Below are 134,099 nucleotides of genomic sequence, written 5' to 3'. Positions count from 1 at the left end.
TTCAGCGGATCGTACCATCAAGGTAATAGAGATGTGATTGTTTCTTTAGTATGAATTTTATTTGTCCGTATTTGTTTCTTGTTATACTCATAAATAATGGTACAAGACTTCCATTAGTTACTGGAACATAAGTTGCACCAAATTTAGCGCTTGTAGAAGCATTCCTGATTGATTGCTTTTATTATGTTTACTAGATATGGGATGTAGCAACTGGAGTTCTGAAGCTAACACTTACTGGTCATATCGAGCAAGTACGAGGTTAGCCTCTTAAAACTCTTCCAATTTATATGTTAGATGTCTCCGTGATCACAGTTCTGATCTTCTGCTTCTTCTTTTTTTGGAATTTGTTGCAGGCCTTGCTGTAAGCAATCGACATACATACATGTTCTCTGCTGGTGATGATAAGCAAGTCAAATGCTGGGACCTTGAGCAGAATAAGGTTATCCGGTCTTATCATGGTCACTTGAGTGGAGTCTATTGCTTAGCTCTTCACCCAACTTTGGATGTTTTACTAACCGGAGGGCGAGACTCTGTCTGCAGGGTAAGAAAGTCACTGTAAACATTAATATCCTTTGTTAATTTGCATATATATATATATATATATATATATATATATATTTATTTATGCTTTTTTGAGTTTTGATGCTTGAGGTTTGGTGAACTCGTAGATAAAAAGTCCATGTTTGCTTATATGCAGGTGTGGGATATTCGCACCAAGATGCAAATTTTTGCACTCACAGGACATGAGAGCACCGTTTGTTCTGTCTTCACTCGTCCAATGGTACGTTTCTTGCCATGTGGGAGTTGCTGTTTTGAGTTTCCAACTTTCTTTCAGAACCTCTCTTAATAAAGAACTAGGACTTACTTTGATCTGTGATGTTGCAGGACCCACAAGTTGTAACTGGATCTCATGACACTACTATTAAATTCTGGGACCTTCGATATGGTAATATTTTACCCCCTCCAACCATTGTTGGGACTTTAATTCCATTATTTGGGGATCCTTGCTTATTGGAATTGTGGGATGATTTTTGTGCAGGCAAAACAATGACGACTCTAACACATCATAAGAAATCTGTCAGAGCAATGACCCTTCATCCTAAAGAGTATGTGTAGTTCCACTTAATCTTTCCAACAGAAAAATCATCTAGGCGATTCACGTGAACATTCCTAAATAATATCTCTTATGTTTTCTTTTTTTTTTAGGAATGCATTCGCTTCTGCATCAGCTGACAACACCAAAAAGTTTAGCCTTCCAAAGGGAGAGTTTTGCCACAACATGCTGTAAGTCAGTCTTTACTAGATATCATAGCCCATACTTTGCATTTCTAGTGCTTTTGAAGCAAAGAGTTTTCATTAGAAAGAGTTTTCTTATGTGTTGTCTTTCTTGATGGAACAGCTCGCAGCAGAAAACCATAATTAACGCAATGGCTGTGAACGAGGATGGTGTAATGGTCACTGGAGGTAATAGATTCGTTTCGCAATCCTTTTTTTTTGTGATCGTTTTATACAGCACCTTGCCTTCATTACCATTTTTAACTAAAACTGGTCCTATCTCTATTGTACGAATTAAGGTGATAATGGAAGTTTATGGTTCTGGGACTGGAAGAGTGGCCACAGTTTCCAACAGACAGAAACTATTGTACAACCTGGTACGTAGATCTCTAGCTTGTTTCATGTTCCTTTGAAAGTGTATGATTAAAGCTTCAAAGAATGATATTTAAGGTCTCGAAAGCAATAAAACTATGGATGGGGGTCTTAACTAATGTTATATTTTTGAATATGGCAGGTTCACTGGAGAGTGAAGCGGGTATATACGCAGCGTGTTATGATCAGACAGGTTCGAGATTGGTAACATGTGAGGCGGATAAGACGATAAAGATGTGGAAAGAAGATGAGAATGCAACTCCAGAAACTCACCCTGTCAATTTCAAACCACCCAAGGAGATTAGGCGCTTCTGATAAGCTCACCTCTTTACTATCTGTATCTCAAAAGCTATTGTTGGAGTCTCTCACTATGTCTTCATGATTCTGTTTTCTTGTGGAAGATTATAAGGATGTCCTGTTTTTTTTGGTGAGAACAAAGGGTCATGTACTCGAATTCTCAAGGCATATGTTGCTTTATTCTATTAACACTTTAACAGTAATAGTTCATGTACCATCATTTTTATGTCTATGAATCAGGGACGAAATTTTAAGGCTGTAGGCCATTTATTGAAAGGTTATAACAAAATTAGAGATTATGCACATACAATTTTCTCTACGGCTTTGCTCAGAATCGGACCTGGAAGGAATACTATCATTATAGAGAGAATACATCATACTTCTCTATTCATCTCTTTCTTTATATTGTTTTGAAAAGGAAAAAGAAGAGGGCAATACAATGCCATTATACTATGATGGGCTTAACATAAGCTTCAGCTAAATGTCACTAAGCTACACTATTTGATCTGGCCGACAATCCTCCGATCGATACTATATTAACGTGTATCATTACAAGTACAAGACAAAAAAAGGACACACCAGTTTGATCTAATTTGCTTCAAAAAACAAGACACAAAAAATCGTACACCACAATAATGGCAAAGAAATGATAAAAAGATTTTATTTATAAAAGAAAATCAACACAAACACTCCCCAAAAAACTAAAAGAAAGTATCTTATAATTTTTTATAAAATAGGTTTAAGAAAGGAGAGGGGCACGTGCTGTGAGGCCTTCCTCTTCATCTGCAGCAATCTTACTTGAGCTTAAACCGGCCGGTTTGGCGTTTCTGTAAATTCCATAAAGTATGAGTTGTATTGTCCCAAACACAAACCCCACTCCATTTGGCACCTACTCATTTTCAACCACAGAATTGATTGATTAATTAGTATCATTCTCAACAGCATAATTAAAATAAAATAAAAAAAATCAATCCCTATCCGATAAAATCTCTAGAAGCATTTCTCTGACCACACACTTTTATTGGTGAAAATCTCGCCAACAAAAAAAATCATTTGTATGATGTTGGAGTCTTGGAGTCTAAAATTTGTAAAAATCATTATGCATATTTTCTTCCAGAAGATTTTTTTTGTTCGTTATAAAATGGCATGACAATGACATGAACGGAGATTAAAAAATGACATGAACGGAGTTTAAGTAGGGGTGTCCAAGAAAACGACAAAAATATTTTGGGGTTATTGTTGGAATAGCGAAGAGACAAGGGGTCGTTGAAACAGCTCTATCATGTTTTCATAGATCCGTAAATAGTCAAGTAGAATTACTTACAAGTAGAAAAACGTCGTGTTGGAGTGAAGCATACACTGCCCAGATCGCGCCGTTTAAGAAGAGGAAAAACGACAACCAAAACGGCATGTATTTCACGCTCTTTGTCGTCACTACTGTTTTCTGCAACATTATTAGTTTAAGAAACATTAATAATAAGCCTATCTCTTATATTATATCATATATTTTATTTAAAATTCAAAATGACATCTTATAGCAGATATATTACACCATTATTTATACTTACGTCTTTGTCTGAGATTTGCATAAACAATGGACCCATCAAGTAATTGTTTGCTTTTACTAGCTGGAAAATTTATTAATAGACCTATGTGTGGGGTACATATTGTGACAACTCTGACGTTATATTTTAATTGAAACGTGAAAAATCTAACGACGTGCAAGTTTTAAATAGTTGTTATCTGACTGCGATTTTTCGAAGACGTGTGCTAAAAAATACCACAGGTTGGTATGGTTTTTGAAAATCATGATGATTGCTGCATACGAACGATAAATGACATTTTAGTTCCCCATAAACATCACTAAAATGGCGCAGAAACCTTATTTCTTGAATTCTGCAACATAATGATTCTATCCGCACCAATATTGATTAATACCACCAATTAGAAGTCATAGTCAATGAATAAACTACAAAATCAAAAGAAATCACTATGTTCTTTTTTTTTTTGGAAAAGCTAGAAATCATTATGTTGTTATAGAAAAAATTAGTCTTTTAGACCAAGGTGGATCATTTTTAACTGTGATTAGTGGACGACTAAGCTTGTTTTTGTAATATACTCAATTAAATAAACTTTAAGACCATTTCTAATATATATTCTGTTTTTATATAAAAAATTATACATAGAAACTTTAAAATACAAATAAATTCTGGTCCAATAGATGTTTTTAAAAATAGGCAAGTGTTTTTTCTCTTCTAAGTATAAGTGATGTCTTCTTTGTAATAGTATTTAAATTCAAATATAAAGGTGAACAAGTGGATATGAATGTCAAGAAACCAACATGATTGAATGATGTCTATCTGATATTGACAGAATAAATTTCGAAAATTAGTTTATATAAAGGCCACATTCTTTATTTCAAAACGTGGGTAATATAAAACAGCTATGCTCAATATAATATATAGTGTTTTGGACAGATATGTTAAAGTTACGAATGAACTTACCATAGCAGAAAGAGGAGAACCATACATTACAATGTTGAGGCCAGCACAGATGAACCCCATCGATTGAGAACGCATTTTCTCATCTTGAAACGCACTTCTCGTGGCAGCAATCGCTACTACTGGGAAAAAGACGTTCAACAACGCAACCACTACGATTGTATTTAACTGCGAACCAAAAGAACTTAAATTATATCAACCAAACGATACATATTAGGAAATCAACTTTACAAGTCATTATAGTATTATCTTATAACAAGTGGATCACATATTTTAATCAACTTGACTTTTAAAGAAAATGTGATATAGAAAAAATACGGATAGTCAGATCTGAATCTGAATAATTGCATCAAACAAAAACTTGCAGATTTCAACCAGCTATCATATAAGAAACTCAGGAGATCAAGAAGCACATATATATCAGTCATATCATTTATAAAAGAAATAAAATAAACAAAAACCTTGAGATGTCGAGGGACATAAATGAGAAAAAGCAAGACATAGATGATTTCAACAAGAGAACCAAAGCCATTAACGGTTGAGACAAGATATTCTCCGGGAGTGACGATGCCGTAGTATGTCCATAACGTCGATCCTAACAACGTGCAAATGTACGGCAAGCTTTTGTACTCTTCGGTCGATTTTCGCTTCACTATTTTCCAAAACGTCTCCCTGAACGTTTTGTATATATAATTAGACCGATCCATGAATAATCGAAAAAGAAAACTATATACTATATCTCAGTTTTGCTACTTCTTCCGAAATCTCGAGATGAGAGAAAGAGAGCTTACACTGGTGAGAGGAAGACGAGAAGGGAGATTACATTTCCTGCGTCAAACAAAAGTTACAGGAGCTATGTATGGTTAAGTACTATATATGGTATATAGTTTACCGGCACATGTACGCGTGCACACTCGTGTATATACATGAACAGATATAAGCACGCGTATGAAGAAGGGTTATTTTACCTATGACTCCGATATAGAAACTTGGCTCTGCCATTTCTGGAAGAAAGAGTCTCTGAAGGAAAAAATGAGAATGAGAAAGAGAGATGGGGATGATGAAGCAACTTAATTAGGGGGTAAGCGACCTTTATTTTCATTATTTTTTCTTTTGGGCGGCTTTTATATAGGTTTTAAATTATTATGTACTGGTTCACACTATAATGTAGAGTACTCCATTGTTTAACAAAAGAATATAAATAGTGACGTATATAGATATTATTAAACTGGTGGAAGAATAGAAAAAACTGACGCGTTCTCAAGGTTTATACTCAACGGTTATTGGATTATCCTTAGGAATCTATATGAAAAAAACCCAATGAGTTTTACGCTTTTAATTAGATATGTACATCATACTTACTAGCAAGTAGCAACCGTTGTATTTAATTTTAAGATTAATCTACATACAAGTTGAAAAACCAATTTTGTATCTCTTGTTGAGATTCTTGACTAGGTCAATTTAGTCGCTAATAAACTTCAACCACAACCATCTATACGATTTTGAGGTCATTTTCAAGACTTAAAACAACATAAATAATTTTATCTTCTTTTTAATCCACGCCTATTCAATTTCCATTAAACAGGGATGCGTATCGTATGTGTACACAGAAATAGGGATCAACGAGAGATCAGTGAAAATAGAATCGACATGTGTGACAACATCACGGTCAAGGACCCTTAAGTTGGTGACTGAGACATTTCGTTCACCACCATTTGCATTCATGGAAGATACAATTCACGAACGTCTTAGAGCATTCCCAACACCAATTTATTTTTCCAACAATATTAAATTTTAAATAAAAAATAGAATCATATTCTATTTTTAATTTCATAATAAAGTAACAAAATATGTTTACTAAATGGAATAATGCATTTATTTTTATTCATTGTCCTATTTCACTCAAAAATGAAATAGGATTTGAATAAAACTCGACTTCATTATATAATTATTTTATTTAAAAAAACTAAAGTAATATATTGAAAATAATCTTATTATATAATAGATGTGAAATAAAATCGGCTCAAAATGATAATGTTACTAATCATAAATCATATAGAACTAAAACTTATTCTTTTCCATCAAAATAACTTTTATAATATGCCAGGAAGGTTACTAATCATAAATCATATAAAAATAAATTTTATTCTATTCCACCAAAATATTTTTTATAATATGCCAGTATAAAAGTTACTGGTTTACAATGGTTTAATTTTTTTTCCTGTCAGAAATGCATTTGAAGATAAAACACAATGCTATAATAATGGGCTTGAGACCATCTATCGATTACAAAAACAGCCTCATGAAAGGGGATGGGTTTTCATCCTTTGTTTAAATTTCAATCCAAAGATGATAAAAATGGGCTTTCAGATATGAATACTGAATGAATGCCACTAACAGATTGCAGTGTACCCTGACAAAACGATGCCATAACAAAGTTTAATAGTCTCTGTCTATTTTCTAAAACAGATTATGTTAGAGGAAAAAGAATTGTTTCATAAAAACATTATCTAGTTTTATATAAATTTTATTAGTTAGTTAGAATAATTTATAAATTTAAAAAGCAGTTGGATTTATTAAATTGTATTGGAACTTTTGCGTAACTGGAAATTATTAATTTCTTATACCAAAATATTACTAAGAGCATGATTATTGCTTTTTTTTTGATCAAAAACATGATTATTGTTTGGTCCTTGTGGTTAGTCTCTTAGTATACATATATGCAGTGGCGAAGCTAAGTGGAAGGCAAATGCACCCACAATTTTTTTTAAATTTCAATATTTGTATGTAAAAACATCAAAAATTTGTAAGTTCATATGGTAAAATGTAGTTTGTGCACCCATATTTTCCCACTGTCGATCCCTTTTATATGCATTTTTTATTTTTATTAACAAAGGTGCACCCATGAATTAAATGGGCCGGCTTCGCCCCTGCATATATGTGTGTGTAAAAGTAATTAAGTAGAAATATTTTTTACTGAAGTAGTGACTGAGTGCTGACTAGAGAGACTTTCCACTACACACTCCTCGGCGTCCGTGCTTTTAGCATTTTCTATTTTGAGCTGCAAATCTGATTTCGTGAAAAAAAAAAGAAAAAAGAATCACCGCGGAAGGAAGAGTATGAGTGAGGGGAGTAGGAGGAAGAAGAGTGTGAAGGGAGGAGGCGCACCGGCGCAAACAAATCCGGATGATCGGAGATCTACTACTAATCCGGAAGATGAAGCGGCGGGGAAACGAGGAGCTGTAATAAAGAGTGCGGACATGAAAGAGGATATGCAGAAGGAAGCTATCCACATCGCTATCACCGTACATACATACATTACTTACCCTCTCTCTATCTCTATGTATATGTATACATGTGTCTTAGACATGTCTCTATTTGTGGTGGTGGCAGGCATTTGAGAAGTACAGTGTGGAGAAGGAGGTAGCTGAGAATATTAAGAAGGAGTTTGACAAGATTCATGGTCCTACTTGGCACTGCATCGTTGGCCGCAACTTTGGTTAGTCTTTTTGAATCTTCTTTGGCTCCTTTTTTTTGATTGTGCCTTCTTTCATGATTCTCGACTGGGTTAATAATAGTTTTGGTTGCTTTCTCTTATTCTAACTATAGACTTATGTTGGAAATGTTCTTCTTCTTGCCTTTGAATCGTTTTTTTTTGTGCGCTTAATTGATGAAACTAGTAAATAGTGATTTGTAAGATTGGTGCTGGTACCAACTAGCTAGGTTTTATCCCTTTGAGTCTGCCATATGAAATTTTTGATCTACATCTTACTTAGCTTCATCAAAATTGTTTGAATCTTTATATGATGATGAGTCAGTCCTTTGTGCTTAGTCGAACAATTACATTCCTCTTGTGAATCTTTACTTGTTCCTTAGCCTGTGATGCCTTTTTTGTCCTGCAGGTTCATATGTAACACACGAGACCAACCATTTCGTTTACTTCTACCTCGACCAAAAAGCTGTTCTTCTCTTCAAGTCTGGTTAAACAATTGAAATGACCCAAGATAGCTCATCGTTGCAAAAGATATTTTGTTATGTTCAATCCGCATGTGTTAAACAGGTTTGGATAATAAACCTTGGCTTAAAGTGTCTTCCAGGTACATGTCATGCATCTACAAAAACATTACATAACAGAGGTAACAACGTTTATGCAAATTTCATTTATGTAATTCGAAGAGCATTTTCTTTATCTTTGTGTAATACCTAAATTACAATTTGGGTCTAAAAAGTGCGGAAATAGTCGTGGATGTGTTTACTTATCTCCTCAGGCCTTTCCTCATGGAGAAAATGACCAACGCCTTTAATTACGACAACTTCGTCTAACAACGGTACGTGGCTCTTAAACCGGCCATCGTGGATGTACTTCTTGGTCCCTGGAATGTGATACGTCAAATCTTGGTCTCCGATTATAAACTTAACCGGAACTTTCACCTGAGCGTTTGAGAATGTCCCCATCATCTCCCACGTGCTGCAAAAAGAGCAAAGCAGAAACTGATTCTCATACTTAAAAAAGAAAAACAAAAACAATTCTTGCAAGAGAGTAACGCAATCAGAATTATGTAAGTGAGGAAACATACCGGTCCATGTTTCGGTAGTAGTTAACAGGTCCAGTGAAGCCACTCTTCTCGTACTTGGAAACGTAATACTTAACATCATACTCTGTTAGCCAAGAGGGGAGTGAAACAGGATCATCATAATCATCACAGCTTTTCCCTTTAGGTAAGAGTATAGGACCAGTATCACTATACGTTAAAAACTCCATAAGCGCCCGTTCCGTGCCAACTTTAGCGAACTCCGCCTCTATTTCCCCATACTCCTGCAAAATCCCATTCTTCTGATTACAAACAAACAAAAACAAAAGAAAAACATCTCTTGTCTCGGTCTGAATCTCAAACAAAACCGTCTCGCACCGCGGTAACTAAAATCTCTACATATAAAACTATATATCTATACATTTTTGTTACTATTTTATCCCTCATGTTACCATTGGGACCCTCCGTAGTATCTACTGTTTTATTCAATTAACAGTCTAATTCAAAAGAAACAAACACGGGACCTGAAACCTGCAGATATAGTAGTCATCTCCGTAGAACGATTTAAACATTGGGATCGGTTTCCTCTTGAGGCTCCAAGGCTCGAACACCACGCTCATGTTCACCAGAGCCTTTACCCTGTCCGGTCTGAGTAGACAGAGATGCCACGCGATGATCGCTCCCCAATCGTGCCCCACCACGAACACTCTCTCCCGATCACCTCCCACCACCGCGTCGATCAGTCCGATCAGATCTCCGACCACGTGGAGGCTCGTGTACGCGTCCGCTCTCTCCGGCGCCTCCGTGTCTCCGTATCCGCGCAGGTCGGGAGCGATCGTGCGGTAGCCTAGGGAAGAGAGAGCCGTCATCTGGTGCCGCCACGTGTACCAGAGCTCCGGGAATCCGTGGAGGAAGAGTATCGTCGGAGGAGGTGGAGCTGCTCCGTCGGAGGCGACGGAGGGAGTTTTCTCGGCGAAGTGCATGTTGATTCCGTTGACGTTCACGAATCTGTGGGTGAAAGTGAGATCCATGAAAGGCTGATCAGAACTTCAAAATTGGAGTTATCTTTTAGTAATAAGTAGGAACAGTGTTAGCGATCGAGACCGGTGGGCTATTTCCGGTTCAATCAAGATAATGTCCGAACCGAATTAATTCCGTTATTATTATTTTGTTCAAAGCCAGGTTACAGATTAATCTGTTTGATACATGAAATGCACCATATATAGGGTACAGGTTGAATTCTTTGTGTGTGAAAACAGTTTAATCCGGTTAAAGTAATTCGAGATGGGTTAGTGGGTAGAGCCTCGAATTGTATCGAGGCTTCCAAAAATTGACGGGCAGGCCCAACCGAAGTAAGGCAAGGCCCACTCGCCTTATAGAATAATGTCCGTCAAGTTTTGGAGGCACGATCCGCCGTCTCTAAACGATCATAAGCGAATCATCCTCTTCCTCTGACAGAAACGGGTTAGCTCTTCCAGCCCACACGAATCATCCTTTTATAGCGCAGCGAGAAAGCAACCCTTGCCCATAACTACCGATGTGGGACAGATTAAGTTTACAATCCAAAAACAATAGTGTAGTTTTCACGTTTATTTATTATATCAAACCTTAAACATAAATACCTATCGGTTTATATTTTTATTTTTTGAGTTTGATAGAAGAAGAATAGGTGAAGAAGTCAACTGTTTGATCAACCGCCATATCTGGACTTGAGTGTCTCAGGTGGTTCTTCTTCCATAATCCCAGAACCTTTGCTGCTTAAATACTCTCTTATGGTTGTTCTTCGGTCTCCCAAGAAGGTATGATCCAGAAAGTTATTGTAAGCTTCATCTCCCAAATTCTTAGCTGCCAACACACTGCAACCACAAAAAGCAAAGTTTTGATTTTGGTTTCAGCACCACAGTATATGAAATCATGCATGTTAGTTTTATTTACCCATCAAACTACCAAAATATTTATTCCCAGTTAATTCAAGAAACCAACTTTTAGTGCTCTGTTATCTCTTATTAACAAGTCTGAAATGATATGGGGAGTGAGAAAGTAGAGAGTACCAGTGTCTTAGATAGAGACGACAAGGTAAGATGTCGTCCCGCCATATCTTGTCAATGTTGAATCTTCCATAATGTTGAAAGTATATCTCTTTGTTTCCTGCACAGAACAAGAACAAGGCATATATAGTCCTGCTTTCGCTTTTTGAGATGTGTTTAGATAATAAGACTGAGAACCTTTGCATCTAATCTGGAAAAACTCCTCATCACTGTATCTACCACAAAGTACCTGTTTCATGCCTCAAAAACTCAGACTTTACAAAGAGCATCAAACGAAATAAAACAAAAAGATTTGTTTAGAAATATAGACGAACCGCAGAATGGGTGAAAGGTTTGCCTTGCAATGTTTCAGGAACAACCTATGTTTGAAGAAGAAGAAACATAAGCAAGTGTGACAACAAAAATAAAAGCATATCTTTAAATCAAGTGTGACACTCACAGCAAGAAAACGGAACTCAAGCTCCCTTTGTATAAAAGCAGGAATCTGTTGTGTGTGTTGGAATCGTCAATAAGAGTCATATATATTATATCATCAGAGAATTGAAATCAAATGGTGCTATATTTCTTCAAGTCATACCTCAGATTGATTAATCTCAAAGACACTAACCACAAGGCTCTCTCCTTCACATGGCTCAACACTCAAGCTTGAGAACTCCTGTTTTCATGTATCATCACACAGTTCACAAAACTCAAAAGACTTGTTTTTCACATATGCCTAAGGAAGAATCTCTATTATGCAAAACCCAATACGACTAATTACTCTGTAAATGTCTTTTTTTAACTTTATTCATTACAGAAGAGTGTTTCATTACAGAACATAGATATGCTGTAATAAAAATAAAAAAACCTTAGTTTCGAGATTGGCGATGCCGCGCTCGAAGAAGATGGGAGCGGCGTGGGCGAATACTCGCCGGAAGCCTTGCAGTTTCGCGACTCTGAAATTCTCCAAATCCGGGAAAGTGCTCCTCGCGCTTCTCTCTAACGAGAAACAAAAAGAAGGCAAATCAATCATCAATGTCGATGTTCACGACCGATCATCATACAGCTCTTAAATGTACTCACCTGAGAGAAGAGAGCCGAAGCCAGTGATGGAGATACGATTCTCCGACGACGAGAGAAGCTTCTCGAAATCAGATTCGTCTGCCAGTTCCATCACCTCCGGCGGATCGGGACTGCGGATGTCACGGGACATGGCTTTGATTGATCGCCGGCGATCCTGGTTAAGCTCCGGTCTTCGGGAAAGAGAGAAAGAGGCGGTAGTGATTAGTGGAGGTGAGGCGCGTGTTTTGGACGCGGTAGAGGGAAGCGCGTAGAAGAAAGGTGATGCTGCGAGTGTGAGTGAGAGAACAGTCATTGGAGGAAGAAGACGTGTCAAGTGTGAAGTGGTGAAGGAAAAAACATAAATTATATAACATTTAAGTCCATTAACTATTTATGAAATTAACTATGATTATATACTGCTCTATCGAATCCAAATCAACGGAGAATTTTTAACTGTTGTCTACAATTCCTATGCGAAAATGTCGTGATATGAATTTTGATTAAATACAATTAAGTTGACAACAACAAAAAATCAACTATAATCTATACTATAATGAGAGAGTTGGGGCTCTCCCTTGCCGCCACATCAGCATATTTGTGGGTTCCACCCGCTTTTTTTAAAAAAAATTTAACGAATGGGCTAAACAAATGGGCTAAGACTAAAGGCGTGGGCTTATTGATTTATGGTGTCCTGTGTTTCGTTGAGACGAGATGTAGCTCTTCCATTTCCAAGCGTTTTTGCACTTCTTCTTCTTCACTCCCTGAACCCTCTTCATCATCTCCACGTCCTACCAGGCGATCTAAGGTCAAGATCGATGCAGTTATTGAATCTGTACGTTAGTTCTTATCCGAATCTGAATTTTTTTTTGGTTTCGAATCTGATTTTTGATTTTTTTTTTAAAACCTAGGCGGCGACGGCGGAACCGGTGGGGTCTTCGTCGGTGAGCGAGATCCCGGTTTAGAATCAAGGACCGGTTTCGGATCCTGGATCGGAATCTGGAGAGCCGGAGCTTGGATTCTCTGTCCGCAAGCTATGGATGCGGAGAAGCCTGTTTCAACTGATGTGCCTGTGATGGAGATCTCTCCTGAAGCCGACACAAACCCTGAAGGCGAAATCTTGGTGACACCTACAATAGCAGGTTTGGTGGCATTAAATTTTATTGTGAGTGTTGATAATATTAGTAGCAGAGACTTTTTACAGTTTGACTTCAATGTTTTGTTACTTCTGTGTAACGATTACCTTTTGGACAATATATTTTATATTGTGCTGAGATGATAAGCAACGAATTCACATTGCTTATTAGTGAAGATTAAATGTTCATTAGTCTTTTCGCTTTCCCCTATGAAGCCTTTGTTGTTCAGTAACTTACTCTCTAATTCTGCATATTTGATGAAAGCATCATCACTAAAAAAAACAGACGCCAAATAACTAACATGGCTCTGTTTTTAAATTTGACAGGTTAATTTTCATGTTTTGAGTTAACTTTTGATGTTGAGGATATGCAAGAGTTGAACGTGAAGCATGCAAGACAACAGATGAGTTATTGCAATAAGCTGGCAAAACTTGATGGAGTACTATACCGTGCTTTGACTGGATATAGGTCAGGTTTTTTTCGGAAAGTAAAAAAAAAATTAGTTTGCATCTTGCTAAGGAGTTAACATGATAATCTTTAGCATCTTGGTTAGCTATTATATGTCTTGCGCTGTGTACTGTTAGTAGGAGAGAAACTGACTATTCTCTACGGGTTTGAATGTAAGGATAATGTTTGAGACCAACACACATTTATCTTGGATCACATCTGATTTCTAGGAGGATGCTCATTCTGGTGCTACGTCTCAGTCTATCCTTTCTCACGGATCTCCTGGGTCAGATTTCATATGGAAACCAGTTTCTTATCAACTCATGGCCCTAGAAAATACAAATAAAAAGGGATCTGTCAGGTATATCTCTTCACTCCAGCATTTCCTAAATTAATTAATTCCTCTCCAAAAGGTTCTTAAGTTATCAGTGTCATACATATTAGGGTAAATGACTCTCATCAAGACAACTTGCAGTGATCGTGCCCATACACTTAGCACACAATGGTTAACATCCAAAATTTGACAGGTACCTAACATATTTATCAGCCACTTAGGTTTTTAATAGCCTTGTGTGTAGGTTAATATCTTCCTAAGGTCCTTATCTGAATCCACACTTAAACGCAGGTCTACAACTGTCTGCGTCAATGTTTTTTACGGCCAAGCTAGCCTACTTCACCAAAAATAAGAGTGGACAGGTGTCGAGCCTAAGATTATTCTTGCAATAATCATTAGTTCCAAATTCGTTGGAGGTCAACCCTTCTATTGCCCCTTCTCTTTTTATACGCCTGGAACTACAAACCTTATGATCCTAACTATTACGTACTTGCAGGTCATCTGAATGCAACCTCTTGAACTCATATTTACATTGACAAAGAAAGGCAGTCGAGCCAAAGCTTATATGTTGGCGAATTACGTTTTCAGGGTTTAACAATGGGCAGTTCGTGTAATACTTTTAGTAAAGGTTTGGTATGCTCCAAAAGATAGCATCACCATTAGAATTACCAGAACCTCGACAACACTTAGCAATAATATTTTTAAATTATCACAACATATCTAATTGTCAACAACCCCGTGCTTGCGCGGGGTTTCGTCTCCTAGTTATCATAATATTGAAGTTGTAAAATCATTTTAGCAGAGCAACGGTAATGTTGCTACCACCTTGTTTCTTGTCAGCTACTCCATTAGAAGCAACATTTGGATCTAATCTAAACGAGTTGTGTTTATCTCCAGAAGGCATTGTAATCCACTTCAAAGCTACTTATTTCACCGTTGTTATCCTTTATACCTGAGCAATTGTAATGTTATTGTCTTCTTTTTTTTTTTTTTATCTTGCGTATGACAACAATCCCATTGCACTTTTGGTCAGCTTTCTTAATTCAATCTCCCAACTTTTTATGGACTTGGTTCAATGGCAGTACGCTAGGATATACATCATTATCGAAAGTTATATTGAAGTTTTCCGTTAGGATATACATCCTTATCGGAAATATTTTCTCGTAACTTTTTGTTATTATAAACATGTTTTCTTGTAGTGTAAAAATATTCAATATGGAGATTAATATATATATATATATATATATATATATATATTAATAACTTTTTAGTTTTACATTTTAGTTTTAGAAAATAAATATGATTGATGTAAAGAAATAGAAGTAATGTATAAAATAAAAATAATCAATTTCATGAGTTAACTCATGTTCATTAAAAATTGCTCATATAACTCGTAGTTTAATTAAAGCGCAATCATTAAACTCATTTATTAAATAAACCTAAAGAATAGAGATCATGGTCATGAAAAATCAGTTGAACTAAGACAGCTGATTAGTTATAACTCATTTTGATAGCCTTATATTTTAAAATGTTTTTTAGTACTAACAAACCGATAGTCAAGTTTCTGAAAAAACAAACTGATAGTCTAAACTATTATATAAACAAACCAAATTCTCAGCTGGCGGGACGAAGGGTTTCATGTATTTACGGTTTCTAGTTCGGTGGTCAAACGTTTTGGGGGGAGGAAACTAAGGCAGATAAATATTCATGTATTTTTCTCAAATCTTTATTTCATTACCACAAAACATATAGAGATAAACAGCAAGTCTCATGGACTTGTAGCATAAGATGATTACATTCAGATGACAGAGACAACTCTTTGATTAACGACAGTCTTATGACCATTGGGTTTAATACTTTCTTTAGAAATGGCATGACGACCGTAGAAACTTTTTAACCTATCGTATGTCTCCTCTAACTCTGATTCTTCAGTGCCGATCGAGATCCTCACCCAATTGTTCGATCCGAAAGCCACTCCTGCAAAAAGTCCAACAAAAACTATGAATAAATAAACAAAAACATTGATCATATTGTAGATCAATAAGCTTAATTAACTGAAACCTAATGCAAATGGATATAGATAACTATATCATGTGATTTTCATATATATATATATATATATATGTACTAAAAGAGATCAATACCTGGTACAAGGATTAGACTCTCTTCACTGGCTAGCTTCGTGCAAAACTCGAGATCATTTTCTATATTATCTAACACTGATGTGTCAAGCCTTAACTGCAAAATAAATCATTTACAAAATTATGATCCATATACATGTAGATTGTGAGTTTATGTTCCGTAATAATGAGTTGAAAATCAAAGAAAATACCCATAAGTAAGAACAAGATTCAGGTTTCTTGGGGCAAAAAAGACAAGGAATGTCCCGTAGCCTCTCAAATGAAAGCTCTACGTTGCGTTTCATAGCTTTATTCTTCTTGACGAAGTACTCCTTTGGTGTTTTCTCCAATATTTCAGGAAGTGCTTCCTAAGAAAATCAATAAAGAAGGATAGAAAGTCACATCATTTAGAAACGTTTGTTTATTAGGAAACCGAAACTCTATGATAAGAGCTGATACGTGTAATTGTTAGCCAGGGACTACCAACCTGAAGAATAAATGATGGTTGTGGAGTTAACTCAAGACAATCCTCTATTGATTGGAGTACCTGGTGTCAAGAAAAGCCAAAAACTTCAATTAGCTAGACTTTCTAATGAGTCTCCACAAATCATATAATTAAATTGCTGGTTATAGTTGTTATATTTTACTTTTTATACGTCTACAAAACACCTTTTAATTAAGAAATCAGTTAAAAGGAAATTGACTAACCCCTGCTTGTTTAAGAATGCTATTAGAATCGTTGATGGCCATCCAGCCGATTCTCCAGCCAGGTACAACCCATCCTTTGGATATGGATCCGAGCGTGATCACCGGAGCTATTGATGCAAATATCCCCATTGGAACAAAGGGTCTGTCTCCATATACAACCTGATCATATACTTCGTCGGATATAACCAGTATACCGAGTTTCCTAGCCATCTCCGCAACCTAAAGATAGATCAATATAACAAACATGTTAGTTCGTATACCAATAAAAATTCTAACACTACACAATATCACACATATATAAAGGCTATATATGAAAAAAAACTACACCTTTTTAAGATGATCGTAAGTGTAGACATTTCCACATGGATTGTTGGGGTTGACAAGAACAAGTGCGACTGTATTCTTATCGGCAGCAGCCTCGAGGGCGTCCAGATCAATCTCAAAATCTCTTTCCGGGAGAAGATCGTATTTGCGAACTTCGACACCGCTGTACATAGCGCGAGCATCATAGTGAGGATATACTGGATTAGGAAGCAGAATGTTGGCTGCTGGATTGCCTGCGAGAGAATCTATTAAGATCTCAATCGCTTGGTTGCATCCGCCCGTGATATATACATCCTCCGGCCTTAGCTTAGTAGGAAGCTCGCCATTTAGATAATCTACCACCGCCCTGAGAAAAAAAAAATACAATTCAGTCATTCGCAATCTCATCTTACGAGCAACTCTATTCAAAGTTTTTAGAAGATATCTCAGCAATAAAGAATCTTCTGTATTATTAATTTTTTTTAACCACATATCATTAATTTTTTTGTGACTGATTTAACTATTATTAAAAACTAAAATTTAACTCAAAAAGAAATATAATATATGAAAATACTAATTAAGTTATTGATTATAAACTTTATTTTTCTGTTTTTGATAAAATAATGAATTTTCAGATCCAACCTTCTAGCATTAGAAGTTCCGGGGCTAGGTGCATATGAGTTGGCCATGCCGGAGCGGACGGCTGCAGCCACCGCTTCTTCCGCTTCAGGGCAAGTCTTGAAGCTATTAGTCAAGCAGGGTAAAATGGTCTTTCCATTGTTGAAGTTGCAGTGTTTAAACATTCCAAAGACGAGTTTTTTCAACGTCACCGCAGCTGCATCACTCGTCGCACCGTTTCCTTTGAACTGCCAAACAACGTCGTTTGTAGTGCAGTTAATATTACCGTTGCTCGCCATCGATTATCTTCGTTTTGCGTTAAGGTTCTTCTTTTAGTTATGAATACAAGTTTGCTTGTTGTGGGTACATCTCATCCCTGTCGAGCCCTTTATAAAAGGCCACATGGCGAATAAAATAACAAGACTTTTTTTTCAGCAGAATAAAAAAGTCAAATTCATCACAGAAAACATGCAGCAATATTTAGTATTCTTTAGAGTACAATAGTACATATTAAAAAGGTATTAAGAAAAAAGACGGAGTACATATTAAAAATATAGTTAGTTCGGTATGTATTATCCATACGTTATTTATTAGAACTATAACGTGCTCATTCCATTATTATAAACAGAGGGCCACCTATTATTGACTCAATGCCACATGTTATAATAATTTTATTTACGAATTTGAGTTTTGATTTAAATTTTGTTTTTTATTTTATTTTAAAGTTGTATAATTATGTTAATTAAATTATAAAAATATTACTGAACGATTAGTCAAACAACTGAACCAAGGAAATTTCCAAAGTTTTGGATTTTGTTATTTCGGTTTTGTTTTTGGTTTGATTCAAATAAAAAAGTTAGGAGTCCCATAAAATCTCAATCTCGAGAGGACAACATTAGGGGATGGATGAAGAGGTATTATATATCAGCCTATGTTCGTGTTTCAAGCCCGAGAGATCTTGTTTCTGATTTCAAAATGGAGGAGAGGTATTATAAGAAGATTTTTTTCAGCAGAATAAAAAAGTCAAATTCAACACAGAAAACATGCAGCAATATTTAGTATTCTTTAAAGTACATATTAAAAAGGTATTAAAAAAAAGACAGAGTACATATTAAAAGATAGTTAAGTACATGTGCATTCATAAATCTATTCGGATTCAGTTAATATATTCGGCTTTTGATTTTTAGAGTTAAAACTTTAAATTGTATCCACATATTCATAATTAATTATGTATTTTTTTAACCAAAATTCAAATATGCTTTAAATCCTCAAAATGCAAAAATTAAATAATTTAAATATTAAAATTGAATAATGTAAGACTAAATATTTAAATTTACATAAAAATTAGTTGAATTTAAATATTTGGATGGAGAACAAATAAATATTTTCAGATAATGAACATTTTTCTGTTATGTTTATATATATATATATATATATATATATATATAATATATATATATATATATATATATATATATATATATTTGTGACTATATTGATAATTTTTAGATATTTTCATATTTTTTGAACATCTAATAGATATAAATTTAAAAATATTAGCATATTTGAATGTATAATTTCTATTTAAGATATTTTTGGTATCTAAAATATTTTAGTTTAGATTATATCCGCGTCTGTTTATCTGGATATTAAATTTTTAGATCTATGTTAGTACTTAATTATTTTTAGTTTGTATTTAATATTACTTTGAAATCTAGTTCGGTTCGGTTCTACAGATCTAGATATTTCACCCAAACTTATTTTCTTCTACTAATATAAAACAAAATAAATAAAATTTAAACCAAATATTTTGGCTTATTTTACATACATAATTATTAGAATATTTTTTAATAATATCAATAAAAATGGTTGACCGTTATGTCAATATTCTTGAACATGTTGCAAAACTGACGTATTCCATAACCAATAATGTGTATTTTCTTATAAAAAATATTGGTAAATATAATAAAACACGATACAATCGAGTGAAAAGTGTTACATGTGCGTGGAAAATAATGTGATTTCTACACTCGACACCTGAATTATGTTTTTCAATCGATTTCACGAATCTTTTTTAAGCTTTTCTTATTTCTTATTTCTTTCTAGTAATATGATTATGTTTCTAATTTTTGGTTAAATGTGAAAATTCCGTAAACAACAACAATTATTTATTACATTCATGTACAGAAGCCTCAACAATGGCTAAGTTCGACAATATATGAAACTTTCAATTTTTTAAAACATTCTTATTCAAATATTTTAGTTGATGTTAATTTTAATGATTTTATAATTTTTTTCTTTCAAAATGTAATTATTCAGTAGTTGTACGAAGATAATTTCGGTTCAATGATACAAAGGTTAATAATTCATGAACTAAAAATAAACTGATTAAAAAAATTAGTGTAAACACATTAAATCTCTGCGAAGGGGTTAAAAAACTAGAATGTGAACGTATTAATTGTCAAATGATTATGAGGTCAACACTTCAGTGTATTCAAATTAAAATCGATTTAAGGTTTCCACATGTCAATTGCAGTGTGAAAGCATTAAATGACAATGTTTCGGGATTGATATTAGATTGAATCCGTAAGGTCGCACAAAATCATATATATTTCTTTTTCTATTTATAACTGATATTTTGAATTATAGTTTTATACTTTTTAAATTATATCTTAAATTATTTTTTTAGTATTAATGAACTAATGGTAAAGTTTTTTTTAAAAAAAACTGATAGTCTAACCTATTATATAAACAAACCAAAGTCTCAGCTAGCCGGACGAAAGGTTTCATGTATTTACGGTTTCTAGTTCGGTGGTCGGACATTTTGGGTGGAACTAAGGCGGATAAATATTCATGTATTTTTCTCAAATCTTTATTTAATTTCATTACCACAAGACATATAGATAAACAGCAAGTCTAGTAGACTTGTAGCATAAGATCATTACAATCAGATAACAGCAACAATTCTCTGATTAACAGTCTTATGACCATTGGGTTTAATACTTTCTTTGGAAATGGCATGACGGCCGTAGAAACTTTTTAACCTGTCATATGTCTCCTCTAACTCTGATTCTTCAGTGCCGATCGAGATCCTCACCCAATTCTTCGATCCGAAAGCCACTCCTACAAAAGTCCAACAAAAAATATAAATAAATAAACAAAAACATTGATCATATTCCAGATCAATAAGCTTAATTAACTGAAACCTAATGCATATGGATAAAGATATATACATATATATAGTTAAAAGAGATCAATACCTGGTACAAGGACTAGACTCTCTTCACTGGCTAGCTTAGTGCAAAACTCGAGATCGTTTTTTTTTTTTTTTGCTAAACTGAAAGAGAGATCGTTTTTTATATTATCCAACACTGATGTGTCAAGCCTTAACTGCAAAATAAATCATTTACAAAGTTATGATCCATATACATGTAGATTATGAGTTTATGTTCTGTAATAATGAGTTAAAATCAAAGAAAATACCCATAAATAAGAACAAGATTCAGGTTTCTTGGGGCAAAAAAGACAAGGAATGTCCCGTAGCCTCTCAAATGAAAGCTCTACGTTGCGTTTCATAGCTTTATTCTTCTTGGCGAAGTACTCCTTTGGTGTTTTCTCCAATATTTCAGGAAGTGCTTCCTATGAAAATCAATAAAGAAGGATAGAAAGTCACATCATTTAGAAACGTTTGTTTTTAGAAAACCGAAACTCTATGATAAGAGCTGGTATGTGTAATTGTTAGTCAGGGACTACCAACCTGAAGAATAAATGACGGTTGTGGAGTTAACTCAAGACAATCCTCTATTGATTGGACTACTTGGTGTCAAGAAAAGCCAAAAAGTTCAATTAGACTTTCTAATCAATGTCCACAAATCGTATAATTAAATTGCTGGTTATAGTTGTTATATTTTACTCTTTAAACGTCTACAAAAACTCCTTTTAATTAAGAAATCAGTTAAAGGAAATTTACTAACCCCTGCTTGTTTAAGAATGCTATTAGAATCGTTGATGGTCATCCAGCCGATTCTCCAGCCAGGTACAACCCATCCTTTGGATATGGATCCGAGCGTGATCACCGGAGCTATCGATGCAAATATCCCCATTGGAACAAAGGGCCTGTCTCCATATACAACCTGATCATATACTTCGTCGGATATAACCAGTACACCGAGTTTCCTAGCCATCTCCGCAACCTAAAGATAGACCAATAACAAAAAAAACATGTTAGTTCGTATACTAATAAAAATTCTAACACTATACAATATCACACTTATATAAAGACTATATATGAATAAAAAAACTGTAGAAGCTGGAAAACGGAATCGATACAAACGATATATATTTACAAAACGACGTTAAGGAAAGTAACGAAATGAACATGGAGGCGAGATATGATCTCTTTCCTTAACTCTAAATATTCGCTCCGTAGTGAGACGGGCACTGGCGAAATATTGAGTCCCAGGATACAACCATGGCAGACGATTCACGCTTCACTCGTGAACGCCCTATCGAACTATAATCTACGAAACACTCTCGGAAATAGACTTACGCTAAGGGAGTTTCTTTGTTGGTTTTGCGAAAAGTAAAGTCGTGAATAATGAATGAAGAGGAGGCGAGTATTTAAAGAAGAGAGCGAGATTTGATTTTCGAAACTGTTGCACACGTTTTGCAAAAAATATCTCTGAAATCTCGGAAGTGGGAAGTTGAGCAACTTTCTCCGCAAGACTTCTCTTCTGTTGACTCGTTCTAATCCATTTCGAACAGACAGACTTCGTGTCGTTTTCAAACGAACTACGCGTTGTTTATTCACGAACGTCATGCTGTTTTTCATGAAATAGAATGGCAAAACATTGAGCTTAACTTGGTCCAAAAAGAATAGTCTTAATGGGCCGGAGGCCCTCCACCAAGACCCAAGACCCAAGACCCAAGACCCAAGACCCAAGACCCAAGACCCAAGACCCAAGCCCAAGCCCAAGCCCAAGCCCAAGCCCAAGCCCAAGCCCACGCCCACGCCCACGCCCACGCCGAGCCGAGCCGAGCCGGACGGACGGCGGCGGCGGCGCGCGCGTGGAGAGCCATCCCTTCTACTGAGTTGTTTACACACTCATAGCAAGGGACCATATATAAACAACTCTATTCCTCTCTTCATTTCCGATGTGGGACTCTTCCACATTGGCAATTCTCATTTAAATGACATTTTACTAGGCCTACAGCATCTGAAGCCCAATGCCATTTTTATTCACATTATTAATAAAAGCCCATGGCTATTATTGATCCAACAATCCCCCACATGAATAGAAATGACTCTAAACATATGCAGACTAAATGCAGACTCGATAGACTCTAAAACTTAAAACTTTACTGACTAGACTTAAACTAAAGACTAGACAGACTGACTTATCGAGAGTGTTTGCGAAAAATTCACTGTGTTTGAGTAGGTGGCATTTTTAAGCCTTGAACCACTCATAGTTAATATCTGTCGGGTTTACTTTACCAGAAGGTGAACTTGATGTCTTGAACCAACCGGTGTTTTATGTAAACCGAGACAACAGGCACAACGCAGCTTCATTTTCTCGTAGAACTTAGTTCTCTATTGTGTTCATTGTGGCCCTGAACTATTCCTGGTTTTCATGAGTGAACTTAGAGAATATAGCCTTGCATTCATTCTCCTAGAAACGGCCCCATTTCACACTCATTAGGTGATTGACCATGAAAAGTATTGAGTAATACTTCGCTTAGAAGCTATGGAATCATTAAAAGCATATGCTTATCCTTCTCTCATTCGTTAGCACTTATCATCTTTAGGAGCTGGGATGAGACTACTTTGTCTCAAAGTGCTTTGGTTAGATTCTACTTGATTTTGTTTTCCCTTTGAACCTACGTCTTGGGATCTCCAGTCATGATAGGTAAGGTTGCAGTCAAGCATCCTCATTAGTTATAGGCTTTAAACCCATTCCTTTTGATGATTTAGCAACAACATCTCTTGGCAAACCTTTAGTGAATGGATCCGCTAGGTTGTCAGCCGATTTGATGTAGTCAATTGTGATTACACCAGTTGAGATAAGTTGTCTAATGGTTTTATGTCGTCTTCTAATGTGACGAGATTTACCATTGTAGAGATTATTCTGAGCCCGAGCTATAGCTGATTGACTATCGCAATGTATTCTTATAGCTGGTATAGGTTTCTCCCACATAGGAACATCTTCCAAAAAATTTCTAAGCCATTCAGCTTCTTCTGCTGCTTTGTCTAATGCTATGAACTCAGATTCCATAGTTGACCTAGCTAGCACTGTTTGTTTGGTAGATTTCCAAGATATTGCCGCTCCTCCTAGTGTAAAAACATATCCACTTGTGGATTTTGAGTTTTTAGAATCTGATATCCAGTTAGCGTCACTGTATCCTTCTAAAACTGCTGGTTCTTTACCATAGTGAAGCCCAAAATCTTTGGTGTAGCGCAAGTAATTGAGTACTCTCGTTATAGCTTTCCAGTGTGTATGACCTGGATTACTTGTATATCGACTAAGTACGTTTACTGCATGCGCTAGATCTGGTCTTGTACAATTGGTCAAGTACATGAGACTTCCGATCACACGTGCATACTCGTTTTGAGAAACCGCTTCACCTGAATTTTTTGTCAAGTGCATTTGGGGATCTAACGGAGTTTTTGCAGTACTATTAGAGTAGTTTTTAAATCTCTCTAATATTGTTTCAGCATAATGAGATTGAGTTAAAGTAATTCCATTTGAATTTCTTATGATTTTAACCCCGAGAATAACATCTGCTAATCCCAAATCTTTCATCTCAAATTTTCCTTTGAGCATGTTTTTTGTTTGATTGATAATGTCTTTATTGCTTCCAATAATGAGCATATCATCTACATATAAACATAACAAAACATACGCATTTTTGGTAATTTTGTAGTATATGCATTTATCACATTCATTTATTTTGAAACCATTTGACATCATTGTGTTGTCAAATTTTTCGTGCCATTGTTTAGGAGCTTGTTTAAGCCCATATAGTGACTTTACAAGTCGGCATACTTTGTCTTCCTGTCCAGGAATGACATGACCCTCAGGTTGTTTCATGTAAATTTCTTCTTCTAAATCACCATTTAGAAAAGCTGTTTTTACATCCATTTGATGGATTTCTAAGTCTCTTAAGGCTGCGATAGCTATCATCGACCTTATAGATGTTATTCTGGTTACTGGAGAATATGTATCAAAATAGTCAAAGCCTTCCCTTTGTCGGAACCCTTGAACTACAAGCCTAGCTTTATATTTTCCACCAGGTTTTCGTGTCATTATCCATCTATTACCTAATGCTTTGCAGCCAGGTGGTAAATCCGTTACGTACCATGTGTAATTTTGCATGATAGAATCGAATTCACTTTTGACAGCTTCATTCCAAAACGGAGCTTCGGGTGAAGCCATAGCTTCTGCCAAAGTTTTTGGAACATTTTCTACTAGAAATGCCATTAGGAAATCATCACCAAAAGATTTCTCCTTTCGAGCTCTTTTGCTTCTCCGAGGTTCATCTTTTTCTTCATTTTCTGAGATATCATTTATAGAAACTTCAACGTTTGTCTCAATTTCTGAGTCCTTGTCGTTGTCTCTTTCTTCTCGAGTTCGTTTTGAACCATGTTTTTCCTTGTATGGAAAAATATTTTCGAAGAAAGATGCATTTCTAGACTCCATGACTGAATTTTTATGGATGTCTGATATTTCAGATTCATGTACCAGAAACCGATACGCAGTACTATTATGTGCATATCCAATGAAAATGCAATCCACTGTTTTAGGTCCAATAGTGACCTTCTTTGGTGGCGGTACTGCAACTTTTGCCAAGCACCCCCACACTTTGAGGTATTTATACGAAGGTAAATTACCTTTCCATAATTCATATGGAGTTTTGCCAGTTATTTTGTGTGGAATCTTGTTGAGGATATAATTAGTGGTAAGCAACGCTTCCCCCCACATGTTCTGGGGTGACCCAGATTCCTGCAACATTGCATTCATCATCTCTTTAAGAGTTCGATTTTTTCGTTCAGCAACTCCATTAGATTCTGGTGAATAAGGGGCTGTAGTTTGATGTATTATTCCATGTTCCTTACAAAATGAATTGAATGGACCATCATACTCGCCTCCTCTGTCGCTTCTAACTACCTTAATAGTTGTTTTAAGCTGATTTTCGACCTCGATTTTAAATTCTTTGAATTTATCTAAGGTTTCATCTTTGCTATGTAAAAGATAAACATAACAATATTTTGTGCAGTCATCTATGAAGGTCACAAAGTACTTTTTTCCACCTCTAGTTGGCATATATTTTAAATCACATAAATCAGTGTGAATTAAATCTAGAGGTTTATTAGTTCTTTCAACACGAGGTGAGGGCGTTTTTGTGAGCTTAGCCTGTACGCAAACTTCACATTTTTGTTTACTTGTTTTAAACTTGGGAATTAAATTTAAATTCATCAATCTTTGTATAGATTTATTATTTACATGGCCTAATCTTTCATGCCATATATTAAACGATTCTTATTTAGAGTTAAGATTGTAGAAGCTGGAAAACGGAATCGATACAAACGATATATATTTACAAAACGACGTTAAGGAAAGTAACGAAATGAACATGGAGGCGAGATATGATCTCTTTCCTTAACTCTAAATATTCGCTCCGTAGTGAGACGGGCACTGGCGAAATATTGAGTCCCAGGATACAACCATGGCAGACGATTCACGCTTCACTCGTGAACGCCCTATCGAACTATAATCTACGAAACACTCTCGGAAATAGACTTACGCTAAGGGAGTTTCTTTGTTGGTTTTGCGAAAAGTAAAGTCGTGAATAATGAATGAAGAGGAGGCGAGTATTTAAAGAAGAGAGCGAGATTTGATTTTCGAAACTGTTGCACACGTTTTGCAAAAAATATCTCTGAAATCTCGGAAGTGGGAAGTTGAGCAACTTTCTCCGCAAGACTTCTCTTCTGTTGACTCGTTCTAATCCATTTCGAACAGACAGACTTCGTGTCGTTTTCAAACGAACTACGCGTTGTTTATTCACGAACGTCATGCTGTTTTTCATGAAATAGAATGGCAAAACATTGAGCTTAACTTGGTCCAAAAAGAATAGTCTTAATGGGCCGGAGGCCCTCCACCAAGACCCAAGACCCAAGACCCAAGACCCAAGACCCAAGCCCAAGCCCAAGCCCAAGCCCAAGCCCACGCCCACGCCCACGCCGAGCCGAGCCGAGCCGGACGGACGGCGGCGGCGGCGCGCGCGTGGAGAGCCATCCCTTCTACTGAGTTGTTTACACACTCATAGCAAGGGACCATATATAAACAACTCTATTCCTCTCTTCATTTCCGATGTGGGACTCTTCCACATTGGCAATTCTCATTTAAATGACATTTTACTAGGCCTACAGCATCTGAAGCCCAATGCCATTTTTATTCACATTATTAATAAAAGCCCATGGCTATTATTGATCCAACAATCCCCCACATGAATAGAAATGACTCTAAACATATGCAGACTAAATGCAGACTCGATAGACTCTAAAACTTAAAACTTTACTGACTAGACTTAAACTAAAGACTAGACAGACTGACTTATCGAGAGTGTTTGCGAAAAATTCACTGTGTTTGAGTAGGTGGCATTTTTAAGCCTTGAACCACTCATAGTTAATATCTGTCGGGTTTACTTTACCAGAAGGTGAACTTGATGTCTTGAACCAACCGGTGTTTTATGTAAACCGAGACAACAGGCACAACGCAGCTTCATTTTCTCGTAGAACTTAGTTCTCTATTGTGTTCATTGTGGCCCTGAACTATTCCTGGTTTTCATGAGTGAACTTAGAGAATATAGCCTTGCATTCATTCTCCTAGAAACGGCCCCATTTCACACTCATTAGGTGATTGACCATGAAAAGTATTGAGTAATACTTCGCTTAGAAGCTATGGAATCATTAAAAGCATATGCTTATCCTTCTCTCATTCGTTAGCACTTATCATCTTTAGGAGCTGGGATGAGACTACTTTGTCTCAAAGTGCTTTGGTTAGATTCTACTTGATTTTGTTTTCCCTTTGAACCTACGTCTTGGGATCTCCAGTCATGATAGGTAAGGTTGCAGTCAAGCATCCTCATTAGTTATAGGCTTTAAACCCATTCCTTTTGATGATTTAGCAACAACATCTCTTGGCAAACCTTTAGTGAATGGATCCGCTAGGTTGTCAGCCGATTTGATGTAGTCAATTGTGATTACACCAGTTGAGATAAGTTGTCTAATGGTTTTATGTCGTCTTCTAATGTGACGAGATTTACCATTGTAGAGATTATTCTGAGCCCGAGCTATAGCTGATTGACTATCGCAATGTATTCTTATAGCTGGTATAGGTTTCTCCCACATAGGAACATCTTCCAAAAAATTTCTAAGCCATTCAGCTTCTTCTGCTGCTTTGTCTAATGCTATGAACTCAGATTCCATAGTTGACCTAGCTAGCACTGTTTGTTTGGTAGATTTCCAAGATATTGCCGCTCCTCCTAGTGTAAAAACATATCCACTTGTGGATTTTGAGTTTTTAGAATCTGATATCCAGTTAGCGTCACTGTATCCTTCTAAAACTGCTGGTTCTTTACCATAGTGAAGCCCAAAATCTTTGGTGTAGCGCAAGTAATTGAGTACTCTCGTTATAGCTTTCCAGTGTGTATGACCTGGATTACTTGTATATCGACTAAGTACGTTTACTGCATGCGCTAGATCTGGTCTTGTACAATTGGTCAAGTACATGAGACTTCCGATCACACGTGCATACTCGTTTTGAGAAACCGCTTCACCTGAATTTTTTGTCAAGTGCATTTGGGGATCTAACGGAGTTTTTGCAGTACTATTAGAGTAGTTTTTAAATCTCTCTAATATTGTTTCAGCATAATGAGATTGAGTTAAAGTAATTCCATTTGAATTTCTTATGATTTTAACCCCGAGAATAACATCTGCTAATCCCAAATCTTTCATCTCAAATTTTCCTTTGAGCATGTTTTTTGTTTGATTGATAATGTCTTTATTGCTTCCAATAATGAGCATATCATCTACATATAAACATAACAAAACATACGCATTTTTGGTAATTTTGTAGTATATGCATTTATCACATTCATTTATTTTGAAACCATTTGACATCATTGTGTTGTCAAATTTTTCGTGCCATTGTTTAGGAGCTTGTTTAAGCCCATATAGTGACTTTACAAGTCGGCATACTTTGTCTTCCTGTCCAGGAATGACATGACCCTCAGGTTGTTTCATGTAAATTTCTTCTTCTAAATCACCATTTAGAAAAGCTGTTTTTACATCCATTTGATGGATTTCTAAGTCTCTTAAGGCTGCGATAGCTATCATCGACCTTATAGATGTTATTCTGGTTACTGGAGAATATGTATCAAAATAGTCAAAGCCTTCCCTTTGTCGGAACCCTTGAACTACAAGCCTAGCTTTATATTTTCCACCAGGTTTTCGTGTCATTATCCATCTATTACCTAATGCTTTGCAGCCAGGTGGTAAATCCGTTACGTACCATGTGTAATTTTGCATGATAGAATCGAATTCACTTTTGACAGCTTCATTCCAAAACGGAGCTTCGGGTGAAGCCATAGCTTCTGCCAAAGTTTTTGGAACATTTTCTACTAGAAATGCCATTAGGAAATCATCACCAAAAGATTTCTCCTTTCGAGCTCTTTTGCTTCTCCGAGGTTCATCTTTTTCTTCATTTTCTGAGATATCATTTATAGAAACTTCAACGTTTGTCTCAATTTCTGAGTCCTTGTCGTTGTCTCTTTTTTCTCGAGTTCGTTTTGAACCATGTTTTTCCTTGTATGGAAAAATATTTTCGAAGAAAGATGCATTTCTAGACTCCATGACTGAATTTTTATGGATGTCTGATATTTCAGATTCATGTACCAGAAACCGATACGCAGTACTATTATGTGCATATCCAATGAAAATGCAATCCACTGTTTTAGGTCCAATAGTGACCTTCTTTGGTGGCGGTACTGCAACTTTTGCCAAGCACCCCCACACTTTGAGGTATTTATACGAAGGTAAATTACCTTTCCATAATTCATATGGAGTTTTGCCAGTTATTTTGTGTGGAATCTTGTTGAGGATATAATTAGTGGTAAGCAACGCTTCCCCCCACATGTTCTGGGGTGACCCAGATTCCTGCAACATTGCATTCATCATCTCTTTAAGAGTTCGATTTTTTCGTTCAGCAACTCCATTAGATTCTGGTGAATAAGGGGCTGTAGTTTGATGTATTATTCCATGTTCCTTACAAAATGAATTGAATGGACCATCATACTCGCCTCCTCTGTCGCTTCTAACTACCTTAATAGTTGTTTTAAGCTGATTTTCGACCTCGATTTTAAATTCTTTGAATTTATCTAAGGTTTCATCTTTGCTATGTAAAAGATAAACATAACAATATTTTGTGCAGTCATCTATGAAGGTCACAAAGTACTTTTTTCCACCTCTAGTTGGCATATATTTTAAATCACATAAATCAGTGTGAATTAAATCTAGAGGTTTATTAGTTCTTTCAACACGAGGTGAGGGCGTTTTTGTGAGCTTAGCCTGTACGCAAACTTCACATTTTTGTTTACTTGTTTTAAACTTGGGAATTAAATTTAAATTCATCAATCTTTGTATAGATTTATTATTTACATGGCCTAATCTTTCATGCCATATATTAAAAGACTCAACCAAATAAGCAACTGGCTCTTTCTTATTCATTGAAACTTTTGGAGCTACAATTTTCGGAGGGACGGTCATTACATTCAACTTGACCAGTCCATCCTTAACATACCCCTTTCCCAAATACATCCCATTCTTCCTAATCACGAGCTTATCCGCCTCAAAGCTTGTGGCGAATCCATTCTTGCTGAGCAAGGTTCCCGAGACCAGGTTTTTCCTCATGTCAGGCACATGCTTCACATTTGTCAGAGTGACCTCACGTCCAGATGTCATCTTCAAAATCACATTGCCGCGTCCTTCAATCTTGGAGACTGCAGTGTTTCCCATCCTGAGCTTCTCCTGAGTCTTGCTTTTCTGATAGGTGCTGAACATCGTCCTATCAGTGCAAATGTGGGTGGTTGCACCAGTGTCATACCACCATTCCCTGGGGTTGTTGCTTTCAACCATGTTGGCTTCAGTCACCACAGCAACAAGATCCTCCTCAGTGAGATTTGCCTGAGCCTTCTCATCTTTGATCTTCTTGCGACACTCAGCAGTCTTGTGTCCCACTTTGTTGCAGTAGTGACACTTCCCCTTGAATCTTTCCACATTCGCATTGATTTCAATGCCTTTGTTCTTGAAGTTTTTTCCAGTAGCCTTCAGTGCTGCAGCAGTTTTCGAAGGCTTTGCTGGAGAATGGGCGTGTGCCTTTCCTTTGCCTTTGTGCTCAGCCATGTTGACACTATGCTCCTTAGCATTGATTTTGTCAGCAATTCGGTTTCTGGATTCCATCTGAAGCCTCATGATAAACTCCTCAAGGCCCATCTTCTTCTTCTTGTGCTTCAGGTAGTTCTTGAAATCCGCATAGCTTGGAGGAAGCTTTTCAATGAAGCTGAGAGTTGTGAATGTCTCGCAGATGGACATCCCTTCAGCTTTGATTTCATGGCAAATGAGCTGGAACGCTTCCACCTGATCCATGATGGGTTTTGAATCCACCATTTTGAAGTCATGAAATTTTGCAACCACATACTTCTGGCAGCCAGCGTCCTCACCTCTGTACTTCTTGTCAAGTGATCTCCATAGCTCCTTCGCCGTTGGAATGTCACAGTAGACACGGTACAATGGGTCAATGAGGCGACCCAAAATGTAGCCTTTGCAGACGAAGTCAGAATGCACCCAAATGTCAACACTTGCGAGAGTGTGCACATCATCAATCCCGTAAGGGACAAGGGGCTTGTCCTCCTGGATGAACTTGTCCAGCTTCAACGTTGTTAGGAAGAACATCATCTTCTTCTGCCACGTTTTGAAGTTTTTGCCATCAAACTGGTCTGGCATCAGTCCTTGAGTGAACAGGCTGGGCACTGACGGAGGAGTTGGTACTGCAACCGGACCACTTGAGGTTCCTAGACCTGAACCCGTTTGATAAAGACCAGCACCGAACAAGCTACGGCGCGTGGTTTCATCAGCACTGTTTCCCGCAGGAAGGGTAGTGGTTGTTGTTGCTGCAGCGGTTGAGGAAGCAGGGATGTTTCCAGCGGTTGTCACACCAGATACATCAGTTGCAGCAACGTTGATTGGAGTTTGCGCGATGGTAGTGTCAACGGGGGTGTTGTTTCCATCCGTCATTTTTCTGTTGAGAAAACATGAAAACGGATTAGTACTCCATCCAACAATAACAAATTATTATTAATATTAGAATAAAATAATAATCTAAATCGATTTTCATTTTTGGTGTTTGAACCAAATCATATCGATTTAAGTCTGAATAAATGTTTTGCAAATTCGCTTAAAGCGTTCGCAGAAACCGTTTATGTAGACTTTTAGATCGTTTCACAAACTCACTTAAGAAAGTGTTCGTGGAAACGATTCTTATATAACACGTAGAATCTAACCAAAGATTGATGAATTTAAATTTAATTCCCAAGTTTAAAACAAGTAAACAAAAATGTGAAGTTTGCGTACAGGCTAAGCTCACAAACGTGTTTTAATGGGAGAATCATTAAATGAGACCCAAGACATAACAATAGAGAACTAAGTTCTACGAGAAAACAGCTTTAGAAAACTATTTAGAGTTAAGATTGTAGAAGCTGGAAAACGGAATCGATACAAACGATATATATTTACAAAACGACGTTAAGGAAAGTAACGAAATGAACATGGAGGCGAGATATGATCTCTTTCCTTAACTCTAAATATTCGCTCCGTAGTGAGACGGGCACTGGCGAAATATTGAGTCCCAGGATACAACCATGGCAGACGATTCACGCTTCACTCGTGAACGCCCTATCGAACTATAATCTACGAAACACTCTCGGAAATAGACTTACGCTAAGGGAGTTTCTTTGTTGGTTTTGCGAAAAGTAAAGTCGTGAATAATGAATGAAGAGGAGGCGAGTATTTAAAGAAGAGAGCGAGATTTGATTTTCGAAACTGTTGCACACGTTTTGCAAAAAATATCTCTGAAATCTCGGAAGTGGGAAGTTGAGCAACTTTCTCCGCAAGACTTCTCTTCTGTTGACTCGTTCTAATCCATTTCGAACAGACAGACTTCGTGTCGTTTTCAAACGAACTACGCGTTGTTTATTCACGAACGTCATGCTGTTTTTCATGAAATAGAATGGCAAAACATTGAGCTTAACTTGGTCCAAAAAGAATAGTCTTAATGGGCCGGAGGCCCTCCACCAAGACCCAAGACCCAAGACCCAAGACCCAAGACCCAAGACCCAAGACCACGCCGAGCCGAGCCGAGCCGAGCCGGACGGACGGCGGCGGCGGCGCGCGCGTGGAGAGCCATCCCTTCTACTGAGTTGTTTACACACTCATAGCAAGGGACCATATATAAACAACTCTATTCCTCTCTTCATTTCCGATGTGGGACTCTTCCACATTGGCAATTCTCATTTAAATGACATTTTACTAGGCCTACAGCATCTGAAGCCCAATGCCATTTTTATTCACATTATTAATAAAAGCCCATGGCTATTATTGATCCAACAAAAACTACACCTTTCTAAGATGATCGTAAGTGTAGACGTTTCCACATGGATTGTTGGGGTTGACAAGAACAAGTGCGACTGTATTCTTATCGGCAGCAGCCTCGAGGGCGTCCAGATCAATCTCAAAATCTCTTTCTGGGAGAAGATCGTATTTGCGAACTTTGACGCCGCTGTACATAGCGCGAGCATCATAGTGAGGATATACCGGATTAGGAAGCAGAATGTTGGCTGCTGGATTGCCTGCGAGAGAATCTATTAAGATCTCAATCGCTTGGTTGCATCCGCCTGTGATATATACATCCTCCGGCCTTAGCTTAGTAGGAAGCTCGCCATTTAGATAATCTGCCACCGTTCTGAGAAAAAATATACAATTTAGTCACTCGCAATCTCATCTTACGAGCAACTCTATTCAAAGTTTTTAGAAGTTATCTCAGCAATAAAAAAATCTTTGTATCATTAATTTTTTTAACCACGTATCATTAATTTTTTTGTGACTGATTTAACTATTATTGAAAACTAAAATTTAATTCAAAAAGAAATATAATGTATGAAAATACTAATTAAGTTATTGATTATAAACTTTATTTTTCTGTTTTTGATAAGATAATGAATTTTCAGATCAAACCTTCTAGCATTAGAAGTTCCAGGGCTAGGTGCATATGAGTTGGCCATGCCGGAGCGGACGGCTGCAGCCACAGCTTCTTCCGCTTCAGGCAGGGGCGGACCTAAGTTGTGGGAGGGTGGGGCATGTGCCCCATACTGATTATATTATTTTCCTGAGCAAATATAACTTGTTGATCAATTAGATCAGTTGGTTACCCGTAATGACAATAGTGGGAAGGGATTAGTGTTCGATTCCCCACACCAATGAGTCTTGTGTCACATTTTTCTTTTTATTATCATTTTCTTCTTAGCTATATCTCATATTTTCCTTTTTTCCTCCATATTTTTATTATCATTTCTACTTGTTACATTTTATATTTTCAATACACATTTATTTGTTTATCAGTTTTTTTGTCAATATGTTATTTGAGAATATAATAAATCATTTTTTAGTAAATCAAAATAATTTGGATCTCATTTACAAAATGTTATTTTTCATCATATTTTATATGAAGCTATTTTATATGAAGCTACTTTTCATCATATTTAATATGAAGCTATTTTTCATCATATTTTATATGAAGCTATTTTACTATAATATGTTGGTCAAAATCATTTTATATCAAAAAAATTTATAAATTAACGAAAAATAGTTTTTATTAATTATTTTAAAGATTCAGATTTTAAAAATAATTGTAAGTTTAATTTTTCTAAATAAAAATTGCATAAACGTAATTTTACTTATCATTATTTTTACTTTTTGTTATGTCATTTATTTGTGCCCCATGCAAATATTTAGTCTGGATCCGCCCCTGGCTTCAGGGCAAGTCTTGAAGCTATTAGTCAAACAGGGTAAATGGTCTTTCCATTGTTGAAGTTGCAGTGTTTAAACATTTCCAAAGACGAGTTTTTTCAACGTCACCGCAGCTGCATCACTCGTCGCACTGTTTCCTTTGAACTGCCAAACAACGTCGTTTGTAGTGCAGTTAATATTACCGTTGCTCGCCATCGATTATCTACGTTTTGCGTTAAGGTTCTTCTTTTAGTTATGAATACAAGTTTGCTTGTTGTGGGTACGTCTCATCCCTGTCGAGCCCTTTATAAAAGGTCACATGGCGAATAAAATAACAAGACTTTTTTTTTCAGCAGAATAAAAAAGTCAAACTCATCACAGAAAACATGCAGCAATATTTAGTATTCTTCAGAGTACATATTAAAAAGGTATTAAGAAAAAGACGGAGTACATATTAAAAGATAGTTAGTTCAGTACATGTATTATCCATACGTTATTTACTATAACTATAACGTGATCGTTCCCTTATTATAAACAGAGGGCCGCCTATTATTGACTCAATGCCACATAAGTTTGACCAATAATACCTATCAATTTAGATTACTATATAACTAGGTAGTACGCATTTGCACGGTGAATAGTTTAGATTATTTATTGTTTGTTGTATTAAAAATATTATTTTTTTCGGTATGTACATTCGTAAATTTATTCGGATTCAGTTGATCTATTCTGATTTTGGATTTTTTGAGTTAGAAACTAAAATTGTATTCACATATTTACAATTAATTATGTATTTTTAACAAAAATTCAAATGTTCTTAAAATCCTCAAAATACGAAAATAAAATAATTTAAACATTAAAATTGAATAATGCAAGATTAAATATTTAAATTTACATAAAACAGTTGAATTTAAATATTTGGATGGAGAACAAATAAATATTTTGGGTATATTGAACATTTTTCTGTTATGTTTAGATATATATTTGTGACTATATTAATAACTTTTAGATATTTTCATATTTTTGAACATCTAATAGATATAAATTTAAAAATATTAGCATATTTGAATATATAATTGCAATTTAAGATATTTTGGTATCTAAAAATATTTTTGTTTAGATTAGATTCGGGTCTGTTTATCTGAATATTAAATTTTAGATCCATGTTTGTACTTAATAAATTTTAGTTTTTATTTAATATTTCTTTGAAATCTAGTTCGGTTTGGTTCTATGGATCTAGATATTTCACCCAAACTTATTTCTTTCTACTAATATAAAGCAAAATAAATAAAATTTAAAAAAAATATTTGGCTTATTTAACATACATAATTATTAGAGCATTTTTAATAATACCAATAAAAATGGTTGACTGTCATGTCAATATTCTTGAACATGTTGCAAAAATTGACGTAGTCTATACTACTAATGTGTATTTTCTTATAAAAAATCTTGGTAAATATAATAAAATACGATACAATCGAGTGAAAAGTGTTACATGTGTGTGAAAAATAATGTGATTTTTACACTCGGCACCCGAATTCTGTTTTTCAATCGACTTCACAAATCGTTTTTAAGTTTTTCTTATTTCTTATTTTTTTCTAGTAATATGATTATGTTTCTAATTTTTGGTTAAATGTGAAAATTCCGTAAAGAAGAACCATATTTGGCTGAACTAAAGATTCAATTTTATTTGTGTAGTGTTTTTCACCTCAGATTTCTTAATTCATAAACAACAATTATTTATTGCATTCATGTACAGAAGCCTCAACCATGGTTAAGTTCGACAATATATGAAACTTTCAATTTCTAAAAACATTCTCATTCATGTATTTTAGTTGATGTGAATCTTAATAATTTTGTAATTTTCTTTTTCAAAATGATATTATTAAGTAGTTGTACGAAGATAATTTCTGTTCAATAATACAAAGGTTAATAATGCATGAACTAAAAATAAGCTGATTAAAAAAATTTAATGTAAACACATTAAATTTTCTGCGGTGGAGTTAAAATATTAGAATGTGAACGCATTAATTCTCAAATGATTGTTAGGTCGACATTTCAGCATACTCAAATTAAAATCGATGTGAGACTGCCATGTGTCCATAGTAGTGTGAAACATTAAATGATAATGTTTCTCTTAATATATAGGAGATGGATATTAGATTGAATTCGTAAGGTCGCGCGGAATCATTTATATTTATATTTCTATTTATAACTGATATTTTAAATTAGAGTTTTATGTTTGATGATTTTTTAAAAACAATTTAAACCTGTATAATTATGCTGTTATAAATTATGAAAAATATTACATACAGTTCTACAACCGATAATTATATTTACCATATAAGTATTCACATGTGACTGCATTCTCAAAGCTACCCTATGAGATATATGCTTGACAATATTCATTGTGACACACTTTCTACGGAGTTCGAAATCCAAACCTCTTGATGTAAAAATATTAATGAATTAGTAGTCAAATCATTGAATCAAGCAAGATTTTGGATTTTGTTATGGTTTTTGGATTTTGTTTTGATTTAAATAACAGTGTCAGGAACCCGATAAAAGCTCCATGGGTGATTAGAGAGGACGACATTAGGGATTGAAGAAGAGGTATATATTACATATCGTCCTATGTCCATGTTTTTCGTCCGCTATTACTACCGTTATCTCCTGTAGTTTAAGTTTCGTAGGTATGTGTAGATCTCAAGCGCTTTTGGTTTTATATACTTGTGATCTTATTTATTTGCAATGTTTATGTATGCGTTTTGCATCTTATCATTACCGAGCATGAGAGGGTCGTTCTTTGAGCACACAATCTTCCTCTTGAATGGCGACATATCCCTTACTAAGTCAGCAAGGAGGCGCTGGAGTAGCCTCTTGGGTATGTCTCCATCCTTGATATGACATCTTTTATCAAGAAATGGTCTTTAACACTTTGCTCGAATCTGTGCAAGAAATATGTCAGGAAGCATGTGAGTTAATGCCTTCGCAACTTACAAGAAAGCCACAGAGGTGATGTTGGCGAAGAAAGGATCGCAAGCAGGGGCGGAGGCAGCTTAAGAGGAGGGGGGTCAGCTGACCCCACTACTTTTGAAAAAAAAATTGTTTTGTTTTAGGTAAAATTTGTATTGACCCCATTACAAAAATAAATTTGACCCCACAAAAATAATTACTAAACATTAAAGATAAAATTTTACTATACAATTAAATTATTTATATTTTTTATCTTTAAAACTTTTGATTTATATTAGTTTTAACCTCTTTTTCTATAGTTACAAAATTATATAAAATCAGTAAACATGTTTTGTTATTTTAAACTTTTAGTAATATGCTAGTTTAAGCCCGAATTGTATTAGGCTCAACTAATAATATAGAAACATTAAAAAATAAATAAACTTAAAAATGAAAAAAAAGAAATTATGTTCCTCTTTCTTGCGAACGGAAGACTACGGCGAACTCCCAACTCGTGCTCCACAATTATTCTTTAGTAAAATTTCAGGTTCGTTTTTATATATTTTCTGCTATATTCTGCTCCATTGTTTATATTATTACTTTATATTCATGATCTGAAAATATTATTTTCTTTGCAAAAATTAAATGATATACATAGCTAGAGTGTCGAACTCATCACTCTATACAACATTTTGGGAACATTTATCATTGTATCTTAAAAGGATTTGACAATTAGTTTTATATATAGTTTCTTTCACCAAAAAAAAAAAAATATTTCAAGATTTAGTCAATAAAACTACTATAAAAAAGTTTCACACTATGAGTAAGATTAGAGTATATTTGTAATTTTTCTGGTTTAAAAATTATGTTTTTGATTTTTTTTTTCTGACACCGGTATAAAAAGTTTCTGGCTCCGCCACTGATCGCAAGTAAGACTGGTTTTGAGGATGAAGTAATTATCACTGGGAGATCCGCTGGGGTGAAGCGCATGACCATCGTGGAGAGGTATCCGACTACTGCCACTAAAGGGAAGAATTCAAAGGTTACTAGGATGACCACCAGATATGCGCAGTAATCTCCTTACCGTTCTCATTCTCCTACCGACTTGTCGAAGGTCTTAGGATGACCACCAGATCATGTTCCTTTGTCGGAAGGTGGTCCTTCCAATGTGGTTCAAAATGTCCAGGGTAACTGGGTAAGTGTTATTTTTCATTTGAGTGGTTCAAACGCCTTGTTTAAGTGTTTTCTTCGTTGTTGTAGATCATTCTGGAGAGCGGATACATGTCGAGGTTCAAGCTGCCGGTCAGGGAGAAGTGGAAGATATAAACTGTCACCTGCTGGAGGAAAGAGACAAGTGTGCTGCCAAAGAGAAGGAGATTTGTGATCTCAAGCAGAAGATTAAGACTCAAGATTTGGAAGAAGAGATTGTCCGTCTGAAGGTGGAAAATGATACATTTTCTGATGAGATGGTTATGCGGTCAAAGGCGCCAAAAATTTTCATATCTGTGTCCATGTCAGAATCATCTTTGTTTTTTTGAGTAACAAAAATCTATTTTTATATTAAAACTGTAATAACATTTATAAAAAATAGGTTGATTTTATTTTGAGCAACACAAATCTATTTTTATATTAAAACTTTAGTAACATTTGAAAAAAAAATATGTACGCGATGTTGTGAAAAAAATGTGTTTAATTATGTGAATGGATGGTGTAGAGATTTTTTTTTTAAATTTAGCATGTTGATTCCATTGAAGGACGTAATAGGAATTATAAGCAAATTCTTTAGCTGATGAAGTATTATTGTGAAAGTTTTAAGATTGTATCATTATTTAAAACATTAATAGAACTCTAACATTTACATAGTTTTATCTAAATTTTTGGATTAAAAATATTCAATCTTTAGCTATTTTTAGAAAATTAGAATTATATTTGTATGCATAATTAAATATAATTTTATTTGTATAATGTTACATTTTGCTTGACTTAGAGGAGATTTGAAATATACTAATTAAAACATATATGTTTTCGATAGGTAATATATTGGTTTTTCTAGGATTGGTTAAAATATCCAGATTTGAAAAACCAAAATGTACCTGATCCAAAAAATAGTATTGAATCCAACCGAAACTGGTAGTATACCCAAATATATCTAAAATTTTAATATCCAGAAACCTAAATCGAAATATTTGGGTATCCTAAACTGGTAAAATATATATCCGAATGAATTTAAAATTTAAATATTCCAAAACCAAAATATTTTGGGTATCCAAAAATATCCAAATCATAATTATATAATAGATCACTAATTCAGATTTATTATCTCAAATATCTAAAAACTTGAAAATATTAAAAAAAAACATAAATGCCACAAATAACTATCCAAAATTAGCCAAAACAACAGAAATATCTAAAATACATACTTGTTCTCCATGAAAATGTCTTAACCGAACTAATTTCATGTTAACTTTATCTATTTGATCATAATTTTTTAATATGTATGTTGTATATTATTTTGTTTTTAGATTTTGAGGATTTAAAGATATATTTTCATTTTTGAAAACTTTACCGAAGCCGAAACCTAAACCAAAATTCCCCAGAAAACCTAATCAAAAATTATAAATAATCAAATGAGGTTTAAATATCTAACCTCAAAAATCCAAAAAATCTCGAACCAAACCTATTTTTGTTTTCAATCTTAGATATAATGATTTTTTTTATCAGAATATGACTTTTAAATATATATCATCTAAATCAAATATAATTTTATTTATAACTTTCATTCAGTATGAGTTAAAATACTTAAAGGTTTTCGAATTTCTAAAGACATATTCATTTAAAATGAGACATTAAATGATTTATTTAAACTATATAATAGGAAAGTTTCTCTTAAGTATCTTTGCCAAAAATCTAACCTGAGATCTTTGCTGATTAATGAATTCTTCTTAATATATTTTAAAAATAAATTTGATGTACAAATCCAACTAAATCTCCGAAAATCAAATATATTTTCAAATTCCATAAATAAAAGTATGCATCTATGTGTTGTGAGTATTATGACTGAGTCAATATATTTGAATGAAAATATAGTATCACCCCCAATGATATATTTTCGTATTTGACAATTGTTGATAAGTATCTTATGCAAATCTAGAAAATTATTTAGTATATTATTTAAATATTTTGAACTAATTACTTGAATTTGATATTTTTAATGAATAAAATGGCATAAAATTTATTTGGATATTTTAAGGTTGTTATGTTGAAAAATAGAAAATTTTAAAAAAATTTAAATCATTTTGAATTATAATACATATTCAAAATTCACAAAATATAGATATGTGTAAGTTTGACATTATATATAACCACTTCTTCTACCTAAACCGATAAACCATAAAGAATATATAGTTTTGTGCAGTTTAAGGAATCAAAATATGTTGATGACATTTCCGAACTACTAAGTAAATCATGCATTATCAGAATCATGTGCCTTAATCACTTGAAGTTGTATAGATACAACAAAGCATAAATATTTATTTGGTGAGTATGTAATTTATGTAGATAATGTTTGTTGAATGAGATAGTTTTGGTGTATTGGGTGAAATCGGTCACATTATTGTTTCTTATGAGATTAATGAGACAGGTTTAGAAAATGATAGTGGCTCAAACGAATGAAATCGGTCACTTTTTGTATAAGAAATAAGATTTTTCACTAGTATATTGTTGGGAAAATAAGGTAAACTAGATTTTGACCCGCCCTTAAAAGGGCGGGTATATTTTTTATTTTAAATTTAACTTTTGATATTTTTGTTTTTTCTTTCTGATTATATTTGTATTTTTGTAATTTTATTTGTGTATAAATTTTAATCAAAATGTATTTTATTAAATAATAGCAATTTAAAAATTAATCTGGTATACACACGGTTAAGGCTGGATTACGGGTCAAACTCGCCCGCTGACCCGCCAATCCACGGGGTTTAAATTTTGTTTTTGGATAAAAAATATGACCCGTACAACCCGAAAACAAATAATTTTGTATCTGCATCCGTTCCGCTTAATTTTGTGGTTATCCTCGGGTTATATACATATTTTAAAAATCATTATTTTATTTAATTACTATAAAGTATATATAATAAAAACAATTATACATGATTTAAATTTTAAATTATTATTTTTCAATTTCTGTATTTTAAAATACTTGGACCAAAAATAATTAGTTAGTGAAAGGGTCCAACAATTTTTTAAGCAGATTTTTTTTAATGATTCTCTTTTAGTAGTATAGATATAATTTGTTTAGATACATATTTGAAAGAAAATGAATCAATTTTCAAAAATTTGTTAGATTGTTTGTGTAGATATTTGAAGAATTAACTTTTAAAAATTAATATTCATAAATTAATATTCAAAAATTAATATTTTTTGTAATGATTCCCTGATCTAAGGTTTTCTCTCTATAACTCCTATAATCCCGACAAAACAGTGAAACACCCACATTGGAAATCCACAATTACTTACTGCTTATGCTCTATGCGAAATTTCTTTGATAGAAATTTAGGATCAAACATATTTCGACAACAAACCACAAACTCATTGTTGCAACCGATTATTAAAGAGAGATGTGGCGGTTTCATCCGTAAATCAAATTTGGAAACAGTTTAATTTAAAAGGTATATTTAGTTGTAATAATAGTTGGACCCAACTTCATATCAATAGGTCATGCTGCAGATTTAATAGTATTGATATAACCAATAGATAACCACAAAATTAAGCGGAGTGGGTGCAGGTACCAAATTATTTGTTTGCGAGTTGTGCCGGTCATATTTTTTTAACCAAAACAAAATTGAAAATCCGCGGGTTGGCGGGTCAGCGGGCGAGTTCGACCTGCAACCCATCCTTAACCGTACGTATACCGGATCAATTTTTAAATTGCTATTACTTAATAAAATATATTTTGATTAAAATTTATACACGAATATGATTAAAAAAATACAAATATAATCAGAAAAAAATATATATTTGATATTTTGTATGATCTATATACTCGAACAGTTCTTAAATTATTATATTCGAAAATTAATATCAAACTTAACCCGCAACTAAAACCGAATAATTTTTTTGAAAAATGTTTAAAGAAATATTGTTTAACATATTCTGTTATATATATATATATAGTTGGGTTAAAATGGTCTTACTAACTTTAAGTAGAATCACATTTAATAAATATTTTTTGTTCAAATAACCTATTTAAAACCCGTTAAACTAAATGAGTTTATATGAATATTTATTTCTATTAAAAATTCACTTAAACCGGTTAAACTCCGTCTATAGTTTAAATAAAATCCCAGATTTAAAGTATAAAGTTATGTGCTTTGGATGTAATTAGTTAAAATCTGAACATATGAATTTACGGTTACAAAAAAAAATAAAGAATCGTGTGTTTTGCATTTAGGAAGTAAGAGATTGGGTCTAAGTTTATATATGTAATGATACAGGGTATATAGATCGGAAGAAAAGAAACCTACAAATATATTTGTTTTTAAAAGAATGTTCAAAAAGAAAAGTTGTTTTTGTGATAATCGTATAACGTGTATACAGAGAAAAATGGATCCCACATAGTTTGCAAGTAAACTGGCAGTTAATTTGTAAGTAAACTGGCAGTTACAATCGAATAATCTATGTTAATGGCAGTTAATTATTAAAAAATGTGGTTATAATTAATTGGACATAACTTATTATCAATTGGACATGTTGAAGAATTAATAGAATAGATTATATGGTATAGTGATTTTGTCTACCAAATTATGTTATATAATAAAAAAAAGACTAACATTTCCGTATAGTAAGAGAAATATAAGTTAAGACCAAATAAATAATTAGCTAATGAACAGGTGTAGCAAATTTGTCTAAGTAGATTTCTTGGGAAATTTTTTATTTTAATAGTATAGATACATACAAATTTTTCTTGTAATAAAAATTTATAGAGGTTTTTATCCAAAAAAAAAAATTATAGAGGTCAAATGACCCCCCGCTCTAAACGCTGCCTCCGCACCACTGCATGGAACAATGGAAGTATGCATGGGATGGGTTATATGCTTTGGGAAGGTTGGATTGCACTCGAAGAAAGAAAAGTTAAGGATTGTTAGGGTCTAGTCTTCCCTTTTATATTCTCTATCATTCTTCTCACGTTTGGAATCCGATTCAACTCTACTTATTATACCTAAATTTCTGCCTTCGAGGAAACACTTTGCACTACACGAATTTCCTATTCATTATTCTATTCATTTCATTTCTACATAAGTATCATATTGATATTTTTCACATATATTAAGAAAATGACAGAAATATATATAAGATATATAAGATGTTGTTATTATTTATACATTTTTAACTAATAATATTTGAGATAAATAAAATTATTTATTTATAATTAATATTCAGCTAAACCTAAATATAATTTGCATTGGAATTATAAAATAATATTTTTGTATAAGAAAAATTTTTAGAATGACATTTATTATGAAACAGATTGACTATAATTTATAGCAAACCATTCAACTCCAATATTATTCCGCCACATTACTTTTTCTCGATAATATTTAAGGACATTTTCTTTTAATGATTATCGTTGAAAAGAAAATATGTATATACATTTACAAGTGTTGTTTAATCAAAACTAGCATTCGTGTTCTACCATCTTTACGAAACAGTACTGGTCCTGTTAGATACACATTCGTAGGAAATTCGTGTTTCAACTTGGCATAATATCATATCGGACAAGATATCGATCTTCCATTTATAATCCTAACCTTTTTTTTAATGCTGGACTGTATTATTGAATTTTTTAGGCAAAAAAATCTAAACAACGAAAACTATCAAAAAAAAGTAAAAAAAAAAAGATACACTAGTAGATATCTATTTATAATCCTAAACTATTATCTAGTTCATAAATATTTTTATTAATGATTCGCAGATTCGTAGATATTTGTATCCTTGTAAACTTTTTTTCTTTAACGAACAAAGCGGAAAGATCACAAAAAAATTCTTAAAATCTTGGCAAAAAATGTATTTAATTCCAAAGTAGTAATAGTGTGGAATAATTGCATTATATACTGGATAATTTAATTAAATCACATGATGTCTATACTATACTAATTCTATATTGTTTTCAATTAGATGACAAAAATTGTTATTATAATTAAGATCATTTTATATTCTTTAACATCTACGCTTTTACGTAGTAGTGAAAATTTCCATGTTGTTTTGTAACTTTTTTTTCTATAACTACGATAATCACGTTTTAAAAGTTTTCTTTTTAAAATGTCACAAAAGTGAGCTACCAAAGCCTACGATTCCATTTCATTTTTTAAATCGTAGATTCGAAGAAACTTCTATGTGACCTAACTTGCGTACTATGATCATCAATTAGTAAGTCACAAATTCTTAAGTCACTTAAATGCAAAAAATACATCGAAACAGCAAATTTAATCTGTTTATATCATAGTATCTTCTAACAGTTTATGATCAGCAGTTAGTAACCGATATTTACAAATATACAATTTTTTAATTTTAATACTTGAATTTTCGTACCTTTTACAATATATTTTCTTTATGTTTCTAAATAAATGTCACTTTGATATTTTTCACACATATTAAGAAAATGATAAAAATATATGTAAATGGTTATTAATTATATTTTTATATGATCAATAGTATTTGAGATAAATAAACTATTTATAAAATTAATGCAATTTACAATTAATTTTCAACTGAAAATAAGTATAATTTGCATTGGAATTGTAAAGTGACTAGGAGTTTCCTGTGCCATGCGCATATATAAAGATTTTAAAAATATTTTTGTATAAACAAATTTTCAATTTTCAGTATTTAAATTTTTTAGTTAAAAAGTAAAACCATTATGTATTTTTTCTAATTTGATTTATTCAAGTTTATTTTAACTTTTTATTTTATTTTATTTAAATTACAATAATGATAATTAAAAATTTAGAGAGTTATTTTATTCAGTTAACTTTTATTTTAAATTAGTTATAATAAATATATACATTAATATAAATAACATATACAAGTTGATAAATATATAATTATAACTACACTTATTTTGATGATAAAAATATGATTCATAAATTGATGAAAAAAATAAACTCGTAATTGTTATTTATATATATAATTATATTATTTTAATAGATATAGAAAATTATTAGTATTACCATATTTCTAAAATCTTATCAAAATGGATATTTGTAGAAAATTAATATATTTAATACAAAATTTATTAGGTTATTACTATATTACAAAACTTTGCCAAAAAATGAATTCATATATAGAAAATAGTCATTACCATTTTTGAAATTTTTTACCAAAAACATAAATCTTAATATAGAAAATTTTACATGTTACAATTAAATCGATGTCATGTCGTATTTTTTTAAGCCATGTCATTATTTTTGTTGAAAGTAATTGTAGTAGTGATACATATACAAATATAGTCTAGGGAATACTTTTTATGTAATAAAAAATATTATAATGACATTTATTACTCCCTCCGTTTCACTTTACTTGTCGTTTTAGGTTCGTGCACAAGGATTAAAAAACATTTAATTTTGTCTATTTTCAAAATAAAAACATCATTACCCATATACCTAACCATATTTTCAGCCAATAGAAAAATAAATAGAAGAATTTTATTAATAAATTTTTCATTGAAATCATTAATGACTCTTGTTATGAAACGAATTTTTTTTCCTACAATGATAACTAATCTGAAACGGAAGGAGTACGAAACAGAGTACTACATGACTTTAATTATTCTGTCAAGTGGAAAATATATATGATGGACGAAGGCTGTCTGTGAAAGATATTATGTGGTCGTGAAGGAAATACATGATGCATTGCTAACTATACGTGATTTTAAATGTTTTGTTTTCAAAACTTTATAGAATTCATCGAATCTAGTTTTTACTTTTATATTTTCTAACTTTTTATTTTCTTCTGGTAATTCGATTTTTATGCGTGAGTTATATCCCTAGACACCCACTGCGACCAATATTTCAAAATTATTAAAAAAAAATTATCAGTGAAGTAGAGCGATTGCTTTTGATTATAAGTTACAAGATGCATGTGTATGCATATTGGATTTGAATAATGAGTATATGTATGTTTTTGATATTTAAAATTAGCAATATTGAGGGAACATTGTTTAAATAAATTATTATATTCGATTCCGTGTTCCGATGTTTACATGTATCGATAATTTTATTATTCGGAATCTTATCATAACTTCCAACTTTATATTTTAAATATTGAATAAATTCAAAGAATACGAATGTTCGTAGGCAAATGCATTATTAGTAACAACATTTCATTAGAAAACGCACCAAATTTTAGCAAAAAAAAAAAAACATTTCATTAGAAAAATAAAGAAACTCTAGTTAAAAGTGTATGTTGGTTCCATTAGTTACGAATAAGCTTCGTCTATATAAAGGCCATTGGCTTCCATCTCCATATCAAACTGAAACCGAAGATAACACAGCAAGAAAATACCTTTCTTCTATTTATTGTGATTCATTGGCAATGGCCCAAAATGATAGAAATACGAGGATTGCTCAAAAGGCGTTTGAAATGGTCGATAAGGTGTACGGTAAGTCCCAGAAAATAACCCCTCCACCACATGTTCCTAGAGAAGAGTTCCCTTCTCGTTATAGCCAAAATTCTTACGCATATGGTGGTCCAAAAATGTATACAATAAAAGAGGCGATTAGTACTACTAGTTGCCGCCGAGTCATTTATCAGTATTCAGATGGGTCAACTATAAAAGAACCGGTTGTTCCTCGCCCCACGGAACGTATTCAATACTTTGGTGGTTCCCGTCCTTTTATCGACCATGCCAACCGGTTTGAGAGGCCAAAAGGGCGGGCTATTAGCTGCGATGAGGCGGTCCAACTCTATGGAGGGGTGCTTATAAAGGAGTTTCGTAAGTAAGCGATAGAGGATGAGTTTGTAAGATGGTGATATATATATATATATATATATATATATAAATTCTAGTTTCGGAAAATAATGCAGACCAACACATATGCTAAAGCTTGTCGTCAAGGCTTTCACTTAGAATAAGCTTTAATTCACTACCAAGTGTTGTGTCTGTTATGTATCTACTAGTATTATGTTGATGAAGCTTATGTAATGTAAAATAGTTACAGTTTTACTACCAATAATGGATTTCTATATGTTAATGTAAATATGTGTTCTTAAGCATGCATAAAAGAGCATAAATAATCATGGCATGCCTCTCGATTCGGTCCCTCATTTTTAAAGATTTCAAATGGCCCTTTTAAGGGAAAACGGGCATTTAGTTTCTCAAAATTTCGACTCGGCAATTTTATTCTTCAACTATCGCTTGCGCACAATAATACGTACCTCAGATTATAGTTGCTATGCAAAATTGTGATTAGAAAAGGTCAACCTTAAATATTTTAACAGAAACGTTAGTCTATTTCAAACATGATTGCGTTTTCAAAGTTAAGTATTTAATGCCTTAACTATTTGCAATCGACATATTTGTTCCCCAACTATTACTATGCACATCAACCCAGTGGTAGTTAAGAAAATGCGATTCTCTTCAGATAGACCGGTCTCTTTCGCTATGAGTTGCTGTAGCAACCGTTATCTCTCGGCGCTTGCAGAGCGTATATCAGTCAGTCAGGTCATCATGTGTTACGTACGTTAAATCATATATTATCGTCGGTCCATTCATCTTTTTCTATAAATTAGTATCATTCCCGATAGATTTAGAAAACGCAAACGAGCGTCCAAGACATAGTCAGATCTATACTACTCCCTCCGTTTCATATTATATGTCGTTCTAACCTTATGCACACAGATTAAGAAAACATTTAATTTTACATATTTCCAAAATAAAAACACTATTACCAATACACCTAACCATGTATCAACCAATAGAAAAATAGAAAAGAGAATATTGTCAATAAATTTTGCATTGAAAACCGAAAACGACACTTATTTTGAAACAAAAAATTTCCTCTAGAACGACATATATTTTGAAACGGAGGGAGTATTATTTTTTTTTTTTTTGAACAAAAGATCTATACTATTATTTGAAAAATAAATTTGCTTATGTATCATTTTCTCCATAATTGGGTTTTAGGTATTTTACTTATTATATAAGTAAAACAAATGTTATATTATTATTTGAGAAGTGAAATTGCTTATGTATCATGTTTTCTATAATTTTTGGTATTTGACTTATTATATAACTTAAAATAAAATTTATATTAATATTACATTATGTTTTAAAAACAAAATAATATTAGATTATATTTTATATTACCTATTTGAATATAAATTAATACAATAAATTATCAAAAAAGAAGATAATTCTTCTAAATATATTTTTGTTGTTAACTGGAAACAATAGTTTCTATTATAAAAGATTAAAACATAAAAAAATTTATAATTAAATATTAATCAATCAAAAAGTAGTTTTGTTTATATGTCATGTTTTCCATGATTTTAGTTATTTTTGCTTATTATATAATTAAAAATTATATATTAATAAGATTATTAGTTAATTGATTATAAACTAATATGATAAAATCATCAAAATAAAAAAAATAAAAAAAATAATTCTTATATATATATATATTATTGTTATCTGGAAATACTATTTTTATTAAAAACATTAAGATATTGAATAATTTATACTTAAATATTAATCAATCAAAATTACTTGTATAGAATATTTTCTAAAATATTTCTAATATATAAGTGATTTCAAAAGTTTATCACAACAATAAAACATACATATATATATATTATTATTTTTTTGATGAAATTTTGTTTATCATATATCTATATATATTGATGTTTGATTTAAACTTTTTGTTAAAACATAAATAATGATTTATTGTATTTATTTTTGAACTAATAAAATATAAAATAATTATTATTCATAAGATGATTGTGCCCGCATGTGTGCGGATAAAACACGTAGTTAATTATAGTTGCTGTATCCCGTATATATGTTAATGAATTCATATTCTTGAGTTGATAAAAAAAAGAATTCATATTCTTGAAAACGTACATTAAATCAACCCAATCTACCTTGTTACGATCCAGCTTTTTGTATCGATCTAAAATTGTAGCCTTTTGATTCATGCAAAAAAAAATTATAGGCTTTATATGTCACCGTCTTTTGTTTGTCAACACATGTAAACGATAAATTCATAAAATCAAAAAATAATTGCTGCTATTAAACCCAATAAAATCTGTCTTTAATTGCAAAATGATCATACTGTTATCCTATATTTAGGTAAATCATTGGTTGTCATTCTGTAAATAAATGTGAATCTATATTCTGCTCAATTTGACGAAATTTTCTTTCTTTGTTGTGCCAATTTTATCTTTATATCATAAATTTAATCTATCGGATGATTGCTAGCTTGTCATGGTGTAAAATATATAGCACGTGGACACCAATAAATGTATAATCATAAATGTATACGTATAGTGTGCTGCCGTGGTCAGTGGCAAGAGGGTCACAGTTGACATAGGTGGATTTTCTATTTAAAAAATTACTTGTATATTTCTTAGAAAATATTGCAAATTTTAGTTAATGTCCATGTAATATATGTAATTTACGAAGTTGACTCTCCTAAAAGATTTTCTTGGCTCCGCCATTGGCCGTGGTGGCATGACCACCTAAAATCTATCTTATTAAATCAGAAACATTACATGTCTCATTCTTTATATATAATACGTACTATAGTCTAATTTTGCATTGATGTATTTCCTTAAATACAATTCTTTCTTTTGTCCATATTCCATATATGATTTTCACATTTATTACATATCGATTTAAATAAGATAGATACTAAAAATACTAAAAATATTAATCGTTTTAGAATTACCTTATACAATTCATTTTAAATTGATCATTATACTTTCATTGGCCATATTGATTTTATTAGTACGAATAACATTAAGTAGATAAGTCACAGACACATACATAAAGATATGACTATTCTTTAACTACGTTGGGCCTAATCTACTTTCTAAAACAAATAACACATAGCTTTATATATTGTATAGAATATAGTAATATTGTATAGTATTATACTTATACAATAATACTAAAAACAAACCAAACTGAAATATAATATATATCGAAAATGCTTTGAACCATTACACACAAAATATATTAGACCTCAGAGATAAAATTCACTTTGAAATTATGTAATAGTTATTTTAAAAAATTAAATTTCGTAATGTACAAAAAAACATAAGTTTTATATAAAATTTTGTGTTACAATAAAAAAACACAACTCGCGCTTGCAAAGTGTTATTTTTACATAAAGACAGATTTGATATTGTTCTTTAAACACAAAATTGAATTATACAAACTCGATACTACATAAAACTAAACAATATAGAATACATTTTAAAAATAAAACCCGTGCGGGTGCGCATGGCCTTTGCGAAAATCGTAGATATGTTTATATAATATATTTATATATTATGTTACACATATTTTCATATAAATAATACCCCAGTGTTAGTTTTATATGATAAATGTTGAAAATACAAAATATATAGCACTATATATTTTAAATAATATATATAAAAATCTACTTCACGTTATCATAAAATTTAAAAATCAAATTTAGTAATTAAACACATTACTTATTTAAACACATTAGTACACATTGTTATTTATCAAAATTTTATATTAATACACATTGCAATCATGTATAACATTTAGTAAATTTAGTAGAAACAAAGATAAAAAAAAAATTGACTCCCGCTCGGTAGAACGGGTCATGATCTAGTAATGTGTTATATGATAAAACTAATATCATAGAAGGAAAAAAACCAATATCATGATATTGTATTAAATATATATAGTGTGTTACTTATCGGATCTCATAACATGATATTTTGGTAGCCTGGACAATATCATATTAGCAAAGAGAAGAGCCAGTTCGTGGAACATCGATCCGGGCAAGGGATAAGAATAAATTTTATCAAACAACGTTTACTGGCCGGCAGAAGGTGACCGAATCACCATCAATCTATTGAATTAATTAAAGAACGTGCATGCATGACTTTCTGCGAGAATCATAGGTAATCTCTTTTGGATGCATCGTATCAGGTTTATCATTCTCAAATGGGAGCAATTGATTTAATCCTACATAATTACACAATTCATAAAACAGACATATCATCCATATATATATATATATATATATATATATATCTAAATAAGGATTGCAGTTTACGATTTACCCATCACCCAGGAGATGTAAACATTGTAAGTTTTGAGACAAAAGATCATATGAATTGTTAGTTTAATATTGAAAGAGTATCATGTTTATGTTTCACTCATTAGTTAATAATAGAAGTAAATTAAGTGTTTCGGCGAAAATAAAATATTCATTTGAAGTTGATATTGCAGTTCATAATTAATATTTATAATTGCCATGATTTTAATTATATTAAGCATATCGTACTGGAATCACATGTATCGTCCTAACCTGTCAGAACATGTATTCATATGGTCAATAAAATAAAATACATTTATGTGTAGCCAACGGGACGATATATCCTCAACTTCACCAGAGCTATATAATTTGTTTAATGTAAAACTCATTGGAGTTTTTTTTTTTCAAAGGATGTTAACGATGTAAACCGATATCATTTCCACACAAAAAGAGGATCTAATCCGTTTTCTTTATAGGACAAAGAAATAAACAGGCAATTCCGTATCATGATCTGTATTACAATCATCTAAGCCCTGTTCGTATCTCTGACGCGCGTCAGTTGGAAGCGATCAAAAATTAACAAACAAAGTGTCCGAATGGGAGGCTTAATAATAACATTTTGTAAAATTCAAGGTCAAACTCTCCCTGACACGTCTTCCAATGCAATCTCGCTGGGTGCTTCCTGGCCGTGCTTCCGCCGTGCAACCATCGTCTTCAACCTCTGGAGATGCTCCTCCTCGTCCCCCTGACCCTCCTGATCCAAACTCTCCCCTCTCTCCTCTCCTCTTCCCACCTTTAGCCGCTTCCCCACCTCCTTCCCGCTCTGAACTCCGCAGATCTCACCTTACTTCTTCACCAGTTGATACTGTTATGGCTTCAGCTTTGGGTTCCCCCCCAGCTTCAGTCATCTCTACTACTACTACTCAGTTTGGCTCCCTTGCCGAAATTGAATCTACCCTTACTGTTCCTTTAGCTACAGGAAACCCTAACTCTCTTCCCATTATCTCAACTTCCAGCTCTCTCAACACTCTGAACCACTCTTCTCCTACACCAACTGACCAAAACTCCCGCTTTAAAACCATTCCACCAAACCAAAACTCTCCTTTACTTTCAAACCCTGCTGCAAACAACCCTAATCCGCCTCTACCCATCAACCCTCAATCTCCCATTCCTGTCTCTGCTCCTACTATTCCACAGCCCCCCTTGGTCCAAACCCACCAGTTTCCTCCATCCTCGACCCAACCCCTTCAGAACCATCCATCTACGCTAGCTGAGACACTTCGCTTGAGAGGTGATAAGTCCCTTCAAAGAGAGGCTCCTGTGATGTTTTCTGATACAGGTCGACCTCGTGTGCTCATACCGGATGCTGTCTTTGAGAAAGGTGCTGAGCTCCACAAAGACTTCATTGTGTGCTACTTTAATGGTCGCCCTCCTCCGTTCAAGCACATCCAAAGTGTCCTGAGTCACATGTGGGCCAAAGGAAGGAGGCTTGAGATGCATAATAACCCCCTGCAGCGCTCTGTTCTTGTTAGAATTCCTAGTGAATTTCTTAGACAGAAAATTTTGGATAAAAATATCTGGTATGTAGGTGATTCGATGTTCCATACCGCTCAATGGACGTCGATTCACTCCTCTGCTACCCCTCCTCTTAGCTCAATAAAGATTTGGGCTCACCTCACTGGTGTTCCCTTGGACCTGCGTTACAACAAAGGCCTTGGGTTGGTTGCTGGTTTGATAGGTGATCCTAAAGAGACTGATGATTTCACGCTAAATCTAGTAAGCTTGACCTTGTCTCACGTCAAAGTGGAAGTGGATCTTACCAAGCCATTGCCAAATGTGGTCGAGTTTGAAAGACAAAGCGGTGAAGTGGTAGAGGTCCAAGTTGATTATCCATGGCTGCCTCCCAAGTGCTCTCATTGTCAGGAGCTTGGACATGTCATTCGAAACTGCTTACTCTACACGCCACCAAAAGATACACCGCCAATGGAGAAAGTTCCTGTGGAGAAGCAAAAACAAAAAACTTCAGAAAATCCGAAAAAACATTCAGCAAAATCTACAACTGGAAAGCAGTATGTTCCGAAGAAAACAATTCCTCCTAAGACGCCTGAAAAGACTTTGGCTCAATCTGCTTCCCTCCCCACTAGTCCTACTGCCTTTAAAACGCCCTCTTTCACCCCTCCCTCTGCTCTAAAACACCCCCTACCCTCCACTGAAAGTCCTTCTGACAAACCACATAAACCATCCCTTAAACGTACCCGTTCTTCTCCGACTTTCTCCCCCCCTGAACCACCAAAAATTTCATACCAATCCTCTAAACCTTCTCTTTCTCTTCCTTTTCCAGAGGTTGGTACTTTGAGCTACTTAAAAAACACCCCCTTTCTTAACCCATCTACAAAAAACCCTTTTTTACCTTTACTTTCTATTTCTGACCCCCTCCAGGCCTCTGGAGAAACCCCTTTTTCTTCCTAATGAGTGCAAAACTCTTTTTTTGGAACCTTCGCGGTTTAAATGAATCGGATAAACATCGGACTTTTTCGGATTGGCTCTATAGCCATAGACCTATTTTTGGTGCTCTATTAGAAACACATATAAAAGAACTATCTCTACCCCGCTTGATGTCTACCCTGTGCAGAGACTGGCACTATCTATCTAATCACCTCTCTGATGAGGATGGCAGAATTGTGCTTATTTGGAAGGACCCGGCTAAAGTAACTATGATCTCTCAGTCAAGACAAATGGTCACCTGTGAAGTTCGGTTGCCTAATTGCTCTCCTATCATCTATTCTGCTATCTATGCATCAAATCTTTTGGAGGAAAGAACTGACCTTTGGGTTGAGTTGTTGAACTTGCATTCCACTCATGGGTTAGACTCTAGACCCTGGATGATAGGAGGTGACTTCAATCAGATACTTCACTCTCATGAACACTCCAGCTTCTCTCACAGTAGGCACGCTTCTCCTATGTTCCAATTTCGTGACTGTCTACTGCAGCTAGGAGTGTTCGATCTGCGCTACTATGGACATGTGCATACATGGACAAATAAACGTGATGTCACACCTGTTGCAAAGAAGCTTGATCGATGCTTAATCAACAACGAGTGTCTTACTGTTTTTCCGAATGCGACTGCGACTTTCCTCCCTCCTGCTCCCTCTGACCACACACCTTGCTTAACTGACCTAGCCTTCCAACTCCCTCAAGCCGGTACCCCTCCCTTCCGATTCTTTAACTACTTGACCAAACACCCGAGCTTCCTAGAGGTTGTTACTGATGCTTGGTTGCACGCCGGAAGCACTTCCTCAGACCTTGCGTCGCTGTGTTGGAAACTAAAAAACATAAAAAGGAGTCTCAAAAATCTTAATAAAGAAAATTTCTCAAACATCCAGCAAAGAGTTATTGAATCTTACCGTTTGCTACAACTTGTGCAGGTACAGGCCCTTAATGATCCAACTCCAGAAACATTTGCAGCGGAACGTGATCAGAATCTGCAATGGCAGTTTCTGCGACAGATAGAAGAATGTTACTTTATGCAAAAGTCGAGAATAACGTGGCTGAGGGAAGGAGACTTTAACACTACCTACTTCCACCGGGTTTGTCAAGTAAGAGCTAGCTTCAATGCAATCCGCTCGTTCCTCCTAGCTTCGGGTGTTGTGATCACTGATCCCCTGGCGATGAGCGCTCATGCAATTTCACACTTCCAGGCAGTACTCGGTCCTGAAACTCTCCAAACGCTATGGTTCTCTCCGTCTGCTTGGTTCCATAGCCTTACATCCATCACCTGTACTCACCAACAAAGGAGCTCTATACTATTAATGCCAACCGTTGAGGAAATCACCAAGCTAATGTTTTCTCTTAATCCTAACAAAGCTCCAGGGCCAGATGGACTCACCTCGGGTTTCTTTAAAGCTTCCTGGTCACTGCTGGGAGTAGAGTGCGTCACCTCTATCCAAACGTTCTTCAACTCAGGTTTCCTGCCCAAAGCAACAAACTCAACAATATTGTCTTTGGTCCCAAAGTTCACTGGTGCTTCTAAAGTATCAGACTACCGGCCTATCTCATGTCTAAATACGCTGTATAAAGTAATCTCAAGACTATTAGTGAGACGTCTTAAGCCTATACTTCAGAACCTGATCTTGCCTAATCAAACTGCTTTTGTGGAAGGGAGATTACTTGTAGAGAATACGGTGTTGGCGAGTGAACTAGTCAATGGCTACCACAAGAACAGAGGGAGTAAGAGGATTACCATAAAGGTGGATATCGCAAAGGCCTTCGACACTCTGTCGTGGGATTTCCTCTTTGCGGCGTTGGAAAGCTTGGAGCTTCCTGCTCCTTTTGTCAGGCTTCTGAGAGCGTGTATCTGCACACCATCGTTCATGGTCGGTTATAATGGGACAGTAAGCGGTTATTTTAAAGGGAAAAGAGGTTTGAGGCAAGGAGACCCTCTCTCTCCTTACCTCTTTGTGATTGCAATGAACTATCTATCTCTAATGTTAGACAAAGAAGCAAGGTCTGGTTACTTATCTTATCATCACCAGTGTCACAAGACAAGGCTGACCCATCTCTCCTTCGCTGATGATCTACTGATCTTTATTGATGGATCCTTGGAGTCAGTTCAGAGAGTCCTCCAGATACTGCATGAGTTTGAAAAGAGGTCTGGGTTAGCTGTTAGCTTACAAAAATCCAGTTTCTTTGCCTCGGGAGTATCGGAACAAGAAATTCAAGCCATACAAGTTTCTACTGGCATGCCTTGTGGAAGCTTACCTATGCGCTATCTTGGAGTCCCGTTGTGCACTAAGAAACTCAATCTAGAGAACTGTCAACCCCTACTTCAGCAGATAAAACAGCGGCTCTCATCTTGGTCTGCCAAGGCACTTTCCTTTGCAGGGAGACTCCTTCTTATCAAAACGGTGATTGCAGGTGTCTCTACCTTCTGGTGCTCCACCTTTATCCTGCCAAAAGCATGCATAAATAAGATTAACTCTCTTTGTGGAGTTTTTCTATGGAATGGTAACATTGATGGTCATCACACTGCTAGAGTAAGCTGGGAAACAGTGACACTTACTAAGGATCAAGGTGGGCTAGGTGTTAAGGATCTGCACAAATGGAACCTTGCGTGCTTGCTAAAACTTGTCTGGATGCTCTTCTTCCGTCCTAAATCTGTTTGGGTCTGCTGGTTCAAAGAGGTAATTTTACGAGGTGATGTTTCAAATTACTGGACAGTCAAGACGAGTACTAATTACTCTTGGTTAGTCAATAAGATGATAAAGGTTAGAGATCAAGTATACCCGTTGCTTCATCGTCGTTTAGGGAATGGAGAGACAACCCGTTTTTGGTTTGACAACTGGTCACCTTTGGGTCACCTCTACACACTTCTAAATGCTAGCTCTTCTCGTCTGGGAATACCAAGGTCAGCAACGGTGGCATCTCTATTCACTAATGGTCACTGGTCTCTCCCGCCTGCAAGAACAGAAAATCAGTTGGCTCTTCAGGTTCATTTGACTACAGTCACGTTATCGGAAGAGGCAGATTACTATGAATGGATGATAGAGGGTAAACTGAGAAACAGATACAACATGGGCGAAGTCTACACTTATCTCAAAGGTCCCCAACAAACGGTTACGTGGGCTAAGATCGTTTGGTTCTCCTATGGGATTCCTCGTCATAACTTCCTCACTTGGTTGGTGTTATTGGATCGGTGCCCTACAAAAGACAGATTAATCAGATGGGGAATGAATGTCACCCCTCTCTGCTTACTCTGTAATACTAGCCATGAGAATAGAAATCACCTTTTCTTTGACTGTGTCTACAGCGCCACTATTTGGAGACAGACGATGGATCGTTGTGGATTCCATACATCTACTTCTTGGGACTGCATCGTGACTCAACTTCAAGCTCTGCAGGTGAACCGTGACTCAAAGCGCCTGACACTAATAGCTATGCAAGCCTGTATCTACTGGATTTGGTCTGAGCGCAACAAAAGACTCCATCACCAAGTTTTCAGACCACCGGAGGTTCTCTTCTCCCTGATCGACAAGCAGGTGAGGAACCGATTGCAGAGTATCCGACATGCAAACCCGAGGGCATCATCAGCGATGTCTCAACTCTGGTTCCTCCGATCATGACTCTCCATTCCTCTCACCAACCACGGTTTCGCTCTCTCTCGATACTTCTGCCAGCCTTCTCAACTTCTCCGCCTCAATCAATAATCTCTTACTGGGTTTCTATCAACTGGGCTTTAGTTCCTAATTATGTGTTTCTTTAAGGGGTTAGTACTGGGCCTAGCCCTCAAAAAACAGACTTAAGCCCATGGCTTTTATGTATTTCTTTCTTTCTGCATTTAAATTTAAGAAGGCCTTTTACAAAAAAAAAAAGTGTCCGAATGGAACAGCGGGACAAGTGCGGTTCTCCCGCCACATGCAGTTCTCCCGCACTGCATTCACCATTCACTATTTTCTTTTTGTAAAAGCAGTTCAAGCGGGAGATCTGCATGCAGTTCAATATTTGTTGTCTTTTTGTGGAAAAAGCAGAAGATCTGCATGCAGATCTCATCCGCTAACATTTGGTGATGTTGATCTGCTTTTTTTTTGTCAATAAATAACTTTGTTACAACATATAACTTTAAAATATATTTATCTAATCTTATGAATATAATATTTTTACTTTATTTTATTTACAACTTTAATAATACAAAATTATCATTCTCTACTTGTTATTTTTTGTCATATAGTTTTTACTTTTTAAAATAATCATTTTAATATAATACATATTTCAATATATTATGTATATCTATAGTAATATAATTTAAATATGTATACTAATGTAAGAGATGTATATTTTGTATCACGCAAATATATGGTAATATAATTTAAATATGTATACTTATGAAGAGAGATGTATATTTCATTTATATACTTAATTATGATATGTATTATGAAAATATATAGTAATATAATTGAAATATGAACAATAATGGAAGATATATATCATTAAATTTTTATTTTAAAATTGTGACATTATGGATTTAGTGCAATAATTTTTGTTATTTATATATTATATTTATATATTATATACTTTGATATATTTTATTATAATCTTTTAAACATTTAATCTACTTTATTTGGATTTTTTTCATTTAAAACTATAATAACTGTTTGTTCTGATTGTTCCGCATTTCTCCGGCATGTTCTGTACTTCTCCTGCTTGATCTGCACTTCTCCAGCTTGATCTGCTTGATCTGCACTTCTCCTGCTTGATCCGCTTAATCCGCTTGATCTGCACTGTTTGAACCGCTTTTACCATTCGAAGCCAAAAAAGAGAAAACTAAACGCAGCGTCGTTATACGGTTGCCGTGGGCCATTGTCACTGGTGGTTGTTTCCGTGTTTTTATGGACGCCATAAAAATCAGCGTCTCTCAGATGAGTTCGCGTGTCGCCAGCGTCAGTTTTTTTAATCAAATCACTCCCTGTCATTTTTTAATTGTTTTATATTTCTTACCGCTCGTAGTTGTTTTTCAGAATCTCTGCCGCTGACGCCAGAGTTTATTAAACGAACAGGCCTCTAGTGCAAAGAAAATTGAAAGTGCAGATATTGATTGTCATGTACGTTAGATTGCGTTGGAACTTGGAAGAAAAGTAAACGACTTAAGCAAAAAAATGTGGACAAGAATATGAAACCATCAAGCAACTACAAAAAGAATATTTTAGATACGTATCCTCCTCCATCACACCTTCGGACTTACAACCCCAATAATATATGACCACATTGATACTTTTGTGGATTTTCTTTAGAATATAGAGAAACAAAACAATTTCAAGATTTTGAAACGTAGATGTTGCATCGACATGCGCCAGTTTGATATTGTAAATGGTATTAACATATACTAGTATTTATTTTATAAAACAAAAATGGTTGGAACATCGTTTTAAACAGAACTATATAAAATGCCGAGAGAAGCCACGAGAAAAGAAGATAACAAAATAGTTAAACTAAATAATTTGTCGTATACTAATACATCGTATTCTGTTCTTTATTTTTTTTTCGCTCGTGAGACACATTTGATTGTGGACCATTGATTCCCTGCCCCTATCTTTAAAATGGTATGATCAGGTCTTTACGTCGTATCGCAATAAAAACCATCTCATGTTCTTGTGTGCATATCTAAACCATTTCTTTTATAGATTCCTTCACTTTCTCGGGAAACAACAACCAGATCAAACAAACAAACCTACCACCACCGTGAACATGTCAGGACTCGACGGCGTAGAGCACAAAACCCTCAAAGTAAACGGCATAAACATGCACGTGGCCGAGCTTCCCGGATCCGGATCTGGAGGAGACCCGATCATCCTCTTCATCCACGGATTCCCGGAGCTCTGGTACACGTGGCGGCACCAGATGACTGCGCTTTCGTCTTTAGGGTACCGTACCATCGCGCCGGATCTTCGAGGGTACGGAGACACAGACGCGCCGGAGAAAGTGGAAGACTACACTTACTTCAACATGGTCGGAGACTTGGTGGCACTCATCGACGCAGTGACAGGTGGAGACGAGCCGGTTTTCGTGGTGGGTCATGACTGGGGAGCGATGATCGCGTGGCAGCTGTGTATGTACAGACCGGAGAAAGTCAAGGCTCTGGTCAACATGAGTGTCCTCTTCTCTCCGAGGAACCCAGATCGTGTCCCGATTCCGACCTTGAGACGTTTCCTTGGTGACGATTATTACATCTGCAGGTTTCAGGTAATTTGTATTTGGCTTAAGGGTTGAGGATCTTAAATTAAACCAAACCGAACCAAAATCAAATTAGACAAAAGTAAACCAAACCGAACCAAGATCAAATTAGACAAAAGTAAACCGGATCCGTCTGTCATGAAACCGAAATCAAATTAACTAGTCCATTTTGATTGGCTTAAAGTTAAGAGATCTGTATTATACCAAATCGAACCAACATTTAATTAGATTAACCCAAACCAAGTCTAATAAGACCGGATCAATCTCAAAACCGGAGTAATTAACTTCTTCTTGGTTTTAAATATTTTGATTGCTTTATGTGATTGAAGAAAGCTGGAGAGATAGAAGCAGAGTTCGAAACATTGGGAACAGAGAAGGTGTTGAAAGATTTCTTAACCTACAAAACGCCTGGACCGCTTTACCTCGCCAAAGGCAAACTATTCAAAAGCTCAGAAAACGGTGGTGCGTCTTCTGCGTTACCACCGTGGCTAACACAAGAAGACCTCGACTATTACGTCACCAAGTACGAGAACAAAGGATTCACTGGACCAATTAACTACTACCGCAACATTGACCGGTACGTTCCTCACCCGGTTCATTAAGTAGTATAATTAATAACAGATTTTCATTTGTGTAACCCAATCGGTTTATGCTTTTTTAAAAACAGAAATTGGGAGCTGACTGCACCCTGGACCGGTGCTAAGATTGGTGTACCGGTGAAGTTCATAGTAGGAGATCAGGATTTGACGTACAATTCGCCGGGGGCTAAGGAGTACATCAGCAGTGGCGGATTCAAGAAAGATGTACCGTTGCTTGATGAAACCGTCGTGCTCAAGGGAGTTGGACATTTCCTCCACGAGGAGAAGCCTGAGGAGATCAATCAACACATTCACAGCTTCTTCCAAAAGTTTCTCTAAAAATCAAAAATCTACTTTTATTTAAATAAATGAAAAACGGATTTAACGTCTTTGTGTTTTACAACATTACATTTTAGTATTTTACATAAATGTGCTTGTTCAATGAGATTTCAAATATATCGGATAAATAAAAAAGCCCGGGGAATAATCAAACGAAAGTGGATTAAACCAGAAATAACCATGAAAAATAAAAAGTTGAGAATTTAAAACCGGTTGAGACAATGCCAAAAGGAAGAAGCAATTGTCTCAGAAAGATGGTTTTGTTTTTTTTTATTTGAGATACAAATACAAAGGATACACGCAATAATTGACAAATGCAGAGATTCGATGAGAATGCGATTCAGAGAGAAGAGGATGATGCTTGGTCACGCGCTGCTATAAGGTTCTTGGCGTGATCAGCATTGCAGTAGACGAAGCTCTTTTTACCAGTTCCTGTGACAGTTTCAACAGCGGAGAATCCGACGTATTGTTCATCACATTTCTTCTCGCAGATTTCAGCCATGATCTTGAACATCTCCTTCTTCTGGTTCCATGGCTGATCTACGTATTCTTTGATCGGCATCCACTGCAAAAAAGAAACCGATATATGTCCTTTGTTTAGTTGATATTGGATATAACAATAAGCAGTGGCAGTAAACCTTTTCCTTGGCTCATAAAAGTTAGAAAGGTTTATAGTAATGTATATACCTTAGCTTCCAAGATCTCAGATTTTTGTTCAGTGATATCGTAGGAGCGTGGAGCCAAGACGCACAGGAAAAACAGATCCGTTTTCTGTTTCAAGAATGCTTTGTGGCTTTGCCTATACGAGAGTAAACCAATCAGGAACTGATGAGGTAAGCTTAGATACAATCAATGAAAAACATGATTTTACCTGAAAGACAACACTTCAACAAAATCTGCAATAATCTGAAGTAGAAAAAACAAAAGAGCACATATTTTAGAATATAGTGGAAAAATTAAATATAAGATCTATAAAAAAAAAAGATTATGAAAGGAGTAGATACATACACCAGTTTCTTCTTCAACTTCCCTAGCTACTCCATCGCAAATATCCTCACCCTGTAAAGGCAGCCAAAAAGAAAAAGACTGAGATCAGAATTTCATTTCCATGGACCACTAAATATATACTCCAAAGCTTACAAAGCTAAATCGTTAAAAGAACTTTTTAAAATTTTTCAAACACTTTTATGCTTCTGTTCTCAACTAAATCACAAACAAGATAGACTTGATTAATAAGAGATTCTCTAAATTTTCCTTAGATGAAACCTTTTATAAGCCAAAGTGCTCACTAATCAGCTTACTACATAGACATTCAGTCCTAGACTATATATCAATATTTAGACTTATAGCTAAAGAGTAAAGCCGCTACATATTTTCGAAACTTTTTTATCAGACAAAAGTTTTCTTTTGATGCACATGATTGTTACTGTCTATCAGACAAACTAGGAGGAAGAGATCCTTATTGGACAATAAAGATGACAGGAAAAAAAAGAAGAAGTGATGTAAAAAAAAATCACCTCGTGGATAACACCAGTAGGGAGCTTCCAGACATTTTTGTCTCTGAAATAACCGCTCTTTTCCTGGACAACGAGGACCTGCGCGCTCAATTGAATTTGGTTAATCTTTAAAGTCAAAAGAAGGGAATAAAATTAGGGGGGGGGGGTACCTCACGAGTGGATTTGTTGAGGACAAGAGCACCAACACCAACAATGTGAGAAGCATTGGCAGGGATCGTGTCAGGGGTGTTAGAGATCCAAGAGACAAGCATCAAGTACTCTGGCTCTGCGTGATGATATCTAAACCCTTCCTGATATGATTCAATACACACCCAAAACAAGTCTATTACCAAAAAGTCAACCAAAAAAAAACAAAACAAGAAAAGATTTTGTAGAGAAAAAATATCTTACACTAACTGCAGATTCAACAAGGTTAGCTAAACCAAGAGGTAGCTTTATCCAAATCCCCCTCTTCCCCTGCCAAAATTTCAACCAACAAAAAAAGAAAAATTAAAGACTTGAGCACAGTCATAGGGTTTGAAATCTGAGAAAAGTAACCTCTTGTCTCCAATGGGAAAGAGAAGCCCTGAGCCTATGGCTAAAAACTTCAGCATCCATTGGTTCATTCATGGTCACCGTAACGCCATCGTAATTGTCTGTCTCCCCGATAAGTATATCCATCTCTCTCTCTCTCTCAAGCAAATCTAAAAACCAGACACGACTTTGCTTTGATTAATCAAATTCGAACTGTGTCTCGAGAAGAGGATATAGACTTTGCTTTGATTCGTCATTTTTGTTTTTGTCTATTTGTAATTGAAAAAAGGAAATTGTAAAGGAAAGTCCTCTTTAATTAAATTAGTTATATAATGCGAGAAAGAAAGGTTTCTCTCTCTCTCTCTTCTGTTTTGCTTCCACGAAGAGACAAAGATCTTTCCTTAAGGTAACAACCACCATTTTTTAACTCTTACCTTTTTTTAAGTACTACTAGTTACGGATGTAATTACATATGCAGTTTCGTTTTTATTTTTTTAAAGACCTTTTTCCTAAAGGATTTTTTTTCTGCTGGATTTTCAACTCATTGTTTTTTCACCTCTAACCAGCAATGTAATAAAAATGTATTTTTCTTTGTCCTTTTTGTAAAGTTTCCTATTCTGAATCATATTATATGTATAAACTATATTATTGTAAATTTCATAGATATATTTTGTGATTTACGTGGTCTGATAAGCGTTATAAAATATAAGGAAACTAAAATTAAAATTTAACTAGGAATTATTAAGCAAAAAAGGGAACCGAAAAAATATTAATGGCAATTAAATAAAATGTGTTAATTTATTAAGGATAATTATGTACCATTTAGGAATTAACGTAAGTTTGACACGTATAATTATACTAAAATAAGATTTATGGTTTAAATTATCAAATCTTTTTAAAATTAGTCTTATTGTAAACCACTTTTCAAAAATATGTTATCATACCATCGATTAGTGTTATTTAAAAGTTTTTGTTTTTGATCAAAAATGTAGCCCTAATAAAAAAATTAATTAGTTTTCATATCTTCTGGGTTATTTAATTTATATTTTCAAAAATAATATTTTTTAAAAACATATTTTATTTTCCTTTTTGGAAAGTTTCTTTTACTAAATTACGTTACATATACATAATATATAAACTATCTATTGTAAATTGTATATATATATGTTTCTGTGGTTTATATGGTCTCATAAGAGTTATAAGGAAAAAAAGAAATTAAAACTAAAACTTAATTAGAAATTATTAAGCAAAGAAAGGAAACTAAAAAATTTAATGACAATTAGATAAAATATGTTTAATTCATTAAGGAAAATCTATAATTGACCAATTTAAGAATTAACATAAGAATGACACGTAGGAAACTAATTCTAAAATAATATTATACAAATATTCTAATATAGATCACCATATGTCAAAAAAAATCAAAGTTCAAATTGATAAATAGTTATTTGTGGTATAATATATCACACAAAATATTATTTGGATTGCTTTTTTATCAGTTAAGACTGTTATGATTAAATATTTGATTAAATTAGTTTAAAAAATGGTTTTGCGGGAAAAATGTAAAAACTATATTTTAGTGTTTTAAATTTACTGTTTTTATAAACAGTTGATGTGACTCAATTGTTTTATTAAATTCTATTTACTTTTATATTAATATTTATAATTTAAATAAAATATATCAAAGAGCATAGTTTTAAAATTAAATTATTGCATTACAAACCGTCAGACCAACACTAGGACCAATATGCATTTTTCGAAATAATTGTAGTTCGTGGTTCTAGGAGGGTTTCTTCATATATTTTCTTTCATTTTCAAGCTTTTGTTCAGATAACAAGTATTATGATTTTAAGAAAGGAAAATTTTGTGTTGGATGCAACGATCTCTCTTGATACTAGTCAAAAGAAATCGATGAAGAAAGGGTGTGACAAATTGAACTTCAACCGAGTTTGATCTTCTTCTTTTTTTGGTAAAACATTTGATATTATTTATCAGATGAAATTATTGTATTAGATGAGATTTAACCAAAACGATCTCTCTTGATACTAGTCAAAAGAAATCGATGAAGAAAGGGTGTGGCAAATTGAACTTCAACCGAGTTTGATCTTCTTCTTTTTTTGGTAAAACATTTGATATTATTTATCAGATGAAATTATTGTATTAGATGAGATTTAACCAAAAAAGTAGTTCACTCCTTTAATGATTCAGACATGCTGCTGTTTGTTGAGTTACTACATCATAATTTAAGGTGGAGATATTCAATTTAGAGGTTCAACTGAATTTGAAAGAATTGAAGATTCCATTAAATTATTGTGTTATTTAATTATGTATTTCATACATTTAAAAAAAAAATTGTATTATTGGATTATGTCTTTAAATCATTTCACTAAGATATTTTACGTTATAGTATTATTCAATTAACTAATTTTCTAGCTGTTATTTGTGTTATTCAATTTTGGATTTTATAGTAATTGTATTTGAAAATAATTTAATAAAAATATTATAAAATGTAAAGAACCGATTCTATGTGTGTGTGTCAAAGTTATTGATCATTATAATACGATAGATTTAGATAAGTAATGTTCGTTATGAATTTAAAAATACTATATCATTTATTGTAATCAATATGATAATGGAGGAGCGAACTTTTTTATATTCCAATATAGTCTTACTCTACATATATAAACAGTGATATAAAATTAATTTGCTTTAATTATCTTCTCTATCTATATGGTATGAAAAAAATTATGAGTGAAATTTGTATTCTTTTTGGGCAGTTTTAGTTCATGAAATTTAAAGAATAGGTTTCTATCAAATTAATTTGTATTCCTTTAAAACCTAAAATAAAATAACTAGACAAATACATTAAAATTCTCATCAGATCATTTAAAATACTTCAAAGTATATTATTTATGTCTTCAATTGAATTCTTTCGGAATCAATTAAATTCTTGAATCGAATACCACCTCATAAATATCTCAACGTCATCACTTCAAGTTGAAATTGATCATGGTTTATACACCTTCTCTGCATACATACTTGTATAATATATTTGATTTTGTATCTCCAATTGCAGCCATACTTTGGGGAAAAAAGGTTAACTGGTATAATCCCTAAAGAGATTGGAAACATTGCTTATGTATACATTTCAAGCTGATGATTACGATAGAAATCCAGACTACTATGAAAGTAAGCAATGGTTCTCCAGCAATACATGAATCTTCTTGGAGGATTCTCGCGGTGTTCCAAGAGGAACAACAATCTGGTCGGATTCATCCAAACTCAGAGGAGTACAAAATCCAGACTGTACGCTCAAGCAAGACTCTCACCAATCTCCTTGACGTATTATGTGTTGTGTCTCAATAGTGGAGATTACAAGGCGTCTCTACACTTTGCTGAAATCATGTTCAATGATAGCAAGAGTTACACAAGCTTGGATAGAAGACTCTTTGACATACATATCCAGATAATTGAGTCTTGCTTATTTGAATGAAAATAAATAACCAATGAATCTGATACAAAGCTGTTGACATAATGCATGCAGGGAGTATTAGTTCTGAAAGACTTCAATATTGTTGAGGAGGCTGGAGGTGTTGGAAAAGTGGTTGTGAAGACATTTCCAGTGATGGTAAAGAATGGGTCTCTTGAGATACGCTTGTATTGGGCTGGGAAAGGGACTGTAGCCATTCCTGTGAAAGGTGTTTATGGTCCTCTCATATCGACTATAGCTATTGATAGAGGTAAATATGAAAAAAAAAAATTATTGGCTTTCTACAAATTTTCTGATTATGAACCATCTTTATCTAACATAACTAACCATCATTATCTACAAATTACACATCATTATCTAACAAAATTACACTTTCTTTTCACCAGTTAAGAATGGGACCTCTTCACGTTCACATTCACGCATATGGATAGGAATTGGGGTTGGTTTGGCTGTGATTTTCCTCCTGCTGATTGGATGTGCAATTCTATGGTATAAGGGTCTTCTAACATCCAAAAGCCGTCTGGAACGAGGTACTATCTTCTTTGATTTGTCAAGTAAATTGTTAGCTGCTCTCGAATTTTTTTTACAAAAAAATTGGCTACTTGATTGTCTTCAGTGTTCTGTTTGTTGCAGAATTAAAAAAGAAGAATTCCAACACCACCAGATTCTCCCTAAGGCAACTCAGTGCTGCCACAGACAATTTCAGTGAGGCAAACAAGGTTGGTGAAGGAAGCTTCGGGAAGGTGTATAAGGGGATGTTGAGAAAGGCACTGCAATTGCTGTGAAGCAGCTTGCAAAGAAGTCAAAGCAAGGGAGTGTAGAGTTTTTGAACGAGGTTGGTGTAATCTCAGCGTTGCAGCATCCTAATATGGTGAAATTACATGGGTTCTGCGTTGAAGGAAAGCAGCTCTTGCTAGTGTATGAGTTTGTGGAGAACAACAACCTTGCTAGAACACTTTTGGTAAGTCTTTTTTGACAAAACATATGATCTTAGCTCTGCTTCTTGTTTTAGTGTATTGAGTTGTTCTAGTCCTGAAAATAATTGTTCTTTTGCTCTCTATATATATCAGGTCCACAGAAAACTCAAATCAGCTTGGATTGGCCAACAAGACAGAAGATATGCCTAGGGGTAGCAAGAAGCGTAGCTTATATCCAAGAAGAATCACGCCTGAAGATTCTGCACAAGGACATCAAAGCCTCAAACATCTTGCTGGACAAGGATTTGAATGCCAAGATTGCAGACTTTGGTTTAGCCAAGTTGTTTCATGAGGATGAATCACACATCACCACTAATCTTGCTGGAACTCCGTAAGTGAAAACCAAACCAGAGTACATCATATTTTCACTTGAGAGAGATTTAACTAACTAGTTGTTAACATGGTGAATGGATGCAGTGGTTACTGGGATCCACAGTATGCCATGAAAGGCCAATTGTCAGACAAATCCGATGTGTACAGCTTTGGCGTGCTTGCTTTGGAGGATGTGGCAAGTTCATCTGGTTACTGACGTCAGTTTAGCGGCATGCATTACCTTTGTCACACTCGTTATGTTAGTAGCTTAATGTTAGTGTAAGTATTGTGTGATACTGCTAATGATTTAGGATGTTCACTCGTAAAGTTTATGGAGAGTAAAACCGTTATATCTCCCTTTTTAGTTGCAAGAAACACAATATAATTAATGAATGAATATTAGAGATGCCTTTTTTATTACAGTAAGCCTAAAATAATCCCTATCAATTATTAGATAATATATTATTCTTTACATCAAAAAAAGAATGAGACTTCTTCAAGTTTACAGTCACGCATATCGATAAGAACGAGGTTGATTTGACTGTGCTTTTCTTGTTGTTGATTGGTTGTGGTATTCTCTAATTTAAAGGTCTTCCAACATCGATTTATAGTGTACTATTTTTGATTTTGTTTCTCTAAATGCAACATACATGTGAAAAAAAATGTTAACTGGTACATAGATTGGAAACATTATTTCTATATAAATTTTTTAGTGAACCTTTTCAATCTCTTCTGATTGAGCTCATTCTGATTTTACATAAGTACAAACAAACAACTGTATTGTTTGCTTTATATTTGCAACATATTATTTTTATATTTTCTTAAAATTTCATTATATTTTGCTAGTATTTAGTAAAATTATATCTAAAACATATTTAAACTTATAAAACATGTTTATATACACCAAATAATAAAATTAAATAATATAAAAGTCAAAATTTCGAAAATTTAATTAAACTAATAAAATAGCTTAATCCAAATATTACTAACTTATAGAGTTTTTACTGCATAGTTTTCTACTATCGCAAACTAATTAAATTTTACTCTCAATTTGCAGTAATCAATGATAAATTTCTTATATGGTTAAATACCAATAGAACTGGGAATCTTTCCATTTGTCCAAATGTAAGAAAATAAGTAATTTGGTACAAATACCAGTAAAACTGTTTTATCTCCATTTCAGTTGCAGTAAGACTAAAATAATCACTATCAATTATTAGATAATATTATTCTTTACATAAAAAATAGCATGTAAATTAAACTGTGTATAAATATTAAACAATGTACAGTTGATGCTGAGCGTAGGAAAGCTCATGAAGAGTGTAGGTCACACTCGAGCTCAGTAATCAAGAGTTCCATCATCTTTTTATACATTGGCATGTAATGATCATTGATCATTGTTCTCGATAGCCTCATCTTTCTGTACAATTCTCTTGGCGTCTCGTATAATCTCACACGCTCCACCGTTGCCGTCCTTGTCCCCACCACCATTGCCTCATCATGCTCTGTTTCAGATTCTGTCTCTGTCACTGACACTATGTGCATTATCTTACCCGGCGGGTAGAACCGCTGGCTCTCTATAAAGTCAGACGAAGATGCTGAACCCGGACTCTGGTTCTGTCCGTTGGAGGAGTCACTGCCTCCTGTAATGACAGTCTCTTCCTCTGTTATCTCCTTTGCTGCCGCTGCTTCTTCTTCCATAGCTCCGCTGGCTCTTTCCTTCTCCTGTCGAGTCAGCTCTTTGTCCAGTTCGTCCCATAACTCACCTTCTGTCACGTCTTCTTCTACTGAAGATGTTTCAGTGATCACTTGGTCGATTGAGATCAACGGCTCTTCTTCTTCTTCTGGTTCAGAGTCGCTGCTGCTTGAAGAACAATGCTCTGTTCTCTTGTGAGCCTTTCGGTCTATCACTAAGGTTTGAGCCAGTAGAGCTTCTGTGCTTCTTCTTTCGGGAATTATAGCAGAGGCTTCGGGCAAGTCTGTGACTTTAGAGTTAAGCTGAGAGCTGATCGCTCTACGTCGTGGTCCCATGCAAGACCATGATGAGAGAGAAGAACGAGTCTGCACTACGGCTTGCGCAACGTCCTGTGCACGCTTTAGCATGACCTGAAACAAATTTCCCACCATCAATCATCACCATGACAAACAAACAAAAACAATTCAACGAAACTATAAGCATACACCCATTCACTCATAAATCCGCAACCACTCGCTCAGGAGATTGGTAGTATGAACAACAGATTTTTTTTACCTGAGTGCCGCTTGAGACAGGGCGCAGAATCGCCCCAGCACCAGCCACTTTTGCTTTCGCACTGGCTATAGACGGCAAACGTGATCCTATAGCTGTTGCAGACCGATAAACAACACTAAGGACCCTGGTGTGCTCAACCTGATCACGCAGGTCATTTGACCATGAGGACGAGGTTACCTGCCAACATTCCAGAAAAGGGGATCTTATTTGTATGAAATTGGGTGTACACTAATACTTTACCAGAAAATTCAAATCAGGGCTAGCAAAAACTCAGACTTGTATCAATATACCAAGGTTAGTCATTTATTATCAGGACTATACAATATGATGGTGGACTGAAATGAAACATGCGATACTAGCATCACATAAAGGCGAAGCATGTCTTTGCTCAAGAAAAAAAAAAAAAAGGCAAAGCATGTCACGTACCTCAGAACGAAGGTCATCTACTGAAGCAGCAGAGAATGTAGGGACGAGATCAGATCCATTGATAATAGTAGTAATGAAATGCTTGCCTGACTCTGCTAGATCCCAAGTCATGCAAGCAGCTGCAAGTTATTCAAATAAAAATACATAAAAGGAGACGATAACATAACATAAACGACAAGAAAATGCCACCAATGATCATAAATTGGATGTACCTGGTGCAAAAGTGAAACAAGTAGCCGAGGCAAACTCTTTTTGCTCCCTAAGAATATAGGTTAAAAGTGCAGCTGTCCCGCCCCCAAGAGAATGACCTACAATCTGAAATAAAAATATGCTCCTTAGAAACGACCAATGCAGTAGAAAAAGGTCTTATCAACAGTAAAATTCTCAAGCCAAAATGCATATCATTTGAAAAGTATCAATTATCTTAAAAGAATATGTGAGAATCAGTTAACTCTGATGTTTGTGCATTTTACCATCTGCATTTTGCCTAGGTAATCGACACCTATAGGTATCTTAATCTACAGAACGCAATAGTATGTGAATCCAAATAGTATCGCTAAAAACAGAGCATTACCTGAACCTTGTAACTAGGATTCTCATCAAGGGCCTTGATGAGGCAAGGAACACTAAGTTTAGCAATCCAACGAGCTGCAGCAACCATTCCGCAATGTGCATAACCTAAGACTAAGTTGCTTAGACCACCATCATGCAACACTGAATGATGGAAAGGGACCACCGCACCAGTTGCTGCTGTAAGTGTATCTTTAATGCTATGAGTTCCGCGAATCAGTAGCAGGAAACATTTTGAATTGGTATCACGTATGATCGTGAAGGCAGGCTGCAAAATCTGCAGGTTTAATAAACAATTGATCATGGCTCCGGAAATAAACTCAAAAAGTAAAAAAAAAAATGTCAACCAGACAAAAACAATTGGCACTGATCTCTTTTCATGCTTCCCCTTGATTTTAATTTCCATTTTGACCAGCATGATAGTCATTATATCAAAAATAAAATAAAAATTCAGCTAATAAAACTCTTCCTAGCAACTAAGTCCAACGTTATATACTGAAGACCAATCATTATGAGGAAGATATATTGTTATCTCCCAAAAACACACATTCATAAGAGAAGGTATCCAAAAAGCATGAAAATAACGGTAAAAGACGGTATAAATTAAACAAGCTAATCATCACGAGTAACAATAGCAAGAAGGGAGGGAAAGAAACAAATAGAGATGACATACCCCAGCTTTAGGCTTCTGAAGAAGGACATCTTCATGAGAATAACCAGCAGTCTCGAGAAACACAGGAAACGGCTTCTTGGAGAAAAGCATACAGAGTGTCAAAAACCTCAGTAACTCCGTCAACTCAATAATAATCTCTCCTCCTTTTAACTCTACACAATTACTTCCCGCATATACACTCGCACTCGAAAAATTCCCCTGAAACAAAGAAAAACAAAAACATGCAAAGCAATCAAAATGTCACTTCCAATGTCTCTCTAGAAAAGAAACAAACTTTGCACTGTAAACAATCAATCAACCAACCAACCAATCAAGCGAGCTTTGCTCAATTATGAAATTGAAGCTGGTGAGAGATGAGAAGGTGCAAACCTGCCTACGCATCAAGTAGTTAATACCGAAAGCGAGATCGGCGATGGGCCACTTCCCCAGCGTCTCCGAATACGTAAACCGCAGCGTCTCGGAGAGAGTCGAGATAGTCTCGAGCCAAGTCGCCGGAGCTTGAGCCGGCCTCCTCACGATCCTCCTCCTCCCGGATCTCCCCGATTTGCCAAGCTCAGATTCGTCTTCCCCGTCTCGAGCCCACACGATCCGCCTTCCCAGCAGATACAGAACCACCACCGCTCCCGTGGCGGTCACCATTGCCCCCGCCGCCATCTCTGATCACGAAAATTTCCGAATCCAATTTCACTCCTTCGCAGAGATTCAAGAGATTGTTATTATAACCCTTTGTAACGGAAGATTGTTCAATAGGAATCCATCAATGATGCATGAATCGAAGCTCCGATTTGGGGGACATTCATGGAACGTTTTGCGCAGAGAAGAAGGAGAAAGCGAGAGAGAGGATCGTTATTACTTTTTTTTTTCTCGAAGGTCGAAATTACGTAAAAGGTTATGAACACGTCAGCAACTTAGTTGGGTGCGTCAGGGGTGTTTTCGTCATTAGCAACGTACGTGGATTTCTTGGTGATGAGTAGGTAATCCATTTAAGGTTAAGTCCAAAGGATATTAAAGAGAGGGAGAAGAGAAGGCACGTTTGGAATTTTAGATTTGTTTGGTTGCATCTGCTTCAAAGCATTCCAATTCAGATTATCACTCTAATCAGGTTTAGATACTAATTAATCATATCATTCTCTGAACTTTAAGCTTCACAAACCCCATTATATATAATCCCATTAGTGGTGGTGGATGGACACAATTGCTTTTGAGTATAAAACTATGTTTCTTTTCTTGTCTTGTGTATTAGTATAATTAGGGGAAGCCGATCATAGACTTGCAAGACCACGAGCTCTAAACAAAAAAATGGCTGAAAAATAATTATAGATTTGGAAGAGCATTTTTGGGTAGACTGTGGCTAGTTAAATTGATTGTTTTATTGATGGCCGGAACTTGTGCTTTCTTTGTTATAGATTTGATTGTTTCAAGAGAGGAGAATCAGTCAATTTACATCTCAATTCTCAAAATACTATTAAGAATTAATAAAATATTGAAATTTCATTAAAATTAATTATGAAAATAACATTATATTACTGAACATGTTTCCAAATAATATACAATTAAACATGTTCTCAAACAATCTAAAGAAAAACATTAAGAACTTAATCATTAAACGAAAATTTAAAAACATATACATACTTTATTTAAATAATAGATGCTTTAGATTTTATTTTTGTTTTTGAAAATTAATACATTTTAATTAAGTAAAACATAACAAAATAAAAGCAAGTAGACAAGTTTTATTGGTAAAACTAAAGAATAATTAACAAAAATATATTTATAGTTTTTAATATGTATATTATATAATTAAATTTTGTAAGAAAAATTGTTTCTCATTTTAAAAGTGAGAGTCAAAATCTAATATTTTGTCAAAAAATAACATAATTACCTTCATAATTTATTTTGATGTCAATTTTTGATTAGTCATTGAATCACCAAAATCTTTATTATTTTTCAAACAATATTGGTTAGATATCGTAAATAAATAATATTTTTAATTATTTACATAAATAAATAATACATTACTAATTATTAATGAAAATAATTTCTAACAACTAACAAAACCCATCAATCTCCAACAACTTAATACTCAAAGATCTTATTCTTAAAAACAAAAATCTTAAAACCCTAACACACATCCTTTATTATTCAAACTGCTCCTTGATAGAGAAGATAAGAAGACAACGAGTTACTCACACAACAAAGACTCCGCTTACCATCCATCCCCGCAACTACTTGCTCATTCTCATCATCGCCGGCCTGAAGAATGTCGACAAACCGTATTATCCGCGGCGAGAATCGGTTCTACAACCCTCCCCCGACCAGGAAACTGCAACAGGAGCGCGAGAAGAAGAGACTCGAGCAAGAGGCACAAGAGAATAAGACCAAGGCCGAGGCCAAGGAGATGCTCGATCGACAGAAGAAGGAACCTTTACCCGCTCCCGACGAGTGCTCCACACCCAATACTTGCCTATGGTAATACTTGAAATCGACGACTTGGGTTTTATCCAGATACAAATCAGAGTGTTTGTATTGACTAATGATCGTTTCTTTGGGAACGTATTGTGATTCTTTAAAACTGTAGTAAGACTCACAAAGTTTGATGCTTTATTTAAGAACATTTGATTAAGATGCTGTTGTGGTTTCTGTTTTGTTTTATATTCAGACAAGCACCAAGGGTTGGAGAACCCGTGGACCGGAGTTCTGTCCTTACTTCTTGCTGAATGATTTGTGGGATTTGTTCGAGGAGTGGAGTGCTTAAGGTTAAGTCCAAAGGATATAAAGAGAGGAGAAGGCACGTTTGGAATTTAGATTTTTTTTTTTTTGCTAAACCCCATTAGTGGTTTAGATTTATTTTTTTAGGCACGTTTGGAATTTAGATTTGTTGCATCTGCTTAAAGCATTCCAATTCAGATTATCACTCTAATCAGGTTTAGATACTAATGAATCATTCTCTGAACTTTAAGCTTCACAAACCCCATTATATATAATCCCATTGGTGGTGGTAGATGGACACGATTGCTTTCGAGTATAAACTGTTTATTTTCTTGTGTTGTTGTTTATTATAGTTAGAGCCGATCATAGACTTGCAAGACCACTAGCTCTAAACAAAAAAAAATTGGTTGAAAATATAACTATGATTTGGAAGGCATTTTTGTGTAGACTGTGGCTAGTTAAATACTCTCATTTTATTGATGGCCGGAACTTGTGCTTTCTTGTTACAAATTGATTGTTTCAAGAGAGCCCTTGTTTTAATTAGAGAACTAGATTCTGACCCGCCCTTTCAAAGGGCGGATATGTTTTCGTTTTAATTTTTTGAAAATTTTAATTTTTATATTTGTGTTTTTACAATCATATTTGTATTTAATATTAATTTAATTATTTTAATTTTTGGTAATTATATTAATATATCAAATTGTATAATTATACACTTGTGTCATATGCATTTTAAAATTTTTTTTTAAAGTTTGTAACAAATTATATTTTTTTATTAGTTATCTAACATAATTTGTCAAGAATATTCGTATCTAAAAAATCTGATTCTGAATCGACGAAAATCAAAGTCTCATATTCTATTAGACTTGGCCATTTATACTCGAATCGTTTTAAAGTGTTATACCTGAAAACCAAAATCAAACCCAACCCAATCCGCACCGAAAGCCGAACAAAATTTTGAAAAATGTAAGAAAAAATTAATTTATTCTGTTAAATCTATATATATATATATATATATATATATATATATATATGTGTGTAAATTGATTAATATGGTTTTCATTAAAGTAATTAACTTTAAGTAAAATTAAATTAATAAATATTTTTAATCGAGTAACCTATTTAAAGCCTCTTAAACTAAGTGAGTTTATAAATATTTAACATCATGTTGAATATGACAATGACAAAAAAGAAGATGACAAAAAAAAACATAACTTGCTTTGTTAAGTGATAAACTTAGTGTTTGTGTAAAAAATTTAAATTTGAATAAATTTTTCATAAATCTTTTGAATGAGCCTATATATTTTAATATCCAAAACAATTATATTATATTGATAATTTTATTTAATAAACATTTATATAATTTATGTTTTGTTGTATTATACATTTATATAATTTTGCAAAATATTATCACAATTTTGATTGAAATTGATCAGAGCGAGTATTCAGCTATATGCTAACATAAGACTCGTGTAAAACAACCAATGATAATAATAATGACGCTATTTCCTGTTTAAAAAGTTTCAACAACACTATAAAACAATCAACTCATTCTTGTTACATGAATGAATCTTTGAACCATCATCATAGATAATCTGAGAGCCTTCACAGATACTGTGACATTTCTTCCATTGTTCATTGTGTTCCAATCTCAAAGATACTGCCTTGCTGAAGTACAGATTACCTCAGTTGCATACTGAATCAGTGATCCATGATAGATCACCCAGAAGAAGTAAAACCATGGAAGTACATCATCCTTCTAGTTCCTGCAGTCTTTCTAGGATCGTCTTCACACTTCAATCGTCTAAAAAAATGAATACACACCAATCAGATATTGCAGATTACTCAAATTCAAAACATACTCCATTGTCATTATACGACAGAAAACAGGGTAGCCAAACACAAAAGACTAAAGCATGTGTCTTTTATAATGCAAGTTAATTCTTACGACAGATTTATATCTACAGCAAACGTTTACTTCAAGAAACACCAGTTCGGTTTGCTAATAAACTCACATGAAATCTCAAGATACTTTAATTTAATAAAAGAAGAAGTATATGCTGGTGTAAATGTATCCCTTTACAGATATTAGTACCTGAGACAACACCAATCCGCCGCTCAGCGCAAGTCTTCCAAGAAATTGTTGCAGACAAAAGATTATATCAGGTTGAAGGTGACTCCTTTACTTTAAATACAAACAAAATATACAATTTCAGTTAGGATATTCAAAGCTTATGCATTTGGTAAACGAAGAATCCCCATCTCTGCCACAACTTTTATTTTCTTCTGAAACAAATAAGAGTCTAAATCATGTTCACCATCAACTCAAAACAGGGACGCCACAACAATCTGATACTTTGGATAGGATAATCCTAACCTGATTTTTGTAGCCATTTGCTCTCTCGTGACAGGGGAGAAGAGAGGAGAGTTTGACAGATGAAGCCGGATTTTGAATCTGAAATTGTGAATTCATGGTATCACCAGATCTTAGGCCTGGCCAGGAGTATCATCGGAGGCTATGAATCGACTAATCGAGGAGATAAAAACCTCTTGGATATTAGGTTATAGAAAAGAAAACGTTGTGTTCAAAAAAAAAAAAAACGTCTCTGACCAAAAAAAAAAAAAAAAAGAGAACGCTGGATTGTTGGTTCATTTTTCGTTTCCTCTTTTACCCTTAATGAAATTTTGTTTTGTAGGTAAATCTGATGGCACAAAAAGTAATATTCCAGGTAAGAATATGGGCAAATCTATAAAAAGGTTCCTGAATTAATAGTATTGATCAGTCAATTTACATCTCAATTCTTAAAATATATTTGTTTGCTTTTAACCAATTAAAACAAAAGTATTAAAACTTGAACATTGTCCTTTCGGATCTCAAATATCTACTTGTGAAATCATCATTTAAAACTTTATACTTGATATAATTAAAAATCATCAAAGAGTCAGAGATGATGTATCTTATTAAAATATAACATCTTGTGAAATTAATTTTTACCATGTGTTCGAAAATACTACTAAGAATTAATAAAAATATTGAAATTTCATTAGAAGTAATTAATAAAATAACATTATATTACTGAACATGTTTCCAAATAATAGTATACAATTAAGCATGTTCTCAAACAATATAAAGAAAAACATTAAGTCCCACTTTTAAGAACTTAATCACTAAATGAATTTTTTATAAAAATATACACACTTTATATTTAAATAATAGATACTTTAGATTTATTTTTGTTTCTGAAAAAAATTATGTTTATAGTATAAATAATACATTTTAAGCAAGTGGGGAAGTTTTATTGTGTAAAACTAAAAAATAATTAGTAAAAAGATATTTATAGTTTTTAATATGCGTAAAATTAAAAATTTAATCTTTTAAATACACTGAGAGTATAACTAATTATCTTGAAGGTTAAATACAACAAAATATTTTTTATCTAATTAAAGTAAATCAAATGAATGGGTTAGCATATTTATATTTCCATCAAAATATTTTTATCTAATTTAAAGTAAATCAAATGAAGGGGTTTTTTGTAACGACAAAGTGATAAACCAGGTTTTAGTATGATTTTTTAACATGATAAAATGTTAAACTAAATTAAGATCATAATCTATAACTAAAAGTGAATCAAAATTATAATTTATAATTAATTTTTTTTAGAGAAGTTGTCTCACATTTTAAAAGAGAGAATCAAAATCTAATAGTTTGTCAAAAATAACATATTACCTTCATATTTTATTTTGATGTCAATATTTTGATTAGTTATTGAATTAACAAAATCTTATTATCTTTCAAACAATATTGGTTAGATATCGTAAAACTGTTCTTCACCACAAAAATTTCCATATTATTTTTTAAATTATTTACATGAATATAATCCATTACTGATTAATGAAAATAATTTCTAAGAACTAAACAAAACCCATCAATCTCCAACTTAATACTCAAAAGATCTTATTCTTAATTCACTCAAAACAAAAATCTTAAAACCCTAACTAACACACATCCCTTTAATTTTGAAACTGCTCTCGATAGAGAAGAGAAAGAAGACAACGAAGGAATACTCACAACAAAGACTCCGCGTACGATCCATCCACGCAACTACTTCCCTCATTTCTCATCATCGCCTGAAGAATGTCGGCAACCCGTAGGATCCGCGGCGAGAATCGGTTCTACAACCCTCCCCCGATCAGGAAACTACAACAGGAGCGCGAGAAGAAGAGACTCGAGCAAGAGAAGGCCAAGGCCAAGGAGATTCTCGATCGACAGAAGGAGGAACCTTCTTTACCCGCTCCCGACGAGTGCTGCTCCACATCCGATTGCTCTGTTCCGGGTCGGGTCGGGTCGAATTTGGGGCGGTTTCTCGATTGCACCACTCCCGTCGTTCAGACCCAGTACTTGCCTATGGTAATACTCGCACCCACGACTTGGGGTTTGTGTTCGTATTGATTAAAGATCGTTTCTTTATTGCCGATTCTTCAAAAAGTTTGATGCTTTTGTTGTGTTTTCGATTTCAGACAAGCACCAAGGGTTGGAGAACACGTGGACCGGACTTCTGTCCTTACTTCTTGCTTAATGATTTGTGGGATTCTTTCGAGGAGTGGAGTGCTTACGGTGTTGGGGTTCCTCTTCTCTTGAATGGGATCGATTCCGTTGTTCAGTACTATGTTCCTTATCTCTCTGGAATCCAGCTTTACGAGGACACATCAAGGACAGCTTGTGTAACTAGGAGGTGAGTCCTTACCATCTTTTTTTGCATGAAAGGTGTTTGTTTTAATGTGTGTGTTGTTTAACAGGAGAGCTGGGGAAGAAAGTGATGGTGATTCTTCGCCTAGAGACATGAGTAGCGACGGAGGAGACATTTCTCGGAACTTGTACAGAGTCTCTTTGGAGGAGGAGAAACCTTGCTTTGGATCTTCCAGTGATGAGAGTGAAGACTCTACTGGTGATCTCGTCTTTGAGTATCTTGAGGCTGCCATGCCATTTGGCCGTGAACCGTTGACTGACAAGGCAAGTTTTAGTATCTTCTGCTTTATAACAATTGATTGGAACATGGTGTTCTGTCTCGTAATCATTCTTAAACTCTTTAAATCTGCAGATATCAAACCTGTCGTCCCAGTTTCCAGCACTCAGAACGTACAGGAGCTGTGATCTATCCCCTTCTAGTTGGGTCTCTGTCGCTTGGTACCCAATCTACCGAATACCATTAGGTCAATCTTTACAAAACCTCGACGCATGCTTCTTAACGTTCCACTCTTTAGCAACACCCTCTCGAGGTAAAGCCATCTTCGCACATACATTCATAAAACGCATTCTTGGAAACGAGCTCATTAATAAAAACAATTCTTATCTAAATTTTGTGTAAAGGTACTACAAGCAGCAATGAGAACGGTCAAAGCTCGATCAAATCGGTTGGACCATCGAAGAAGAAGCTTACGTTGCCCACTTTCGGTCTAGCGTCTTACAAGTTTAAGATGTCGGTGTGGAGTCCAGAGAGCGACGTGGAAGAGAATCAGAGAGTCGTGGCTTTGCTACGAGAAGCTGAAGAGTGGCTGAGGCGGTTGAAGGTTATGTTGCCGGACTTTAGACACTTCCTATCGCATAGTGGTGGTTCGGCTTGGAGATGATGATTACTTTTATTATAAGTCATTTCTAAAATCTGAACTAACTAAAAATAAAAAGAGTGATACTTTTGAAGGGGACGTGAGAGTTTTGTACAGACAGCAATATTACATTTGTTATGTTACTGTGGAGGTTTTTTGTTATGTAATTGATACATATTTGAAAGCGTTTTTTTAGAGAACTTTCTCGGGTTTTTTTTTTTGTTGTGCTGTTGATGACGTTTTAATCTGTACAGTATTTTTACTATATTTATTCTTTATGCTTAAGCATAAAACACTACCAAGAAGCTCTCGTAGCTCAGTTGGTTAGAGCACCCGTTTAGTAAGCGGGAGGTCTTGAGTTCAACTCTCAACGAGAGCATTTCAGTTTGATTTTTTTCTCCTTTTCATGGGTCTAATTACACTATTGCCCCTTCCTTTTGTTTGTATCTATAAGATCCTATTGGTTTTTTTACTAAAGTTACCCTTCTGTTATAAGGAAGTTGCAGGTTTCATTAAGAGTATTTCTGTTATTTTGTATCATTTTCAAGTAATGGGTCTTTTAATTATAAGCCCAAACTTTTTATGTTCCTTTAATTTCACGGTTTTGGGCTATTTGGACCGATTTTAATATTTATCTAAGTTCACATTTTTCATTTGGGTCAAGTTCTAATATTGATATTAACAAATATTTACACATAATTATTATTATTTTTTCTCAATATAATTAAAACTTTCTGAAAATATTTTAATATTGATAATGAAAGACTTAAATTATTAAAAGAATATAATATTAATTTATTCACAAGTTAAATCTGTTAAAAATTATATCTTTCAAAAATTCAGTACATAAAAGTGAAAATTGATTGAAAAATTTTAAAATACAACTTCAAATTTTTGAAAAAAAATCAAGTTCAATTTTAAACATAAATACCCATTTATAAAATAAAAATAAAAATAAAACAATACAATAAAAATAAATGAAAAATATTTCATTTCACAAATTTATTCAAAATTTATAAAAAAAAAAAGAAAAATAAACCCGCGATTTTAAAGCGGAGATCAAATCCTAGTATATAGATTAGATCGACTGTATGTTTCCTTTATTGTAGAGTTGCGTACAATAATTGTCATTCTTTTGAATTTGATAACCACGTACCGACATACGTACAGCCTCCTTTTTTCGGACAGACCATGACAACATCTCCAACGTCAAAATAGTAATATTAATAAACAACAAGTTTGGACGTTTAAAGCGCTCATCTTCATACGGGTTACTTAGTGGACATTATAAAATAATAGTTAGTTTTACATTAGGTAGAAAACCTTTAATGGGTATGTTAAAAATAGTTGAATACTGGTATATTAAAATGAAAAAATAAAGAAGAGGACCGTTATTAATTACTCAAAATTAAGACTTTATAGGAGTTGGAGATCCATAATGCAAAACGTCAATAAAAAGAAAAAGTTGGGTCAGAGATAAGTTTCAATTGGCTTAAAGAGACGACTAGTGGATTCACATGTGAATGTAATGGTTTGAAAAACTCTTATCCACTTACTACCGACACGTTGCATCACGGGGAAGCTCCTCTGCAAATTGACACTGCAACGACTATTTTAATTTTGTGGTCACTAACTTCGAGTTTCCTTAATAACGTCCTTGATAACCGAAAAAAATATAATTGCATCATCTCATCTGTTTCATATTTTGATAGGGGGTGGACAAAATAAGAGTTTACAACTTTTGTATGTGTTAATGCAAATTACAAAGTCGCCTGTTAGAAATTAAATAATAATTTTGTTTCTGTGTTATGCATGGATAGTATAATATAAAATCCTGAGAGTAAGTAACAAGGTTAATTTAACGAAAAATATTCTAAACAATATCTTTGTTGATTACCTTATATAATCCTTTTTGAAAAGCTTTATATATAAAATATAAACATTTGTCCTCCACGAATACAAATTTAATGAAAATGTTTGTCGTCTTCTTATCATTTAATTTACCAAGTTGTATTCCAATATGTTTGGATAATTTATAAAAAAATGTAACTAAATATTTTACATTATGGTATTTGTGGTTAAAGAAAAGGGTTCATGAATGTTGTAGTGGAAAGCAAACTGACGAGGAGATCCACCAATATCACTTACCAAAGTGCGTTGCTGCCACTTTCCCAATACTATTGGACACTGACGTTACACAAATGTGATCACCTAAGTCCTAACCATAAACCATCAGCATGTATCTTAAGATATATGATCCCAACAAAAGTTAGAATAATATCCTATTATACATATTTTCCACCCTTAACTTAGACAACGATCTTTTTTTTCCTTTTTTGATCAGTTTTAGGTGGTATATCGTTTTGCTACTAGTTGTTTTCTTGTGACTGTGTCGATGAATGAGATGAAATATTATACAGCTTTTTAACACGATTAGACAATGTCTAGTGCAAACAACACAAGTTTAAAAGTGCATTATATTTATAATATATTTTATAAAATAAAATTGTTCTCTTATTTATGTTAATCTTGCCGTTAAAAGTGTTTTTTGGTCAATATATATATTATATATATATATATATATATATATATATATATATTCTTAATTTTTTGCAGCACGATTATATATATTCTTAACTTTTTGCAGCACGATTAACAGTTTTCGTGGTTATGCCCATTTTAATATTTTTGTTGACGAAAAATTAACGAGCGCAAACCTATATGCATATACATGGTTGTGTTGTCATTTCTCAAAAAAATATACATGGTTGTGTATACATGTAGTTTTGTTAGGAGATGAGCTGCCCTAATCATATGCTTGAATGTGCGTTGTTGTATTATTATGTGTTGTTTAAATGAAAGCATATATTAAATGCATTTTTCCCATTACTATAATAGATGTAGGTCATAGACTCGCAAGATAGAAGGCATGGCTTATATAATAAGTGTATGATGAAATGGACACAGAACTAAACTTTTCAGAATAGAGTTTGGTAAAGTCTTTCATTCATTCGACCATCATTATTCAGAATATTTTAACATAAATCTACCATTAGATGTTTTAATGTTTTCCAAAGTTTGAGAAATCTGTGTTAAAACATAAGTTTTGAAACTCTTAAAATATTAATATAATTTATGTTTATGTTTGAGAAATTCAATTTGAAGAACTTTTATTATAGATGCTCTCAGTTTTTTTTTTGTTAAAAATAACTGTAGAAAATATTAAACGATGCAAAACAAAATATAGAAAGTAAAAAAAAAATTCCAATAAAGTAACAAGATCAGAGAAGAATGATAATAATAATAATTTCTTAAGGTTGGATTTTATAATATTGAGTTTTCTTTTTTTTTATCGAAAGGATATTTTAATTTTAGTATGAGTAGGTTTATATTTTCATGTACGAGCTGGATCCACACACTAAGGACATGATTAACTCTGGTTTTTTAGCCTGAGTTCTTAACTCATGATTTTACTTTTTTTCTACTTTTTGGTTAAGAGACGACTCTTATATCTTTTATTTAAGAGACGGTTCTTAACTTTTTTAGTTAAAATCTTTTATTTTCTTGGCCGAAGATAAGAACTCTAGTTAAGATACTAAGGTTAATGATGGTCTAAAGGTCTCTAGACCCACTTTTTACTCAATTATTAAAACATTTACAATTCTACTTTATTTTCACTCTAAAATAAAAGTTTAGAGTAAAAGTGCTCCAATAATATTTTATTTCTTACTCTGTAATAAAGAAAAAGATAGATTTACTTCAAATATATAGTAACTTGTTATTTTTTGTTCATCTTTCTATTTTCTTTTTTAAATATAGTATCATTAGAGTAAACTCCAACTCTATTAAAAGTAAACCATTCGAGAATGTCTTATAAGTTTGGTACCCAAAGTCTAAAATAATATGACATCAGCCCCACATATTTCGTTATCTTACTAAAAGAGCCTGTGTAAATATGTTACTTCTAAGCTATCCGGAGTCGACATGATCACCAAGCTTTTCTTTAATATAGAGAGTAACTTTCAGTTCACCAAAAAAAAAAGAGAGTAACTTTCATATTAGTAATTTATGTCTAGTATCAAGTGTTTGATACTTAGATTGTTTTTAAAACAAACTGTGCATGTGTGTTTCATAAGCGTATATATATTATTAAAGAACACAATTAGAAAACTAAAGTATATTCATATCTCCATACTACAAATAATAGTTTCTACAATCTATTTACAATTAAAATGATATTTTAAATTCAGCTATAACTGTTACAAAAAAAAATTTCAGCTATAACTAATAGGTAAAGGATAATCATACAAGATTTTCTATATTTTAGCTTTCAAAAAATAATAATTTCTATAGTAATATGAAAAATAAGAAATACTATATTTTAAAATAAAACTATATTTTACAGTTAACTAAATATTTTGTCAATTTTACAAATAAAATTTTATATAGTTTTCGAAATACTGTTTAGCTAAAATTATATGATTTGTAAGACCATCTCCAATGGTTTACTCTATTTTCTACTTTAAAATAGAGTGACTCTATAATAGAGTTGGAGTTTGCTCCAATGGTACTCTATTATAGAGTAGAAAATATAGTGATGAATAAAAAAAAACAACTTATATTTAGAGTAAATCTATTTTTCATTCTATTATAGTAAAAAATATAGTACCATTGGAGCACTTTTACTCTAAACTTTATTTTATAGTAAAAAATAGAGTGTGATTGGATATTCATTTTTTTGTAGGAAAGGAACGTCCATATCTCTGTATATGGATCCGTAATTTTTAGTATCTGTATCTCGATTCATATATGTCTTCTTGATATCTAGATTTCATATATCCATTTAGATATTTTATTATCCACGAATATTCGCATATGAATCCGTAAAAAATCAAAACATTTTTATATTAAATTATAAAATAATACATAAATTAAATATTTGTATAAATTTATAAAATATGTACTACTATAAAATTAAAATATAATATAATAAGACCAATTTATGTATGAAAATTAATATATCAACTATATTTATCAATAAAATTTAATATATTTAAAAATCTAGATTCGAATCTGTATACTCAAACTTAAAAATTGATTTTTGGTTCCGGTTTTGACGGACATACATTTTACTATCTGAATCTGGACATGACAAACTTTCTATTTTCCTAGCGGATCCAAAACAGATTTCGGATTGGATCCGGATCTTGGACAATAAATCTCAACCTTAATTTTTTATATAGATAAAGACCATAAGTTAATTCTACCACTTTTATTTAATTATTAATGGAAAGACTTGTGAGTGGTTATTGTAAATAATCAACGTGATTTATTTTGATGAAAAACTCTGGAATACAAAGATTTCGCATGGTTTTGGATTTATGCTAATAATTTTTATCAAATGATGTAAAAAAGCAGGTGAAAGTAGGGTTGATAAAAAGTACATGGTCTATATACATCTGGAGAAGAGTTAAAAAGAAAGGGCATCTCTGTACCCACGTATATACCACACGTATATAGACATGTATATAATAAATACTGTATGAACATTTCCATATATTACAGATTTGTTTTATCAAAAAAAAAGTAACCATATATTACAGATTTTAATTTAAAAATTATAGTGTTGGAAAAAGGAAATTTAAAATTATTATCATAACAGAGAGAGCTTGATGCTGAGCTGAGAGACAGAGACTAATGCTTTCTTCTTCTTCTTCTTCTTTTTCAACTCTCACATCTCATCAACTCACCTTCTCACCAGCATAATATAATACTTCCTCTTCCATTTTTTACGGCAAAGTTCTCAAAATTTTGTTACTCTTTATCTTTCGAATCAAAACCATTTTTTTTTGGTTTTGTCTTGGGAATATATTCTCTTCTTTTTTTCAATTTGGGAGGAGGAGGAATGCTAAATCCGGGTGCCGTTGGTGGGTCGTCGAACTCTGACCCGTTTCCGGCGGGTCTACGAGTTCTGGTCGTGGACGATGATCCAACTTGTCTCATGATCTTAGAGAGAATGCTTAGGACTTGTCTTTACAGAGGTTCCATTTTCAAAAATTCTGTTTACTTTTTTACATTTTAATCTCAAAAATATTCAGAGGGTCGTTCTTGAATTGAATTCCTACTCCCAATTTTGCTAAGTTTTATTCGTAATTTTTTTTTGGATTTTTGAATTGACTAAGGCCATATATAGAAGACACAACACAATCTTTGAAATTGACTAGAAACTTTCACCGAAACCACTGTTTGAAATTGACTAGAAATGTTCACCAAGTAACTGTTAGATTCAGAGTATATATAATAATTATATATATACATTGGCTCAGTGCTCTGTTTCAACTCAACTGTGATCTGTTTAATCTTGAAGAGATCCTTCTGATTGATTCTAAGTATTTTGAGATTTAAATGTATTTTATGATACTGTTATATTTTTTTTCATTATTATTTCTTGTCTTTGATATTTGACTAAAGATTTTACTCTGTTTCTGTTTTTTTATCACAGTAACAAAGTGTAACAGAGCAGAGATCGCACTGTCTCTGCTTCGAAAGAACAACAACGGTTTCGATATCGTCATCAGCGACGTACACATGCCTGACATGGACGGCTTCAAGCTCCTCGAACACGTCGGTCTAGAGATGGACTTACCTGTTATCAGTTAAAGTTTTTAACAACCCCCCATAAAACATGTCTTCTTCTCTTCAAGATCCGAAAGTTCTGACATCTTTTTTTTTTTTAAATAATGTTTTAGTGATGTCTGCGGATGAGTCAAAGAGCGTTGTGCTGAAAGGAGTGACTCACGGTGCAGTCGATTACCTGATCAAACCCGTACGCATGGAGGCGCTGAAGAATATATGGCAGCATGTGGTGAGGAAGAAGCGGAACGTATCGGAACATTCTGGAAGTGTCGAAGAGACCGGTGGAGACAGGCAGCAACAGCAGAGGGATGATGGTGATGCTGGTGAAAACAACTCGTCCTCGGGTAATAATGAAGGGAGGAGGAAGCGGAAGGAAGAGGAGCAAGGGGATGATGATAAAGAGGACTCGTCTAGTTTGAAGAAACGACGTGTGGTTTGGTCTGTTGAGTTGCATCAGCAGTTTGTCGCTGCTGTGAACCATCTCGGTGTTGACAGTAAGTTAAAAGAAAACACTTGTTTGGTTATGCATTTGTGTGTTTCTGGTCTAATCTTTGGATTCAATGCAGAAGCTGTTCCTAAGAAGATCTTGGAGATAATGAATGTACCGGGGCTAACGAGAGAAAACGTAGCCAGTCACCTCCAGGTATAAGATATGTGACTGAATAGTATTCCGTGTGTTTCAAAATAATACATGTTTTAGATTTTTCGCACATATTATAAAATATATTCGATTTCAGTATTAAATATATGTTGTTTTGTAATTATATTTTTTTCTATAACTCCAAACCAATAAGAATTCAGGAAAATCAACTTTTTATAAGTTAGAAAAATTCATTATTAGTTGATAGAAACAATTAAAAATACAAAAAATGTATTGTTGGAATAATTTTTTGTTTGTTTGAAAGAGTATTACATTTTTGTAGTTGTCGTTGATGCATGCTAACATCAAGAGTTGGTGACATTGTGGAAATGCAGAAGTATAGGATATATCTAAGAAGGATTGGAGGAGTAACTCAGCAGCAGGGAAGCATGAACCATTCGTTTATGAGTAGTCAAGAACCGAGTTACGGTCCGTCGAATGGGTTTGATCTTCAAGCTTTAGCTGTTGCGGGTCAGCTCCCAGCTCAGAGCCTTGGTCGGCCTTCTTCACTCATTAAACAGGGGATAATGTCAGCTGATCAGAGAAGCACTTTCACCTTCGAAAACTCCTTGAAATCAAGATTCGGAGCTGGACATGGGCAGATGATGATGAACAGTGGTAATAACCAGATGAGTTTGCTTCACGGTGTTCCAACGGGTCACATGCGCTTGCAGCAGCAGCAGCAACAAATGGCTAGTATGCATGTAGCGGATCAGCTAGGGCCATCAATGCAGCAGCAGCAACAATCGATGTTGTCAAGAAGAAGCCTTCTCACTGATGCGTTAGTGGTTAGAAACAGCAGTAGAGTGTTACCAGCTGCTACACAGTCGGTCTTCAACAACAGCTTCCCGGGGATGTCTGTTTCAGACACAAAAGGCGGTTCGTCAGCAGCTGCAGGGTTTGGTAACCCGAGCTACGACAACATATTCAACGACTTTCCACAGCAGCAACAGCACAACAGAGTGAACGAGTGGGATGGGATGGTCTTCAACTCTCATCAGGACAACACAGCATCAGCTCCTTTCTCAACCTCAGAAGCTTACTCTTCGTTTTCCACTCATAAAAGAAAGCGGGAGGCAGAGTTAGTGGTCGATCATGGGCAGAAGAACCAGGTTTACGTGACTGATGGTGGTTCGGTTAGAGTGAAGACAGAGACGGTGACTTGTCCTCCTCCTCAGGAAACAACAATGATGTTTCACGAGGAGTATAATCAAGAAGATCTCATGAGCGCACTTCTCAAGCAGGTTTCATTTCTATACTATTATGACATGATGATGATATGAATATTGTTGTCTTCGTTTGTTATAACTTTTAACTTTATTCTCCGTTTTATGAAATGCAGGAAGGACTTCCATCGATAGATAACGAGTTTGATTTTGAAGGATACTCCTTCGATAATATTCTTGTCTGATCTCACATTTGCTCTTTTAAGAGTAGGCACTTCAAGATTCTCTGTTTCTTCATCGAATGTGTTTTGCATTTAGGGTTCTTGATCGTCTAATTTTACCACAGATTAGCATTGTCTTTTTTTTTTCTTTTTTTCCACAGATTAGCAATGTCTTTTTTTCCACAGATTAGCAATGCCTTTTTTTTTGTTGAGTCTTAGGAACATTTGTGTAAATTTGTTTTACTATGCGTTGTTGCTTCATAATAATAAAAGATAAAGGTCTTTGATCCGGTCAATGAATACATCCACAGAACTCACAAGTCTTGACTTGTTTTTGCTATTTCTGTGCGCTTATACATGTTTTGGAACAAATCAATGAGTGAGAAAGAGTAACAAATTAAATACTATACACGTATACTAGTGCCTACTAATCAGAAACAATACAAAGAGACTTGTAGAGTTTAAACTCTTTTCCGAGGTATGTATTTCAAGCTACGGTCTACACAGTTCAGTGAGGAAATAACTATAGAGGACATCAACCATCTTGACAGACATATAAGGAACATGCTGCTTTTAATCCGAAAGATAATGAACGCAAAATGTGTTGGAAGATTAGACGCATGGTTTGTTTGCTCGCATTGACAAATAGTTTTGTTTTAAATAGTTAAATAAATTCTCATTCTTAAATGAAACAGAACTTTTATATTCGAATTAATTTAAAATGTAACTGAAGTAAGAAGAAAGAAATGCATTCTAACCGGGCTTCGTAACCTGGTGGTAATGGAACCTCGGCTGAGGTGCCCGCCACCCAGCTTCGAAACCCGGCCACAGCGATTTAACATCCTTACTGCTGGGGCGCTGGACCTCTTCGGGGGATATTTGGGAAAGTGGCTGCCCAGACACCAGAGATATCAAAAAAAAAAAAAAAGAAATGCATTCTATAAATTGTTATTTATAAAATTTTAAATCACTAAAAAATTTGTTATGTAGGCATGAAGAATGTTAATAACCTTTGTACTGTGAAGGGTAAACGCAGGCATTTGGTATTCAGATAATTGTTTTGGATTTGTTTTAGAGATTTTGGATTTTGGCTGTTTAAATTTAAGGATTTATTACTATTAAATATTTTTTTATATATTTGTATTGAGACTTGTTTAACAAATTGTGGATTTGGGTATTTTCGGATATAAATTAAATATCCAAATTCTATATATATGTATATTCAAATATATAATATTTATTTCGAATTACTAGAGGAGGCAACCACGCAGATTTTAAATCAAAGTTTATATTTATATTTAAATGCAAATATTTTAAAATAAATTGAGTTTCAGATAAGGAGAATACGTATAAATTCTGGATTGTGTTGTCTCAATCACCGACTCTTTTTATTCACCCAACAAAAAGCCCAATAACAGTCGTGAGCTGTTTCATAGCTGGCCCGTTTCTATATAGGTCACATCGATCGTGTACGAGAGATAAGTGGTGAACAGCTGGAATTAATTTACAGAACTTTGAAAAAAAAAACAAATGTTTCAAATTCACATTGGTCCCTTTCTGAATCATTAGAGAAACGAAGAAAAACAAAACCATAATTTATCTCCTCAAAATCGTAATTAGCATATTTCAACACTACTAAAAGTCTAAAGCTAAAAACATATAATAGTTGTAAAGAAAACGACACAAGATTGAAATCTTGACTAATTATACTACTACTAGAGTGAAAACGATTAATTTAATTAATTAGTAAGTAGCATAACATTAGCTTTAGCCTTCAGACAGGATTACACATAAAAATTCATCATTTCTTTATTTGCCCTAATCTCTTCTCCTAAACCATTCCGACCAAAAAAAAGGAGTTGAGACAAAAAAAAAGCTCAACCACAAGAAAGAGCCATGAGAAGCACTGCTGCTCGTTCCTCTTCACCCAGCTTCATCCATACCCTCTTCTTCTCCACCACCGATCTCTTCATCACCGGCACTTTAAATCCCAAATCCAAAAATCTACCACCCCTTTTCACACTCTTCTTGTCATTACAATCCTCACTCTCCGTCTTCTTGATCTTGTTCTTGACGCTTCCTGAATCGCCTTTTCCGTTTTTGACGGTCTGATTGTCGGGAGCGAGACAGCTATCGTTACTTTTGTTGTTCTTCATCTTATTATCCTCTTGTTTAATCCCAAGAGCTGCTTGTCTCTTCTTCCTGCTCTTGATCCCACACGCATTGCACAATGACTACAAAAAAAACAAAACTTTGATCAGACACAAATAGAAACAGATCAAACAAGCTATGTTCTTTATCTCTATGATCAAACACTAATTAAAGCAAAACACACTTGCAAGCAGACCTAAAGAACACCAGATCAAACCCACATTTAGACTAGATCTACTTAAAAAAAAAAACAGGAAACCTAACAAATCACTAAGATAATGATCTTACTTTAGGACCAGCAGGGCCACCACGCCAGAGAGGAGTCTTGTTAGTTCCGCAATCAACGCAAGTCTTTTTAGTATCGCCTCCTCCTCCTCCTCCACTTCCGCTACTGCTACAGTTCCCGTTCTCGACATCCGAAGAGTCTCCCGCCGATTCGAGCTTCGTCGTCTTACTTTCTTCCGTCATTGACATCTACCAAGCCAAAACCAAGCAGACAGGTTTAAGTTCAAGAAACGTGATCGAAGTAAGAAAGGATCAAACGATCAAATAAAGCTTACATTGATCTACTTGGAGCTTAAGCTGAAGGTATCAACCAGAAGCAGAAACGATTGAGATGGTGGAGATGAATCAGAAAGCCCTGCTTGTGAAGCAGAGTGTGTGTGATGATGATAAGTGAGAGAGAGAGAGTGTAGAGACGGCGGAGAGGAGTAACGGATAAATAAACGGAGATGGTTTTTATAGTAACGGAGGAGGCGGGGACAATAAAAACCCTAGATTTCCTTCTTTTAATTACTATTTCACCCTCGAGCGGGGGGTTTTATTACCGTTGAGCCACCCGCCGAAAATAAACAAACAAGAAAACTGAAAATAAATGAGAGGGAAAATTAGTAAAATTTATAACTTGTAATCACCACCTCTAATTAATGAACTAACAAACAAAAATAAAAGCATTCTTGTGGAAACAAAGGGTTTTTTGGTATTTCAAATTTACAGTTTTGTTTCGATTTGTATGCCACGTTAGATTTGCCAACTGCCAAACTGGGTTTAGTTAGAGATACCCGCATTTTTTAGTCTTTTTTCGACACATTTTTATTGTCTGTCTTTTACACACATTATGTTTCAAAAGATAAAGTTAAGAGAAAAAACCGTCACTGAATTTGGTTTGTAAAACAACTAACATCCAATAATACGATGGTTTATCATTTTCAGTTTCTTTTTCTCATTAATCATTTTTATTTATCTGTTAGGTATGTTTTTCTTTTTCTCCTACCAAGCTTTAATAACATCGATTTAATCAGTTTGATAAAAACATTAAGAGATTTTTTTTAAAAATATTAAACCCTGCTTGAAGGTTGACGACAAGCATTAATAACATCGATTAACGGAGACAAGTCGAATAGTATAAAAACATTATATAGAGAGATGGGCGTGCATATGCAGACAAAACTAGCCCAAAATGACTTGGACCGCACTGGCAAGCAAAATAAAGTTTGACCAACATTTTTTATGTTTTTGACTTTGCAGTATTGTGTAGTACAAATGTAACAAAAACTGACTTCACATCACACACAAACCAGATCAGACCAAGGCACCCACTGAGTTTTACACACAAAACCAGACTCATTTAAACCAGTGCCCAACAAAACTCTTGAACCTCCTTCGACTCTCTTCAATCATATCATGCTTAGCTCCTGTTGAAACAAAAACAAGACTCAAAGAATTACACCGACAGGCTTACTCCACCTTCTCCTAGTCAACGCTTTGAGATGTTGAGACATTTGGGTTTTGTGTTAAAGTTATTTATTTACTACCTTCACTGGAAGTTGAATCCACCTGGGGGTGCGGCCGCATCATTACCCCCAAACTGGAATCCCTGAGCAGAGCCATCACCATGTGCTATTGTCTCGTCTTCCTCTTCCAACCAGTACGTCTCAAGAATCTTCACTGCCTTCTCATAGATCTCGCTGTTGTCATGACTCTGCAGATTCTCAATCTTCTCTAATCCCTCAGCATCATCGATCAACTGCGCATAAAAGTTTACGTCCCCGGTATTTCCCGCCACCTTCTCAGCTTCCCCGACTTTCAGAATGTTCTCCAATCCTTCTAGACACACGGTGATTATCCTTGGATCGGGACATACCAAAAGATCACACAGTGGTTTCACCACTCCCTGTTCCACCATGTACCTAAAGCACGCAACACATGAGAAAAGAGAGTAAGTAAAGGGAAGCGAGATCAACCCAAAGAAGCTTACTTGATCTGGTCAGGAGAACCGCCAGAGGTTGCATTTGATACTGCCCATGCAGCTTCTTTCTTTATATCAAACTCTGCGTTTTGAAGTAGACTGACGAGAGGGCAAATCAAACCAGCTTCACATACAGCCTACATCACAGAACAAATATTAGAGAACAATTTAACGATAAAAGCCTTCTCAAACTGATAAAAGCTGAACAACGTCAATTCTCAGTATTAGTTCTCACCTGAATCTGGTCCCTGTTCCCAGCAGTGATGTTTGAGATTGTCCAGCAAGCTTCCTTTTTGATGCTCTTCTTATGGTTGTGAGTCAGAAGGCTCAAGAGGCTAAGGAGTGCACCATGACTAATTACACACTGCAGGAAAAGAAAAAACCAATAAGAAAAGTACAAGAATTATAGATCCCTTTCTAGAGGTACACCTAAGGTGATTAAATCTGACGAGTAGTAGGAAGCTATGCAGGAAAAATTCAAAACAAAAGCTCATTTATCAAATGCTCACATTCCGTGGCTAAGCCAGTGGTGTCTAATTAGTCCCATAAATGTTCAAGGGAGAGTGGAACAGGCATAGTGAATAGAAATGACTGAAACTATAGAAGAATAAGTATACCTGAGTCTGTGTATCATCTCCAGTGACGATGTTACCAATACTACGAAGAGCAGGAATGAGCACAGATGGTGATGGATGCCTACAGCAAGCCAAAAACCCAACGATACTCATTAACACATGAACATGCGCAAAATCAATGTGAATCACAGGAATGAGAAAGAAAAAAACTCACAGGAGAAGCTCGACAAGGCGAGGAACAACACCTGCCTCAATGACAGATTGAATTTTGTCATTGGTTCCATCAGAGAGGTAAGAGAGGGCCCAACAAGCATCCGTTAACACTTCCTCATCAGTCGAATGAATCAAGCGCTCGAGGGCAGGAAGTGCTGGACGAACCTGCTCTCACCAAATCTTACAAGTTAAAAAAAAAAATCTCCCAATGATCAAATAAAGAGAGAGAGAGAGGGAGAAACCTGGTCAAAAGGAGGCTGAGGCTTGCCCCTGCAGAAATTAGAGAGAGTCCAAGTAGCATTTCTGAGCATGGAGAGTTTAGCATGCTCATTCAACTGAGAGAGCAATGGAAACAAAGCTCCCTCACCCAAGACAAGATCTCTGCACCGTGGAGAATCACCAGCAACATTCCCTAATGCCCAAACGGCCTGAACACATGAAACACGTTAAACTCTAATTACTCTCTGAGAAAATGATTTAGTAATAAGCAAAAAAAGAAAGGTCTTTACCTGCTCACGGACATCATCACTCTGAGAAGCCAAGAGCTGAACAAAAATGGGAACAGCGCCATGCTCAATAACCACCTTAGTATGGTCAGAAGTCCCAGAAGCAATGTTGGTCAATGCCCAAGCAGCTTCAAACTGAAGCTGGGGATAATCTTCCCTCTTGAGAAACTCCACAAAACGAGGCACAACACCTGCCCCAATCACCTCTTCTATCGGAGGACTACGCTCTGCCAAACATTTCAAAAAAAAAAAGATAAACATTGATTCATTTCATTAAAAAACAATTAAAAAAAAACCATACATACACACACACACACACACACAACAGATATAGCCAATTAAAAAAAAAAAAGAAAAACAATTACCAATAGAAAGTAGTTTCCTGAACTGAGTGGTGGCTTCAAGCTGTAAGCTTCTGTCGTCCGACCAAACTCCACCAACCATAGAAGGCAAGCTCTCCAACTAATAAGTTGTCACAAAATCGACAAGAGAGACCGCTCTAATTAGTTCTGAATCCAAATTCAAATCGTCGTGGCTCTTAGTTTTACCTTTTTCTCGACGGAGGAAGCAGAAGCAGCGGAGGAGGCGAGGGAGGAAGGATCGAACTGAGGGAGGAGCTGAGTGGTGGCTTGAAGACCTTCGCGGCGTTTTTTGAGAAGGCTCTCTTCGCGCTTTGTCTTGCGGATCTCCACCATGTTGTCCTCTCTCCTCCTCCTTCCTTCCTCCGCGTCCACCGCCACTTTGTACCGGTTACGCCGAACCTCCGTCCTCGCGTTCGGTCTCAGAGACATGCCTGCTTTACTTGTTTATTCTCCTCTTCTTCTTCTTCTTCTTGTTTGATTCGTCACCGGCGACGAAGAGACTAGTATGTATATATATATATATATATGTGTGAAGAACAAAGTGTATAGAATCGGCGGACTGAGTCTGAGTGAGAGAGAGAGAGAGAGGATAAACCCTAGACGAAGTAGGGAAGGGGACGAGAAAAGAGGAAAGAAAGCGATCCTTCTCTTTACGAATATTAGATATTTTCAGCTTTTCTTTTTTTTTTTATTAATCATTTTCAATTTATCATTTTAATTGCTTTAATTATTATTATTTTAAATTTAACAAATAATTATTATTTATCAAAAGAATTGCATTTGTTGACAAAAAAAAAAGAATTGCATTTAATTTTAAAATCTAATTGTTAAAGTTTATTAGAAGAGGTTCAACAGAAAATACATTTTATTAACTTGAAAATTTATTATTAGGTTCGGTGTTACAGTCATACATAACAGAGACCAAGTTCACTCGATTCTCAAGTCTTTACACCATAGTAGTACAGGTAACTTTAACAATACATACACAATACTACTTTTCGAGCAAACCTGGCTTTGAATGGTACAAATGCGAATATGAAAACTAGTATATTCGTTTCTGGAGTCAGTATCATATTAACACAAAATCATAATCACTCAAGTTGGCCTCTCACCCACTTGGTAGGGTCTTTTAAATGGAGAGAAAAGTGTGGCATTATATATATGATTAATATTTTTTGTAATCTGATCTCTCTGAGGTTTAAAATAGAAACATGGTTTGTGATTGGGTTCGGTGGAATGGTTTTTAGCGGAGGTCGAGGACTTGGTATTTGAGCTTGGCGTTGAGGTAGACGTGTGAGCAATGCTCGTAGATTGGGTTACCGTCTTCCGACTCTTCGTGCGGGTGGAAGCCTCGCTGCTCGCAGTTACGGATCACTGATACTCCTGATGGATCTGAGAGATGGAATATTCCCTGAGCTGTTGTTTCGTCCGTTGGTGTCTGTAACCAAAAAATGTAAATTACCCACAATTAAATCAACGAATAGCCTTTTTGGTAATGTTAACATGTAGAAAAGAGTGAAGAATATGAGAGAAGGATTTGCTGGTGAGAGCTTACATGAATCCAACCCAAGGGAAATAGAGAGAGTCTGTCTTGAACTTCAAATATTTCTTCTTCATTTAGTGTTTGACACTGTACTACATATTAACAGATGAGGATGGACCTTGTGTGAGAAGAATCCCCCCAAGGGTGGTGAATATATGTATAAGGTTAAGCAAAAAAAACCAGTAACGTACAGAATCTGAGGTAGACTCCTGCTTTGGGATAATGAGGGTACTGATATGAAAAACCCTGTTTTTCTGCAAAAAAAAACAAGGAGAACGAACATATGTGATTATGATAAAGACAATCTCGTGCTGATGATCAGATGATGGATGCGAAGATATAATATGAGTCCAACAGATGTGTTTCTGTCTACTCACCAGAGAGCCAGCAAGCACTCCACAAGTCTCTAAATTCCTTTCTGTGTTTGACCGAGCTAGCCTTAAGAAATCTTCCATTATCCGCACAGGCTTCAACAGCAAATTGTCACAAAGGGAGAAGACATTAGTGTTAGATTTAACAAGACGACAAAGAGAACATTTCCACTTTAGCAAGCCTTTTAGAGGATGTAATGGAGCACGAATCCAATTCTTTGACTTAAAACATTCCATTCAATAGTCTCTGGATTACTTAATGAGTTGAATCCTTGAAAATAGCTGGAACTTACCACATGCAAATGCTGATAAGAATTGCTGCCCTCTTTTTCTTCTAAAGAAGCAAGTGCAGGTCCTGGTCTAGGATCAGCTACTTTAGATGGGCAAATCTGTGTGTACTCTTGATGCACTTGGGCTAGCACAGGAGGAGGGGAAAGGTTGCTTCATACCCACAAACCCAAAGGGGTCTTCAGTTGCGTCACTTATGAACTGGGAAGTTACCGCCTCGGAATGACGCTGCCATCGACCATCATCTAAAGAGAGTACAGAGTTCAGCGTTGAGACTCCTTGAGAATCACCACCATTAAGTGGTGTTGAGGAAGCGCTATGTCCAGCGTCAATCAAGCTGTAGCAATCGATGGAGTAAGTTAGACATATAGCCGCCCATGACTTGTATAAATAAATTCTTAAAACGGCAACAGAAGATGTCGGTACTTACCCTGAATTTTCAGCAGAACCCCAATCGGTACTAGTCGGATACTGAACCTGTCATTACATACAAAGTAAAGGTTATTATGAGCTCCTCAAATTCACAAAGGATTAGACCAAGACGGGAAAAGAAAGAGTGAAAATATGTGGGGGAAGATAGCAATAAACAGCAATGTTTAACCTTTATCTGGGACTTGGGTGCAACCCACTGACTTTTAAGACCATTTGGACCTAGAAATGAATGTCTAGATAAGGTTGCTTGGTTTGGAGGAAGAAAATCAAAAGATCTGCAGGTTAACGAGCAGAATTTAAGTCTCAGTTATCATCTGAGATTAATATGGACAAGCAATCGAGTCAATTACTGACAAGTACATCAAAAGGAGGAGAATACTCACAGCTTCTGGAATTGCTGATCAACCGTAGGTGTACGATTTGAAGATGAAGTCAGATTAGCTTGAGATGTTTTCGGCCTTACCGGCTGCATCCAAGGGAAGAAAACAGAAAGAAAAGACAAAACGAGAGCACATGGGTTATGAAGATGCGTAAGCAAAACGATATTTCTAATTCTCAGACCTTGTTAATATCACCAGGTCTGGAGTATGAAGCTCGAGGCCACTCAACAGCAGCATCTGAACTATATGAGGGGAAATCACTTCCAACAACACTAAGGGCTCTGTTCAGCTCATCCACTCGCCTATCGAATTCCGGTTTAAGAGAGTCGAGCTCATTGATTACAGCGCCAAGCCTCTGGGGGTAGCACAAAGAAGTTCCACTTTTTTTAAGAGAAAAAAAAAACACACTAAAACAAAACACTTGGAAGGAAGAGGATAAAAAACTGACCTTCCTTCACTCCCAAGTCTTTCTTGTGACTCCTCTTCCATTAAAGTTTCATTTACAAAAAGTGTTTTTTTTCTGCTAACCTGGAGTATCTAAGAAGCATGATATTACAAATCAACAACACTCTTCTCTTCTCGATAGATGCCTGCCTGGACCAATATATTCAAAAACATGGTTCGTTACAAGCATAATCAACCAATTACATTCTTAAGGACTTGCAGAGAGAAATCGAATCACACAGAAACTGAGAGACGGAGCATACCTGACGGAGAAGATTATCGGCGATGCGGTAGTAGTTACGGAGAGGGATACGATTATCGACCTCGATCTTACGACCATCTTTCTTCACCCGGGAAACCCGATTTCAATCGCTTAAAAGTTCCGATGAGATCAATAAAACTGTGTCGTTTTTACAAAACCAAACAAATGTACACATGAAAATGGGGTCCAGGACGTCATTGTCTTCACCAATTTGGGCTTTTATGTTTTTTTGTTGGGCCCAGCATCGAGGGATGGTCTTGGGCAGGTTTTTTTATTAAAGGCTCAACTTTTAATGTTTCTATAAATCTTTACACTTTATCAGAGTTCGATAAATAAAATATATAACAAAGAAAACACGTTGTCACAAAATATATATATTTTTTTTTAATGTGTTTAATTTTGCATTGCATTTTACTAGTATTTATATACTTTTGGAATGTCATTTGTAAGTTGTAAATGATTAATGTTGTTGAGAAAAAAAAGGATTTACAATAATACATCGACGAAAACTTAATTTTTTTTTGCCAGCCTAGTTTACTTTATTCCTTACAAAAATCACTAGGGTTTCTAAACATAAACTATTACAAGCATATATATTTGAATTTGTTGAATTGTACATTAAAATAACTTATGAATCCTAAATACTTCTATATATACTTCTACATTTAAATCCTAAATTTATCGCTATAATAAGTATTTTATGCACTAATGCACATAACATAATAAGTTTAAACCCTATCATTTGCCCAATAAATCGAATCATTGTCTAACTGATGTTATTAATACTTATTATAATTATATTTTCACGTGTTTCAAAAAAAAACAATGAAACTCTTATTCAAGGTTTCAAAAGAAAAAAGTGTTTTCAAAAAAAAATTCAAGTAAAGATTTAGTTGCGTTGATGTAGTTATTTAATTTCTAAGACCATAATATAGTTTAAGAATGTGTAACATGCATAAACAAAAACATAAGGTTAGATTTAAAATCAAAATATTATTTTTCTTTTGATTGCAAAACCGAAGTACATTCTACTTTCATTAAACCATTCTATTCAAAACAATATAGACTACATATATCCTAGACTGTTAATATTATCATCATCACCGTTATCCCACATCTCGATGATCATAAACCCTGAATATGAAACTCTTATCAGTATGCACATGTTTATTTATAGGAGAAGTATGTTGTTCCACATATTTTGTCATTATATAGAGTCAAACCTTTTTTAAAAATACAAATTATATACACGAGTCATATGATTTATAAAAGCAAAGAAGATAATTTCCAGTATAGTAGTTTATCACCTACGTAAGAGATAATCTGCTCATTTTCAATGTCTGCAAAAGTGAATTAGATTGGACCACTACGTAAGAGATAATCTTAGGCCTGGGCATTTTACCCGGACCCGAAGACCCGATCTGAAACCGATCCGAAAAAACCGGGTCCGGATAGGAACCAACCCGATCAAATTACCCTATCGGGTCTTGTTGTAGAGGACCCACGGGTCTTGGACCCGACCCGACCCGAACCCGGAACCCGGCGGGTACCCGAATTAATAATGTAAATTAAATAAAATGAATCAAGGGAGAGTCGAAGACGGGTTATTTGTCTACAGAGCAAAGAGGTCAGCCACTAGGAGACAACCAATTATTGTTCTATCTCGCATAGTTTAGTATATATACACATTTTAATATAATAAAAACACAAATTTTAAATAAAATGTCAAATATTTTCGGATATATTAATATTTTCAGATTTGTTTTTGTATTTTTAGGTATATTTTAGGTAGAACCCGAACCGAACCCGATCCGAACCCGACCCGAACCAAACCGATAAATTCTAGTTACCCGAATGGGTCCAACTATATAAGACCCGACCCGACCCGGATCCGGTACGACCCGAACCGACCCAGAACCGAAAATTTGGAATTACCCTATCGGGTCCTATACTCTTAGACCCGAAAGACCCGGACCCGAAAAGACCCGGCCCGAACCCGACCCGACGACCCGAATGCCCAGACCTAGATAATCTGCTCCAATGCTTTCACAGATGTGTTATTTTGATACATTAATTCCATGTGAATAAAGAAAACTACAAAATACACTAGTACGGTTTCGTAAACGATATGGGCCTAAGCCCATTTAAACTATACTATAAATAGTAGACCCCATCTTCGCATTTCTTTCCTGTGGTTGACATTTTGACAGCGACAGTCATGCATCTTTTAACCATCACAAGTTCCTCTGGCCCTAACGCCGAAAAACCACCACATAAGAAGAAGAAGAAAATGCATGGTCCGAGGCCATCGTCGCTGTTACTACTTCCAGATGATTTATCTCTGAACTGCTTAGCACACGTGCCTCGACGTTACCACCCGTCGGTTTCAATGGTCTCCACAACCTTGAGGCGTCTCATCGCCTCGCGGGAGATTTACGTAGAAAGGTCACTACTTCGCCGAACGGAGCACGTCCTCTACGTCGCGCTTAGATATTGCGTTACAGATACCCCTCGATGGTACACTCTCAATCTCAAACCTTTCGGACAACAAGAAGAATCTGGAGTTAACTATAGTTTGGTTCCTGTCCCGTCGCCGTTCCCTTCGGTTCCTTCTTGGGGAATGTCCATCGTCACCGTCGGTTCAAAGATTTATGTTATCGGTGGATGCGTCAAAGACAGGTTCGTCTCCACTGGGTTTGTCATCGACTGTCCATCGTACACGTGTCGCTTCCTCCCTAGGATGAAGCAAAAATGCGGCTGCGCCGCCGCGGAGATCGTCGACGGGAAGTTGTACGTGATCAGAGGGTGTAAGCCTAAGTCTTTGAACTGGATAGAGGCTTTTGATCTCGAGACTGAAACTTGGGAGACTGTGACGGGTGTGTACAACGTGGAGGTGCATGAGCATGAGAAAATGATCAGGAGTTTCGTGATGGATGGTAAGATTTACTTGATGGATCGAAACAATAGCTTTGTTTACGATCCGAAAGAACGAAGGCTGGAGAGGGACTGGTTGTTGAACAGGCACTGGAGTGTGGGCTCTTGCGTGATTGATGACAAGTTGTACTCGTTTGGTGTGAGGAATAGAATATGTGAGTTTGATCTAGTGGAGAGGGTTTGGAGGCAAGTGAATGGTCTTAAAGATCTTCCTGATAAGGCTGATGGATCCAAAATAGTGAATTATGGTGGCAAACTTGTGATTTTGGCTAACCTTCAAAGGCGTTCGGAGGAGATTTGGTATACAGAGATTGAATTGGAAAGGAGGGAAGGAGGAGAGGTTTAGGGGACGATCTTGTGTTATAGTCTTGTGCTTGCTTTGGAAGATCCATTTACTATTGTGCGATCTCTAGCGGTGTCGTTTTGATGACACACTCCATTGAGGTCAGTAGTCTTGGCTTTGTGATACCGATGCACTAATCACCTCTTTGAAAATGTATTGGAGCTAGCAGCCTGGTCTGATCAAGATGAATATGTAATGCTATAAACTATTGGATGTTGAATTTTGTTGCCCTTGTTTCTTTCTTATACAAATCTTTGGAAGTTGTTTTGTTTATTTATGAATAGCTGTGTGACCTTAACGACCAAAGTGCTTTTGAATTGTTTGAATTTTAACATGGTCAAGCTTTACGTGGATTGAGACTTTGTCTTAGGGGAACTTATGTAGATTAGATCAACTTCTTGATGAAAAAATTAAACCTAACGATGAAGATTTTCTCTTGAGTTTGATGCTTTATTAGTTCTACCACTCAACCAAAATATCAATATGTCGTGTGGTAGAACTAATAAAGCATCAAACTCAAGAGAAAATCTTCGTCGTTAGGTTTAATTTTTTCATCAAGAAGTTGATCCAATCTACATAAGATCCCCTAAGATTTACCTAAGTGATATTAATGGACCAACGTGATATATCAAGGGCTTCAGTGTTTCCAAAATTCACCTAATCGGTATGAACTTCTTACATAAAGTTCTTAATTTTTATTTGATCAAACAAGCGTTGCATTACTTAAAAGGTTCTACAACACTCCATTAATGAAGTTCGTTACAAACATAGCAAAAACTAATTTTGCCACATAATCAACCTCAGAAATTTCTAGAAATAAATCAAAAGAGGTAACATCAAAGAAAAACATAAAATGATAGATATCAAACATGCTACCAAACCTTTCAGGTGGTATCTTCTCTTATCCAAGAGCTTGATTAGAGATATTGAATCAGATAGAACCGCCATAAATCGGATGTTTGAATAAACGGCAAGAGATACCGCTGGATGGACAGCAATGGCTTCTGCCATTAAAGCTGATGATACATGACTATGCGCTTCAGAGATGGTGGAGAGAGATAGTGCAGTGCTTCCAGTGACTATCCCATCTATGTCACAACGTCCGGAATTGACGGCCCAAACCGCATCGACCTTGCAGACTAGTACACCAGGTGGGATCGCCGGCGGAGGGCAAGCAGGAACGTGATGTGTTTGATTTGTGGAGGAGCTGCGAGGAGTTGAGATCTTGGTGTCCGCTTGTGCATGATTCCATTCCTATGCTGCCTGAAGTTCCAGTAGAGTAGTTTATCACCTATGTAAGAGATAATTTGCTATCATTTTCTTTAGTTTTTGTAGAGAAAACACTTGTCTTTAGCTAAACTCAAAATTTCATCAAATTTTGATTTATAATTCTTTTTATTTCAGTAAAACTAAAATACGCCCAAACAAAGTTTATATATTGGAGGAAACGAAAAAAAGAAAGAAGCAGCAACAATTGTCTGCACAGCGATCAAGCAATTATACTGAACAAGAGTTTTATTTTATGGAACAAAAGTTTTATTTTAGCAAAATAAGTTTTATTTTATGGAAACATGAAGCACGCGTTCCATTTCCACGGCAAAGCCTTTTCACTGTTTGTCCTAAAAGCTCGAATATGTCTGCAAATTAAAACGACTTTTTCAGTTCTCTATTAAACATAAATGGCATTTACTTTTTTTTTTTGTCAACTAAATGGCATTTACATAATATGAAAATAACACCTTATTTTTCATACTGATAATCATTTTCATACCAGATTCTCTTGTCCAGTTGCAAAGGTAGGTCCCCTTGGGGGAAGTTGCTTGTGAGGCGTTCTCTGAAAATATTAAATCAAATGATAATAATGCGTAGTAGTACTAATTAATTACAATTGGTACATGCATAAATAAGTAGATATAAAAGGTTACCACTAGTTTGGGTCTTAAGTTTTCTATCGCCTCTATTGTTCTCTCATCTGCACTTGCTTGTTGCTGTGGAATAATATTTAACATAAAAAATTGAACTACTTAGACTGAAATATCAAAGATCTAGTTGGTTAGATAGCATAAACTGATGTACCTTGTATAAAACCCAGTCTGCAGAATCAAAAAAGGCACGTTTGGGCTGTGCATGCATTGGTTTAAATCGTTTGTATATTAACATTTCAAATCATATATAAATATATAAAAAATGTGGGTTACTTAGAGATAGTTCACCTGCGAAATGAGAGGCTTTTTCTTTGGCACAAGTCCTTTGTATTTGTTCGTACCACAGGTAGACGACTAAGGGCAAAACAAACATGAATCTAATCAGTTACGTATTAAAATCTATATCTTTTTCTCTCGTCACATTTTAAATAATGAGACTCAGAAAGATAGTGATCATATTGCTGACAAATCCTACACCAAAGTGCAGTCTGTAGTGAGGTGTGTGTGTATAATTAACGACAAGAGTCTAAGATCGTAAACTGATTGTTAAGCTAGCATCCAAGTTCACTCTAACGATCACAATCAGACAAAATCATTTTGAAGAAAAAACAGACATTGTATATATCATTAAAACCAAAACAGACAATTCAAGAAAGCGTTGAGTTTCACAATGGGTCTGACATGAAAAGATGAGTCTGTCGTTTACGGCCGTCAATATAATTAAATCTCAATCTAAGATCTTTTAAGAAAGAATAATGTTGTGTCCCTATGACAAATGTGTTCCAGTTTCTGAATCATTTGATAATGAGTTACGAAGTGCATAGTTTAAAGACTTTCTGCATATCAAATACTGAATTTTGATTACATGAAATAATGTTTTGAATGATAGAAGTAAGATGAAAACAAACGTGTATGCCGTCTTTAGATAGCGCGACGTTTGGGGTTTCACAACTAAACAAACATATTTTTGACTTGCTGACTACTAATGCGACCTTAACTAGAAATTATTATTTACCTGCTCTAATTCATAACAATTCAATACTAGTCAAACCTTTTCCTAAAAATTACATAAAACTTTTCACAAATCTTTTTTAATTCTACCCAGATTATGATAAAACCTTAAGAATTGTTAAGATGGTTCAAAAGCGAATATTTTTGTTGCTCCTACGTCAAATTAACACTAATGTTCTAATACCTAGATGATAAATCCTTAAACATTTCATTACGGTGCCGTATCAAAAAAATTATGAACATTGTCAATTGATTTTAGTTACCTCTCGTTCCTGAGAAAAGACGATATCGTCGGCTCTTTTGTTTTCCGTCGCCATCTCCCTCGAACCTTTTGCTTTCTTCAGATTTCTTCTTAGATCCTGATAAAATCAAGTTAGGGAAAACAGTCAATAAACCTAGAAACTGCATCATGGAATTAATCTCTTGTGTACGCAAAACCCTTATTATGCGTAAGGAAAATATACAACTAGTGTTACAGAGAGACCTTAAGAGAGAGAAAGAAGACGAGGAAGATTGTGACTGGTGAGATAAGATATGTGTTTATAGGTTTATATACACACACGCACTTTAGTTATCACAACAACACACGCACATAAGATATGCTAATCTGTACATCACACGTAATTTTTGCTAATTTAGTGGGTGTAAAAGTTAAAATCTTTTTAACACTATCAATTTAATAATACTAGATATTGTTTATTGTAACGCCAGGTGGACTTAATCCAGATTTTTTAATCTCAAACTTGTATCCACATCCATACAAACGAGGAGAGGATAAAATGATATCTAGAAGATCAAAATCATTATCTATCTTTAAACATTAATATTAACGTTTAGCACAATATGATTTAGTTGTATTGAACTTCTTACTGCATAAAATAATTTTCTGAGTTTTTGGTTTAGTCCCGTATATCCGATCTTAACCAATAATCTCATTGATTAAATCTGATTGAGAAACTCTAATAGAAAACCGAGATAGTGAATAAATTTGATATAAACCAGGCATAGGATTAGAGACATTGTCCCATTCCGATCCTCAGTATAGTGTCCTACGGCAGGCGTCGCATGAGACCCCCAAACCTGGCCTGAGAACTAACAAGAGAAAAATAGGTGTCTTCTTGTCTCCAGATTGTGTTGACATTGTGTACAAGAGGGCTTGATATTTCCGCTCCGTTTCAGCATATATTTAACAGTAGAGCTTGTCAAGAATATCAATTCATACGTAAAATTATTATTTCGTGGTAGGATGAGTAAACCACACTCCTCTGCTCCAGTTTGTGGACTGGTAATTCCTCACGAATGAGTAGCCAAGTGTTCTTTGAATAGAAGTTCCTATCAAACTTGCCACCTTAAGAGATACATCCTCCTCTTGTTCAACAATTCCATTGATTAGTCAAGAACCTTAACTCTTTTTATACAGTTCTGATGATTACATAAAAAAGCTCCAAAGCAACGGACATTTGGTATGCAAAGCAAATTATTAACAGCTCTTCTTTCTTGATTTTCTTTTGCTACGATTAGACCTTTCATATATATGCAAGAGTCTCTTCCTCGGAATACTTTCCATGTATCCTTTTGAAGGTATATCAGTTCCTTAAATAACTAAAACGCTTTATGATTTGGCAAGACAAAAATAACATACATGGATAAACTGACTTACTTTATGCAAGTATAATCACTTATCAAAAACTTCTCTCTAAATCCTCCTGATCTCAGATTTTCTCTGTCAGAACTTCTATGCTGCCTGAAATGTCAGTAGAGTGGACTTTGAGTAACAGGTAATCTGAAATCATTTTTCTTTAGTTTTTTTTAGAGAAATCATGTGTCTTTAGCTAGCTCAAAAGTTCACCAAACAAGGTTTATATATTGGAGGAAAAGAAAAAAAAAAGAAACAGTAATATTTTTTTCTTTTAGAAGCAGTATTAATAATTGTCTGCACCATTTAATGAAACAATCAAGAAATTATACTGAACAAAAGTTTTATTTATGGAAACATGAAGCACGCCATTAGGCTCACACAAAAGTCACAAAACCAACCACATTCCATTTCCGCGGCAAACCCTTTTCGTTGTTTGCCCTAAAAGCTCGAATATGTCTGCAAATTAGAAAAAGGGGGAAAAGATTGTTCCACCACTAGCCAACACGGCAACACCAAGTAGATCCACAGAGAGTTTAATTAGACAAAAAGGGGGAAAAGATTGTTGCGTGGAACTAGCTGCAGGAGCGAGCATCAGTTTACCATTAGCATCACCGATGCAGTACAAGTTTGGAAACTATCAACCAATAGTGAATCGGTGTAAGAACTGATGGTAAGCCATATAAGGTGTGCATATGAAAATAACACCAACCAGCTTTCCATTTACGTCGATCACACGCATTCGCTCATCAACTGGTATAAAACCTCTCTGCGTTGCTACATTGATCTGTGTGGAAAACAGAGCGTCAAGGCTATTTCTTTCACAACCATATAAAATCAGAGAACCAAAAGTGAAAGATTTTTCATAAGAGGGGTGGCGTTTATTATATCACCTTACATTTTCCAGACCAAGACCTTTGATGAATGGAGCTCTTAATTAAAAGCTCTTTAATGCGACATTATTTGTGTTTACCTCCAAAGGGTTTCTTGGTTTTTGGCATCAATCAGCTCAATCATCACCGCTCTTCCATCTTTTGCTGGAGTGATCTGTATAGAAGAGTTTAGAAACAAATAAAAATCTGCAAAACAACCAAATAAGAAATAAATGATATCTAGAATCCGTGAGATTATAAAAAAGGGCTTTTACTTTGCTTGCAAACGCTCCAGTATGATAGTCAATCTTTCTTGGATTTATCAGAACCCTTTGAGCTAGCTTACTGATCAAGCGCCTCAATAAATGCTACCTGCGGAAAATGTTGGTGACTTCCTGGAGTTCTCACAAACCTTAAGTAACCAAAACATAGCAATAACTCATTTTCAATTCTATTACTAGAGCAACATCCTAACCTAAGAGCCTTTTGTTATTACTGAGAGAAATAAAAACTTAACTTTTTTAAGCATCTAAAATCATCTCACGGAGCTCCAATTTAAACCGGAAATTTAAAAAACCCCGGTTCGTATTTCTAGGCCCAATGGCCTTTTTATGTATCAATTCAATTGAAGTTCGTAACATTGTCCTTTTTTAGGAAGAAGAGACACGTTAACAAGATGAAAGGTGAACAGATCATAGGTCAGACTGCGACACGTGTGGGGGAAGCAGAACACGTGTCAAGGGAGTGGGAAAGCTCTCTCTCTGTTCTTCTCCTTACTTGTTGTGGTGTGGAAGAGAGAAGTGTTAACACTCAGTAAGAAACAAGAGAGAAAGCAAAGAAAGATGAATGAAGAGAGAAGCCAAAGAACAATGGAGACGAGTGGAGGAAAAAAGATAACGGTTGAGATCAAAAGATTTGAGAATGAGAAGTCAGGCTTGTTCGATCTTGGTCATCCTCTTCTCAACAGCATCGCCGACTCCTTCGTCAAAGCCGCAGGGGTAATATAAGCTCTAATATTTCATGTATGTGTAGCTATATAAGAGGGATGATATATTTGACGTACCTATTAAGATAGTTTAAATTGGATTCATTATGAAGGTTGGAGCTTTACAAGCTGTGTCGAGGGAAGCTTATTTCACGGTGGTTGATGGTAAAAACACCTCCTACTTTCTTCATATTCAAATATATGTAGGTCAACCAACCAACTTCAGTTTGATTCATATATTCAGGGGCAGGGTCTGACTCGAGTGAGAATACGGGAAGCAAGACACATAGGTTCCCTAATCTCAGAGGTCCGTTAATTATGCCATGCAGTTACATTTACAATATGTGACGTATTTGATTTATGAGATCGAGATGTGCAAGTCAGTTTTGTATTATGATTCACGTTATGTTGTTAAATAGTATTTGTTGTTGCACTTTCAGGGGAAAGCAGCAAATCTCTGGAAGCACTGGTGAGTTTAAATTACAAATGGTCGCTAATATTATGCCTGCATGTGTATGCATATTATGATCATGTCTTGTGTGCATGTGCAAGCAACAAAGTTTGGTAAAAAAAAAAATTTAGTCATGAGCTTTTTGTATGAGACTTATTAACTAATATTTGGTCTTTAGGTGAAGAATACAGGAAAAGAATCTCTCCAATGGGGTGAGTATATATTCATGTATTTATGTAAATTCAACTGTTGTAATTTAACCTTAAGTAGATTCTTAATTGAAGGTGGGGATGTTAACTGATATGGTATGGTATGGCAGGCCTAGCAGCTGGATTATATTCGGGTATAACTTATGGAATGAAGGAGGCTCGTGGAGGAGCTCATGATTGGGTGAGTCTTTATCAAAATTGTAGCGTTAATCAGTGTGTGATTGTTTAAATAATATGTAACCATACACATATGTATTGCAGAGGAATAGCGTGGTGGCTGGAGCATTGACAGGAGCGGCTATGGCTGCGACGACCTCGGAGAGGACAAGCCATGAGCAAGTGGTTCAGTCTGCTCTTACCGGAGCAGCCATTTCCGCTGCTGCTAACCTCCTCTCCAGCGTTTTCTAGATGTTTTTCATTATAGAAGGCTTTATATGTGTTATGCTTAGCACAAAATATGACTCGTCTTCTTAAAAGATCTCTATGGGTCTGTTACGACTAGGCTTTACTGAGAACTCTGTTGCAACAAATCACATTTCACTCCGTTCAAATTGTTACTTGGCTTTAACTCCTTTAGAAAAACTAGTTGACATCTTTTGGTTCAAAAAGAACATAAATCTTATCTTATTTGGATAAAGTGTGGGACCTGTGGCTGTGGAACCAGACAAGAAAAAATGCCAAATGGTTAGGACCCGTGAGGTTGCGTCATATATTTTTCTTGGAAGTAATTTACTCGTATATCTATAGTAACTACAGTATCGATTACGAAAATGACGGTTACTAAGAAGATGAACATACATATCTCGTGAGTGATCATCCTTAATTGAAGTTATGTTCTTTTTTGGTCAATTATAATTGAAGTTATGTAAAAGCCTAAATGAACCAGTTTTCCCAGACGTTATCATATTTTTTTCCCCTAAAGTAGATAGTTTAAAAAGAAAATTATCTATGTATGGTAACTCAATGGTAGATAGGGTTTGTAAGACCCAAACCTTAAAACAATTTTAGGCACCCACGAGTTTAAAAAGGTCACGCAAATTTTGTTTGAAAGGGTCCTTGAAGTTTGGTACAAAGGCACACGCTATGAGATGTTTAACTCGGGGTTAGTCAGGTTGGTGGGTAACTTAAAAGAAGAAAATTATTAGATAAATGCTTTTCGTAGCAATACCGTAAGAGAAACAAATGTTTTGTGTTTGTAGACTTGTAGTGAAGCATCACTCCTTCAATTATTCTTATTCAAGCTAAAACTAATTGAGAAGCAAATTTAATGCTAGGTATCTGCTGGTAAAACCTTGTGACAACTGAAATAGAGGTGCCGAAGTCAAGCTTTAGCACCAACGGGGAGAAGATTTCTACATCTGTTCTTATCTCTGATCCACAAAGATTATGACTTATGAACTTCCATCAGAAAGTTAATGGATAAATAGGAAAAAAGGACAAAGAGACTATGAGTGTAGTCTATTATTATGAGACATTCTCTCCGTTCCACCATTCAACTTAAGATGTGAGTTAAGGGTTGGGATGTCAGTTGTACGAAAAGCAGAACCAGTAAAGCATTTACTAAAGTAGATAATGTTAGTAGCACAGACGTGTGAACATCTATAGATGCTGAAAAGGAACTATACGAATTAGACATCTAAATGTGTAACAGCAACTTTACTTTCAGACAAGAAAAAAAAAAGAAAGAAGTAAAAACATACCGACAACGACATAATTAGACAAATAGAATTTAGGTTGATTATCTTGTTTAATATTTGTATTAAAAGTAGTAATTAAGTTAAGTCAACATTAATGATGATAATATAAAAACATTGAGAGTGGAGATCACATGGACGAAGATAGAGAGATAATATAAAGATGGAATTTCCATTAACACCTTTCCTTGCTCAAAAAGGATTCCTCAACCTCCACATAACTCCTCTTTTTGACGTCTCACCACCTTCCCACCTCAACTCGCCACATGTAAACGTCATTGCTTTAATCATCTCCCTAATCTCTTTTTTTTTTCTCCTAATCTCCTTCTTGTTTCGTTGATTTCTACTTTTTTGTCCTCAGAGGAAGTTGACATGGAGTCGATTTATCCGGTAACGACGACGAGGAGCTCCGGTTACGATCAATCTCGACGTAAGCGGAAGAAAAAACCTACTTCGCCACCACCATCGTCGTCGTCGTCGTCGGTGCAGAAATGGAGATCGGAGAAGCAACAGCAGATCTACTCTACTAACATCATTCAATCTCTCAGGGAACTCCGGATCAGCGCCGCCGCAGCCGCGGATCCTTCTGCGAAGCTGCCTCCTCCTCGTGGCGGAGGAGGTAGAGCAGTACGCGACGCAGCTTACCGGTCCTTGGCGGTCACGGCGAGAGGCAGGACGCTGTGGAGCCGAGCTATTCTGTCCAAAGCTGTGAGAGTGAAGCTCAGGTTCAGGAAACTGAACCGGTCGAGAAATTCGAATCCGGCGACGGTTGTATCGATAACCGGGAATAACCGGTTGAGGAAGAAGAGAGCAACGGTTTTGAGGCTGAAGGGGAAGGGTTTGCCAGCCGTGCAGAAGAGAGTGAAATTTCTGAGCCGGTTAATTCCCGGTTGTCGGAAACAACCGTTACCGGTGGTTTTAGAGGAAACCACTGATTATATCGTTGCGATGGAGATGCAGATTCGTGCTTTGAATGCTATTATCTCCGCCGTTGGTTCCGGCTCCAGCTCGTCGCCACCAATGCCGGAGATGGGTCATGATGGCGAAGAGACACGCATGCTTGGTTAGCTTGGCCCCAGCTGTCTTTTTTGTGTCTTTCCTGTTTTTTAATACTTTTAATCTGATCATATTATCTGTTTTTTTTCCTTTTAAATACTTTTTGAAGCTTTGATTTGTTATGTAAGAAGTATTGTGAGATATTACTATTATTGAAACTGAAAGTCTTTCTATTTTTGAGTATGTACTTATGTTGCAAGTTTGTGTTATAGTTGTTATCAGTTGACATACGGTTTATGTTATCTTCCAAGCTGCTTCAACGAAGCAACTGATACATGAAGTGAAGGTTGGGACTTCAATAGTTGTCCTTTGAAAATTTTTGGTCGTTCGAACAGTTCAAAGTTCAAATTGCTTTTTTCTATTTTTGATAACGTTCCTACTCTGAAAAATACGATTTGGTTGCCAGCATTCAAGAGATATATATTGATAAGTTCATGCAACTTGCAACACAATTGACCGTGTAACGCAGTCAGGACGTGAACGTGATAACCAGAAAGAATCATGTTTCTTTGGATTATAGTCTCCCAAGAATCTATAGTAGTATGGTTAACAGTTATGTGAGATGAATCTGAACAAATTAATGTCAGATTTTAGGGTGATGTCTGATTTGGCCAAACCCTTGGTTCTTTGCAGGTCAGTTGAATAGATGTTCCTATGTTTCGAAGGTCACTTCCGGACAAGGGTTTTAGCTCAGTAATACCAGTTTGTGTGCTGTGCAAAAGAGGGTGTGATACTTTGATACTGCTTCCAAAACAAATATGTCAACTAACTCATAGTCACATAGATTCAACAAGAAACACTCGTTACAAAATCTACGACCCTGAAAGTAAGAAAAGAGGTCAACGAGAAGGAGGAGAAGAGAAGAAGATGACAAGGAAGTACACAAGAAAACCAGCAATAAGTATTCCTCCGTACACCAACGTTTGATAAGACTTGACTCCAACTGTGTATTTGTACTCTATCTTACAGCATCTCATGTTCTCCCTTTCTGTTTCCAGTACATGTTCTACGTACCTGCAACCAGTGTTTATTTTCGGTTTGTGTTACATTTTATTTGCTCTGAAGAATGTATTTAGACAAGTAACAAGAGACTTACTGTTGGGTAAACATGGTGGTCTGAAGAATCTCTGAGCTGTTGAGATGAGCATCGTATAGTTTGTGATCGTATAGCAAAGACGAGAGATCCACCAGTTGCTCCTCAACCGTCTGTTGTCATAAAACATTAACAAACAAACAAAAAAAGAGTAATCAAACAATTCATCTGGTGTTTTTCTATTCACTTACGTCTAGATATTTCTCTAATCTCTCGACTAGCTCGTGTGGGAAAGGCTCAGGCAATGTGGTTGTCTTTTTGTAGAATTTCTCCACCCATAGCTCCGTTCTCGTTTTGTTCTTTTTGTCTTTCACTGGCTCTCCAAGTGGAGTCTTGAGGTAGTCAGATGCAAAGTTTTGTACCGCCTGTTCACATAATAACAACCACAACAACCACAAATGATGAGTTCTCAGTGGAGGAAACTATAAATCTCTTATTTTCTTTTTTACAAGTTGCAGTTGGCTTACCTCTGATGTCTCACGTATTTTGTGCAGAGCAGAATCAACCCGAGCATAAATAGTATTCCTCTGCGGATTACAGATACCGTATCTCACGAGATTCAGAATGATTTAAATTGTATTTACTTTCAGAACTCAGAATGATTGAACTCACCAGTGCAACATCTTGAAGCATCTTACTCATCTGAGAGACGTTTGAGAAGGGTCCAAACGGGTGACAACCGGTTGCCCAAAGCCAGTTGGTGACGGGTCTTTCATGCGCATGAGAGGTCTTTTCATATGGTGCACTTACACCGCCTAAAGCAGATGCAATACCTGCAAGTATATGCCGCTGTACTTGTGATGGAACAGCGTGCTGTCTCTCTGTTTCAGAAACATAACTGCAGAAACAAGAAATCAGAACCGATTTAGATGACCAGAGTAGCACGCTTCTCATTGCTTTTTTTTTCACTTTCTTGGTTTTGCATTTTGCTCACCTCATAGGTATTTTCTCGTTTAGATGCTGAAGCACAATGACTACATCATTACTCGCCCACACGAGGCTCTCATCTTCCATCATGAGCATTGGGTCCACATCAGCTAATGAGAGTATAAACCTATACAGAGTACATAATTTAGATCATTTGCTGTTTTGGTTCAGAGTCTGATACAAATGGCCAGTGTAACTAATAGTCCGATCAGCTGGTTTATTATGTTAATTAACTCACACTGGAATAACTCTTGTTCCGTAAGTCCGGTAGAGATCGCCTTTTTTCTTAACAGCCTTCTTTTTCTTTCCCTTCTGAAGTTTCGAGCTATAAGTTGACCAGAGAGGCTTGTGTTTTACTATGGAATCACTCGAACCTTCAGATTCATCTTCCCAGCTCTGAGTACAAACATATGGAATCTTTGCCATGAACGAACCAAAACTTGCGAAACAAATTTTTGCACAAAAATTCATGAATTTTACCTGGCGGAGGAAGTATTTATTAGAAAGCCCAGGGTCAGACACATCCAGCAAACCAGCAGCTAGAACATCAGTAGACCTTTCCATCTCCTGCAAAGATGAATACGAATAACGAGATTTCAATGGTTGGAAAAGTAACAGCAGTTTAAGAACCAGTTGTTTTTTCCTCTGTATGGAAACCAGAGTTGCCAACTATTGAAACTCACTTCTTTGAGGATAGCACCATCTAGGTATGTTTTGGTATGCACATGGAATCTTCCGTCCTTTTTAGTTTCCTGAAGGGAATGCCCACGCATGGCTTTTGAGACAGCAATAGCTAACTTCTCATGCCGATGTAATGGATGAGCCCCTCCAACGATCACTACTTCTTGCCCCTCATGAATCATTTTCTTTACCTGTAAAGACTCGGGATCAGTTAGCATGTGAGAATCTACAGACTCAAATCCTTGTGCGTAGGAGAACTGTACGGGTGTTAACTTTCTTATAGCAGTAAGAACTTGCCTAACATGTCTATTAACTACATAATGACTCATAGGGATGGAAAAGACCACTTAGAAGGCAAAATAAAGTATAAGAACCACCATTATTTCACGCACATCATTCATTTAAATCGAAGAAGTCTTACCTCAGATTCTATCTCTTCAATATTTATGCTGTAGTTTTGTCCTCTTTCCATGATATTATATCGATTGTGGTTTTGGAGCACAATGATAGGCACCAGCACCCTAGTTGCTAGATCTACCGTCTCAAACCTGGTCGCACTCAGAATGAATCATCTAAGCATTATTTTCATGATAGAAGTAAGAAAGTCTTGCGTATCATATTACCTGACATCAGGGGCTATGACGTGCTCAATTGTAGTGGCTACTAACGAAGCTAACTGACCAGAAAATATATCGTGTGTAGACTGATGACCAACAGGCCTAACGTCTCCAGGAAGCACAATGTTTCGTATCCTTGGCAATGTTCTGGGACTAACACTTCCCTCTTCAGTTTCAATCTTCCCATATGTACAAGGCCCGGCAGACAAATCTATGACAACATATCTAACAAGACGAGAAACAAAGCATAGAACAATTAGGCCAACAATATATTGGATAAAATTTAGAACAAGTAAGTTGCTATCTTCTTGGTAATCATCTACAAGTTTTCCTTTCTTTCTGGCTATCAATAATCAACACAAGGACAAAAATATCACACATGTTTTCCTCTGCATAATTTAATGATACCTAGATAGATGTAATGCTTTCAGAATAGGGTGGTAAAATTTTGCTGGATCACATCTATGGCACAATCATATCACTCATAGGAATAACAAAGAGATGCCAAGAAAGAACCCACTGAATACTTCTATCCATATCTTACCGCAACAAGGAAATAAAAACAGAGATGAGTTTACCTGCCTGATCCAAGCCAAACTTGGGATGCTCCGCCACCATTGTATCTGTATCTATAAATATAATCTGCCTCTTGTTTCTCCTTGTCTGCATCACTAAGCTCTGGTAGCTTTGCAAACATCAAGCTGTCTAGATCAATCTCTGTATTTCGAGGATCCATTCTTACCTGAATAGTGAGTAAAGAAAACAAAAGGGGATTAAAAAAGAACCCACAGTATGTAATCAGTTACCGATAACTGCAAACATAACAAGAACAAAGTATCTTCAAAAACAAAGAGAAAGATGAGGGCTATAAACCTAAGACGATATCAAACTCTTCCAAATAATACACATAAAAACAAGAACAGGTAATGCATTTGGACACTGTGCATACCATAAGCGAGATTCAAGAAGTAGAGGAGTACTGCAAGACATACCTTATCAAAATTCACTACAAATATGGCACTTGGTAAGGGTTTATCCGCGGTTCCTGTTGATCCAGCTCCCACATCCATATCAAAAATATAAGAGTAAAGCCGGTTAAATGCGGACTCAACTTTTGTTGCCTCTACGTCATAGGCCGGTAAGTATCTTCCAAAGTCAGCCTAAATTAAATATAAAATTTTCAGCTCAGTGTCATATACACTAAGATGTAGATTTTGCAGAGAAAAATTGCATTTCATCAAATATATATACACATATGTCTGTGTGTGTGTGAAATTGTTATGAGAGGGAGTTAAATTAGAGATGGATAAGATCAAGGAAACCTCTAAAGCAGTCCCAGCAGGTACCATGGCTTCTTTCACTGTCTTCTCCAGAGCTATTAGTTCAGGCTGTCCAACCTAAAAAAATCAACAAAGAATATTTGAGTAGTAGATCAATGGGGACTCAGAGACAATATTGGCATCAGAAGTCCCTAATAGTCATAACTGAGGAAAAACAACTACATGCACAGTAATAATCTGACTAAAGATGCAAACAATCCAGACAGCTCAAGCAAGCAGGAGGAGATTCTAGAACTTGCCTAGCTTTGTCCAAAACGTGAAAACAAAATGATCTAACACATACTATATTCAATCCTGACACAGAAAATGCAGAAAACAACAAACACGTGGATAAAAATACTCACAGGAAACACATTGTAAACCAGTCGATGCTCAATATCGAGCGGCTCCCCAGTCTCTTGGCATGAAGGCCTATGAGTAGAGAAACTAACTTTCAAAAACTCCTCCAATTTGTGAGGATCCACAGCGTATCTGTATCCTCCATCCCCATTCATACCTACAAGTACTACATTCACTTCTAGAGGAACCTGAAACGGTACCTGCAAAAGTAAAAGCAGAGGAGCCACAATTCACAACCAATCACGAACAACAACATGATCATACGCTTCTAATTGCACGTCCGTGACCTTCCACAAAGCCAATTCTAGCTAATCCAGACTCAATGATGATGATGATGATGATGATGATTCACATTAAATTTACCTCAGCGCGGGAGTGAAGCATGCGGCGGACATCGGATCGGACGCTCTCTCGTACGTCGAGGAACGCGCTGTGATGCCAGTGAGCGTGACCCGGCTCGCGGCGGAAAGGTTGCTGAGCCGACTCGGTCCTGGAAACGAGTCCGCTTAATACAGTGAGAAACGCAACGAGCAGGAGAGAAGAAAACGAAGTCGATCGTGAATCCGATCTCAGCTCCATGACTGTAACAGTCACCCTCCGAGATTTGGACTGGACTTGATACTAGTCGCGGAGGAGAGAATTGAAGAACGAGTGAATTACTAACTTACCCTCATTTTTTGTTTAAAATTATAATGGCGAAAATATTTAGCAGCAAGCAACGTGTCGCTTCGCGTGTCGTCGCTTTCTCAAGAACTATCAAACAAGACAACTAATTATATCACGCCACGTGTCTTTTATCAGTCCTTTTAAACAAACTCGTAACAGTTTCCATTCTCTTTGTCCGAACGCAAAAACAGAGAGATGGATCGTGTGATCTTCTTCCTCCTCCTCCTCATCGCATCCGCTTTATCGGTCTCCATCTCCGGCGAGGTTAAAAATAATCCGATCAAGCAAGTCGTCCGGGAGGAGAACGACGAACAACTCCTCCTCAACTTAGACCACCAGTTCACTCTGTTCAAATCAAAGTACGAGAAGACTTACAAGAACCAGGCCGAGCACGACCACCGCTTCCGTGTCTTCAAAGCTAACTTACGTAGAGCCAGACGTCGCCAGCTACTCGATCCCACAGCCGTCCACGGCGTCACGCAATTCTCAGACGTCACACCGAAGGAGTTCAGCCGCAAGTATCTAGGGCTGAAACGGCGGTTCCGTCTTCCTAACGACACTCAGCAGGCGGCGATACTTCCCACTAGCGAGCTCCCGACGGATTTCGATTGGCGTGAGCATGGAGCCGTCACCCCCGTTAAAAATCAGGCATGCGGAGGAAACACCTGTTAGCTTTTGTAAATGTAGAGAGACTAAATGCGTTTTTTGATTTTGAATAGGGTTTGTGCGGATCATGCTGGTCGTTTAGTGCCACGGGAGCTCTTGAAGGAGCACATTTTCTAGCGACTAAAGAGCTCGTCAGCCTCAGCGAGCAGCAGCTCATAGACTGCGACCATACGGTTTTTGCTCTGTCTATTGATCGATATCCATTGTTTTGGTTCTTTAGCTCCTAAAGTTGTCTTGTTCATGCAGTGTGATCCACAAGACGCCAAGTCATGTGACAGTGGTTGCAGAGGAGGACTAATGAACAACGCTTTTGAGTACACTCTCAAAACCGGCGGCCTTATGAAGGAACAAGACTATCCTTATACAGGACGTGACCGTTCTGTTTGCAAATTCGACAAGACCATGATCGCTGCCAAAGTGTCTAACTTCAGCGTTGTTTCTGCGGATGAAGACCAAATCGCTGCAAATCTAGTCCAGAACGGTCCTCTTGCTAGTAAGTTCTTTTTTTTTTAATAAAAAAAAAAACGTTTTTTCTAGTTGTACAAATAGAGATCTAACACGTTGCCTTTGCTTCTCAACAGTTGCTATCAACGCATTGTGGATGCAAACTTACATAGGAGGAGTTTCGTGCCCGTATGTATGTTCCAAGAACCAAGACCATGGAGTGCTCTTGGTTGGGTTTGGTTCGGGGTTATGCACCACTCCGTCTTGAGGATAAGCCTTATTGGATCATTAAGAATTCATGGGGATCCATGTGGGGAGAGAAGGGTTACTACAAAATCTGCAGGGGAAGTCAGAACATCTGCGGTGTGGACACGATGGTATCTACCGTTGCTGCTGTTCATACAACACCTCAGTAGGATTATTAGGACACTACTGGGTTTTACATGTCCTTGTATATTCATGTATCTGTATAACCACCACTATCAACTGTTATTATTAGTATCTTTGATGAACGATGATACACCTATTATAAGATGGAATAATATAAGTTATATATTATGTAATTCTTCTTGGTTAAATCTTGGTGAATACAAGGACTTGTTCCAAGAATAACAGAGATCAAACTGTTTAGTTACATCATTAAACCTACAAGGTCCGGTTTGTCTTATCTTCCACACACACTTTTGGCACCAGTCATCGCCGGCGCTCTCTCGGTGGTCTTCATATATGTTGAACGAATACATTCCATTTGGCAAGGCAAAACTACAGGAAAACAATGTCCTTCCGAAGAACTGACGCCGAAATTTAAACGACCACGACTTACCCGGTTGCAAACTGCGTTTACCAAAGTCATCATCTTTCGATTTACAGTGATACTTCAGCGTTAGTGTGTTACCAATATCGTTGATGATCTCTACAGTTATTTTTCCGAAAGGAAGAAATACAGATCCTGTTGTTGATGGACCGTTTGGAACTGGAACGCTATATTTGGGGTCAGCATGTGACATATTTGTAGAAATGAAGATAATCAATATGAAGAGTGATCGGTACTGTTTTGGATTATCCATCTTTCAGTATAGGAGATAGTGTTTTAGGTTTAGCTAACACAACACTCTGACGATTATTTCTACCAGATTTATTTAAAGAGTACAGATTCCATCTTTCCAGTTATACACATGTCTTCAACTGAGACAGGAATCTCACGCTACTTTAATTTGATGAGCGTTACACTTCAAAAACAAACAAAAGATATTTTATTATTATTCAAGAGAGTATTATGTAAAAGATAAACAGATGTTTATCTATAACTTGGAAGAAGGTTTCTTGGAACCACGTCCAGCTATGAACTCCTGCATCTTCTTGAACTGTTCCTTTGTCATCCCACTGTAGTACGCGTGAGCTCGCTCCTGCGGAGTTTAGTAGATACCTTAAGTCACAGATCGAACAAAAAGGGACAAGAACTCTCGTAGATAGATTAAAAAGGTTTTTTACCTTTTCGAGTGTAAGAGCATGACCAAGATCAAGCTTGAGTCCATCATTGATGACGGATTTAATCCGCAGAACCATGCCTTGTTCATTCTTGATGATAGCCTCCGCGATTCCTTTAGCTTTCTTCAAAGCTTCCCCTTCTTCAACCACGTGGTTTACAAACCCTAACTTCTCAGCCACGTCAGCTGTCAACGGCATCGACGTTAACGAAACTTCACGAGCTTTGTTTGCTCCGATGATCCTCGACAGCTTCTGAGACAGACCCCACGAAGGGAATATCCCAAACCTTCAAAAAAACAAAAACAGAGGATCATTATTTAAATGATCCAAGAGCCAAAACGACGTCGTAAGAGTAAAGCGAACCTGGCGTGAGTATCCATGAACTTAGCTCCTCTGGATGCGACCAAAATATCGCAGGCCAAGGCGAGCTCGAACCCTGCGGTGATGGCGAAACCGTTAATCGCTCCGATGATCGGTTTTCTCAACCGCTCCATCTGAATCACCGGGTCGGTCTCCGGATCCTTCACGTCTCCCTTGAAAACCGACTCCGCCGCGGTCAAATCGACGCCGGAGCAGAAAGATTTTACCCGCTCCGGTGAAAATCACGACCTGGACGACTCGTCGGCGTCCATCTCCTTGAACGCGCGCGCGAGATCCGCCATCATCGCTCTCGTGAGAGAATTGAGAGATTTCGGACGGTTGATCGTGATGATTCCGATCCCGCCTGATTCCTTGTTCACTTGGATGAGATCCATTTTTCGACGATTCCGAGCAGTAGAGTTTCGAGCTTTGGCGATTGAATTTGAGCAAAGAAATGGTCAATGAGGAAGAGATGACGAAGAGCTTAGCCTTGGTTAGTGTGCCATTCTTTTGTCGTTGGTAAACTGCATCCCGTTTCTGTGCTCAAGTAGGACGCTGCGTGTTTGTTTTCTCCAACATGACGGAAACACAACGAACCGTCTGTAAACCGAATTGAACCGGTCTGCATGTGCTTTTTTCTTTTGGTCGTCGGTTTGCATGTGCTAATCAGCTAAGAAAGTATTTTCTGTAGTGATGGGAGTTATATTAAACGTTTAAACAAAATTTTAGTACTCGCTCCATTTATTATTTAGATTTTTTTTTCTTTTTATAATTCTACCAATATTGATTTTGTAGTTATATATTTATTTATTATTGGTTAATGCTACTATTTGAAATTAATTGTGAGTATCTAATTCCATCAAGTACTGTTGGCTCATAGGCTATTGCTGGATTTGGCTACAACCCAGTAAAATATTAGCATTGACTTCTAATTTATTGGACGTTATATTAATAGGTATAAGTTTCAAATTACAAAAAAAAAATACAATTTTTTAGAAATTTTTATAGTCCTCTAATCTTTGATCCAACTCTGTTCATATAGGTATACTAAAGTAACTTATAGTGAGAGAAAATAAATGAATCTAAGAATGAACATTAGGTTATTTTTAACTTGTATGAAACTCTATAACATCATTTAATTATGAACATAAAGCTTAATACTAATTTAAAAATATAACCAACATATCATAGTTTTGTTTAGGATTGGACTTCTCCACACGGAAAATGTGGTGCGAAACATCTCAATTTAATCTTTAATTTTTCAAATAACTAGTATATTATAGTTGTTGGTATTAATATATTAATTTTTTGGAATAGAAAAAAATATTAATATATATTGGAGTAGTTGCTTGGTATTTTATAACGTAGAAAATGAAATGAAATATATCTAACTAAAGTAAAAATGAAATATAATTAGATATGCTCGATAAAATACGAATTACGCCATTATCTTTTCTCCCGTGTAGTTCCATCAAGCTCAAGTGAGTTACCCAAACGTGTTAGACCAGATACAGCTCGTTCCGGCGATGATTTATTTTAAATGATAAGTTCATACTCTGCATACATTTAGCTATTCACACTAAATTTATTTCTGTTGGGATTTACTAAAAACAGATAAATTTTATATATATAGACGATTTGGTTACCAAATCCCCAAAAACACAGCATGACACGGTACTGCTATGATAATGTGACTAATGTCAGTAGAACAAATTAAGATCGCAAAATGCAATGGTTCTAGCAAGTCTACGCTTCATTGTTTGTTACCTCTACTGCTCTACAACTGGACCTGAGAGTTCAATTGGAGCTTCTTTTACTCAATCGCACGTTTTCGCGACAATGTCGTGAAGTAATATACTGTTTCTTATCTTGACAACAAGTTGAGTTAATTCAAACGCAGCCACTTGCTCCAGTTTGTGTACTCTATTAAGTATTAACTACTATTTACATCTTTTAAGGACATATTGTATTATCAGAGACAGCATTAACTTCCCACAAGCCTTTTTTGGTCAAACACACAAGACTTTTATTCATCGTTTTTCTTCCTTTGCTATTTTAATAATGTGGCTCGAGTTTGGTGGAAGTTGCATTGCAGAGTACATTTAGTATTTAACTTCTCCATTGTCGCAATAGTTGTTTAAATGTCCCCACGTTCTTTCATTACTAACAATACTGAGTTTATGCATATAGTATGCAGCAACATGTAAGGTTGGTTACCCAAAAAAAACATGTAAGGTTGATTAAGAAATTTAATGAGTGTTATTTTTTCAAACTTAGATTAAGAAACTCGTGGAGTCGTGTCCCACAAGAAAATGAACAATGTCATCAGCGCCTAAAGCGGTTCTACAAGGCTACAAATGGTGCAACAGATTTAGGACTCATTCCAAGTTTGATAATTAAAATATCCATTTCATACATATATGTGTTTCAAAAATAGCACTCGGTAAAAAATACAATACAAATATACTCATATTTATAACTTATGAGTAACTAAATATATTAAAATAAAAATAAGAAGATTAAAACTTGTAAAAATAAATAGAATATATATATATATATATATATATATATATATTACATTTGAGTTTATGGTTTAGTGATTGATATTTAGGGATTAGTATTTAGAAATAGGAACTATGATACAAGTTTATAGTTTAATATTTGAATGACTCAGTTTATAATATGTTTTCATTATATATGAATATACTCGATATTTCCATGAATCTAATACTATATCCAAAATCTATTATGTTAGCCAACAGAAATAATGTTAATATTTATAAATATTTCTCACATTTTTAGCTTTTGTAGTATACCGCCATTAATACTAAGCCGGCCCAACTTCTGACTCGTAGTATTTTATTTTTGTTTAAAGAAATAAAAAGTGGACACATTTAACTATATACAATTTGTAATTGGTCATTTCCCAACGCACCTCGCTTTTTAAAGTTCTTGATCAAACTAACAGTTATTTGGTTCTGAGCCATCCTCAATAAATGACCCTATTTGTTATTGATATAAACCTTTGCTTCTTTAACTTTCATCTATCTTTCATTTTCATACTCACGTCTCTTCTTCAAAACTTCGTTTTTCTTAGAATAGTAATAATATCCGTCTTTGGTTCTTCACACAAAGGGTCCCTTGTTTCTAGCTGATATTTTTACGGGAAAAAAAGAAAATTTTAAAACCGAAAACATATCAGCAATGTCGTTGCCTATTTGTCTTTGCCAAGTTATCGCATTATCGATCTTATTCATCCCTGAGGTGTGTCTCGCTGGGAAAAAAATTCCCGGCAAGTTTTGTATTCGGAGATTCATTGGTGGATGCCGGAAACAACAACTATTTAACCACACTGTCAAAGGCTAACTATGATCCTAATGGGATCGATTTTGGATCGGCTACTGGAAGATTCACCAATGGAAGAACCATTGTCGATATCGTAAGTAAGTAAATTATTAATTGTCTTTAATAGTCTTTTTTACCTCTTACGAAAGTATTTTTAACACGTCTGCATGCAGAGTGAAAGCCGTAATAATAATTATCATATTTAATGGCAAAACTCTATGATGACTTTTACCTTTTCCATTATGAAACAAAACAACGTTAAGAACTCAGAACGAATCAAATGTGTTTCCAACGGTTTAATTCGGTTTTAGACCGGCTATGAGTTATGACACTCTGCGTGCAAAGTTTAAAATTGTTTACATTTTGGACCTGTTCTTCCAAACCACGGTAACTGAAATCAAATTCTAGTTAAGTGTTTGCGCTTTGGTTTGATCAAACCAAATACTGAACCGGTTATTTTGAAAACCGCAGTTCAGGCATTAGGTTCCGATGAACTGACTCCACCGAACTTAGCACCCACGACAAGAGGATCCCTCGTTCTCAAAGGCCTAAATTATGCTTCCGGCGGAAGTGGAATTCTTAACTCCACCGGAAAATTATTTGTAAGCACATTTTTAAAAGCATATTATAACTCAATTTTTTTATTTGAAGTTATTGTTACAAGGAAAGAATAATTACAGGGCGACCGGATTAATGTGGATGCACAACTAGACAACTTTGCAACCACAAGACAAGACATCATTTCTTGGATCGGTGAACCCGCGGCAGCTAAATTATTCGGGTCAGCAATTTTCTCGGTTACAACTGGTTCTAACGATCTAATCAACAATTATTTCACTCCGGTCGTATCAACTCTTGAACGGAAAGCAGTGCCTCCAGAAGACTTCGTTGATAAAATGATCTCAAGATTCAGATTACAACTCACCGTATGTCCCTTATCTCTGATCCAAACCAATTAAGTGACTGACCAAACTAATTACTAGTATATGGTTTTGTAGAGATTGTACGAATTGGGCGCAAGGAAAATCGTGGTGATTAATATAGGTCCGGTTGGTTGTATACCGTTTTCGAGAGAGTCTGATCCAACGGCAGGAGATGAATGCTCGGTGGAACCTAATGAAGTGGCACAAATGTATAATCTCCAGCTTAAGACAGTCGTGGATGATTTAAACGCTAATCTACAAGGTTCAAGATTTGTCTACGCAGATGTTTTTTCGCATTGTTTTATGATATCATCCAAAACTATGGATCTTACGGTACGTAAATATTTATAAGCATTTCTCTTAACCAATGTTATTCAAAATATTATTTTGAAATTTTAACTTATAGTTTTCATATATTTTGTGTAGGTTTCGAGAGTGAGAAGGTTCCGTGTTGTTCGTTAGCTGGGAAGGTAGGTGGGCTCATTCCATGTGGACCATCTTCTAAAGTATGTACAGATCGTTCCAAATACGTATTTTGGGATCCTTACCATCCTACAGAAGCTGCTAACATCATCATCGCCCGGCGTCTCCTCTCCGGCGATACCTCTGATATTTTCCCGATTAATATCCGGCAACTCGCTAACCTTAAGCTAAACACATAAATCTTGAAGATAAAAGCCCATGTAGATGGGGTTGGCCCCGGGTAGCTATTGGGGTTTGCATTTTGATCAAGTTAATTTTTTGTTTGTTGTAGTATTTTGTCTTAATCTCTTATTAAAGAAATTAGAAACGTTTAATGTTGCTGGCTTTCCATTGTTTACAGTCTCTATGCTAGTTTCTTCCCATTATAACAATAAAAGTAAATGAAAAAAGTAGAGAGAGTATGAATTCATGAGAATAGGTCTGATTAGTAGAGACTTTTTCTGATTGTCAAGAGACTCAAGTCCAGCATGTCTCCTTCCTATTGGCTTTTTTTTCTTTTCTTTTGACATTTGATTATAAAACTAATTATATTAGTATTATATATGTGAGGTACCCATAATAGAGAATTCATTGCTAATATTGCTCTAAGAACATATGTCCAATAGAGGTTTTCTCATTGGAGTTCAGAAAAAAAAATATACACATACTATATAATTATAATATTTTATTATAAGAGTTTTAAATTATAGGAAATCCAATCGATTTTTTTTTTTTAATCTTTAGAAGTTTTGGTTATGTTTCACGTAACTTTAAAAACTCACAATATATATATTTTAGAATTCTAAGAACACCTCATGGAGAATTCTACCCATTGAAATTCTAACATACAATATATATACTATATATATATATATATATATATTACGTATATATTTTTTTATAACCGTAGGGATCTGACGACCGAGGATGGGTTAAACCGCGGGATTTTGAAGACCCATATCCTAAGTCTCCATTTCTGTTTGAGAGAGAGAGGAGAGAGAGAGAGAGAGAGAGAGAGAGAGAGAGAGAGAGAGAGAGAGAGAGAGAGAGAGAGAGAGAGAGAGAGATTAGACATTATGGAGCTCCGTTGATGGTGGTTTCAGGGTCGATGATGCTTCCGGTCTCCCAAGCGCCTCTGATCTGCACCGGTGGAGCTTCTTCAAGTCATCTTGAATGATAATAAAAACTTTGTTTTGTATAAGCTTAATGTATTTATCTTGTAAGAGTATACTCGATCATGTGCAAGCTGAAACTCAATTCTTGTCTATGTTTGTTTGTGCATGTAGAGACAAGCAATGTAATATTCGATGTCCCGCGGGACGGCCCGCGAAGGCCTACATTTTGCGCTACAGGATTGGGCAACTAGTTGAGGACCGCATCCTGCGCGGGACAGGCCCGCCGTGTACCGTCAGAAGCCGAACCCGCAGCAGTTCGGGACGGGATGGGACGGGAGAGCCCAATTGCCATCCCTACACGACACCCACGACACTTCACGTATTCTTGCAATTTAACATTAGTCCGGATGGTTATACGGAGTTTCGAAGCCAAATTCGTATTAGGATTGTAACTCTTTCAAGACCACTAGCTCACTACCATATGGTTTTTATATTAGTATTTAAAAAAATTTGGGATGAATTTTTTAAAAAATCAAAAATCTCTTAATTAAATACTAGTATAAATATGTACATATATATTTAGAATTCTAATGGATATAACTCCCATTAAAAAATGCTCTAAGAGCACCATTATCGCAAAAGTGGCTTAAGTGGGATTGTTTAAATTTTTCTTTTATTATATTTTTTTTGTTTTAAAAAAAAAAAAAAAAAAACTAATCGCGAGCCGCCACGTATCAGTGGGGTCGGCGAAAAACACAAACAACACCGCTTGTTGGTGCTTAATCAGGCGTTGCTGTTTCCCTTCTTCTCTTTCTCCCTCTTTTTCTTCTTTTTTTTAATCATAAACCACCCTTTAAACAACCCCGTGCATGGTGTCCTAAAAGCATGTTTATCCCACATTCCCATTAAGGGTCTCTTGATCAAATTTTAATAATATTTAAAGAATAAAGGTGTTGAAGAGACTTAGTGAAGAACCTTGAGATTTTGATGTCTCCATTGCTAGTCTCTTACTTTGGGTCTCTTGATCAAAATAGGAGATTTAACCGAACCAAAAGGAAGCAAAGAAGTCTTGCAAACAATGGCCCTGAGAGCTATAATCTCTGCCGTTGATTTAACTTACAGCATCAGAGGTTTCTAGAGTTTGTAGCCTTTTAAATTTCTCAACAACCTATACCATAAATTACAATCTTTCAGAAACAAACAGCCTAGACTTTGTATTAAAGAAACACAAGTAGATTCATGTTTTTTTGTAAGCTTTATGATCTGTCTCGTATATACTTACCTTCCTCTGCGAAGGATGAAAGCAAAACCCGCGGTCTTATTGAGCGGACATGTTCAAAAGCTGCAGCTACGGTCATACTCTTGTGCTCAATCTAAAGAGAAACAACGAGAGCAAAGTCCTTAATAAACCAACAACCTCTAAGCTGATTAAATGCATAAGAAAATGAGTTACCAGATAGCAGAGAACTATGGTAGCTTTGCAATGGACGTAAGTGGTTTTACCGAGCAAAGAATTCTTTGTTTACATGAAAGAGAATGGAAAACAATAAGCAACAGAGAAAAAGGTAAAAATTCAAGAGAGCACAAACATTATTTACTCACTGTTACGCCATCAACGCCTAGTTGCTTTAGTCGTGGAACGTCCTTACGAAATGGAACCGCTCCCATCAGAAGCTACTAATTGAAAGAAAAAAAATGTCTCCATCATAAACAGACTTACAGACTCATAAATTCATAATAACTAATTCAAAAACAAAAAGGAAACCTCGTCGATTTGATCCCCACCATCGAAACTGAGATTGGAGTTTAAGCGGAGGAGGTTGTACAAAAGAGTCAGGCAGAATAGGATCCAACCACCCGCTCCGATTAGAGCTCTCTTCGTTTTATCCCCCTTAAAACTTATACCTTTCTTCTTCTTCTTCTTGTGATTTCTGGAAACGAGTTCGAGGATGATCGCTGCGTCTCGTCATCTTCCTCCATTTCATCTTTCATTTTTTGACACGCGTCCACCAAGATACGTTCCTTCACGAGGCAACGAAACACCCGTCTCCTCGACTTTCTTCCTATTTTTAATTTTTTTAAATTAAAATTAACTGAAGAGACGCCCTTAATCAACCGCGATAAACATGCTCTAGGGAAAGAAACCTCCAATGTAATTGTTCTCACCCTTATCAATGGTGTCATTGTTCTCAAAAGTTCGTCTTTCAATGCCGCATGCCCAAATTGTATGTATACCTATTGAAAGACAAACTTTTTTTCTCTCTCATAGAATGAATTCATCTATTTTGACATGGATATACATCAGTAGTGCATTGTAAATATGTGTATATTAATTTGAATTTCTTAAATGTATTTTCACTAGATAGGAAAACTCCATAAACAATCGTCTGTCTGTCAACAATGCATCGATGTCAGCGTCTCATAATAGTTGTCGTTAGGTATCTTTTTCTTAATTTGGGGGTACATTACACATTAAGCGTACGGCTCTAAAATATCTCAGTTTACCCGTCTATTTTCTATAGATTTCATAGTACACATTACGTCAATGGCGCAGAGATCAAAATAATATTTTCTGCAATCCACACTTACGCACATAATTTATTTTTGACTGAAACTATATGTTTAGTACTTACATTTATAAGGTAACCGCGTACGTAGAAACCCACAACCTCTTCAAAGCTACATATCGTCGAAATTACCTCTCAATATACGGTATAATTTTTAAATTAAAATTCGATAAATTAATATACACTAAATCTTATAAATAAATATAATTTAATAGATTCAAATTGAATTTTTGGTTCAATTAATATATCAATAAATTAATAATTTTTATAAATTAATAAAAAATTATAGTTTTGATGTAATCCTAACATTATTAATTTATAGAGATTTCACTGTATAGTTTTGTACATGACATTTTTATGTTTTGATAAATCAAAAATTTTAGGTATATATCTTTCATATCAGATTTTGTGTTGCAGCATACGATCTCTTAAGAGTGAATAATTCAGATTTTTATTTATGAGATATAAGGGGAATGCGCGAATTGCATGTATATGATCCAAAATAGAAAAATGTATAACGTTTGGAATTTTTTGTCTTTTTAAAAGGTATATATATATAATTTCTTCTATTACCTCCTTTCTCAACAATTCTGAAATCAGATCTACCTTATATTGATCTATTTTCAAAAGAAACTTATTGATACCACCACGAATTATAGTCATATTTGGATAAACAACAAAGGCTAAAAGACAAACTTCATTCCTCACATAATGAATTCATTGATTTAGGGCATGGACATACATCAGTTGCGTATTATAGATATTTCCATATTGAATTTCTCGGATTTTTTTTTTGTTTTTGTCTTTAGATAGGAAAACATCTCTAAACTATCGTCGATTGTCAACAATGTATAAATGCCAGCGTTCCATAATAGTTGTCATTAGGTATCTTTTACTTAGTTTGGGGTACAATAGCAATTAATGGCCAAGAGGTTACTTATATGAATCCGACCTAGGAATATAGTCATGAATATTCTACTAGCTATGGATTTTTCATTCGATGACTAATTGAATGTAGAGACTAGAGAGTTTTCTATGCCTCTTTGCGAGAAAGTGCACCTGGGACATTGAATTTTGTTGGCCCATTGAGCTCGAACACATAACATTCTGGTAACTATAGGCCCATACAATAATTGAATCAGATGGACGGCTGAGATTTCCTTTTGACGTATCAGTTTAGTCAAAGTAAGCTTTGGAGTGACTTTCTCTACCTTCCGCCTATAAAAATCCCAAAACACAGAGAGAAAAAGATACACTGAGAAGAAAGAAACCTTTTAGTATCAGATCAAAGGCAAGCTCTCTTCTTGGTTTCATGTGGATTTTGTGCTTCTTTTTTTCTTTCAAATATCTTTTGAATATTTTTTTCACAAATTTTCAAATGAGTTTAATTAGTAATTTCTCTCAAAACTTTGAAATCTTTCAGAATGTTTTTTTGTCCCACAGGTTTGGAAAACAGACTTGTGTAGTATTTTCAAGCAAATGTTTGATCTTTCGTAAAAATTTCATAGGTTTAAAATGGGTTTATATATGTAATATCTAAAATAGTCTAAAAACCTTTGGAGTCTGCATATTTCATAGTTTTACGTAACCCTAACAAGCCCTGGCTTACAAACCATGCAGAAGCTCTCGTTGAATCATGGCGGTCATCCTCCCTGCTACTCCTCTGCCCCAATCTAGCGGTATTATCTTTTGAACCAAAACCTCAAATCTCTCTCCCACATTTTTCTCCATTTGCGTAAGTTAATTAATTCTTTTCTTTTCGATATTGATTTGAGCAGACATCGAAAGGAACCCATTTCTGACAAATGGGCCAAAAGGATTCACCGAAAGCAAGATGATCGGGAGCAATAGCATGTTCGTGAGGACTGATTTACCGGGAATTGGACAAGATGACTTTACTGTTGCCATTGACGACTCAAAGAAAGGTGTGATTATCAGAGCCGAGGAGCAAACTTGTAGCAGACACGACTCCTCTCGCCGCAACTACGTAACCTTCATCAGTCTCCACTGCCATTGCTGCGAGATATCGAGATTCCACAACACTCAAGTGACCGACGGGGTTCTCAGGCTACTCATCTCCACGACCCCCAGCAACATCAACGGGGTTGGCTCTGCCCGTGAAGGTATATGCTCTTTTCACATTTCTTTGATCTCAACATTTACATTTACAAGTCTTAACTAAATGTTATTTGTTTCTGTGGTCAAAGATACCCACGGCCGCCCTGTCAGTGCCGAACCCAAGGCCAAGGGTAATTTTTATTAAAATATTTTTTTATTACAATGGTAATTAATTTTATTAAAATTATTCAGTGTACGGCGGAATACTTGTTCTTGTGGAGCAGGTCCGGAAACGGCTTATGAGTACAAGCGCCTCCCAGACGGCAGCTTATACGTGCGTTTAGACATGCCTGGCGTTCCACAAGATAAGTTTAATGCCTACGTCGAAAATGGGAGAGTGACTGTGACTGGTGAAGCTCCTGCCATTAGCCACGACTCAAGTAGTCGGGAATACTCTGCTGACGCAGCTCTGCTCTCCTATCCTCTTGGCACAGATCCCTCCCCTAGGGTGGAGCGTAAAGTTGTGAACGGTGTGATGCGCCTCATCATCCGTCCAACTTGATGAAACTACGTTTCTGTTTTTAGTTCCATATTCCACAGAAGATCTCGGGATTATGTTACGTTACAAAGACGCATATATATCGTAATAAATAATAATTGAAAAAATAATAATAATAATTTATGACCCTTATAATTAACTATCATTCCCCGATGTGTCTATGAAACTGCAGATAATATTTACAAAATATAATTTTGCAACGAATACACTGAAATTTTGAGGGCAAGTAATTCTTTGAGCATGAAGCAAATAATATTAGATTACACCAATAAACTCACCACGCATCCTTTCAACTTTTCTATCTGCTGACATACATGGACAAATGACCAGAAGAGACTTACATACATCTCTTTTCATGACATCTCCTTCCATCCTTTTTTGGGTCATCCTTGTGATTTAATTATCGTCTGCATGCATTTCACAAAATAATTTATTTGGAATATACTTTTTTTTGGAATAGAAACTACCTGAATGCTTGATTTTTTTTTATTCCACAAAATATTCACCAGTTGCAATTAACAAAATGAATGAACATTCCATCTCTTTCCATATTATTCATTTCCGTTCTAGAAAAAATATCAACATTCTTTTGAAAAATAATTCCACTTAATAATAGTTTTGGAATGAATGGAATATTGAGTTCATTCCATTGGATTCCACTAATTATCATTCATTTAATTCTACTTATTCATTTTATTAACTTCCAGTTACAGCTTTAGAGTACTCTTCTTCCTGATGACTATACGTTTGGTGTGTGCTTATTCAAGCTAGAGCCAATGGGATTTCATCTACCAAAAAACATGTCTCTAATCCAATGCTGAAATAAACTGATACCTGGTTATCCTAACGATGGTTCTGAAAAACAAGTCTCTAGCACAAATAGTGTGTTGTTTGACGTTATTACATACACACTCACCAAAAATAACACCCTTTAAGTCTCTGCCTGACACTCAATTCTAACTCTGGTATTGGTAGTCAAAAGCAGGTATTCAACTGTAAAAGACTGAGGTTCTATTTTTTTAATTATCAATGGGAGAAGTATTGAAGACAAGGAGTGGGAAATACAAGAGATTTTGTGTCGCAGCATACGTCTCTTACGTGTGAATAACTCGGATTTTTATATATGAGATATAAAGGGAATGTGCGAATTGCATGAATATATATGATCCAAATAGAAAAATATATAACTTTTTGAAATATTCTCTATAATTGCTTTTTTTTATAAATTCTATCGGCTGATCTGTTCGGCCTCGGGAAAAACACACTTAGTGCTACAGAGTGTACTGATTATCACACTGTATAACCCGAGTTTGGAATACCTTCCGACTAATGTCAGAGGTGAACCAATCATCCGTTACGATCCACCATGTAAACCACTTAGGCCAAAGTCCAAGCCCAGACTGGCCAAGTGATGATCCATTTTCAGAAAAAAAACTTAAATTATTGACAGCACTGCGAATGGTAATAACTTATTTGGATAAACAACAAAGGCTAAAAGACAAACTTTATACCTTACATAATGAATTAATTGATTTTGGGCATGGACATAAATCAGTTGTGCATTAGATAGGAAAACATCCTAAAATACCACGCCAGCTTTGGTGTGACCAATAAAAATCCCAAAACAATAAAAAAGATGCACTGATTAGAAGAAAGAAACCTTTAGTAGCAGATCAAAGGCAAGTTCTTCATGGTTTCATATGGGTTATAAGAATTGTAACAGGCCGTGAAAGGCTTCAAGAGAGGCCCAGATATTGAAAACCCCAAGAGATATATATAGCCGTGAAGCAAAACCTAACCTTAAAAGAGAGATTGATTTACGTACTTGTGTTCAAAAAAAAAAAAAAAGATTTACGTACGAATTGAGGGAGAGAGAGAGATGGATTCCGTGTTTAGATCGGCAAGGGAGAAGCTCGAGAAGGAACACAGAGAGAGCAAGGAAAGTGGGAAGCTGAAACTCGAACGAGAGAGGAAAGACAAGGATGCTGCGTTAAGGCAACGCCGAGCCGTTGAAGCTTCTCAACGAGCCAGAAGGCTTGAAGCGCAGATGAAGAAGAAGGTAACCTCCTAATCATTCATTCATTCTGGCTCATAATCGTTTGTTTTTTTTTGTTTTTGTTTTTT

The 134,099-nt window shown here is 35.3% G+C and overlaps 25 protein-coding genes, 2 long non-coding RNA genes, 1 other non-coding gene and 5 pseudogenes across 35 annotated transcripts in view; 16 read left to right on the top strand and 17 right to left on the bottom strand.

Annotated features, from left to right (window-relative positions):
• The window catches only part of LOC108855272 (protein pleiotropic regulatory locus 1), a 3,628-nt gene extending 1,454 nt beyond the window's left edge, over positions 1-2,174 (top strand). The window contains exons 7-16 of the mRNA XM_018629043.2: positions 1-22; positions 195-258; positions 354-541; positions 698-781; positions 886-946; positions 1,040-1,106; positions 1,207-1,284; positions 1,400-1,464; positions 1,575-1,652; positions 1,790-2,174. The exon at positions 1-22 is cut by the window's left edge and continues 71 nt beyond it. Coding sequence (XP_018484545.2) covers positions 1-22; positions 195-258; positions 354-541; positions 698-781; positions 886-946; positions 1,040-1,106; positions 1,207-1,284; positions 1,400-1,464; positions 1,575-1,652; positions 1,790-1,962 — 880 coding nt within the window. The 3' untranslated portion in view covers positions 1,963-2,174. The remainder of the gene's footprint in view (positions 23-194; positions 259-353; positions 542-697; positions 782-885; positions 947-1,039; positions 1,107-1,206; positions 1,285-1,399; positions 1,465-1,574; positions 1,653-1,789) is intronic.
• Positions 2,175-2,451: 277 nt separating this feature from the next.
• LOC108855273 (bidirectional sugar transporter SWEET17) lies at positions 2,452-5,565 on the bottom strand. The gene is made up of 6 exons (XM_018629044.2): positions 5,414-5,565; positions 5,237-5,273; positions 4,907-5,117; positions 4,449-4,613; positions 3,269-3,388; positions 2,452-2,833 (listed from the first exon to the last, which is right to left on the bottom strand). Exons 1-6 carry the CDS (start codon positions 5,445-5,447, stop codon positions 2,684-2,686), a joined length of 717 nt encoding a protein of 238 aa, XP_018484546.1. The 5' UTR covers positions 5,448-5,565; the 3' UTR covers positions 2,452-2,683.
• A 1,921-nt stretch (positions 5,566-7,486) lies between these two features.
• Positions 7,487-8,634, top strand: LOC108854585 (uncharacterized). Its single transcript, XM_018628187.1, has 3 exons — positions 7,487-7,750; positions 7,839-7,944; positions 8,348-8,634. The coding sequence occupies exons 1-3, from the start codon at positions 7,565-7,567 to the stop codon at positions 8,428-8,430; spliced, it is 375 nt and encodes a 124-aa protein (XP_018483689.1). The 5' UTR covers positions 7,487-7,564; the 3' UTR covers positions 8,431-8,634.
• Positions 8,460-10,393, bottom strand: LOC108854583 (uncharacterized). 2 transcript variants are annotated; one of them, XM_057007634.1, is made up of 4 exons: positions 9,502-10,393; positions 9,023-9,261; positions 8,649-8,913; positions 8,460-8,557 (listed from the first exon to the last, which is right to left on the bottom strand). In XM_057007634.1, the coding sequence occupies exons 1-3, from the start codon at positions 10,006-10,008 to the stop codon at positions 8,667-8,669; spliced, it is 993 nt and encodes a 330-aa protein (XP_056863614.1). In that variant the 5' UTR covers positions 10,009-10,393; the 3' UTR covers positions 8,460-8,557; positions 8,649-8,666. The 2 variants fall into 2 exon arrangements, with proteins under 2 accessions (XP_056863614.1, XP_018483687.1); XM_018628185.2 differs by lacking the exon at positions 8,460-8,557 and having other exon boundaries at positions 8,581-8,913.
• A 122-nt stretch (positions 10,394-10,515) lies between these two features.
• On the bottom strand, positions 10,516-12,418 carry LOC108854584 (uncharacterized). The gene is made up of 8 exons (XM_018628186.2): positions 12,088-12,418; positions 11,873-12,003; positions 11,603-11,680; positions 11,465-11,509; positions 11,340-11,384; positions 11,203-11,254; positions 11,029-11,125; positions 10,516-10,833 (listed from the first exon to the last, which is right to left on the bottom strand). The coding sequence occupies exons 1-8, from the start codon at positions 12,377-12,379 to the stop codon at positions 10,668-10,670; spliced, it is 906 nt and encodes a 301-aa protein (XP_018483688.1). The 5' UTR covers positions 12,380-12,418; the 3' UTR covers positions 10,516-10,667.
• A 309-nt stretch (positions 12,419-12,727) lies between these two features.
• Positions 12,728-14,697, top strand: LOC108854587 (uncharacterized). 4 transcript variants are annotated; one of them, XR_001949929.2, is made up of 7 exons: positions 12,740-12,898; positions 12,975-13,205; positions 13,526-13,667; positions 13,877-14,007; positions 14,091-14,173; positions 14,272-14,396; positions 14,477-14,697. It is a non-coding gene; the product is annotated as an uncharacterized LOC108854587 (long non-coding RNA). The 4 variants fall into 4 exon arrangements; XR_001949927.2 differs by having other exon boundaries at positions 13,825-14,007; XR_001949928.2 differs by having other exon boundaries at positions 12,728-12,871; positions 13,526-14,007.
• Positions 14,698-15,675: 978 nt separating this feature from the next.
• Positions 15,676-18,095, bottom strand: LOC108854582 (probable aminotransferase TAT3). Its single transcript, XM_018628184.2, has 7 exons — positions 17,754-18,095; positions 17,136-17,478; positions 16,809-17,027; positions 16,588-16,647; positions 16,313-16,468; positions 16,125-16,218; positions 15,676-15,957 (listed from the first exon to the last, which is right to left on the bottom strand). Exons 1-7 carry the CDS (start codon positions 18,026-18,028, stop codon positions 15,779-15,781), a joined length of 1,326 nt encoding a protein of 441 aa, XP_018483686.1. The 5' UTR covers positions 18,029-18,095; the 3' UTR covers positions 15,676-15,778.
• Positions 18,096-20,676: 2,581 nt separating this feature from the next.
• LOC108836108 (probable aminotransferase TAT3) lies at positions 20,677-21,913 on the bottom strand. Its single transcript, XM_057007924.1, has 5 exons — positions 21,700-21,913; positions 21,487-21,545; positions 21,213-21,368; positions 20,990-21,119; positions 20,677-20,852 (listed from the first exon to the last, which is right to left on the bottom strand). Exons 1-5 carry the CDS (start codon positions 21,911-21,913, stop codon positions 20,677-20,679), a joined length of 735 nt encoding a protein of 244 aa, XP_056863904.1.
• An 11,540-nt stretch (positions 21,914-33,453) lies between these two features.
• LOC108850166 (probable aminotransferase TAT3) lies at positions 33,454-35,061 on the bottom strand. Its single transcript, XM_018623743.1, has 3 exons — positions 34,945-35,061; positions 34,075-34,208; positions 33,454-33,802 (listed from the first exon to the last, which is right to left on the bottom strand). Exons 1-3 carry the CDS (start codon positions 35,059-35,061, stop codon positions 33,454-33,456), a joined length of 600 nt encoding a protein of 199 aa, XP_018479245.1.
• A 12,250-nt stretch (positions 35,062-47,311) lies between these two features.
• On the top strand, positions 47,312-48,050 carry LOC108852674 (uncharacterized). The gene has a single exon (XM_018626171.2). The coding sequence runs from the start codon at positions 47,386-47,388 to the stop codon at positions 47,791-47,793; it is 408 nt and encodes a 135-aa protein (XP_018481673.1). The 5' UTR covers positions 47,312-47,385; the 3' UTR covers positions 47,794-48,050.
• A 4,698-nt stretch (positions 48,051-52,748) lies between these two features.
• LOC108845678 (uncharacterized) lies at positions 52,749-58,207 on the top strand. Its single transcript, XM_057007923.1, has 3 exons — positions 52,749-54,435; positions 54,669-55,345; positions 55,514-58,207. The coding sequence occupies exons 1-3, from the start codon at positions 52,749-52,751 to the stop codon at positions 58,205-58,207; spliced, it is 5,058 nt and encodes a 1,685-aa protein (XP_056863903.1).
• Positions 58,208-60,173: 1,966 nt separating this feature from the next.
• On the top strand, positions 60,174-61,837 carry LOC108854993 (uncharacterized). Its single transcript, XM_018628678.2, has 3 exons — positions 60,174-60,821; positions 61,142-61,389; positions 61,480-61,837. The coding sequence occupies exons 1-3, from the start codon at positions 60,225-60,227 to the stop codon at positions 61,727-61,729; spliced, it is 1,095 nt and encodes a 364-aa protein (XP_018484180.1). The 5' UTR covers positions 60,174-60,224; the 3' UTR covers positions 61,730-61,837.
• A 37-nt stretch (positions 61,838-61,874) lies between these two features.
• LOC108854995 (nudix hydrolase 7) lies at positions 61,875-64,056 on the bottom strand. Its single transcript, XM_018628679.2, has 8 exons — positions 63,784-64,056; positions 63,637-63,702; positions 63,396-63,536; positions 63,247-63,324; positions 62,738-62,788; positions 62,601-62,635; positions 62,417-62,528; positions 61,875-62,294 (listed from the first exon to the last, which is right to left on the bottom strand). The coding sequence occupies exons 1-8, from the start codon at positions 63,904-63,906 to the stop codon at positions 62,070-62,072; spliced, it is 831 nt and encodes a 276-aa protein (XP_018484181.1). The 5' UTR covers positions 63,907-64,056; the 3' UTR covers positions 61,875-62,069.
• Positions 64,057-66,955: 2,899 nt separating this feature from the next.
• Positions 66,956-68,755, top strand: LOC108850165 (probable leucine-rich repeat receptor-like serine/threonine-protein kinase At3g14840; annotated as a pseudogene).
• Positions 68,756-69,727: 972 nt separating this feature from the next.
• LOC108848369 (uncharacterized) lies at positions 69,728-73,294 on the bottom strand. Its single transcript, XM_018621715.2, has 7 exons — positions 72,828-73,294; positions 72,459-72,656; positions 71,790-72,062; positions 71,428-71,530; positions 71,216-71,334; positions 70,790-70,966; positions 69,728-70,644 (listed from the first exon to the last, which is right to left on the bottom strand). The coding sequence occupies exons 1-7, from the start codon at positions 73,110-73,112 to the stop codon at positions 69,850-69,852; spliced, it is 1,950 nt and encodes a 649-aa protein (XP_018477217.1). The 5' UTR covers positions 73,113-73,294; the 3' UTR covers positions 69,728-69,849.
• A 3,344-nt stretch (positions 73,295-76,638) lies between these two features.
• LOC130511002 (uncharacterized) lies at positions 76,639-77,753 on the bottom strand. Its single transcript, XR_008944785.1, has 3 exons — positions 77,545-77,753; positions 77,263-77,352; positions 76,639-76,971 (listed from the first exon to the last, which is right to left on the bottom strand). It is a non-coding gene; the product is annotated as an uncharacterized LOC130511002 (long non-coding RNA).
• A 1,372-nt stretch (positions 77,754-79,125) lies between these two features.
• LOC108849730 (uncharacterized) lies at positions 79,126-80,961 on the top strand. Its single transcript, XM_018623331.2, has 5 exons — positions 79,126-79,575; positions 79,686-79,900; positions 79,965-80,178; positions 80,267-80,444; positions 80,536-80,961. Exons 1-5 carry the CDS (start codon positions 79,303-79,305, stop codon positions 80,793-80,795), a joined length of 1,140 nt encoding a protein of 379 aa, XP_018478833.1. The 5' UTR covers positions 79,126-79,302; the 3' UTR covers positions 80,796-80,961.
• Positions 80,962-81,076: 115 nt separating this feature from the next.
• TRNAT-AGU (transfer RNA threonine (anticodon AGU)) lies at positions 81,077-81,150 on the top strand. Its single transcript has one exon. It is a non-coding gene; the product is annotated as a tRNA-Thr (tRNA).
• A 5,272-nt stretch (positions 81,151-86,422) lies between these two features.
• LOC108849753 (two-component response regulator ARR2) lies at positions 86,423-89,716 on the top strand. 2 transcript variants are annotated; one of them, XM_018623354.2, is made up of 7 exons: positions 86,423-86,812; positions 87,274-87,426; positions 87,521-87,901; positions 87,974-88,050; positions 88,383-88,476; positions 88,510-89,291; positions 89,390-89,716. In XM_018623354.2, exons 1-7 carry the CDS (start codon positions 86,677-86,679, stop codon positions 89,456-89,458), a joined length of 1,692 nt encoding a protein of 563 aa, XP_018478856.1. In that variant the 5' UTR covers positions 86,423-86,676; the 3' UTR covers positions 89,459-89,716. The 2 variants fall into 2 exon arrangements, with proteins under 2 accessions (XP_018478856.1, XP_018478855.1); XM_018623353.2 differs by having other exon boundaries at positions 88,383-89,291.
• Positions 89,717-91,150: 1,434 nt separating this feature from the next.
• Positions 91,151-92,308, bottom strand: LOC108854636 (GATA transcription factor 17). The gene is made up of 3 exons (XM_018628241.2): positions 92,146-92,308; positions 91,874-92,059; positions 91,151-91,668 (listed from the first exon to the last, which is right to left on the bottom strand). The coding sequence occupies exons 2-3, from the start codon at positions 92,057-92,059 to the stop codon at positions 91,312-91,314; spliced, it is 543 nt and encodes a 180-aa protein (XP_018483743.1). The 5' UTR covers positions 92,146-92,308; the 3' UTR covers positions 91,151-91,311.
• A 764-nt stretch (positions 92,309-93,072) lies between these two features.
• On the bottom strand, positions 93,073-96,116 carry LOC130511619 (importin subunit alpha-2). The gene is made up of 10 exons (XM_057008848.1): positions 95,676-96,116; positions 95,493-95,589; positions 95,131-95,354; positions 94,864-95,049; positions 94,623-94,786; positions 94,451-94,529; positions 94,069-94,197; positions 93,843-93,970; positions 93,400-93,774; positions 93,073-93,279 (listed from the first exon to the last, which is right to left on the bottom strand). The coding sequence occupies exons 1-9, from the start codon at positions 95,916-95,918 to the stop codon at positions 93,402-93,404; spliced, it is 1,623 nt and encodes a 540-aa protein (XP_056864828.1). The 5' UTR covers positions 95,919-96,116; the 3' UTR covers positions 93,073-93,279; positions 93,400-93,401.
• Positions 96,117-96,732: 616 nt separating this feature from the next.
• On the bottom strand, positions 96,733-99,287 carry LOC130511090 (AMSH-like ubiquitin thioesterase 3; annotated as a pseudogene).
• Positions 99,288-101,415: 2,128 nt separating this feature from the next.
• Positions 101,416-102,780, top strand: LOC130510903 (F-box/kelch-repeat protein At4g39240-like; annotated as a pseudogene).
• A 391-nt stretch (positions 102,781-103,171) lies between these two features.
• On the bottom strand, positions 103,172-106,047 carry LOC108853251 (uncharacterized). 2 transcript variants are annotated; one of them, XM_057007097.1, is made up of 7 exons: positions 105,907-106,047; positions 105,686-105,781; positions 104,700-104,765; positions 104,563-104,607; positions 104,412-104,474; positions 104,258-104,320; positions 103,172-103,777 (listed from the first exon to the last, which is right to left on the bottom strand). In XM_057007097.1, exons 2-7 carry the CDS (start codon positions 105,737-105,739, stop codon positions 103,580-103,582), a joined length of 489 nt encoding a protein of 162 aa, XP_056863077.1. In that variant the 5' UTR covers positions 105,740-105,781; positions 105,907-106,047; the 3' UTR covers positions 103,172-103,579. The 2 variants fall into 2 exon arrangements, with proteins under 2 accessions (XP_056863077.1, XP_018482190.1); XM_018626688.2 differs by lacking the exon at positions 103,172-103,777 and adding an exon at positions 103,902-104,123 and having other exon boundaries at positions 105,907-106,044.
• Positions 106,048-108,726: 2,679 nt separating this feature from the next.
• Positions 108,727-110,147, top strand: LOC108853504 (outer envelope pore protein 16-2, chloroplastic-like). The gene is made up of 7 exons (XM_018626920.2): positions 108,727-108,928; positions 109,029-109,080; positions 109,160-109,222; positions 109,356-109,384; positions 109,545-109,578; positions 109,686-109,756; positions 109,837-110,147. Exons 1-7 carry the CDS (start codon positions 108,773-108,775, stop codon positions 109,981-109,983), a joined length of 552 nt encoding a protein of 183 aa, XP_018482422.1. The 5' UTR covers positions 108,727-108,772; the 3' UTR covers positions 109,984-110,147.
• Positions 110,148-111,379: 1,232 nt separating this feature from the next.
• LOC108849380 (transcription factor bHLH147-like) lies at positions 111,380-112,500 on the top strand. Its single transcript, XM_018622929.2, has 2 exons — positions 111,380-111,537; positions 111,631-112,500. The coding sequence occupies exon 2, from the start codon at positions 111,642-111,644 to the stop codon at positions 112,335-112,337; it is 696 nt and encodes a 231-aa protein (XP_018478431.1). The 5' UTR covers positions 111,380-111,537; positions 111,631-111,641; the 3' UTR covers positions 112,338-112,500.
• Positions 112,501-113,053: 553 nt separating this feature from the next.
• Positions 113,054-117,970, bottom strand: LOC108855827 (uncharacterized). Its single transcript, XM_018629742.2, has 16 exons — positions 117,686-117,970; positions 117,328-117,522; positions 116,966-117,040; positions 116,636-116,803; positions 116,222-116,385; positions 115,650-115,868; positions 115,448-115,574; positions 115,029-115,217; positions 114,826-114,912; positions 114,584-114,741; positions 114,353-114,472; positions 114,031-114,256; positions 113,886-113,945; positions 113,610-113,783; positions 113,422-113,531; positions 113,054-113,339 (listed from the first exon to the last, which is right to left on the bottom strand). Exons 1-16 carry the CDS (start codon positions 117,899-117,901, stop codon positions 113,165-113,167), a joined length of 2,463 nt encoding a protein of 820 aa, XP_018485244.1. The 5' UTR covers positions 117,902-117,970; the 3' UTR covers positions 113,054-113,164.
• A 174-nt stretch (positions 117,971-118,144) lies between these two features.
• LOC108848724 (probable cysteine protease RD19C) lies at positions 118,145-119,661 on the top strand (annotated as a pseudogene). Its single transcript, XR_008944990.1, has 4 exons — positions 118,145-118,636; positions 118,708-118,827; positions 118,901-119,147; positions 119,236-119,661. The product of XR_008944990.1 is annotated as a probable cysteine protease RD19C (transcript).
• LOC108850163 (S-protein homolog 2-like) lies at positions 119,377-121,483 on the bottom strand. Its single transcript, XM_057008562.1, has 3 exons — positions 120,950-121,483; positions 120,590-120,872; positions 119,377-120,504 (listed from the first exon to the last, which is right to left on the bottom strand). The coding sequence occupies exon 3, from the start codon at positions 120,163-120,165 to the stop codon at positions 119,647-119,649; it is 519 nt and encodes a 172-aa protein (XP_056864542.1). The 5' UTR covers positions 120,166-120,504; positions 120,590-120,872; positions 120,950-121,483; the 3' UTR covers positions 119,377-119,646.
• Positions 120,400-121,080, bottom strand: LOC108848725 (probable enoyl-CoA hydratase 1, peroxisomal). Its single transcript, XM_018622157.2, has 3 exons — positions 120,950-121,080; positions 120,590-120,872; positions 120,400-120,504 (listed from the first exon to the last, which is right to left on the bottom strand). The coding sequence occupies exons 1-3, from the start codon at positions 121,078-121,080 to the stop codon at positions 120,400-120,402; spliced, it is 519 nt and encodes a 172-aa protein (XP_018477659.2).
• Positions 121,484-124,044: 2,561 nt separating the features above from the next.
• On the top strand, positions 124,045-126,015 carry LOC108837868 (GDSL esterase/lipase At4g16230). The gene is given in 7 exon segments (XM_018610873.2): positions 124,045-124,234; positions 124,236-124,389; positions 124,763-124,893; positions 124,972-125,217; positions 125,290-125,502; positions 125,505-125,547; positions 125,641-126,015. Coding segments are annotated over 7 exon segments (1,107 nt in total). The 5' UTR covers positions 124,045-124,150; the 3' UTR covers positions 125,877-126,015.
• A 1,222-nt stretch (positions 126,016-127,237) lies between these two features.
• On the bottom strand, positions 127,238-129,014 carry LOC108853072 (phosphatidylglycerophosphate phosphatase PTPMT2-like; annotated as a pseudogene).
• Positions 129,015-130,994: 1,980 nt separating this feature from the next.
• LOC108850160 (putative 57 kDa heat shock protein) lies at positions 130,995-131,978 on the top strand. The gene is made up of 4 exons (XM_018623738.1): positions 130,995-131,037; positions 131,137-131,481; positions 131,566-131,607; positions 131,701-131,978. Exons 1-4 carry the CDS (start codon positions 130,995-130,997, stop codon positions 131,976-131,978), a joined length of 708 nt encoding a protein of 235 aa, XP_018479240.1.
• The last annotated feature ends 2,121 nt before the right edge of the window (positions 131,979-134,099 follow it).

This window comes from Raphanus sativus, chromosome 4 (assembly GCF_000801105.2).
Source record: "Raphanus sativus cultivar WK10039 chromosome 4, ASM80110v3, whole genome shotgun sequence".
NCBI classification, from domain to species: Eukaryota; Viridiplantae; Streptophyta; class Magnoliopsida; order Brassicales; family Brassicaceae; genus Raphanus; species Raphanus sativus.
Note: the sequence above shows the minus strand (reverse complement) of the source record. Positions and strands in the feature narration are given on the sequence as shown.

What these genes read in the sequence shown, in the direction of transcription:
- LOC130511619 (XM_057008848.1), bottom strand. Translation starts at nt 95,918, where the DNA reads ATGTCTCTGAGACCGAACGCGAGGACGGAGGTTCGGCGTAACCGGTAC. An exon ending in CTCAGCCTCCTTTTGACCAG is followed by an intron (nt 94,787 to 94,863) that starts GTTTCTCCCTCT and finishes TGGTGAGAGCAG; the next exon opens with GTTCGTCCAGCACTTCCTGC. An exon ending in GGAACAGGGACCAGATTCAG is followed by an intron (nt 93,971 to 94,068) that starts GTGAGAACTAAT and finishes TCTGTGATGTAG; the next exon opens with GCTGTATGTGAAGCTGGTTT.
- LOC108855273 (XM_018629044.2), bottom strand. Translation starts at nt 5,447, where the DNA reads ATGGCAGAGCCAAGTTTCTATATCGGAGTCATAG. An exon ending in GTTCTCCTCTTTCTGCTATG is followed by an intron (nt 3,389 to 4,448) that starts GTAAGTTCATTC and finishes ATAATGTTGCAG; the next exon opens with AAAACAGTAGTGACGACAAA. An exon ending in AACACGACGTTTTTCTACTT is followed by an intron (nt 2,834 to 3,268) that starts GTAAGTAATTCT and finishes GAAAATGAGTAG; the next exon opens with GTGCCAAATGGAGTGGGGTT.
- LOC108850166 (XM_018623743.1), bottom strand. Translation starts at nt 35,061, where the DNA reads ATGGCGAGCAACGGTAATATTAACTGCACTACAAACGACGTTGTTTGG. An exon ending in AAAAACTCGTCTTTGGAAAT is followed by an intron (nt 34,209 to 34,944) that starts GTTTAAACACTG and finishes TAATATAATCAG; the next exon opens with TATGGGGCACATGCCCCACC. An exon ending in GGAACTTCTAATGCTAGAAG is followed by an intron (nt 33,803 to 34,074) that starts GTTTGATCTGAA and finishes ATTTTTTCTCAG; the next exon opens with AACGGTGGCAGATTATCTAA.
- LOC108854584 (XM_018628186.2), bottom strand. Translation starts at nt 12,379, where the DNA reads ATGACTGTTCTCTCACTCACACTCGCAGCATCACCTTTCTTCTACGCG. An exon ending in TCGCCAATCTCGAAACTAAG is followed by an intron (nt 11,681 to 11,872) that starts GTTTTTTTATTT and finishes ACATGAAAACAG; the next exon opens with GAGTTCTCAAGCTTGAGTGT. An exon ending in TTGAGTTCCGTTTTCTTGCT is followed by an intron (nt 11,385 to 11,464) that starts GTGAGTGTCACA and finishes CTTCAAACATAG; the next exon opens with GTTGTTCCTGAAACATTGCA.
- LOC108848369 (XM_018621715.2), bottom strand. Translation starts at nt 73,112, where the DNA reads ATGGCGGCGGGGGCAATGGTGACCGCCACGGGAGCGGTGGTGGTTCTG. An exon ending in ACTACTTGATGCGTAGGCAG is followed by an intron (nt 72,657 to 72,827) that starts GTTTGCACCTTC and finishes TCTTTGTTTCAG; the next exon opens with GGGAATTTTTCGAGTGCGAG. An exon ending in TTCAGAAGCCTAAAGCTGGG is followed by an intron (nt 72,063 to 72,458) that starts GTATGTCATCTC and finishes TTAAACCTGCAG; the next exon opens with ATTTTGCAGCCTGCCTTCAC.
- LOC108836108 (XM_057007924.1), bottom strand. Translation starts at nt 21,913, where the DNA reads ATGGCTAGGAAACTCGGTGTACTGGTTATATCCGACGAAGTATATGAT. An exon ending in AACCGTCATTTATTCTTCAG is followed by an intron (nt 21,369 to 21,486) that starts GTTGGTAGTCCC and finishes TGATTTTCATAG; the next exon opens with GAAGCACTTCCTGAAATATT. An exon ending in GAGTCTAGTCCTTGTACCAG is followed by an intron (nt 20,853 to 20,989) that starts GTATTGATCTCT and finishes GGACTTTTGTAG; the next exon opens with GAGTGGCTTTCGGATCGAAG.
- LOC108848725 (XM_018622157.2), bottom strand. Translation starts at nt 121,080, where the DNA reads ATGGAGCGGTTGAGAAAACCGATCATCGGAGCGATTAACGGTTTCGCC. An exon ending in TTCATGGATACTCACGCCAG is followed by an intron (nt 120,873 to 120,949) that starts GTTCGCTTTACT and finishes GTTTTTTTGAAG; the next exon opens with GTTTGGGATATTCCCTTCGT. An exon ending in ATGCTCTTACACTCGAAAAG is followed by an intron (nt 120,505 to 120,589) that starts GTAAAAAACCTT and finishes TAAACTCCGCAG; the next exon opens with GAGCGAGCTCACGCGTACTA.
- LOC108854636 (XM_018628241.2), bottom strand. Translation starts at nt 92,059, where the DNA reads ATGTCAATGACGGAAGAAAGTAAGACGACGAAGCTCGAATCGGCGGGA. An exon ending in GTGGCCCTGCTGGTCCTAAA is followed by an intron (nt 91,669 to 91,873) that starts GTAAGATCATTA and finishes TTTTTTTTGTAG; the next exon opens with TCATTGTGCAATGCGTGTGG.
- LOC108853251 (XM_057007097.1), bottom strand. Translation starts at nt 105,739, where the DNA reads ATGGCGACGGAAAACAAAAGAGCCGACGATATCGTCTTTTCTCAGGAA. An exon ending in TCTTTTCTCAGGAACGAGAG is followed by an intron (nt 104,766 to 105,685) that starts GTAACTAAAATC and finishes TTTTGCCCTTAG; the next exon opens with TCGTCTACCTGTGGTACGAA. An exon ending in CAACTGGACAAGAGAATCTG is followed by an intron (nt 103,778 to 104,257) that starts GTATGAAAATGA and finishes TCTCTTACATAG; the next exon opens with GTGATAAACTACTCTACTGG.
- LOC108854583 (XM_057007634.1), bottom strand. Translation starts at nt 10,008, where the DNA reads ATGGATCTCACTTTCACCCACAGATTCGTGAACGTCAACGGAATCAAC. An exon ending in ACTATATCTGCAGGTTTCAG is followed by an intron (nt 9,262 to 9,501) that starts GTCCCGTGTTTG and finishes GGGATTTTGCAG; the next exon opens with GAGTATGGGGAAATAGAGGC. An exon ending in TACTACCGAAACATGGACCG is followed by an intron (nt 8,914 to 9,022) that starts GTATGTTTCCTC and finishes CTCTTTTTGCAG; the next exon opens with CACGTGGGAGATGATGGGGA.
- LOC108845678 (XM_057007923.1), top strand. Translation starts at nt 52,749, where the DNA reads ATGCAATCTCGCTGGGTGCTTCCTGGCCGTGCTTCCGCCGTGCAACCA. An exon ending in TCTTCCTTTTCCAGAGGTTG is followed by an intron (nt 54,436 to 54,668) that starts GTACTTTGAGCT and finishes GTGCTCTATTAG; the next exon opens with AAACACATATAAAAGAACTA. An exon ending in AACACCCGAGCTTCCTAGAG is followed by an intron (nt 55,346 to 55,513) that starts GTTGTTACTGAT and finishes CAACTTGTGCAG; the next exon opens with GTACAGGCCCTTAATGATCC.
- LOC108854993 (XM_018628678.2), top strand. Translation starts at nt 60,225, where the DNA reads ATGTTCTTGTGTGCATATCTAAACCATTTCTTTTATAGATTCCTTCAC. An exon ending in ATTACATCTGCAGGTTTCAG is followed by an intron (nt 60,822 to 61,141) that starts GTAATTTGTATT and finishes ATGTGATTGAAG; the next exon opens with AAAGCTGGAGAGATAGAAGC. An exon ending in TACTACCGCAACATTGACCG is followed by an intron (nt 61,390 to 61,479) that starts GTACGTTCCTCA and finishes TTTTAAAAACAG; the next exon opens with AAATTGGGAGCTGACTGCAC.
- LOC108852674 (XM_018626171.2), top strand. Translation starts at nt 47,386, where the DNA reads ATGGCCCAAAATGATAGAAATACGAGGATTGCTCAAAAGGCGTTTGAA.
- LOC108849753 (XM_018623353.2), top strand. Translation starts at nt 86,677, where the DNA reads ATGCTAAATCCGGGTGCCGTTGGTGGGTCGTCGAACTCTGACCCGTTT. An exon ending in GAACCATCTCGGTGTTGACA is followed by an intron (nt 87,902 to 87,973) that starts GTAAGTTAAAAG and finishes GATTCAATGCAG; the next exon opens with AAGCTGTTCCTAAGAAGATC. An exon ending in TGAGCGCACTTCTCAAGCAG is followed by an intron (nt 89,292 to 89,389) that starts GTTTCATTTCTA and finishes TATGAAATGCAG; the next exon opens with GAAGGACTTCCATCGATAGA.
- LOC108850160 (XM_018623738.1), top strand. Translation starts at nt 130,995, where the DNA reads ATGGCGGTCATCCTCCCTGCTACTCCTCTGCCCCAATCTAGCG. An exon ending in TCCTCTGCCCCAATCTAGCG is followed by an intron (nt 131,038 to 131,136) that starts GTATTATCTTTT and finishes TGATTTGAGCAG; the next exon opens with ACATCGAAAGGAACCCATTT. An exon ending in GGTTGGCTCTGCCCGTGAAG is followed by an intron (nt 131,482 to 131,565) that starts GTATATGCTCTT and finishes CTGTGGTCAAAG; the next exon opens with ATACCCACGGCCGCCCTGTC.
- LOC108855827 (XM_018629742.2), bottom strand. Translation starts at nt 117,901, where the DNA reads ATGGAGCTGAGATCGGATTCACGATCGACTTCGTTTTCTTCTCTCCTG. An exon ending in CTGCTGGGACTGCTTTAGAG is followed by an intron (nt 116,804 to 116,965) that starts GTTTCCTTGATC and finishes TATTTAATTTAG; the next exon opens with GCTGACTTTGGAAGATACTT. An exon ending in GTCATAGCCCCTGATGTCAG is followed by an intron (nt 115,575 to 115,649) that starts GTAATATGATAC and finishes GAGTGCGACCAG; the next exon opens with GTTTGAGACGGTAGATCTAG.
- LOC108854585 (XM_018628187.1), top strand. Translation starts at nt 7,565, where the DNA reads ATGAGTGAGGGGAGTAGGAGGAAGAAGAGTGTGAAGGGAGGAGGCGCA. An exon ending in CTATCCACATCGCTATCACC is followed by an intron (nt 7,751 to 7,838) that starts GTACATACATAC and finishes TGGTGGTGGCAG; the next exon opens with GCATTTGAGAAGTACAGTGT. An exon ending in CATCGTTGGCCGCAACTTTG is followed by an intron (nt 7,945 to 8,347) that starts GTTAGTCTTTTT and finishes TTTGTCCTGCAG; the next exon opens with GTTCATATGTAACACACGAG.
- LOC108850163 (XM_057008562.1), bottom strand. Translation starts at nt 120,165, where the DNA reads ATGGATAATCCAAAACAGTACCGATCACTCTTCATATTGATTATCTTC.
- LOC108849730 (XM_018623331.2), top strand. Translation starts at nt 79,303, where the DNA reads ATGTCGGCAACCCGTAGGATCCGCGGCGAGAATCGGTTCTACAACCCT. An exon ending in AGACCCAGTACTTGCCTATG is followed by an intron (nt 79,576 to 79,685) that starts GTAATACTCGCA and finishes TTTCGATTTCAG; the next exon opens with ACAAGCACCAAGGGTTGGAG. An exon ending in GTGAACCGTTGACTGACAAG is followed by an intron (nt 80,179 to 80,266) that starts GCAAGTTTTAGT and finishes TTAAATCTGCAG; the next exon opens with ATATCAAACCTGTCGTCCCA.
- LOC108853504 (XM_018626920.2), top strand. Translation starts at nt 108,773, where the DNA reads ATGAATGAAGAGAGAAGCCAAAGAACAATGGAGACGAGTGGAGGAAAA. An exon ending in CCTTCGTCAAAGCCGCAGGG is followed by an intron (nt 108,929 to 109,028) that starts GTAATATAAGCT and finishes TTCATTATGAAG; the next exon opens with GTTGGAGCTTTACAAGCTGT. An exon ending in GCAAATCTCTGGAAGCACTG is followed by an intron (nt 109,385 to 109,544) that starts GTGAGTTTAAAT and finishes TTTGGTCTTTAG; the next exon opens with GTGAAGAATACAGGAAAAGA.
- LOC108854582 (XM_018628184.2), bottom strand. Translation starts at nt 18,028, where the DNA reads ATGGCGAGCAACGGTAATATTAACTGCACTACAAACGACGTTGTTTGG. An exon ending in CTTACGATCATCTTAAAAAG is followed by an intron (nt 17,028 to 17,135) that starts GTGTAGTTTTTT and finishes ATCTATCTTTAG; the next exon opens with GTTGCGGAGATGGCTAGGAA. An exon ending in AACCATCATTTATTCTTCAG is followed by an intron (nt 16,469 to 16,587) that starts GTTGGTAGTCCC and finishes TGATTTTCTTAG; the next exon opens with GAAGCACTTCCTGAAATATT.
- LOC108849380 (XM_018622929.2), top strand. Translation starts at nt 111,642, where the DNA reads ATGGAGTCGATTTATCCGGTAACGACGACGAGGAGCTCCGGTTACGAT.
- LOC108854995 (XM_018628679.2), bottom strand. Translation starts at nt 63,906, where the DNA reads ATGGATATACTTATCGGGGAGACAGACAATTACGATGGCGTTACGGTG. An exon ending in AAGTTGAAGAAGAAACTGGT is followed by an intron (nt 62,636 to 62,737) that starts GTATGTATCTAC and finishes TTTCTACTTCAG; the next exon opens with ATTATTGCAGATTTTGTTGA. An exon ending in CTGAGATCTTGGAAGCTAAG is followed by an intron (nt 62,295 to 62,416) that starts GTATATACATTA and finishes TCTTTTTTGCAG; the next exon opens with TGGATGCCGATCAAAGAATA.